At 37.6% G+C, this 110,471-nt stretch overlaps 5 protein-coding genes across 22 annotated transcripts in view; 3 read left to right on the top strand and 2 right to left on the bottom strand.

Annotated features, from left to right (window-relative positions):
* Positions 1-3,381: 3,381 nt before the first annotated feature.
* On the top strand, positions 3,382-24,994 carry LOC139961776 (protein Wnt-2b-A-like). Of its 2 annotated transcripts, none has more exons than XM_071961267.1 (6): positions 3,382-4,223; positions 10,178-10,407; positions 15,613-15,890; positions 17,910-18,008; positions 18,976-19,144; positions 21,335-24,994. In XM_071961267.1, the coding sequence occupies exons 1-6, from the start codon at positions 4,144-4,146 to the stop codon at positions 21,697-21,699; spliced, it is 1,221 nt and encodes a 406-aa protein (XP_071817368.1). In that variant the 5' UTR covers positions 3,382-4,143; the 3' UTR covers positions 21,700-24,994. The 2 variants fall into 2 exon arrangements, with proteins under 2 accessions (XP_071817368.1, XP_071817367.1); XM_071961266.1 differs by having other exon boundaries at positions 3,385-4,223; positions 15,610-15,890; positions 21,335-24,990.
* Positions 24,995-28,317: 3,323 nt separating this feature from the next.
* Positions 28,318-61,207, bottom strand: LOC139961086 (suppressor of tumorigenicity 7 protein homolog). Of its 3 annotated transcripts, none has more exons than XM_071959959.1 (12): positions 61,027-61,207; positions 43,410-43,489; positions 42,401-42,533; positions 40,811-40,981; positions 39,699-39,777; positions 38,841-38,995; positions 37,672-37,769; positions 36,598-36,785; positions 36,021-36,123; positions 34,677-34,920; positions 33,780-33,919; positions 28,318-31,957 (listed from the first exon to the last, which is right to left on the bottom strand). In XM_071959959.1, the coding sequence occupies exons 1-12, from the start codon at positions 61,172-61,174 to the stop codon at positions 31,862-31,864; spliced, it is 1,635 nt and encodes a 544-aa protein (XP_071816060.1). In that variant the 5' UTR covers positions 61,175-61,207; the 3' UTR covers positions 28,318-31,861. The 3 variants fall into 3 exon arrangements, with proteins under 3 accessions (XP_071816060.1, XP_071816061.1, XP_071816062.1); XM_071959960.1 differs by lacking the exon at positions 61,027-61,207 and adding an exon at positions 53,807-54,021; XM_071959961.1 differs by lacking the exon at positions 61,027-61,207 and adding an exon at positions 48,396-48,487.
* A 5,711-nt stretch (positions 61,208-66,918) lies between these two features.
* LOC139961088 (WSCD family member CG9164-like) lies at positions 66,919-83,816 on the top strand. 3 transcript variants are annotated; one of them, XM_071959963.1, is made up of 6 exons: positions 66,919-67,377; positions 69,827-70,025; positions 70,763-70,822; positions 72,097-72,330; positions 78,972-79,202; positions 83,050-83,816. In XM_071959963.1, the coding sequence occupies exons 2-6, from the start codon at positions 69,845-69,847 to the stop codon at positions 83,409-83,411; spliced, it is 1,068 nt and encodes a 355-aa protein (XP_071816064.1). In that variant the 5' UTR covers positions 66,919-67,377; positions 69,827-69,844; the 3' UTR covers positions 83,412-83,816. The 3 variants fall into 3 exon arrangements, with proteins under 3 accessions (XP_071816064.1, XP_071816063.1, XP_071816066.1); XM_071959962.1 differs by having other exon boundaries at positions 66,920-67,381; XM_071959965.1 differs by lacking the exon at positions 70,763-70,822 and having other exon boundaries at positions 66,921-67,381.
* Positions 83,817-89,069: 5,253 nt separating this feature from the next.
* Positions 89,070-100,999, top strand: LOC139961089 (sialate:O-sulfotransferase 1-like). 11 transcript variants are annotated; one of them, XR_011790722.1, is made up of 8 exons: positions 89,239-89,463; positions 91,213-91,643; positions 93,300-93,384; positions 94,397-94,630; positions 95,378-95,542; positions 99,011-99,211; positions 99,833-100,673; positions 100,746-100,999. XR_011790722.1 is itself a non-coding variant. In XM_071959970.1 (7 exons), the coding sequence occupies exons 4-7, from the start codon at positions 94,402-94,404 to the stop codon at positions 100,186-100,188; spliced, it is 951 nt and encodes a 316-aa protein (XP_071816071.1). In that variant the 5' UTR covers positions 89,070-89,203; positions 91,587-91,643; positions 93,300-93,384; positions 94,397-94,401; the 3' UTR covers positions 100,189-100,999. The 11 variants fall into 11 exon arrangements, 9 of the variants coding, with proteins under 9 accessions (XP_071816071.1, XP_071816073.1, XP_071816075.1 ...); XR_011790723.1 differs by having other exon boundaries at positions 100,722-100,999; XM_071959970.1 differs by lacking the exon at positions 89,239-89,463 and adding an exon at positions 89,070-89,203 and having other exon boundaries at positions 91,587-91,643; positions 99,833-100,999.
* A 7,372-nt stretch (positions 101,000-108,371) lies between these two features.
* Positions 108,372-110,471, bottom strand: part of LOC139962168 (sialate:O-sulfotransferase 2-like) — a 20,738-nt gene continuing 18,638 nt past the window's right edge. For all 3 annotated transcript variants that reach the window (XM_071962131.1, XM_071962129.1, XM_071962130.1), the window contains one exon: positions 108,372-110,471. This exon is cut by the window's right edge and continues 972 nt beyond it. The gene's annotated coding sequence lies outside the window, so the exon portion shown is untranslated.

Below are 110,471 nucleotides of genomic sequence, written 5' to 3'. Positions count from 1 at the left end.
TTATTTACTGAAGTTGTGACGCAGTTATAAGACATCCATGGAATACTTTCGTTATTGCTGTTACGTTCGACCACATGGTTGCCTAACACCACACTAAGTCAATGGGGTAATCTAGTCTAGCCATCTGTTTTTTAGCTGAAATTGTGACGCAGTTATAACATATCCATGGAAAAACTTTCGTTATTGCTGTTATCTTCGACCACATGGTAGCCTAACAATACACTAAGTCAATGGGAAATCTGCCTAACCGTCGGTTTGCCAATTTTTTTAAATTTTTTTTCACACTTTGCGTAGGATTCGGGTAATAAATTAGGAACCGGGTAGTATCACGTCGGGCGGGTACCCGGGTACCCGGATAACCAGTGCAAACACTATAATTTAGTATATTAATAAAAGTGATAATACTTCTTTTCCCATATATCCCCAGACCACCTCAGAATTGACCGGGCTGGTGGTACTTCCCGTACCCCTCCATCCATATTCACGTCAGGTTCGTCCATATTATTGGTCATATACTATACCAGCTGCATAATGTATCATAGTGATCCTCGGTCCAAAAGAAAACTGGATCGCTACCCCCATACTCCACCCCCCCGCCCCTGCCCCATTTCCATAATTCTATCAACCTATGTATTACAGATACTGACTCTAGTAAACTATGTCCCCATAGTAGATTTTGACAGATTTGATCACGAAGTTGAACATCGTCTTTTCTTGTCACCGGCAACATCAATGGAGTAATTTCAATACGAGGCTGTGAAGACTGGAAACTCTCGTAAGGGTTGCTCTCATCTTTGGTTATATCTTATACCGGTAGTATTATAAAAAGTAGTGTTCTGCATCCCAAATGAGACTGGGTTGCTACCCCCATACTCAACCCTCCCTCCCCCCCCACCCACACCCCTTTCCATAACTCTTAACTTACGTAGGCTGTTACCCTTATTGACTCTTGTAAACTATGACCCCATAGTAGATTTTGACAGCTTTCATCCGGGGCGTACAAACACTGCCTTTTCTTTTCACCGGCAACATCAAGGGAGTAATTTCAATTCGAAACTGTGAAGAGTGAAACCTCTTATATTTAAGCCGATAAATTGCATTTGACCGCCAATCCTATTAAAGCTGTAACCTCAAAAACTCACAGGAAGGATGCAACAGAGACTAACGCTATGTTATGTATATTTTGTCGCTTAATAGATACTACCTAATCTTTTCAATCCCCAGTTTTTTCCTGAGGGTGTACAACAAATAACTCAGTATATTTTCTGCCCCTCAAAAGTTCTTTCCCCGATACACAATAAGAGAAAACACCGAAATAAGTTGTTTTCCTTTACAAATTGTTACAATTGCTGGGGATGTTCATCGGCTCATTTTAATTTGAGGTCACTTCGGATTAGTGAGAAGAATTCATTGACGGGAGTGCACATACACATACATACACTTCTTCTTAATTAGTTTCCTTTAGATGAGGCTTTTCTTAACAACCTCTTGTTGTATAGGGGTTCTTTAGTAAAGGTAATTGCTCCCTGGCTAAAAAAGAGCGATTCGTCACATCGAACAACAATGCACGGAGCGCGCATGCCAATTGTAGGTATTACAGACAATTGTAAGGAGACAAATTTGCCTTGAAGAAAGAAAGAGAGTAAAAAAAAAAGAAGAAGACGTTATTTGGTCAATCGATTAGGTAGGATGCGATTAGCTAGATGGAGGTAATTGTGGTTTAGCTATAACAGCAACATGTGAAGGGGGCCGAAGAGGTGTCTTCTGTGAGAAATGAAGTTAAAGAAAACACATAAACGATGAAACGGCTCATACATGACACAAAAGAACTTTAAAGTGACTATCAACGATTATTATGCTAAGTAATTTAATGCATATCTGACAGTGTGGTTGACTGGACTCTAATAGACTCAGTACCATATTGAATAGAAACGGGGAAAAAACTCAGAACCAAACAAAATTGTATGTGTGTGTGTACGGTGTGTGTGTTTATCGCAAATTGTCGAAGTAGAAGAGATAGTCGTAAGCCCTGAAATATCCTGCTCTTTTATTTAATACATTTTGTTCCATTTTTATTTTCCCGTTTTTTCTTCTTCTTTTCTTGGTGGGGGAGGGGGGGCGCAACACCCAACCAAACAAGTTTGACTGACTGTCATGCCGTCATGTCCCTCGAATAGTATAGTTTCGAGCGGAGGGTCTTGTTTTTCGTAAAGTATTGTTATGGTAACATGGTATTCCTAATTATTCACGTCGTTATGAATATTTATTATAAGCAGAAAAATCAGTCGGTTGTAAGATTACCAATATTAATGTCGTGACTTCTTTTGGTTGGTGATGGGGGTTGGGAGACATAGCGAGGTGGGTATAGGATATAACCCTCGGTGCCCCTGATTAAATTGAGGGCAAGGGGAAATGTGGAATAAAGAATACCGTATTATAGGCTATTTTATAATATCCTTACGTAAAACTTCAAAAGTTGGTCCACGGTGCCATAATTTCGCGAAAAGTATGACCCTCAACGCCACAGCCCTTGGGTGATTGGATGAGGGAAATGGAGCCGAGGTAGGATATATCTCTAGCTATATACGGTAACCTACCAACGAATTTCAACTTTTCATTATTATGTTTATTATTATTATAATTATTATTATTATTATTTTGACATTTTCAGGCCTTAATAAGAACAATACATGTAGTTTTTATATTGTGACGTCATTAAATACTATCATCAAGCGTGAATAAAAGCCATTGCCATGAAAATTTGTTGTTTTAATAAAAGAGGAATAGGAGGGGGGAGGGTCAGTTCATGAAGGAAAATTATTCTTTTTTGTATCTTTTAGCGTATAAATTTTTACCCACCCCCCCCCCAAAAAAAAAAGGGGGACTGTCTATATAGTACGTTTAACAAGTCGACTGAACCGATAGGGTTACCTTACTGTGGGATAATGGTGATTTTACATTCAAGTTGACTATTCTATACACCTTGCTGTTTACCTCCATTTGCTTCTTTTCATGGGGCGATGGGAAGGGGATGTCGATTGCAACCCCCTAGAAAGGATGTATACAGCACAGGCTAGTCATGAAATCCCATTTGCGTTGCAGCCATGCATGGTTGCTTTGGCTGGCGGGCCTGAGGAAAACTCCACAAAAAGACCAACCAACTTCCTAAGATTCCTTGTCAACAATGCACTGAATCTCTCCGGCAAATAATTGTCTGATTTTGTTTCTTCTTCATCCAACTCAGACAAATTTGTTTCCTCAAGAAAAGCTGATTGAATCAAAGTTGTCTCACAACTTTATTCCACTTTAGAAAGATGAGCCAAGTGACTGAATCGGCTTTTCCTTTGATGTAATCAAGAATAAACCAATGGGGATTGTTCATTCACACCGCGTCATCGCTCAATCCCTCACAAACTGTTCAGACAGCAGCCAGGTTTGATCATAAGTTGATTTCTGTCCTTCTCAATCCCCTGCAGTACTAACAGTATCTAGAAACAAGTAACAACAGTTTGAGCAAAAGACGGATCGCAAATTAAAGGAACGATATATCGTTGAATCGGTGGAGGACTTGTTTTGATGTGTTTACTTTCTTTCTGAAGAGGACCATTTGGAGAAAGAAATATCTATTTATGGAAGATATTTTTTACTTTATGGCTTGATTGTGTTCCTGAAGAATGTGTTAAATTTGCTTGTGGCTATATATGCATACATTTTTTTCAGAACGCTACGACGGCATTGATAGTAAAATATTAAGAATGATTTATTACGGAGAGGGTTAGCGAAAGAAAACAACAACAGCAGACGATTTTGGAGAATTTCAAAGCATATATATTAATTTCAATCTGCAAGTTTTTCAAGGAGTTTCGATTTGATTGACAGTAAATCACAGTATACGCTAGACAACATTTTGAAGAGAAACATATATAGGCCTATATAGGCTAATCTGTCGCGATAGTAGGTTATTCATTTCGCTAAGCGAAGGGTTGAAGAACTTTCATCGTTTTCGCCGGCGTGTCTGATATCTTGCGAAACCTCTTTCCAAACTTTTCACGTTCTGCGGCGATTTCACTTCTGTGTGTCTTTTCTCATACATATAGAGTATCCCAGTTAAACCGGTACTCGCATCTCTGCTTCTAGAGAACAATGTTGTCTTCTGAGAGAAATATCTTCTTCTTTTGGTTCTCGGTCTTTCCATACTTAACTGGAATATCGGCATCATGGTGGTAAGTATTTTTTTTTTTATTATTATTTTCTCGGTGTATGAGAAAAACACAAATAAACGATTACAATGGTATTTTTTATTCATAGATTTGCTTATTAGTTAAAAAAAAAGTTTGTATGAAATAAATGAAAATTCAATCAGAATTAACAATACATTATATTACATGGTGGAGTCTATCCCGTTTTCTAGATTCTTCGTAATTCTATAAATATGACTTTAGTGTTCATATCTATATATACGGTCATTGTATGCGTCATATATATGTAAGTAAGGTAAACGATTAACACAAAGTAACCGAGGCATATATTAATGAGTGTATTATTGTTAGCCTCATATTTATTTAGGCTACTCATTAATTTTATTATATCTTTGATAAATTGTTGGTGTCTTTATATATTTTCTTTGCAATTGTGTAAGTACGATAAATTACAGTAATATTACTGTTTTGTTACTGTGTTACAATTATATTACTGTTTTATTACTAACACACCTTTTAGAGCGGGAACGTATATATCTTTTCATCCCTCCCTATACATTACGCTAATAAGATTTATCAATTTCGCGAATATAGTTTTTTGAACTAAAACAAACAAATGGCAAAGAAGAAATATGTTTGGATCTAATAATAATGTTATAGTCTTGGTTATCTTTACCACGTTCCACCAAACATACAGAATACTTCGAAACCTAACAAAGAATAAATGGGAACGTCCGACGTACAAAAAGGTTGCTTTCCGCCCGGCGGAAAGTTCTTTTTTTTTCTCTTTTTTCCCCCCACTGATTACAAATTATGAAGCGACGTGCATACCCCACCATGATCTTCATGGCGGACACTAACCCCCCCCCCCCTCCACCCGGTAAATAAACAATGTGTTATAGGATTAGTTTACTCTCCTGTAGCGTGTACACGGTCAATCAATGTACCGTCGTTTATCATTCATAAACTCTTACATAAACATGTATCCTCTCGTACACGAATAACATTATTAACCTATATATCTCTGTATATGCTATTCGGTATTTCTTCGAATTTCATATTTATATTGTCAAAGTAAAACGGTTTCGAATCCATAGGCCTACCTATATGTATTACAAATAAACAATACCAGCGTATTTTCGTTCGTAAGCATAATCTTGGGTCATGCTACAATGGGAGAGAGAGGGGCGATATTATTACAATAAAAATAATCACCTTGAAAAGGGATAACCAGCAAATTCAAAAAGCTGAGATTAACTTTGATAAAAGTTGCATTTGGTCTCTACCTGATTAGAGCTTACGATAGTAACGATATCATGTATATGCTTTCATCAATATATGCTAGCATATTGAAGGTGACAATCGGGCTTTGGAATAGCGTTCATTGTGGCAATGTTAGATACAACAAATTCACCAAAATTACCTCTTTTAGCTTCGCACGTTCAACTTCAAATAAGAGTGAAAAAAGAATTTGGCTCAGGTCCCATGGTCACCGATTTCTTTTAAGGGGGGGGGGGGAGGGGGAGTGTCTGGTCGAAGATTTTTGTACAGACTGCTACCGTTAGAATCAGTATAGTGTTCATTTATTTAATGTGACCTTTACATATGGAATCACGTGATTGAAAGAGCATTTTTTCTACTAGTCAAGTACGAAAACACCAGAAAAGTATGGTAGGCCATGTAGGAAAAATATATCATATACGCGTATTAAATCGAACATAATATACACGAATATGACAGCAGCAATTCGGAAGGCAGATTTATATGGTTGTATTAAATCGAATATATAGGCCTACGCGTTTATTAATTCGAATATATACACGCTCGAATATATACGCGTATTAAATCAGTCAATCACATTAACAGGAACATAGTAGGTGTATATATTCCAATTAATATGCGTATATATTCGATTCAATACTTGTATATACTCCTGCTTATGTGATTTGCTGATTTAATATGTCATCACATTTCAACAGCTAATCCCAAAAGTCTGCTTAAGCGATATATTAGGCAAAGTTCAATGCATCGTTTGGAACTTGATTGTAATCTTTAAAACCACACATGAACAGCTCAATTTGGATTGACATAGAGATATTAGACTGCGTATAATTTATACCCACACGTTATATTATGTGTTTTTAGTTGCTTGATGTCAAATGCAGTAGCCACTGCATGGGTGCATTAGGACATGCCTTCTCCACTACCCTCCCTCCATAAAGTTCTCTTTCATATGGCGTAAATTTTAAAAAGAGACTAGTTTATGAGTAGTTAGAGAAATGTACGATTTGTCTAGCAAGTTAATCCGGCAAACTTGACTAATTGAAGCAAGGTGCCATTTTGCCTTGCCTAGAAACGGTACGGTATATCTGATTCAGTTTCTCCGCGGACTCAGCCCTGAGTACCAATGTACTCCGCTTGGAACATACAGTAATTGCGTTATCCATGATACTTTCAACAACATTGTGCGAAGTCACGCATTCGAACAGCGTAAACATGAGGATGAAATCATTCTATTTCGACTGTCGCTTCATTTGGAACAACAGTTTATCGAGAGAGAGGAGTGTTGGTATTAAACATTGAACTAAACCGCGGTTATCGATTTAGTTTGATAGTATCGTTTTCTTAAGCTTATAATGAAGATTTAAGGAGGTAAACTTCAACTATCAAACACAAAAACAACTCGGCAAACAAAAGATAGGTAACACTCTAGTTATCCATTGATTGCTAGTTTATTAACTTTGATGCGAGCGTTTGATTAACAATTAGAAACTAATCCGCAAAGAGAGTTAATTGGCAACCTCCTGATCTGATTAACTAACAAGCTGAGAGGCAAGACGCCACGTTAGTGTAATGAATGAACGGAACAGATATTGAACAGCATATAAGATGTAACAGATTTATAAGTTTTCAGTAATAAAATGGCCCCATAGTTTTTGTAAACGTGCTAAAGTTTTCAAAGGGACCTTCCTGAAGGTTCTGACCCACCCCCTCTCTCTCTCCCTCCTCCTCAGCAGTTATTCTTATAGACACCGGTGAGTTTTCAATAGGACAATTAAATGTCTCAGTGAGAAAATATAACCGTTTCTATATTGATAGTTCAAAGACTGAGTTTCGAATAATTTCATTGCGAACCTAAATGTATGATTTGTTTTGGTTTCACGTCCAATGGCGACATCCCCCCCTTCTTCTTCTTCTTGTAAACAATTTGATTTTATTATGTTCATGCTTTTGTGATAATTCTTTTTGTATAAACCACCAATAGGCCAACATGTCAGTGCGGAGGTATACAGGTATATAAAATATAGTTTCTATATGTGGACCATGCATGCAGAGTAGTATACAACACATCACAAGATATCATTTGAGGTATAAACATGCAACGGTTTCTTATAACCCATTTCGTTAAAGAAAGGATGACCCCTTCGAACTCAAAAATGCGTATATGATGGATGAGATATTTTTCGTTTTGACAAGGGTTGACCGCTAGAGATAATTTTTCACCCCTATAGGTTGAAACATCGCGCTTTAATTGGGGTTTTTCTTTTCTCGGGAACTGTACGTTCATACATCATTAGTGACGTCAAACGGGCTGTCGCCAAATTTTGAATTTATGTTCCACTGCGTCTAGGGCGTTATGGACTGTTTGATACGCTTCAGTTGACAAGGAAACATCCCTGAGAACGGTGAATATAAACAATGACACGACAGGGAAATAAATCATCCCGAAACGTCAAAAGAAAAGAAAAAAAAATACAGTCCTTATATACGGATGTGAATCGATGTTATATATTTATATATAATACATATATTCTTATTAAGTCTATATGGTCTTCGAATCAGCTCAACAAAGTAATATTTATATCTTCTAAAAATTGTCACAAGATAAGATTAAAACAACTGATCAGGCTTAATTAGACATCTTACAATGTATTTTCAACAAAATTTTGACCGTTTGTTAGAGAGTAGCTTAATAGATTGAAGATTTTGTTCCCCCCATGCAGCCAACATTACATATTTAATATTCGTCACACGTTGAGCGGAAAATGTTCAAACTTTTCTGCGCTCCCTTATTTATGAACCGTTTACAACTTGAAAATGAACACCCGGTTAATACCACTCTGACATTTTGAAAATATTCGGTTTTCGATTCATTGCTGCAGGTAAAGGAATTTATACAATGTTGTGTGTGCATATGACACACTTAGCTTGTAAACACGTTAACTAAACTATTGGTATGCTGGATTAACGTCATACTTGGTAAGTGGATTCACTTTGGTGAATAAAAGTACCTTATTGTTTTATCGTAGAGTTCAATGTCATCTGAGTTCAAAATCTGAACATGTAAACATGATAGCTCCCTCTTAATACTATATATGAACTTCATACTTGGTATGTAGGTTCACCTTGGTGAGCATAGGTAAAACGTCATGTCTGTGGTCACCAGGGGTCAAAGTCTGTAGACTTTGTGAACGCTGTAACTAAGCAACAACGTGGGTGAAATTCATACTTGTGTGAAGTGTTACGCTCAATGTTCTCATGAACAACGTAGTAAGGAATCACAAAGACTGTTATCTTTCTTGTTACGTAAGATCTATGAGGATCAACTGACGCGTGATTTCTTTACAGTTTTGTACAATGAACTTCGAATTAAAACATCGGAAGGACCCATACCTGTCCCAGTACCCTCCTCCTGGTCAATTCAGCGGCCAGTAATACCTATATGCATCTTCCAAATTTGCCATTAGATATTAAACTTTAAGGATACGTACAAGTTAATAAAATATTCAAAATTATGACAGGATATGATAAAACACGGAGGGAGGGGGGGGGGGGGAAGCGAAGCAATGGTTAAGTTTGTGTTTTTAAGGTATACCGTGGAAACATTGACCAATCAGAAGTCAAATTCCGGAGGAAAACTCACCATCTGCGCGATCTATACAAACTTGACATTTTAAATGTAGTATTCCTTTAAACCTAACGTTCAAATGTAGTGATTCATAATGGGACCTATACATGGTGTTGTGTATATATACTCATCACGATCCGAAGGATTAACAGAGCAGAATTTATTTCTCTGGATCAAAGAGGTCTAGGAGGAGGTGTAAATAGACACATCAAGTTGTTTGTAAGAATGTTTTTTATTGCTTCGAGCTAACACATTGTCTTATGATTTATATGCGCTCAGGTGTGTAAGCAGGGAACCATTTTCAGGTGCAGTACATTCCGATAGGAGGCCCGGTGAATACTTGCGCGTGTTGATGGGATCATAGAACTATATATCTGGACAGGTGCAATCATGTTTAACATGCCAATATGATAAATTGCTCCGTAAATATTTGGTAAAAGATGAAACATTAGTTAGGGTGCCGCCAGTTGGGACAGTTTTCTACTGCTACTACCAAACTCTACGGTACTCTTTACACGGTCGCGCTCTTAAGCAATAGTACTACTGACAATATGAAACAGTTCCAAAGTCACCTCAGATATGATACACAGGATATCCATAAAACAGCTCATAATGCCAGCGAAAGTGCTTTGAAGCATTACATGAAAGTACAGTTTATTAAAAAAATTGTTCCAACTGCAGGCGCTAGAAGTACTGCATAGGAAAGGTATATATATATATGATGTAAAAGGTACCAATCAAATATAATATTTAATGCCGATTATTTAAAACCTATATCGGTATACAATATAAGAGAATGGCCACCAGTCGATACGAACGTGTTTATGACGTCATGAAAGTACATTCATCTGATTGGCCAAGGAAACAAAAACTAAAGTTACCCCAAAACATGACTTTATCTAAAAGTGTACCGAATGATTAATTAACAATATCTCAAAAATGTCAGGAACAAAATGGGGCAGGGGGGGGGGGGGGGTAATCGAGAATACAAATCGCATATAACTTCTCATATAAGTATTTAGTTATGTGTGGAATTATAGGTGGATTTCTTTCTCTTTTTATTTTGCAGGTCAATAAGTCAGTTGAGTGCTGTGGATACGCGAATCATGTGTGATAATGTCCCTCGACTCGTCGGGAAACAGAGACAACTCTGCCAGAAAAACCCAGACATCATGAGAAGTATTGGCGAGGGCGCTACAGAAGGCGTCAAGGAATGCCAGAACCGCTTTCGCAATAACCGTTGGAATTGTAGCACTTTACAAGGGGACTCTTCTGTCTTCGGAAAATCAGTCATTAAAAGTAAGTTTTGCCGATGCCATAATTGTACCATGTACCTTATATAGTACAATGTAAGTATATAGACACAGTATACATGCTTATGAGATCATAAAACTTGACCTCATTAATATTCATACATGCCTGTTTTGATACGATGTCACTAAACAGACTTTGTCATCATGATTACTGATTCCTGGTACCTTCTGTAACATGTTGCCGCATTAGTCAATAGATAATCCTCATAATTTGGTGTGCACAAGTTCATGAATGTTAACATGTATAGCTTACCACACTACAGGGACGTCGCTAGAGGGGGGGGGGTGGTGTGGGGGTGTCACACAATGTCATACAATGAGTTGCCAATAAGGAACCACTCTTTATTCAATAACGCTACACAAATCCAGTCTTTTGGATTTTAAAATATATCACTGCATAAAATATTCATGTAAAAGGGGGTATGTGGAATACAGTTTATAAACAGCTGATGTAATGATTTATTTCTCAATTCTCAATGACATGAGTCCCGTGACGACAGCATTTCTGCATATTTCAAACGGTTTATTTGACAAAAAGCTTTCGTAGTTTGACATTTTATCTGGGATTCCCGCCCCCCCCCCCCGTCCCCCTTTTTTTAATAAGAATAATAAAATTAACATTCCGGATTTTCTGATAGAGCAATGAAAGTTTAGTAACTTAATATTAAGTCTCGTTCTGTCGCCAGGGTTCGGTTTCTTCCGGAAGAAACCTATTTCTTCCGGGGACGTGGAAGAAACTGGAAGAAACCTGTTTCTTCCAGGTTTCTTCCAGTTTCTTCCGGAAGAAACTGGAAGAAACCGGAAGAAACTGGAAGAAACTGTGAAAATTGGCATATAGGCAGCACAGCCCACATACATGAGAAAGAGACAAATAGCTTACCACCATCTGACTGAATGCATACCATTGAAACCATCAAAATATGATATTTTTGTTTTGATTAAAATTTTGGGTTTTTTTCTACACCAAAAGATGTTTCCTTATAAGTCACAATATTGAAGGACTACTTATCATCTCGCGATCCCCCCATCAACCAGAATTGCATAACTGGCCATACTTTATGAATGATTAACCTGGATTGGCCCATGCACTGAGGATTTAATACAATGAACACCAAGCAAATAGCCGAACAATATCTATTAGATTTAGGCAACAGTTTAATTTCTGCAACTCATTAATTAATAAATTACAACTTGTAGTTAATAGGAGGACTTGTCATCCCAACAGCAAAGCAACAAACATCCACAATTAAACACAGCTGGCCATGAGCCAGCCCTCATTTCACACTACAACTTCCAGTCGAATCTGTAACCCTCATGTCTTGAGTTCAATCTCCACAAAATATGGTCATAGTGGTCAATGTAATCGTACTAATGAGTACACATTGTAGAAGGCCTACACTATTTTCCAGGGAACACTTGTGCCTCCACTCAGAAACTAGTTTTTAACTAAGAACTGGGCTATAATCAGGACCATTCTGGTCTGCAAAATATTGCTTGCCCATAGTTGTTCCCTTAATTGTCCGATGCTGCAGTAGCCTAGTACTATATTGTGTACAGTATATGCTGGAGGCAGGTCATGTGCTCCAAACCTAGATATAGACTACCTAGATGACACTATAGTGCTTCTTGTCCATTTATTACATAGTTAGAAATCATTGCAGATTGTTATGAAACTTTATCAACAGTTTTTCCCCAAAAAATGAGTTTCTTCCATTTTGTCCGGAAGAAACTGGAAGAAACCTATTTCTTCCGAGTGGAAAAAACCGCGGTTTATTCCGCGGTTTTTTCCACCCCCGGAAGAAACCTGCGAACCCTGTCTGTCGCGATTAATCATTTTTCAAATTTCAAGTTTTTTGCCGGTTTTTGTTTTGTTAATGTTGATTTACAAACTTTGGTCCTGTTATAGGTACTGCTAATCTTTATTCTCATTTATTATTATTAAAAATTTATTTATGATACTTTTTATGTTTATTCTGATATTCTCTTTAGTGTGATCCCGAAGCTGAGATCAAAATTGATTCCATTTTGAAATCGATTAAAATATATTCTTGAATTAAATTAATCAAATAGTTCAGGTATCCAGGAGATAGTTTATGAAGAAGAATGTGTTTTCCGTTTGAATATTTGTCTTGCACAATGCGGTTAGTTATGCCACGGGTATTCGGTTACTCGTTGAGCCTTTAGCTCCTTTCAACATCACTGGTGGGTGATACACCTTCGGTCAATGGACTCATAACATAGTCAGTTATTGAAACCACATTCATCTATCCCATTTAAAACATAAAAGAACCATTCCAAAAAAAAATACCAAAGTGGTTTAAAATATGATATCAAAAAAAAATCCTGAATTCCTGTATGTTTATTTTCTAAACATTGAATTCTCTCGTCATAAAATAACTTAATCCTCCATTTCATCGCCACGTTGTAAACAGAGGCTTGTGAATCTATGTCAAATTGCTCAATATCTCGCAATATAGAGACTATCTGGTTGGAAGTTCAAGATGAAATCCATGCCTCCAGGGTAAGGACTCTTAAAACAGGGTTAGATCAAACTCTCTCTTTTATATACCAAAAAAATCAAAGATAAGAATCTAACATAGCTTAACCAAGAGCCGTCAAAATACACTGATTGCATCGAAACTTTTATAGCAGAAGGTGGAAAAAGAAAAAAGACATTTTTTTCCCTTGTCCTTTCGGAGGGATATACAAGATTTGAGACTCTTCTTAAGATAATAGTTAAGGGGGGAGTACAAAAGAAAGACCCCACCGGCAAAATGACGGAACTGCTTGTGAGAAATAGAACGAGCTCGGTAGGTGGGCTGAATGAAAATGGTATATAGTGAAAACTTAAGCGACAGGTATACGAAAAAAAAACAAAGAAATAATATTTCAAAACATGTTTTGATGTAAAATAATGCCGCTTTTGTCCTATTGTTGTTACTTACAATCATGACATCACAGCTTAAACTTGGAGTTTTTGAAATAGAGAATGGTTTCGTTTTCAGCCTGGTCGTGGCGTTTATTGTCTGTAGGCAAGGTGTATTGCTGTGAGAAATCAAAATACTGTATGATAAAGATGTATCGCTCAAATATATAGGACATATGTTTGTGTTACAGCCTCTGACGTGACTGTCACTGTCGACTATTTGTGCAGGGATTTTTCCCCTTGGATTTTTCAGACGTATATGTTGTTTTGAAGAAGTGTCTGGAAAAAATTGCCACATTCTATACTCAATGCATTTTTTTCTTTCATCCGATTTAGCTCAATTTAACAGTATTCCTTTTATAAACCTAACTGGGTGCAAGTTAACACATAAAGTTATAGAAGTGTGATGAAAAAAAATACAAATTTAAGACAAGTAGACGGAGAGTGGTGGGATTATGTTTTTTTAGGCTTGTCATATTCGTATCAATGTGGTGTACGTTATATAGATTCTCTGGTAGGGCAGAGAGAAGCGAGACAGCCTTAACGGTTTGCAGCTTCTATAGACATACATCACGTATACCTCCTTAATTGAATACTTCCGTATTTAATTCAATGGGGGAAATACTATGTTGCAGACTCTCATCACAGCTGTCAGTTAAAGACAAGGATATATTCGATTCACCTTGGGCGTTTTAAGTCAAGAGCTGGTTAAAGTCGATAGCCCACAGACTAATATTTATTGTTGTTTTATCTCACGGTTTTTGTTGATCAATTAGAGTGACATAAGTGGGTGTTGCTCCTGTCAGACGTGTTTAACTTTCTCCTATCGGGGACTCATCAAAAACAAGTAGGAAAACCTTTTTCTCTCATCGATTTAGAGACTCGAACGGATATGTTCATTGACAGTTGTTTTGTAGACACCGAAGTAAATAACTCATTCATGAAATCTTGCAGGCTAAGTAGATTGGAAACTATGACGTCATCGATCGCTCAACCCCCAAATCACACAACTCTTTATTTGTCTGGTATTGTCCAGCCAGAAGTTCTTGTAACCAGAACAAGGCGCGAAATCCCAGCTAAGCATATTTAGCCTCCTAGGAGATCAATGTTCACAACAGACATGTGAAGTCTGCGTGAATACTTAAAGCAGCTGAATGTACATTCTTCTATGACACGAGGGGTGGCGTGTGTGTGCGCTGGGGGGGGGCGATGTTTTGGCCCCTCGCACCGTATTTGGTGATCTGAAGAATACATTAATGGCCTTAATGTCATAGGTTACTGTGATGGCGGGTTACTATATGAGACCGTGTACAGGTTTGTGGACAGTGGTGCAGTGTACTTTAATCCATTGACTATAATTATCCTCTCAGCAATCCACCAAATATCGCTCCAGATAGTACCTCCCTTATACCCTTATACCTCTCCAACATACATCTTTGATTGGATCGATCCATGTACCATACATCGCTTTAACGATCGCAGGTGGCTATGATGCTTTTTGGGTGGGATGAAGTAGATTCTTCTGGAAGACAACTTTGATTCAGATGAATAAACGAATCTATTTTCTCTAATCTGTTGAGTAAATCAAAGAGAGAGATAAATTGTTATGTTATGATCTAGATGACTAAGCCACAATACGGTGGACTTTAGCAAATACATCGGGTGCATACATTAGGTGAAAAGCCAAGCCTGATAGACAGTGTAGGCCGCAGTGACTCAGTCTATACGTAAAGGAAATTGCTAATTTCGCAACACGTTGTTGACTATTTACCCTTGTAATTATGGTCGCATAGCTATTAGACTCACATGAGCAGCAGGGGTGGGAATTCTAACTTCATTGAGGGAAGAGGTGGGAGGGGACATTTCTTGCCGATGGACTTAGAGCATTCAAGTTGTTATATGAACCCTGGTGTGTTCCACAATAAATTTAACTGATGTTAAACTTGATTGTTATGACACAATCGCCGTCTGTTTAAATGACAGTCGCTATGTTAAATGCTTAAATGCAGTTAAATGCTAAATGCAGTTAAATGCTTAAATGACAGTCTGCTTAAATGACAGTCTTGTGTCATTTGGTGGGGGGGGGGGGGTGGGGGACGCGGTATCCGGTATTGGCTCACTACAAATCACGTTTGATCTTAGTTATGACCATAAACTATAGAAACCACTGCAATTTTTAAGATGCACAACAATTTTTCCTACCTTCTCTTATTTGTTTTTCTTGAATTACTTAATTTGTTTCTTTCTCTTTAATTTTCCAAGAAGCGAGTCGAGAGGCCGCATTCGTTTACGCCATATCTTCAGCCGGCGTGGTTTACGCCATCACACGATCATGTAGTAAAGGCGAGCTCTTAGACTGTGCCTGCGACCCTACCAAGAAGGGTAAAGGTGATGACGAGCAAGGCACCTTCGACTGGGGAGGATGTAGCGACAACATCAAGTTTGCTCTTGACTTTGCCAGACGATTCGTTGATGCCCCTGAGAAGATGGAGAGAGATCCCAGGGCACTCATGAATTTGCATAACAATGCTGCCGGAAGACGGGTAAGTACAAAAGAACAAATGCTTTGTTATGTTATGTTTTTTTTGGGGGGGGGATGGGGGTGACTTCTCCGTCGTTGTATTTTTATTACGGTTACTACTGGTTATGTTCACAAGGTAATTCATTCAAAAAGTAATTTTAACCCAACCGGTTCCCTGCTCTGGTGGACTAAAGTCCATTAAAATCGTTACAGTGTTTAATTTTCATTTTGGTATATTGGCTACTTAAAATACTTATTGTGGATGTGTATTTATAACGCAAACTGAGCTGTCACTTGCAAAAATCTTGAGATTGAGATACAACCCTGAAACTTTGCTTATTCATTCTGAGAAAAGCGTATCGGACCTTAGTAAATCCCTATTAAATCTCATATACCCCCTGAAATCTACAAGAACATTTGAAATGCAAATGCCCGGAAGTAACTCCAGCGGGTATGTATACAATGTGTTTTACGATCGGTTGTGGATGTTAACATTCACTCTAATAAGCACAGATTTAAGAGGGAAGCAAACACAAGACTGTAAAATGGTTTCTTTTCATTTTCCGATTCGGGGTGGTATAACAATTCGTTCATTTTGCCATGCCCCCAAAAGTCGTACACAAAAGGCTATACAACAAGCGGTGAAAAAAAAAAATCTTTAGTTTTCGATGGTATAAAGTAATGTTTACCTAAGTGATATCTGTAGGCGGTTCCTTTATGAGTTGACTGGTGTTTCCCATAGGTTCTCCTTTGTAAATTGCTTGGCAACATGATATACACTAAGTGTACACAAAGTTTGGAAGGACTCGTGAGCCATTATCTAGATGTACACCCAATGGAATCACAATCTTTACTATGAAGGCTTCCCATGAACTCTATATAATGTTAGTGAAACCATGGTACCTATATACCTTATTCAATCGAATACTACTATATGGAATACAAAATCTAATTTTCATGAAATGATTAAAGAGGGGGGGGGGGGGGGTGGGGGAGGTGAGTGCATAAGTTTGGATCGGTGACATAATTGTTTCCATTTAGCCTCACCTGGGCCTCGGTGTCTTTCTTGGTAGTAAAACAAGCGGCGTTTTACTTTACTGTGAACGTTTGAGTATACACCATTTAAAGGTAAATTTAATAGTCTCCTATATCGCCATAGAAGCCTCTCGGTGCAGATAGCGGTATAGTGCAGACTCTGTATGTGGTACAACTAATGGCCTACTAGCATGAACGAAAATGATATATATCTCACCCTTTTCAGTCAGACCAACTGTGACATTCAAAGGTCATAAATAATTGGTTCTAAACTTAAGTAGGTTAAAAATTGATTTATACTTTACTGGATGCTCTGACCCCCCCTCCCATCCCCTCTCTCTCGCCAAATTCCCCCTACCTAAGTTATATCCATCCCTTGAGGAGATTTAATTATACAAAGATTGTTATTGAAAAACTTCTTGCATATTCAGATCTACGTGACCTACACGTTGTAGCAGATTTGGGTCAAGACTGATTACTCTTATTTCTATGTAGTTTGAAAAATTTACATGCAAAACGTGTTGATTTCTATGACATCACAATATTATGCGATGGTGCCTCAAAACATGCATGTACATAAACAATCGACAAGGCCTATATATATATATATATCATTCATGTCTGGCTACTTCATTAACATAATGTTTTTAAATCTATGTATAGATTGATTTCTAAGTTTAAACGATTTGATTGAAATCTGAAAGTTTGTCATTTCAATATTTTAACGGAGCCCATTCAACTACCACACATTACGTTTTAAATGTTTGGTTTCCCCGAAAGGGCAAACTATGGAGACACTCTTACCGACCTTACAAATTGTGAGGGAGGATCGCAAAGTCGGTAGTTACTATATTACAACACGGCATCATACAGAAACGTTGTACTCAAAGCCGAAGCGAATTAATCGAGTCATATATATACATGCTTCTTCAATACCGCCCTCATTACCATTCGGTGAAACATTACATTCTGTAGTTTTGATTTGTGTGTGTGTGTTTCTTTGCAGGCTGTTCGTCGTAAAATGAAGTTAGAGTGTAAATGCCATGGTGTTAGTGGCGCATGCAACATACGGACGTGTTGGAAAGCCATGGAAGAATTTACAGAGGTATGAAACATTTAACGAACTTTGAAAGGATAATCCACAGGAACCTTGCAAGAGGGACATGTAATAAGCATCCTAGTGTAATATTCATGCAATTCCTAATTTGCGTTTACAAGATATATTGATAGTTTAAATTGTCACAGTTTGTACCTGCATAAGTGAACTTGAAGCAAACAGGTGAAATGTCATGATTCCTAACTGACAGGAGAAAGGTTTTGTTTTCTTTATTTTTTCACGTTATTGTTTTGACCTTGAATTGGAGATAGTTTGCTTTAGGGGATGTGAAGTTATCAATATCCGAACAACTGTATCAAAATAGAGTATTCATACATTGTTAAAGAATCCCAATTTGAAGAAAATTGGAGGAAGATTTGCAAAAGATATATAAAAACAAGTTTGTCAGTATTCATCAATTACATGACACCTGTGTGCTTCAATTTTACTCGTGGTACAAACATGTTAACTTCAAATCGATTTCAAATTTGACGACAAAACTAAATATTCATCTGGACTGTGTTTTATATATTCGACGACAAGTACAAACTTCACCCATTCCGTTAATTAATGATTCACATGTGTCAATGTTTTATTTTGTTATTGTTTTCCTTTTCTTTTGGTATACCGTTTTGGTGTGATACGGAATCTTAATACTTTGGCGACGTTAGAGTCTGATTTCTTGAGTTCAAAGGAAAATAATACAAAGTCATTTACAAATTGAACGTCTTATTCCAGACGCCGTATCGTCGCAGACCTGATATGAATTTATCGTCTTCTAGTTACTTCTGTTCAATGATAATTTCTCTTTTCTTTTTAGTTTATGATAATTGTTTTCTCAAGCACAATATTTCGAGGGGAATACTTTCGTTTGTGGGGGTGTCGAGACATGACTACATTGGTATTTCCTTCTTTGCTGTGCGAAGACATGTAGTGTCATACAATGACATTCATTGTTGTTGTTTTTCTTCCTCAGGTTGGACAATATCTCAGAACTATGTACGATGCAGCCACAGAAGTCACAATGAACAGAGATGGAAATGGATTACTCGTTTCATCTAAGAGAAGGCGAAGGAAACCGTCTAAGTCCAACCTGGTTTATTTTGAGAGATCACCCGATTACTGCTCCATGAATCCAGAAACAGGTACGTCAAGTTAGACTTGCAGCCAATGTACTAACACAGGTGTAAAGGGAGGGGAAGGGAGGGGTGTGAGGAGAGGGATGGGGGGGGGGGTTGGAGGAGGGGGAGAGGAACAGTTAGGGAAGTGAAAGGAGTTTTGGTGTAACTAAATCGTCAGCTATCTTTGTACTTTACACATCGTTCAGAAAATGTGATGTAAGTTCAAATCTCCATTGATGGTGATTCGCACAGATAATGACGTTTTCTCTTGGACAATGACGTCATCTCCCACATGATGGCGTCCCATCTAAGTGTTTATGTTCCCAGAAGGTGATGCCGTACCCTTCCCCTCCCAGATGACGATATTCCCCATAGAGGATGGAATGCCCCATAGATATTGACGTCCCCCTCTCAGACCATGGTGTTCTACCTAGACGATGATGTCACCTCCTAGGTGATGCCGCCCCCACTACATGATGAAGTTCCTCTTAGATAACGACGGCTCATCTCAGATGATGACGCCTCCCCCCCCCCCCTCCCTTGACAATGCCGTTCCGATTAGATAATGACGTCCCTTCCAAGATGGTGACGTTCCACCTACATGGTGACTTCCCTCCTAGACAATAAAACCCGCTCTTGGACGATAACATCCCCCCCCCCCTTTGATGATGCCGTCCCATAATGGCGTCCCCTCCCAGATGGTGACGTTCCCACTACATGATGACGTTCCTCTTAGACAATGAAAATCCCCTCGATGACGCCGTCCCTCCCAGATGGTGACGTTTCCCCTAGATGCTTGCGTTGGAGATCCCTGCTTGAAAAAGCTCATTCCTCTGTGAAAAATATAAACTGTGTAAAAGTAAGTTGGCCTGACGTTTCGATCCTAGCAGGATCTTCTTCAGAGGCTGAATGACAAGTAACAGTAACAGAAGGGACAAAAACACACACAGAATACAGATTGGTAAATGAGCATGGTGAACACAAAGAGATAGATGTAAGATAGATGATTAAGAATATAAACTGTTAAAAATACAGATTTCTCTGTATATTTTGACTGATGTACCTGTACACAGAGAACACTTTCGGTCTTTACAGTGGCCAAAGTTCATTTGTGTAAATTGTTAGAAGCCCTCACCAGAAACTGTCAGACTGAGTAATGTCTGCCATGATTTATTGGTCATAATACCAGCCTGCCTGTTTTCAAAAGAACGTCGTCTCGTCTCATTTAGAATTCATCAACACACTTCAAAAGGTGATAAATCCTTCGTTTTAAGAAAGCCCAGAAAACTGTTATATATAGCGTTGACTCGCATACATTATTTTTATATGCATCGTCATATTGATTAAACATCGCACAATTTACAGTATATCACCCGTAGACAATGACGCAACAAATAGGCTGGAATTAGTGTATTTATGCAGCTTCGGTGAACCACACACCAAGCATCATCATTCATTCCGAATTTATGATAATCGGGGCAATAAAGGAGCCCCGCTTACACACGGGCAAAGTTTGATAGACCCCCTAAGATGGCTCATACGTAGATAAATTTGTACATCAGACCTTTTGTTTAAGTAAAGTCACAAGGAGTGAAACATTTTATGGGTAGGAGGGAAGGGGAGCGCTGGTGGAGGGGGGGGGGGGGCTTGTACCAAATCATTCCGTCAACCATTCGTCGAATTGATCTTCAGTCCAACATATCTGGACTGTTGTCATGACGACAGTTATTAAAGATTACCTTAGGACGGAAAAATGAATAAGAAGATATTGTAGAAATTACAATTAAAGTCACCCAAGATAGAACCTGGCCACGAAAACAAAACAACTTAATCCAATCACAACCCCAGTGCCCTTACATCGAGACTGTAACACCAGGGAGTTGTCTTCCCTAACAACTCACTGGTAACACTATGGTTATGACCATGTCAAGTCAAGTGTATATCACGGTTCTCGTGGAAAGGGAACACATACTACAGGTGACTGTGTTTGCAGACCTTAAATTAATAAAGTGATATATAAGTACAATGATACTAAAGTGCTTCTTGAATGTAACAGATTTTTGTACGGGATACTTTATAGAAGAAAAAAAAGTGATTTGAAAGGGAATATTATTAAGTGCTTAAAGTCATTCGTGTTACCTACAACACTCTTAAAGAAACTTTATTCTTTATCTGTTTTCATATTATTATTTTTTATAATTTTTTCTGTCGCAGGTTCATTGGGCACTGGCGGGAGATTCTGTAACAGAACATCGACAGGGCCAGATGGCTGTGACGTCATGTGCTGTGGGCGTGGTTACAATACTATGAGAGTCAGGCAAACCTCTCAATGCGAATGTAAATTTCATTGGTGCTGCGTCGTAGAATGTCAGGAATGTACGGAAGTCGTAGATGTCCATACGTGCAAACATTCAGCCGCCGAGAGAGACACAGATAGTCGGCAACGACCGATCCCAGACCAGCCTTTGATCGAAGATCGTGACTTTCAGATAATAACGCAAGCACCAATAGCAGGAAGACAGACACAACCAGAACCTCCCGAGAGATCCAAAAGATGGTCTAGATTCCTCCGAGTTTGAAGGTGTTGGGCCGAATCCCCCCATCCATTACTCTCCGTCACCGCGAAGGAAGAGTTTACGGAATACATAGGGAACTCAATTCTGACGAGAAACTGAAAAGATGCTCATGTATGCCTCAGAACACGGAAAACTAGAGTGTTTATTGATTTAGGTCATCAACAACGAAATGTTATCAACTTTGAGATTATGAGTCTATCGTTGAAGCTACTCATCCCGACAAGAGGCGTGTAAATGTTACTTCACAGGGAAAGAGGAGGCGCATACAGCACACCCCTTCTTTGCCGAGATTTGTTCTGTGAAGGTGTCAAACATGTTTAAGACGCCCAAGAACTTCATCCAGCTGACAATGCCTTCTTCCGACCCACACAACAAAGCAATACAGAAAACACGTAACGTTCTAGTCAAATATTTCTAGAACAAGGTATAAACAATTCCGAAAAGAATTTGTCCGTTTGATAAATATGGCTTTGCTCTTTGTTTTTTTCATTAATGCTAACAACCTACTGCACGGCAGTACTGCTCAGATCTATATCAATGATGATATCGGATCATCTGTATCATTTTTTCCAACATAAACTAAAGACGGATTACTAGAAAACGTCGTGTACTTCCGGTAAACCTGACATGTGACCACTGACGGAAGTTGGGAAGAAATTAGAATCTAAGACGGCTGAAACATAGCCTACCGTATCAATGAGAATAGGCTGAACTGGGAAAGACCTGAGAAAATTAACAATAAGGGACTCATGGTTATATTTAGTCAGAGTTACATTAGGCCAGGAACGGTCACGTGATCAGAGACTTGGGGCTCTCGGGTGATAATGTGTGACGTCATAGCTACCACTCGACATATCCAACAGCAGTTACCTTGACGCAGCCAGTTGGGACAATTTCCTAATGATAGTACCTCTCTAAACTGTACTCCAATATCATGCTCTCAAAGCACTGGTATTGTCAGTACAAACAGTTCCTAACCTTGATCTGATATAGAAACATGATATTCATACCGCTCATACTGACCATACGAGTGCTCTGAAGCGGGACATGACACTACAGTGTAGAAAAAAAACGGTCCCAACTGGATGCTTGACGCTCAACAGATATTGCTTTATAGAAGTGCTTTGGTTCCGCTGCTTTGGGATCCATCGGAACTTATGCAGTCGAGTTGGCGTGTGTGTGTAAGTGTGTATGTGACGCCCTAGCTTGTACACATGGTATATCAAGAGGGAAGTAATGTGACTGATGTCATACTTGGTATATATGTTCATACTGGGTAAGGTGATGTAACTACATAGTAATAACACATTCTTTGCTACAACAAATTTACTTCATTAATATTTATGAGTGTATTAGGCTTAATGGGAAATTGTCAAAAACAGCTTGTAAACATGGTATCTCCACAAACACAAGTTGAATCAATGTCATACTTAGTAGGTAGATGTACTGTGATGAGTAGATTGTTTTTTTTTGTTCCAACGCCATGAATATTAATGAATGGGCGGGGCCTAATGGAAAATTCTGTTCATACTGGTATGGTGATGTTGGTACATAATAAGCACATTTTCCATCTTTATGTCATTAATATTCATCAAGTAGCAAGAAATAGCTTTTAAACACAAGACAAGAACCAAATGTTGCATTGTTTTTATCCTTGGCATAAAAGGTTTGTCACACTACATTCATACAATCAACCGTTTGTTTTATGCTTGCATATTATGAATATTTTTCAGTGAATATAAAATTCTTAATCAGATATCTCTGAAATAGCATTTATAATTAGCTTTATACATATGTACAAATATAAGTACAGTATATAGATACAGTACATGCTTACGAGATCATAAAACTTGACCTCGTGAATATTCAAGTAAGTATCTGTTTTGATACGATGTCACTAAATAGACTTTGTCAACATGATAACTGATTCATGGTTCCTTCCTTTACATGTTGCCGCATTAGTCAATACAAAGTTCATGAATATTAACATGCATGGCTTACCACAATATGTTTGGTCATCGGAACCACTAAACGTTTTCGTTTGCTGGTTAGAAGCATGTGCTTCAACAACCCATTGCATAATATCAGACTTCCCACTTACGCCACTTGAAAAATAATGTCTCATTTTCGAAGTACAATTTACATAAGTTATAATTTTACAATCGTATTCTTTAACCAAAAACTTTTCTGGAACAACTCCTTCATCTGAAGGTTTTTAAATCAATCTCTTTTTGACTACTTTCGTGGCTCGTTAACAAAACCATGGCAACGGTAACACAGTCGGTGTCGGATAGGATCAGTATTATTATTTAAAAACTCGCTTCCAGCATCCATATTTAATATCAGCAAATCTATGGCGTAAACAAAGGTTTCTGTTAACATGATACACAATAAGAGAGTTGAGTACACATAATGGGACCGATATTCCACATGGCTTTTCCCTCTATCCATCATTATATTTTGGTGTCGGATGAAAAGGAGCCAAAATTGCCCCAAAACATAATATATATTATATATAATAGCTTACTCAATTCCAAAACAGCAATTTTCCGCTGACAAAGGAGCAGCCCTTTGAAAGTGGTGGCGCTATTAAGGTAAATGTGTCTGATAAAGGAGTGTTGACACCATAGAAATTGAAGTAGTTTTATTTCTAAGGCTGACACAGATCTCGAGCGGGGAAAAACTTCTTTCTAGTTTAAACGTCTGCCATTGTTTTGGTACGTTTTGCCGTAGGCTTGCAAGTAAACTATGCAGTCACGTCGGGGTGAGTGGGTGTGTGTATGTATGTGACGCATTATCTTTTAAACACGATATTCTCAAGAAAGGTATCATCAATAGTTCTCATATTTGGCATGTGGCTTTCCTGTAATAAGTACAAGAACCCTGATTGTTTGGGGGGGGGGGTGAGTCAAAGGTCATGGGTCAGCAGAGGGCAACATTTTAAAATCTCTAGAACCTGATCATCGAATGAGCTCATATATATACATGGTAGGAAAGCCTTATGCAATATTAATTTTTACACGATTTGGTGCCCTCCATCTGCAGTATTAACTTACAGCCAGGGTTATTAGCTTGCAAACTACTCTTGTGCTACATATGAATTATGTATTGTAAGGCAAGTAACTGCTGGGAGGAGTTTCCTTCTGGTTATGATTAAGCAGTGAAACAAAAGTTTCGGTTCATTTTGTAAATATTGTAAAGCATTATAAAGTCTTAATAAACTAATTTTTTATAATAAGAATAATAATATCGCACTTGGCATGGGCTGTGTTTTTTTCTTCTTTTATTCGTGTCCAGTCAAAACTTGAATCACTATTGAGCCCAATTATGTGTCCTCATACAGATAAGTGTGCCCGAAAATATGTTCTTCAATATTAGTCCCCATTATGTCTCTCAATATGTGTTCCCCCCCCCCCACCAATGTATGCTAAAGGAATAAACGTAATGTCCCTAAGATAGAAGTTTTGCACTCCTTTAACTTTACCCTCATATTCCCTCACTGGGGTAATAACCTATACGGATATCTGGATGGACTACCTATGTTGTAACACCTATTATAACCTATTTAATATACACTATCGTATTACCTCCAAATCGCCACCTTTCCGATATGTCACGAAGCGGTTCTATCCCCTACCCCCCCCCCCCACCCCCGCACGCCTCCAAACCCAATTCAAATCTTCCTAATGCCCAAACCGACCATACACTTCTAAATTAATTTCTTTCTTGTTTTCATCACATGAATATCATTCCTGGTTACTCATTAATGGTTACTCGAGGATGATTAAATGTTGCAAATGCGCCCATAATGCAACAACAGGCAAACAAACATTATACTATTAATGTGGAGCCTTCCTATGCATTTACCACTGTGTGGAAACAACCGCTAATGTGTCTGCTTAATCATTGGGGCAAGAGACAAAATCAAAACGGCAGTTTTCCTGTCCACAACAGAAATAAACTATAATATATAGTTATAATTAACACAAAGCCAAGCCATCATATTCGATAACAAATTGGTTCGTCATAAATATTATTGAATAGGTCCATGTCACAAGAGAAATTAACAAAGGTAACACGTGTGATATTGGTTATAGTAATGTAGCAGTCAAAGTTTACGGACGAAAATAAAACAATTTTAAGAAACGACATCAGGCAACATGAACGTGCTCAGATGAAAAGAAGTTGTTGCTCAAATGAGTGTAGGCCACCAGGAGTCTGTAACTTAGAAGAAGAAAGAGAAAAAGAAAAGGAAAAAAAAAGAAACAACCACGAATGAAAAGAAAAAGAAATGTAAAAAGAAACAAGCCGTAGGAGATTTTATTTTTAAATATATTTTTCAGTTAATTAACTGTCATATCTCGATATCTAAGGAGAGGTGGTAGAAGCATTATGAATTTCCTGACCTCCCAACCTAATAGTCAATTAGATGCCCCCCCCCCCCCCTCCCCTCATGTTCTCTTTGTTAAAAAATTACGTCATATTGTTGCTATATTTCGTTATCAGACAAATAGCGTTCCTCAGGATTAAAGTCAAGTGAATTGGTCGTCATATTCACGGGTAAGCAAATACAAGCTCCGAATCCCACTATGGCAAAAAGCAATGCATAAAAATGATGGCACGAATTTGCATCCGTAGACAAGTTCTGGTTTCTGTCAAATGCACTGCGGAACCGTCGGGGAAAAAATCGCACCTCCGCGACAATTGGTAATGTAATATAAGTTTCAAACCGCACTTTTAATCTCTTTCATCTAGAAAACTCACAAAGTTTGCCAGTTATTTTTGGACTCAGATTAACTTCCCAGAAAATTATATATACTATAGGGCCAAGCCCCGAAGAAAGTTAGTCCTACTAGATCACACACATTTGTAGCCCAAAATATCATGAACAGACAAGATATATGAAAGAATCGGACTTGTTTCCGACAGTAACAGTTCAAGAAGAATATCGGAAAGACAATTTACCGTCTTCCTCAAATTGTAACGATTTTTTAAGGATATAATTAGAATTTCGATGTACATCGAATCGGTTTTAGTCATCCGACTAAATCGTCAACTCTTGATCTGACAGCCTTTTGTGGACCTAATGTTATAATTTACCATGTAAACTAAGAAAGAGGCCTATCACGCTATATGTTGCTAAAATGGTTTGGTCCTGTACGTTTTCATGAAGGCTTATGTATAATATAAAATGATCCAGTGCTCTTGCTACAACGTTTCTTATCATAATGAAGCCTTCGAATAGCATAAAAATGATAAATTTCTGCAACATTTTGCTAAATTCGTAAATTTGACGGAAGCCTAGACAAACCATCCGTCTCATATATTGGGTTTGCTTTAACTGAACTTTCTACACTGTAAGTAGGCTGCATGCTGTATAATTTCCATCATCTGAAGAACAAAGTTTTATACCTGTTGCTTATTTAAATTGGATGGGGTGGATGTGGGGGGGGGGGAGCATTATTATTAAAGGCTGTGCTTCTTCTTGACAGGACGTTACTAGTGGGTTCCACAAGGGTCTGTTTTGGGTCCCTTGTTGGTAACCGGAGATATTTTGTGTACAGCTAAGAAGTTTGCTGATGATACCAAATTGTATTCTGAGGTCTCTTCCAAAAGCGATTCTGAGAAGTTTCAAACGGAATTGGATAAGGTTTTTTCCTGGTCTCAGGGATGGCAAATGCTTTTTAATATTGATAAATGCAAGGCAATGCACATTGGTAGTAAAGTAACCAAAAGTATACCTACAATTTTAATGGTGTGGAGTTACAGGAGGTCTTTGTTGAAGAGACAGTGGCGGAGCGTCCATACAGTCAGGGGTGGGGGCGGATGCCCCCTGACGGACTCAAATGGACTGCTGGCGCCCCTTTCAGCCTTTTACCACTTTTTACTTATTCGCGATTATTGCGCTCTCATCTACTTATTGACATTTGTCACATTATCTGCAAATTAGCAAGGCCCGGAAAGGGTCATTTCCGGCGATCTAGGGAGTATCTTTACTCTAAAATATCTGTACGCTTCGCACCAACCTGCGGTGGCGTTCCGCTTTGATAGTGTCGAAAGCGCCCCTACAGACCATTCTCGTCCCCCGACCAATACCCCTAGCTCCGCCACTTGAAAGAGACCTAGGTATCTACATTGACTCATCTCTGCAACCTATGAACTGTCACGTGGTTTGGTAGTAGTCGTCACTTAAGACAGCTGGTTGTATTACGGATTTTATTTAAGAATGATGATAAGAAGAGCATCGTATTGTCTCTAACACCGGAATTGATCCTGACCAAAAGTACTTTGCAGAAGTTTGATAAGATCTCCCTCCATTTCACTAAATATCTTGACTAATTCATACTATTGTGACGGGGAGAGTGAGGTATGTGCCACATGATAGTTTGACAATGGGAAGAGAACAACACCAGGGTGAATATGGCGGCTTTTGTTCAAACAGAATAGCTAAATACGGATTGAGGTGGGGTGGGGGGGGGGGTGGGAGGGAGGAGCCTAATTGTTCATCAGAGAAGTAATCCCATTGTAACTCCTCCATTAAATCTGATGTGTACTTGATGTATAATTTTTGAAGATGTATAGTTGAAAAATGACAAAAGCACCAAGAAAGTTATTTTCTTCTCTTTTAGTTGTGTTTTTTCTTTATCTCAAAATGCAGTACCTTGTTTAATAAGTTTAACAAAAACATTATCATTCCAAATGCTTCAAGAAAGATTGTTGGAATATGGCTTTCAAACTGAACTTGTCTTGTCGGATGATTATGCAACTCTTTCAACCTCATAACTGTGATGTGCAACATAGTAAACAGGTTATTAAATAAATGCACTAGATTAACCCTACAGCCCGACTAACATTTTCGAGCAACGCTAACAACTTTTCTTGTTTTCGCACCACTATCTTCCACCAAAATGTCCCAACTATGTTCCTTCCCGTAAATACTCCCATGATCTGTTTACCTGACTTTAACATACCCCACTGGCCCTATGACAGAACAGAGGACAACGAGGTGCCCACTTTTTTGTTTTTTCGATGCTACATTTAAACTTTTTTTAAACTACATTTAATCAAGTACCAAATACTACGATGGCTTAGAATGGACATTAGAAGTAAAAAGTAACAAAGTCGAAATTTTGAACTTATTAGTTTCTGAAATGTCGACATTTTTCAAGATAAACAAAATAGATGAATATTCGACTTATTTCTATTGTCCCTTCTGTGCCACTAGACAATACGAATGGTGCATGGGGGGGGATTGACGAATGAAGAAGCTTCTCACAGTCGGATACTGAACAAGATAATATAGCAAAGCTGTGGAGGAAGTCCAAGATTAATGTATGTAGTCCAGTTACAGAGTTGTTAACAATTCATAATCATGGACGTTAAATATGAATCTAAGAGACTGACTTCGGTCAGCTTGCGGCTTTGATAAGCCAATGAGGCTTCTTCGCCAGTTCCTGCTTGCAGGAGGATCTAAAATACATACATACATAGAACGTAGTAGCATAGCCCAATGTGTGCAAATCAGGCAGATGGCCGACTGGAACTCACTAAAAATAAGAACAAATTTACTAAACATTGAAGGATAACTTGTGATAAGTTTTCAGCTTTTGGAATTGGGTTGAAAATTGTGTTAAAATTAAACACTTTTGAAAGACTTCCTGGCACAGTAGTATATAGTTTGGCAGAATGACCAACGTTTGTGACGAAATGTTTCATCGCCATTTTTTGACACTATTGCATTTTTTTCCCCCCCAGCTAAACCCTGCACCAAACCATCTCCGAAATGGACAATTTTGTTTTGTTTGGAGAGCTGCCAAAATAAGGTCAATTTATCAAATCTAGAGGTTTTAAGTCGATTCGAAAAATCACAAGAGAGTCGATAATGTGACTTTCTTTAAAAGAATATTCCAAATACCTTTGACACTTTCAAATTTTTCCCTTATTTTTCCTTTTAAATATTTACCCCCCAAAGTACATACCAATATTACAACCAAACGCTGGTGACGATAGTTTACAGGTTGAAAGAAAAATAAGGTTTGCTCACAGATCATCACCAAAATGATATAGTACAATCGTGGATTTCATGCCACAGATTCACTTTTGTTTCCGTATTATTACAAATTTGCTGACTATCATAGGATATAGAAGACATATACTGTGTTGCGACAATGCCTATTTCTCAAGCCTTTGGGTGCTCAAGAAATCCCCCTCCCGCCCACTTACCAAACTTTCTCACAACTGATGTCATCAGACCAATTTTCTCTTGGCTGAAGCTATACATCCACTGTGTAGACAAAGTCATTCATACCTGTTATTATTAAGTAACATCTGCTTGGCAGAATGAAAAGTACGTTGTGACCCTATTACAAAAATCAATGCTGTAAATCCATTTACAGGGTAGACCATGTGTGTGTGCAAACACACCTACCAGATTAATACCCAAAAAGATAAATACTTAATGCATTCCTGACGAGAGAGAGAGTGGGCTCTGGGGGCTACAGCTCTGGGGGCCACCCGCTCTGGGGTCAAGCAAGGAGTGGACTGGTCTACCAGCTTACTGGCTCGGAATATTAAAGCCACAGTCTCCCAGGTCCCTCAGGCGACGCCGGGTTGAGGTACCAAAGGCCATGATTCCTCATGGTTGCCAAAGGTGCTTCAAAGACCCTAGTGATACCCATAAGATGACTGAGCCAGTACCAATTTATGCCTCAGTCCCCCTCTCCCCCCCACCCACCCCTTGGTTAGCTGTTAATTTGGGGCCTAGGGAATTGTTGAACGAAAGAATAATATATTCTTATTCGCATAATATATCCTCTGGATAAATTGGGTCTGGTGACATAACTGTCCATGGGGAACACCCTAGCTCTCCTCGCCTAGGAATAATAGATGTGCCTGCAGCTGGTTTCAGTAAACCAGGATACTTCCAATGGATGACTGATATGTTATTAAATTATATTAACAGTTTTGATAATCTGCTGAACATGTGGTAAACAATAGACATTCTTTCAAACTTTGGGATTTTTCTTTATATGAAGAATACCTAATTTCTTTTTTATTCGTGTTGTAAGTTTTACAATGTTTATCCCTCACAGGGAAAGGACCTGGTCTGAGATAACCAGATCAAGACTACTGTGGACGCTCTTTTTTTTTTTAAAGAATATTTTTTTCATAAATAGTACCGTCAATTGCACAACTGTTGAATGGGTGAGTGAATTTTAACACATTTGTTGTTGTTTTTTTTTTCTTTGGCTCTCAGAAACCAGTTTTGACTACTAATTTCATACTTGAAATGGTTTAAAACCTCAACTGTCACAAAGATTACAAAAAGAAGCCTGACATATTGAAAAAAAGGAAAATAGAACCATTGCAATTTGCCAACAAAATTAGACATCTGTGTGACAAATAAAGTAACTACAAAACTATGATATAGAACGAAAGCATTACAAGGACAGATACCACACTAACATCTCGGACTATATACTATGTGGGTGGTACACAGCACACAGTTACTCATACTTGGAACTTGCTGAAGGTTGAGTCCAGTCACACCGTGACAAAGATATGCCAGAGCTGGTGTCCAGTCACATCTTGACATAGATGAGCTGGACCAGGATATCTGTGACATCGCGACAGTGACGGCTAAAGCTTGGGTCCTGGTCACATTGTGACACAACTGGCTAGAGCCGTACTCCTGTCACATGGTGACACATGTCACACATTCTTGTTTTAACATGCATCGCATAACTCTGCATATCAACACAAACAAGAAACAAGTGTCGCATGGCAACTGGTGATGTGCATCCTCAAGGCATTATTTTATGATCTTTCACATTGCAGAGTAGCAAGACTACGTGATGAGTAATATTGTCACTATGACAAACAGGTTAATTATAAGAGTGCTGTAAAGTATGTGTTGACCTTAATGATAGCTAGTTTTCATATCAAACCTGACTTTGTCAAAAGATTTGCTACTGTTTGAATTTTTGTAAGTTTCCCTTAATGGAAAATATGCTCTCATCCGTGAGAGGAGAAAAAAGAAAAAACGAGTACCCCAAAGCCCCCTTTTGTGCTGATGTAGAATGGAAAGCTGGTATCATCACTTTTTGCATTGTCAAGCATAGTCTTCTAGAGTTAAATGGGTTGGATAACGGTAGGTAGGTAGGCGCTAGAGTCTGGTTAGCTGATGCCACAGACTGCTGGGTATCACGCTCTCTAACTTCTCCATCAGAAAGCTAAACGGTGCAGAAAGAGAAGCCAAAAACTGTAGGGAGAGAGAGAGAGAGGAGAGATCATATTATGTACCAATGGAGTTTGTTTACAGTAATGTTACCTTTTACACTACTCATGTACATAACAAAGCATACACTAAGAAAGCAGTAGGAACTTTTCTGAATAATATGGTGTGAGGCAAGAATGAATTAAGATTTCTATTTATCCTTATTTAAGAAAGACAGGACTTTGCAATGAGACAACATGTCATGTGCTGACTAGCACACCAAATGGTCTTTGTTTCTCTATCGTCTGTTCTTGTCTAATGTGATTGTCGTCATATAAGTACAATTTTGAAAAAAAAAAACATGAAAGATTCTTGCAAAATCAACCTTTCAAAAGATCAATCAATCAATATAAAAAAAGATGACAGTAAAACAAAATTAGTGTTTACACGGGTCCAAAAATCGGGAACCGGGTACCCGAGGGCCGTTACCCGTCGGGTATCCGGGTACCCGGAATTTTTTTGTTTACCCTCGTGTATCACGATTTTCAAGAAATTACATATTGGATGCTGTAATAAATGCATTATATTCTCTACTGACAATGTTTTCATGTTCAAATACGTAGGTGTAAGATAAGGTATTAAACCTCCCTCAATAATTTGCTTCTGTTTCTTTCATTAACTTGTTAATAAATTAATTATTTAATTATAATTAGCATTACTACTAACATCGCACTGCCGCCGCTGCTTATGCTAGCTCGTGCACGTCTATTGGATCAAACCATATAAATATCCAATTTAGCTCTTAAACAGTTTTTGATACTACTACTACTATCTATTATGCAGGCCCAGGGTTCGCATTAGCCGCGAGATTGCGCGATTCGCGCAATTTGATCGCATTTGGAATAAACGATTAGTGAAAAGCCACTTGCGATTACTATTTTTTAGTTATCCCGTCTATAATCCATAAACATCGCGTAAAATTCCTTGTCAGCCTTTCCTTCTTTGAAATAAACGAATGAATAAATAATCATTTCTTCCACATGGTAGCCTAACACCACACTAAGTCAATGAGAAATCTAGCTAAGCCTAACCATCTGTTTATTTGGTCCTAACCCTAACCCTAACCCCCACCAATGGGGGTAGTCTAGCCTAGTCATCTGTTTATTAGCTGAAATTGTGACGCAGTTATAAGATATCTATGGAAAGCTTTCGTTATTGCTGTTATCTTCGAACACATGGTAGCCTAACAACAAACTAAGTCAATGGGAAATCAGCCTAACCATCGGTTTGAAATATTTTTTTTTTAAACAATCACACTTTGCGTATGATTCGGGTAATAAATTAGGAACCGGGCAGTATCGCGTCGAACGGGCTCCTTCGTTATTGCTGTTATCTTCGACCACATTGTAGCCTAACACCACACTAAGTCAATGGGAAATCTGCTTAACCGTCGGTTTGCCATTTTTTTTTTTTTTTTTAAATCACACTTTGCTTAGGATTCGGGTAATAAATAAGGAACCGGGTAGTATCACGTCGGGCGGGTACCCGGATAACCCGTGCAAACACTAAACAAAATATCACTATATTTTTAAACTTCATACCTTCGCAATACAAATTGCTATGAGGATGTAGTTTTCAGATCAGCAGTTTCGTTCAGCCATCAACTTTAGCCCCCCACCCCCCAGACGATGCTTTCTAATCGAATCACAGGAAACAAACCCAACACAAAGAAAAACATTAAATAAGAACCAATAAATCATGTACTAAGAATAGAAATCAGTATACCAACAGTTTGAAATAAACAGTAACGCATAAATATCTCAAAAACGGCTCTACAAGAGTAATTGGCACCGTTATAACTACATACCACTTTAGCAACAGCACCCATTGGTTCTGGAAACTGGTGGGTCAATAGCGCCAGACTAGCTGTGAAGGTACATAACCCAGCCGTAAATAAGATGAAGAAAGGAAGCTCCTTCTTAGGGTAGACTGAAACTTCATGGAAGCCTGCAAAGTTAAAAAATAGCTAAAGATGAGTAAATAAAAGTAGGAGTATTCTCCGACAAGGAATGACAACGACACGGACCTGGCAGAGGAAGACTGTTCCATGTCGATATAGCTCAGCCAAATATTCATACGGCAAACGCTTGTAGGGATTCAGTATACAACTATTAACACTAATGAACAGAGTTGGACTTAATCATGAATTGTTTCATTGAAGCAAAAAACAATATTTTGCTCTGACGGTCAATCATGCTTCAAACCCACAACCTACTAGATGTTAACCCTTTTCACTGTTTCTGATAAATCCCAAGGTATTGACAAATGAAAAATAAAAAAATAAAAAATACCCATTCCTCCCCCACCATCCTTAAACATAATAAGGAAAAATAAACAGACCATGTCATTAATTTGATGGTTGACAGGCAACACGAGCCTGATTCAACTAAACGATTGTGCAATGGAAAACATCAGTATCCTGTCAGTGCATGAATAGAGTTTCAAATTGATATGTTGAGCACAAGTTAGTCTGTATTTATTAAACCAAACTATAACCACTTGTTCTTGAAAGTCAAAAAAAAAAAATGAGAAAATAAATATCAGGGCAAATAGTTCCCCCTGAATGCTTTCAAACATTTTCCAAACATGTTTTTCTTTGGCTCTCTTTCTCTTACAATAAATTTATCATTATATAAGACTTTCTATAATAAAAAAAAACAACAACAATGACAACAAACAAATAAACAGACAAAGTAGGACTTACTTGGCAGTAGTTCCCTATCTACACTTTCAGTACAACTTGGATACGGATAAAATAGGTGACCTTTCTCCAAGGGGTACGGGATCATTCTGAACGTGCCCTCCCACGTACAATGGAGAAGCTGAAGCGCTCCCTCTACTCTCTTCCAATGTGGAAGGTGGAAGAAACTGTAGGCAATGGCCTCGCTGTCTCCTCGTTTAAGGATGTGCTCTGGCGGCAAGATGAGGCCTTTCATTTCCAATAAATACTGTGAGAGGAGGGAAGGATGAACAAAGAGATACAGAGTATGAATTACTACTGAGCTGAAATAATGTTTAGTCGATGGCAAATTGATACAGCTTTTATGGATTGGAAAGAGAGATGTTTGGTTTTTGTGGACAGTAAAGTGCCCCCTACTGAATGAAGCTCAGGAAAGGATGAAAAAAGAGATACAGAGTATGTATTACTACGGAGCTGAAATAATCTTTAGTCGATGGCAAATATGGCTTTTATGGATTGGAAGGAGAGATGTTTTGGTTTTTGTGAACGGTAAAGTGCCCCCATTGTATGAAGCTCCATCTCAACAAAGAACAAAAATTAAAGTTTTAGTCTGGAGGAATTACAGGATGGCAAAATGATGGTGTCCAATTCTACCGTGTTTTGTGAAATCTTGTCATTTCATATACAATGCCCAACTTCTTTCTTTAATCATATCAAAGGGATGAACTTTCCAGAGCGAAATCTGGATTAGGATCCAATTTCCATTTTTATCTTGTCTACCAAAACCACTGGTAAAGCAACACCAGAGGGCTCTTAGGAAACCAAAGAGAAAAGAGTACAAGATTTGAAAGTCAAAGAAATGAGGCAAAGTAACAGCATTGATTGAAAAGATTGCTCAGTACCCTTCCACCCTCATGTCATGCCCCCAACAGCCAATGCCCTGCCTCCCCCACCCATCCTACAGCACAAATGTACTGAAGGTCAAACTGCCTTAACGAAGTGCTAAAGGGATGTATTATAGACTAGTGTCACTTATCAAAGACAGCTAATTCGAAGAGACTGATTGTTCATGAGGGTTAAGCTTGTAACTGCTACGTAAAAGTATATATGTTACGGGCAGGAGAACAACCGATGAACAACCGATGAACAACCGATCATGATCTTACAGATCCGTAACGAAACATCCGTTTATGCTTATTAAAGACAATCACTGTTCTATACAAGTACTGCCATACTTGATTGTCCACTTGGATCATTATCATCATTATTATCGACATTGTATGACCTGCACGGTCAACCCCAGCACGATTGCTTTTATGAGCCTTGTGACAGAGGTGTCACAATCATAATAATCTTACTACAACTCACTTTAGGTACATGGGGATTGAATTCTACTGCTCTGTGTATCGCCTCCACCGCATTCATTTCAGCTGTTGTGAGACCACGTTTAGAAGCTATCTCTGGAGAAAATCTAGGATGAGAAAAGGGTTTGTTTACAATTGAGAAACAGCAACTGGATAGTTGGACTGACAAATTGACAAAAATAAAGATTTGGAGGGACTTCATGAGAGCTTATGGGAATGAAATCAATCCAAACCAATACTTTGGTAGTAGGATGAGGATTTTATGTAACAGAGACATTCACATATTATTCTTACATTATATAAAGATACTACAAGAAAACTGGGCAGGCATTACAAAATAAGTAAATGAATTCTCATGCCTGTACTGAAAAACAACCATCTTTACCAGACTCAGATGCCATTTTTTTTGGCAATTAGCATACAACGACTGTGAATACAATAATGGAACACCACCAGTATTGTTTTTTGGCCTTGGCTTCAATTTCCATGACACACTTAATGTCCTTTTGCAGATAAAATATAAAACACTTCCTCTTTTTAATTTTGGCACATCTCGACTACAGTAACATGTTTGTACTCACTTGTCACAAACGGCTCTGGCTTTAAGCAGTGCTGCTGTGTAACAAATTGTCGCTGACTTTGGCAAGCTGATGTCGTCGTATCTGGCGAGCAGTGCCTGTACATCAGCGTACAACTGCATCTCGAGGAGGGCTTCAATGAGGTTCTCGTGAATTTGGAACATACTGACGACTGGAAACTCTTTAATTAGCTGCGGAGACGAAAGAGAGCTAACAGATGAGGAAGATGGAAAAAAGATGTGTTTGACCTCTAATTCAACCATATCTTCACCTTCTTTCACAAATTTCTCACTAATTACAAGACAATATAGAAAATAAGTAAATGAATGAACAAATAAATGAATGAATGAATGAAGTAGAAATGGCAGAAACCATGCATCAGCAGAAATATAAAATTCAAAGAAGGCAGACGTTACCTAGAGCTTTAATTAGTATGACCACTACAGGGATTCATCGCGCACTGGAAATATTCCTCGTACCTCATGGGCAAGTCCACTTATTTTTTTTATGCTGATGTTTATTTCTCAATATATTTAGAATCAGATTATCCTCGTGTCAAAAATTGCTCTTGGGTGTTTTGCTAGTGAAGTGAAATCAGGGGTCTTGGATATTAGGGAACCATCTACTCTGAGGATTACAAGTGATTTCCACAGTCATTACCACTGACTTAAAGTTTGTTAGAAAAACCAAAACCATTTCCTCAGATGGAAAAACTGTGGCATATATCATATCTATCAGCAACTATGAGACGTTCAAAACCAAAAGTCAGAAATGTCACTCTTAATCTGAGTAACCTATCTTCATCACCTTCCTGGACCAGTCTAACTTTCTCTCGAAACTGATCCAAATGCTCAGGAGAACAGGACAATGTTAATAATAATCTGGCTGACTATTGTCTGACTTTAATTACACGGTTATGGTGCGCTGTAGCACCTGATGGAACACACAACGGAATGCAACTTAAAGTAAACAGACACACAATTACATATGTAGCAATGGTGTCATATGCTACTACTCCTACACACCCGTTCTAAGGACACCTTCATACAGTGTAACACTACTACTACTACTACTTACATCTCTCATCATTTTAACTGCTTCCTTCGTTCTTCCTAACTTTCTCATGACCATCGCTAATCTTCTTTTCACATAGACCAACGTGTTCAGATCCCTCCCTGTAGAAAGTCACAGAATAGAGAGAAAACATGGATTAAAACCATACTGTGTCAAATGGATAGAGAGAGAGAGAGATTAATTCTAACCCCCAAATGTCCCTTTTTCTTAATACTAGAAATGGATTGCTCAAAGATACCATAGGTATATATATGGTAGAACTACTACAGCAATATAAAGTGCAAATTTTTGGTCTTTATTATCTCCACCTATGTTTCACCAAGACATTTTGAGCTAATACTTGACTGACAAATTACAAAGAGACTGGTGCCTAACATTATCAGTCACTTGAGTTCTGAATGCAGTAAACAAAGACCTGAGCACTTTGGAACATCACACATAACTCACTAGCGTTCACAAGACACTCCACAGTTCTGTGGGATCGAGACCTGATGATATATCCCACAGAGAAACAGCACATAGAATGACCTAATACAATCTTCATTTTACCCTGCCACCTACCCACTGTGCCTCACCTCTAACTTACCATATTTGCAGCTCAGTTACATGCTCTCGATATAGAATACTGCTGTTTATATAATCTGGATAAAGCTCACAGTCTGGTTTCTAATCGTTGTTATTCGAAACACTTTGGGAATCAAGATGGCATCACTCAAGTAGAGATCCAACTCTTACTCATTGCAATTTACATGTTACTGATAGTTGAAGTTGTCCTATGAATGCACATTCTAACCACACATTTATAGTATTTAAAACTAATATAAAAACTATATTACTTTCCAGTGGTATTTTAAAGTTGTTTCTTTCTTGTGAAATCTAGACGGTTTGTTAATCAGCCTCACTATGAACCTAACCTGCATTGGTTGGATACATTATCCCCACCATGAGGCAGGTCCTACACATAGTTAACACATGAATCCCCTCTTTATTGCCACCTTCTGATAGCCACAACAAATCAACCTGCTATGGTTTCTTTTTGCAGGCAGTTAAGCCCCCTCCCTCCTCCTCCATGTATCTACTTCCCCTGGAAGAGCGTCTATTTCAATTGTACCAGTACCTATCTGTGATTCGGTATATTTTTGGCTCATCCAGACACCAAGACAGCGACTTACTATGGATCTTTTCATGTGTAGGGCTATGATGTTGTAGAGCTTGACTCTTCTTGTGGTTAATTTCAGCCGATTTCACAGCGATGCGAAACATTCTCTCAGCCTCGACAATGGTTGTCTTTTCTTCTTCTCCCAAGAGGATGGCAGCGGTAGAACATCTGACCCCAAAAAAAAAAAAAAAATATATCAGAATACGAAAACATTTACATATTCATAGTGTGGTAGGCTAAAACATGTTAATATTCATGCACTTGTGCACATCAAAATGAAGAGGGATCAACTGTTGACTAATGTGGCAAGATATAAAGGAAGGTACCAGGAATCAGTTATCATGTTGACAAAGTCTTTTTAGTGACATTGTATAATGAAATGTTGTGCCTAAATGGTCTTAAAATATTCGGCCCAAACAAAGTGACTCAAAATTGAATCCCAAAAATGTAAGCTCAAATGGGCCAAAACACGATGGTCCCACATATTTGGGCCCAAAGAATGTGTCCCAAAATGCATTTGAGGTGGGAATAAAATTCGGGCCCACCCAGCCTAAAAATGTGCCCAGAATTTCATTGGGGCCCAGGTGGTCCCAAAAAATGTATGCCTTAATGTACCAGCTACTAACCAACAACTGTATTCCAAGTTTGGTTAACTGATTAAAAGCTGTGGAGCTATTGCAAGTTTACAATTTTGACCCTTCCCCAATAAATTGGGCCCAATAAAAATTTTCCGCCCAAATGGTCCCATAATATTTGGCACAAAAATCTGCTCAAGCACATATTTCCCCCCGAAAACTTGAAATGTGAGACTTCAAACTCAAGACCTGCCAAATTACTCTTTAAAATTATTGGATTTTATCTGACTACTCACTCAGCGTTAGTTTCGTAAGCTTCTCGTGCAGCCTTGATTCTATTCTGTGGATTTCTCTCCCTCCAGGCTCTCAACATGACTAAAAGGAATACAAACAAAATATAGGCATGTTTCATGACCAGCTTTAAGATGCAGACCTCTATGTATTTCCGCAATATTGTACCATGTTTTCATATATAAAAAAATGTGACACCTTGTCTGGAACTGAACTGTTAATGTGTTATCGACTAGACAGAATCCAATAGCAAACTGACTTTTTCTTTCTTTCTTTCTTTCTTTCGTGTAAAGCAAACCCTTTATCCCTTCATTCAGAAGAACTTCAAATAGTTCTGAAGCATTCACAGAAAGGAAATAATTTAAGCAATCTGTTGTAATTAGTGGCCACTTAACTTCACCAACTGCTTACAAAGTGATTTACTCAAAATAATGAACCATTTCTTTTGTTAGTAGTTCCACTGATATGTGTGTGTATGGGGGGGGGGGGGAGGGGAGTAGGGGGTGTACCTACATCACAGGTACATTCTAACAGGTGAAGATCAAACACTGAAGACTTATCAAGGCCATGGATGTCAAGATGGTGGTTCTCTACACAGATAGGCTCAGAAGAGGCAACAGTTCATGCACTCAAAAGGTTCTGATTGCTATTGAGGCCAATACTACCGCCATATCCCCATCAGGAAGCCTATGACTGGACTAGATAGCAGCTTATTGCCATCTCTTGGGATCCAAGGATCTAGTGGCTTGATATGGATAATAAGGAATCTCCCTAACCCCTCTTTTGGATCTCCGGCAAGCTACACTGAAGTGACTTAACCATTAACAGGGTATGTCACAGGAGTATGAACATAATGAAATTCCTGCCTAGCTTGAGAGTCCCCCTATAGCCTACTTTACAGGACTAGGCTACCACCAGAATTAAATGTGGAATTTTTGTGAGTTTGTGCACCATGTAGGTCTTTTCAGTTCCTGTTTCAATCTTCTAAAAATACGAAATGATACAAAAAATTGGTTTTGACAGCGATAGAGGGCGCTGTCATCCAAGGGCAATTTTCTGGCCCATAAATTCATACCATTCTAGAGCGTAACCGGCTTTAACCTCTCAACTGACTTACTTTCGTCAGACGGTCTGGTGCTGTCAGAGTCACAGGTAAACAGCGTCTGATGGTCCTGGGCCGACTGATTCATATCGTAGTATGTCAGAGGGTCCTTGCCAGTCGCCCACGTATATCGATTGTACTCTGACCCTCGGAATAGGTTCAGCGGGTTTCGCCATGTCTTACACTCTGTTAAAAAGAAATGATGAAAGATACATTGTTCAGGTTAAAAGGAAAACTGTGGCACAAGTCAAGGTCCTGGCATATAAATATATATATTCGCATACAAATTTTCATTTGAGACCAGCTTCATACCTGCAGTAGCTGTAAGACTCCATAGATTATTTATACAAAGTGTTGCCAAGAGTCATATTAAATTTCCAGGACAAAATCATCTTCATGTTGGCAAAATATGTTGACCAGCTATGTATTTAACAAATGTCTAAGAAATCATGTCAATCTGTGAATGTGATATTGACACACAAGAGGAATTGCTCCCTGACTGATGGTTCGCTTTTATATATCTTTCCACAACAACAGGTTAAGGTACACCTCAGATGCATATTTTGCATAGTTGATTATATTTTTAGGCACCTGGTGGTTTTCACTATATACGAAACCATAAACCATTGGGTATATCTTATCAGATCCTGAAGTAAGGGGCTCCCTGTTCCTTTATTTTTATAAGTTTTATTTTTAATTATATATATTTTTTATAAGTATTTCTTCTATTCATCAGGATGGTGTGATCAGCACATTATTAACATATAAATCAGTTGATGATGACAATATTAACAACACCAGTCCTGTGAGTTGCACTAATGTTAACAACTGAGAGAAAAGGATGCTTTTTTATTATTCCGTAGCAAAAATGGCTACACAAATGCAAGGATATCATACCGTAGCAGTTCTTACATGTATGTGTTCACAGAACTTAAGTACTTTTCAGTCACATCTGACTGTAAAGTCACATCCTTTTTGCATTTATTCAGCGAACGCTACTAGATAGATACAAAAGCTAGGTGACTAATTAACAACGTCTGTTGTTACCGAGTTCTTGTGAGGTCTTTGTTTTAAACAATGTGAAAAGAATATGTATAACATAATAATACAAACATACCATATGGCTGTTTAGCCAGTTTGCTCAAACAGATTTAAGACATTCATTCAGCAAACGTCTAGTAACTACTAGAGAGTAATGAAAGCTAGGTGACTACTTTAAAAGGTCCGTTTTTTGGTCCCGAGATTTTGTGAGGAGAGGAGAGGTCTTTGTTTCAAACAATGTGGAAAGAATATACATAACATAATAATACACACTGCTCTTTAGCCACTTTGCTAAAACAGATTTAAGACACTCTGGTTTTGGATTATTTTGTGTTTATAAAACCCAATACATATATACATATTTCTTTTTTATCCTTTACTGAGCAATAAATTGCAATTTTCTATTCATTAACAGTTTGTCTCCCGTATTTCTGTCTTTGTTACGTCTGAGAAGCTGACCGTTACTAATGGGTTGAGAAGGAGGGAGGAGGAGGGAGGGAAAGGTCATCTGCATCTAAAAAAACACTATCATCATCCAACTACTCGCTTCTACTAACTCCTCACCAGATGTTGTCTGCTGGTTGTTACTGGTGCTACTGCCATTTTCTGATCCACCAAGCCATGGCGAGAGATGATTTAAGGAGACTTGTTCGATGAAGGAAGTACCATACTTTCGAAAGTACCACCATTCGAAGATCTATCGTGAAAAGCAGGAAATGAATAAGGAAGTGTCGTTCAAATGGAGATTTGTACTTGCCAAGGTCAAGTGAAACATTTGTTGTTACAGAATTGACTTGCACTTAATCATAAACAAGTGAGGTAAATATGAAACCAGGAAGTTATCCACAGCTGGAATGTCATACATTCATTTCAAACAAACGTGTTCCCCAGACAAACTAATAAACATATACAGGAACTATCATACAGGAACTACAGACTACAAATATTTATGTTAACAGGTACAGTATGATTCATGTCCACCCTCCTTTTAAGAAGAGGAGTAAGGTGGGGGGGGGGAGAAAGTCAAGGCACTTTCAAAAATATTTGGCTCTCTCTCTCTTCATTTAATACATAGTCAAGCACAAAGGAACTAAATTCGCTAGATGTTTTCAAGTCAGACAGAATCCGTCTTTTAGCATTTGACCAAATTCATGCCAGAATGCTTGTTTTATGAATTCAATTTATGCATCCCATTATTTTAAAGTACTCTGTCGTGACAACTTGGTGAAAATATATCCTAACTGTCCATAATTAAAAGACCGGATTTAGGACCCTTGGGATAGGTATCGGGTTAGATATAGATGATATAGCACAAAGAAATTGAATCAGTTTGTTTAGAACAGTGAACTATAATATGATCCCATTGGCATTTAAGTGTCTGAAGTTCCAACACTGTACAGTATATCAAAACTAAAATTCCAAGGAGTACTGCCAGATGCCTTATTAAATCTTATAATTTTTTTTTTTTTTTTGTAGGTTAGGTGAATTGGGATATCACATGTTGACGAGGAACAGCCAAGAGATCCAGGGTTGTTAAGTAAATTCTGAAAAAATTCTGACAAGAAGTACTTACTAAAATCAGCCCAGATATGAGTGAGGATGTCCCTGTCAGTGCCACATAGAACTTTGGTGTTAATGTGTTCAGGAACATGGCTGAAACAAAATAAAAGAGAATGAAGTTTTGAGCCAAACTTGATGAAAAGAGAGTTGAACAAGAATATAATATTTATCATTGAATGAAATATTGAAATTGAACGTAGGCAGGAACGATTTGAAAAGTGGATGAGAGCAAGGGCCAAAACAAAATCAAAGAGGGTAATGAAAAAATCATAAAAAATAAATTAAAAAAAGCCAAACTACACTTGAGGTTTCCATGACACAATTTAATGAATATTTTCAAAATCTTAAATAATACTTTGTATCAGTGTGACAGTGTTGTATGCAAATTATTCCGAACAGAATTCTCACAAAAAGTCTCAGTAAAAATCGGACACTTCTGAAGGATTCCTGATCTATAAGGGACCAAAGTATGATTTGTCGAGGCAAAGTACTATAAGTGGAAACAAAACCAATTTTTGGCAAATAAAAATTTGAATTTTAAAATTCCCAGGCTCCTCACACTTTCATATAAAACCTGCATGCACGATAAGAAAGTACCTCTTCACCGGAAGATTGGCCATGACCTTCTGTGCAGAGATATTTACAGCGTGCGAAAGCACAAGAATCTCACAACTATTAAATGATTGACGCACAAGGAATGATTTCATTTTAGTAACCTCCATTAAACCCCCAATTAATATGTGAACAGTAAGAACTTAAAACACTTTCACATTTGCAGATATTACAATCGTGTGCAAATGATTGTCTCTCGGCTATAGCAAAAGTACTGCAGATGTCTGTCATTTGAGGTTTCAGGTACTGTAGGATAGATATGCTATATGTAGAAAAATTCTCTTACTGTGTTTAGTATAGTAACAACGACAAAAACTTGATTTCCCGCAACTTTTTAAAATACATGAATATTTAACAATGCATCAACAAATATGTTTGAGTTACATTACAAACTAGAAGACGGTACAAAGAGAGGAAAAAAAAACATTCATCATGATAATTTATATACAATACTTAAGCTATAGAAATGCTTGGAAATGGAGAAAAAAAGAAAACGAAGGACAATGCTTATAGAATGTTTTCCCCATTTGAATATATAACCATATATATGTGTACAGCATAGGATGGAATAGGCTGTAACAATGCTGACAGTGCATGTCATGTAACAATAGGAAAGGGGCTGTACAATCATTCTCTCTTTCACCTTTTTGGCTGGAATTTTGCAGCGGTCCGCAAACCTTTTAGGCCCCATGACCCAGTATCATCCATGAGGACTAAACCTCACCCACCAGACCCTCACCTGTCATAATATATATGTATCTGACTGGACTACGGGATAAATTTCAAAACAATATAAGTTATTGATCGCAGTCAGCTAGCTGCGAAAAATTGTAGATTTTCCGACACCTGATAATTCCCACTAACCACTTAAATAATTTTGCAACCCACTTTGAGAGGTGTCCTAACACTTTAACAGACCTACCACCCTTTCACCTCGCAATGTTTATGTACAGTGTGTCAGACCCACCAGACTCTCCACCCCCCCTCTGTATGTATGGCAGACCCACCAGACTCGTTCTCCATCGTAACATACTGTATGTATGGCAGACCCACCAAACCCTTTCCCCTCACATTGTATACAGTATGTATGGCAGACCCACCAAACCCTTTCCCCTCACATTGTGTATGTATGGTAGACCCACCAACATGAAAGCTGTAGCTTCTAAGACTATGGACTAAAGATTTAAGTGCGCATGTAGAGTGGAGTATTTGTTACATATTAATACAGCGTACAAGCAGTGTTCGATTTTTCCGGTATCGCATCGCAAAATGCGATCCAAAACGACAAACTTGCGAGACGTTTCCAAATCAGCATCGCACATTGTGCCGATTTGTGCGATACAAATTCCTAGTCAGATTTGGGAGCAAACACTCAAACCTTAACTTACGATCACAATGTAGAAGTTATAATTTATTGAGTTTATACTCAATGTACAACTAATTCACTTGACCGTATAGCGAAAAAAAAAACCTGAAAAAATAATATCCTACAATAGTTAAGTGTAAAGCAAATAGCCAAACCACCTCGGCGGTTACGGATCTCACGTAACTAAGAGGTTCCCTGGCAACGTGCCCAAAAAATGTTAACAAACAGGTGTTACACAGGGGATGAGCTCACAGTTGCTTGGGAAGGTACCTGGGCAAATTCGCAGCACATGTACCGTGGTACAGTAGTTGGGTATAGGGTTAAAAACTGCAGTTGTAAAATGCAAGGGCGTAGGAACCGGGGGGGCTGGGGGGGGCCAGCCCCCCCAGTGAAAAATGTGGAGGGGCGGAAGTATCATTCCGCCCCCCCCCCACTTCGCAAGTCAGAAAACCCCTTTTTCATTTCCAAATGAGAAAAAAAATCTCATTTGGAGCACCAAATTGCATCTAAGGCCAGGTGAAAATACAAAATTAAGTTTACAAAATGGAGTGGGTGTTGAAGTGTGCTATATTGCACCAAATTGCATCTGAAGCCACCTGGAAATGCAAAAAAAATCCAAAGGGGAGGGGGAAACCCCCTCCCCTTAGACCCCTCCCCCAGGCTGGCCATCAGTCTTCAGCCCCCCCACTCAAAAGTACCTTCCTACGCCACTGGTAAAATGTACGCATAGTGCACGCTATTCATTGTTAGGCAGTCTAGAAACGGGGCTTTGCTGAACGTTGTTTGTTTCATAATATCGGAAGTTTTGTAAGTTGCACTTTTTAAAGATTGAAAGACAGATTAAATCTCTTTTCATAATATAGCTACTTTAACTTGTCATTTTAAAATTTTCATCAGTTTCGTGACAATTTAAATAAAAAAAGTTGTCAGTATTTTGCATCCTCAACTGCAAATTTTTTCATCGCCAGACATCGCAAAAAATGACAAGAATTTTCGGGGGCTTTCTCCCCCAGGATCCCCACGAGGGGTTCTACCCCATGACCCCACCATAGCCCTAAGACGGGCCCCTGGACACCACGCCTTTATGCTAGCACGTTACGCGTGCTAGGCAGGCGAACACCGGCGGGAAATCGGCAGTGTGTTCGCGGGAAATTGAACAAGGTTTTCCAACACTGCTGAACTGTGCAGTTACTGAATGCATCATGTTCAAGGTTTTCAAGGAGGCCTTTGAGGAAATGAATGGTTAGTACAGTGTATATATGCTGCACTAATGCTGTGTGTAGGCCAAGGTTCACGAAGGTCATTGGTTATATTCGCGCGCCGTAGACGTGTTTTTAGATGTTACGGAGAGTCAGGTTTCCATGGATATTAATCGAAAATGAATCTGACTTTAACTGACGCTAAAGAAATGGATCGTCTTGGGCAGATTAACAAATCATTGCAAGTATAAATAAGTACAGGTAGCTCTGCTGTTAAAAAGAAAAGTTCAATATCGGTTTGCTGTTATAGACAATTAGGCAAAATTTTACCGATACCGATATGCTGCCGATCTTGCAAATATCGGCCGATACTGATATTGAAAACGATTATCGTAGCAACACTAGTATAAATAATAATAATACACAAACATTTTCTAGTTAATACATTGATCGCCAACATTTGGTCCATTTTGTGGTAATTTCAAAACTGCTATTCAATTTTGGGGTACTGCTATGCAACAAAAATATTGTATAGCAATTGTCGAAATTTGTTGCTATGCAATTTTTTGGCCATAAGTCGAACACTGCGTACAAGTACATTTCACAGAATGAGATGATTATACTCTTTAAGTACAATACTGTACAGAACTGTACGTACAGTAAAGCTTCAACAGGTGGCTTTGGGTTAAAATATCAATTTCAATCTAAGAGCATTTTCAAATGGGTTCCTAGAGGGGCATAGGTTTCAACATCTTGCACGTAACACAATGTAAGAAATGTTTCTCACCACTTGAGCATTTTTTTGCATTCATTTATATTGGAAACCCAATCAATTTAAATAGACCCAACCCTCATGCAGAACAGCGATCAATCCCCCCGTCCCCCCAGACTTAATATACAGTATTTCTGTTTATGTTCTCTAAAATCACTGCAGAGTTGATGCAAAGTATCTCCTTGAATTATTACTCACTCCCACGAACTCCTGTGAACTCTCCACAACCCCTACATTTTGCCAAGATCTCATATGTCATCCAATCCCATCTAAAGCTCTTGAAGAGCCTGTCACCGTGAGGTAAAGATTGGTGATTGGTAACCAAGACACATATTATACTGAAAGTTTTGTCTAATACGAAAACCGCCATTACTGTTACAAACATGTCGGTGAAACAGCAACAACGGATGTTAAAAGAATTGCAGCACTGATAATATAGTATTGCAGCACTGATAATATAGTGCAAAATATAAATCTAGTACTATCTGTAGGAAGCAAAGAAGGTAGTAGCGGCTTACCCTAAAACCTGAACTGGCCTTTTTTGAGATTTGGTTGGGGGTGAGGGCGGGGGGGGGGGTGGGGGAGAAGTTAGGATACCATATTGAGCTACTTAGTATGAGACTAAATAGTAAGACGGTGAACACTGAGAGATGTCTCTTGATGGATACTGGTCTGAAAGCAGATTCAAACAGTTTAATGACAAAGCTAACATAGAAAACAAACAAGTTGGGTGAAGGAATGAGGGGTGGGGGGGAGGGTGGATACCCATCGACAGGCAGTGACCTGTCCCTAGGGTCGTGCAGTGCTAAGAAGGTTACTTCACTTCACTCTAGACATGCTAGAGCAAACAGTGATGATGCTGTGAGGAGACAGGTTAGCGAGGAAGCAAATCAAAACCCTATGCTTGTAAAAGCTACTTAAAAACACAAAAAGCAATCAAGTACAGTAGATCTTTCACAAATTCTGGAAGAGAATTTGCAAAAACATTTCTTTGTTTAGAGACAGAAAGCAAATTAAGGAAAACAAGACAAAACACAAGACACAACAAACCTTTGGATCACAGACAAAGCTGCATAAGATCGTTGGCTTACAGTGAACAAAATAATTCTGACCTTCTCACTTCCCCCAACTGGTATTATAAACTGTCACGCATACGACTAACCTACTGTAATTTCAACCGCTATGAAACTAAAACTTGTAACAAAGGACACACCCTGGAAACCTTGTATGCAGCGAATGTATGGATAACTTATTAATGCAAAACGACGAAATGCCAGAACGTCTATCCCTTTAATATCTGTCAAGTTAGAGTCGTGAGCATTAATCCACTTTGAGAGTGCTTAATTCTCAATTTTCTGATCAGACGGAGCACGCTTGAATCCTCACTACAAAATATAGTCTTATGAACTAATCAACCAACACCAAGAAAGGCTCTCCAAAAGCTGCATTTGAAATGGTTAATAATTAATGACACACAAGAGTGTCACTAAATGCCACGTTTTCTCTGGATTTGTTGGCAATTTCAGACTTTATACGTATTTATTCCGAGTACGGTACACTTTACTGTAGGTATGGAGTTGGGGGATGTGGCGAGTTAAGTATGTATGATTGTGTGAGCTTGCCCCACAATTTACTTTGTTGGCTTCTAGTGATAATTTCAGATCACTGAGGATCGTGTAAACTTTTGATGCGTTCTTTATCAATATTACTGTATGTATATATGCCAACCTGGCACCTCTATCACCAAGTCAACTTGGTTTTGAAGAAGCAAACCACTAAGTTAGGTCCAATTAAGAACATTACAAATTATTTTCCTTCTCAGAAAGATTCAGGGTGATCGCCAAGCTTGTTTTTGGCCAAACAATTCACAACAATGGATATATCATCAGCCTAAAGTATATATATGCAAATTAAGAGTGTTTATAGACTTAAACATAGTTTGTGGACAATTGGTCTTTCCACAATATACAAAATAGTAAATTAAACCTTTATGAATATTTAACTCTAGGGGAGTTAATTTCACTGCAAATATACCCAGCTCTGCTTGCATGTATCTCTTGGTTTTGAAGAAGCAAACCACTAAGTTAGGTCCAATTAAGAACATTACAAATTATTTTCCTTCTCAAATACATTTTATTAATCTCTCTAATACATTTTATTAAATCAATTCAACTAGTATCAGAAGAACTGAACTTAAGATGGGTAGATGGAGAGGGGTTGGGGGGTGAGGACTTTCTAAGGGCTGGAACTAGAACTAAGGGCTGTACTGCAAAAACATCTGGTATGTACATCCTCACACATCGGAAAGTATGTAAATGATTAAGATTTAGACAACTGCAAGGAGGAGGAAGAGGAGGAGGAGGATGAGGATAAGGAGGAGGAGGAGAACGACACTGACTGCAACTGACATGTTGTCCTCTTCAAACAGAGAACAAACAGTGTTCCTCCTTTTGCATTTTTGACTCCTTTTGGTTTTTCCTAATACATCTGGGGACGACTTGCACTATCACTTTAAAAGAAAGTTACTTCCAATTTTCACCACTGATGGAAATTTTAACAAGTTGGCGGGAAGGCTCGAAGCATAGACTAACACATTTAATTGCTTTTCGGCGAGGCCACTTGCCCTGAATAAGACAAGCATAAAGCAAATGGAGAATCAAAAGGCACACTGGTGTGATTAAGACTGTAGCAATTGTCAAAAGGAATGAGGGCTCGTCTTATCTCAATTAAGCAAATAACGATCGTCTCTGATCTATAAAAGTAATGAACATAGTCAGAAATATCAAATGAAACATATTAATTAGTACCTTATTAATTAGTAACTCATGATTAGTATGACACAAATCAAAATGACCCATTTCTTTTAAAAGATTTTAGTGGTCACCTGATCGTCCGTGATGACCAAATTTCTGTTCAGAAGTGACCAAAATCGGCATTGGAGTTTGTCTCGCAACGACTTAGTTGTTTACATCGAATTCAGTTATTGAAACATCTGCACAATAACAGTGGTACTGGTAGGCCTATGATCCACCCAAAGGTGGACTTTTACTGTCACAAAGTCTCTATTAAAAGCAAACATACTCATCTCACCATTAGTGAACATTTTGCTACCCCTTTGACGACTACCAAGATTGCTGTTCAGTCAAATAAGTTTACTGTAGTTGTCTGAGGGACAACCAGAAAAATCCTTACAAAATTTGCCCTGAGCACTTTCAATGTTGTTAAATATGCACATACCATGACACACCGACATTTTCTAAACCTTAAACCAGGCAGACTCCCACTCCCGCCCCCCCCCCCCACCCCCACAAAAAAAAATCATAATAATAATGCAAAACATTAAAAAAAATCATAATAATAATGCAAAACATAAAAACATAACAAAAAACAAACAGAAAAGGAATACAATTAAGATATCAAATTCAAAAGTTGTGGGTCCCTCAGGAATTTAATTTTTATAAAGTCACAGCTTACAGTGTACTTCAAATTTCAGTAACTTAAATAGTGACATCATTAAAACCAACACAGGTGACAACTGAACATGTCTTCAGGGGAACTGCTGACATTTAATCACCTAGAATATATCTGGCTCGGATATCAGTGATATGTATGTTCTATGTCACGATATTACATTAGCCTGGGTGTGTCTGAGCTATCGCTTCCTTCAAGATAAATTGATATCTAGATTTATCTTGCCTTTATAAATACATGAATTTGAAGAAATCTTTTGCTGGGGATGTGCGAAAAATGCCTGAGATTCATCACACCAACAGAAATGTTTGGGCGCATGTGAAATTTCACCTGCAACAACAACTGTAATTTAACCGAGCAAATACTATTTACAATGATGGAATGAGTTGCCATGGAAACTGGACTGCGATAAGGAACTAACTACAATATTCTCTAACATACTGGTGGTTATATACAGTTTACTTCTATGCAAACATTCCTTAGATCTCCTTCATGGTGTCCTTCCTTTTGCAATGAATCTCGCACTCTGACATTTCATGTCAAGAAATGAAAAATAGCTGACATGGCAAATTTTTCACTGTTTCATTTCAACATGATTTATGACTGAAATTCTTCTGGTAAAAACACACAAATATAGACTTTAGAATGGTAGATTCTTAAGACAAGAGGAAGACTGGGTTGTAACCTGAAAGAGAGGGTCATGAGGAAGTTGAAAGCACAGGGTATGGTATATTTCTGTGATTGTTTGCTTGGTTGAAACACTCAATACAGATTAATGCAATGCTTAAGTGGTAAAGCAACCTTTCTTACATTGTGTTACTTGCAATATGATGAAACCTATTGCCCATCAAAGTGCTCTTATATTGAAATTGATAACCAAAAGCCATGATATAAATAATCAAATTAAAAAAAGTTGAGAAATAGTAACAAATTAGTCATTATTTAATCTTGCTTCCATAGTTGTTGATTTTCTGATCAGTTTAATAAATCAAACCGGAATTTAGAACCCAGCGTAGATCACTGCACTGACATGAAACTTGCAAACACCATTAATCATACGATTAAAATTACCATGCAGAGAGAGAGAGAGAGAGGGCTTTAAAATATTGACACTGCTGTAAAAGACATCAAGTTCTTGGTCACATCAAAGCCTTCATGTCATTCTAATCACACCAAGCAATACATACAGAGAGACTCTTCACCAAAAATGCATATGTCTACACAACATGGGCCATATGTGTGTATGTGTAATGTGTCTATCGGAATTGGATCTATGAAGGAATTTATAAAGGAATGGAATGTTATTTTGCAAGTCTCAGACCTGGGACTGTGTTCTACACTGGACATGTCACACATATATGTATGTACTCTGCACACTAAGGATCTTGGGCATAAATTTACTACTCAACAGGTACAAGTCCGAAAGAACCTGAGACTAACATACCAAAAAGACCCTTATTTTCCATATGGGATTTCAAAAAGAGCCCTTAAAATGCCCTCAACCTGTGCAACAGTACCCTCAAGTGGCAAACAGCAATTGTGGTGTGTGGAGCACTCCAGTCTACAACCTAGCAACATTCTGTCCATTATGAAAGTAGCTGCCACCAAAATAATGACAAGCATTATGGTAAGAGTCCATAATTTATGATAAATATGTACGCTGTGAACTGGTGGGATGAAATGTGATCCAGGTCTTATGATTTTTATGGCATAAATTACTGCAGGAATAACAGATTTTCAAAATTTGTCATCGGTTTTACACTTCAGCAAATTTGATATTTTAAGAACAAGGGAACGAATGATACATTTATAAATATGGAAGTTTCCCCTTCCTTAAAGAAACATATGGGAATGAAAATGATGGTAAACCATTCGATGCTAGAAGGGTTGAATTTGAATTATGTCCGGTGCTCCTTCATCTCACGAGACGAGGGGGATGATTTAAGCTGTTTGTTCAAACCCTGAAACATCTTTTCTGTGTGAAACGTCTTTGCAATTATATAGCACAATTTGACCAGCGGTCACACTGCAACTGGATATATCATGGATAAATTATTTCTGATGCAAATTTGTCAATGTCCTCATTCGTCCTTCATTACGTACTTAAGGAAACTAAGTTTATCCTAATTTCAGACACTGTAGATATTTTCAAATATATTGCAAAGAGCAGACAACAACGAAAACCTCAATAAGATGCATTTCAGTTAAATAGAATATTTATCTACAATTATAAATGGCCCCTAATTAGGTTAATTGCCTTAAAAATGCAAGTTTGTAAAAAGCATTTGAATGATAACCTACATTATAACCAAGTGAAGCCTAAATACAATACACTGTGGCCATACAAAATTGAGGAAGAAAAAACCCCCAAAAAAGGAGGCTGTGAGACATTCCAACTATCATTGTTGCCTTTAATAAACAAGATCACTAATTGGCAGATACTTGAAAAAATTTCTTCAGCGAAAAATTTATAATGTGCAGGTTTTATTCATGACTTATGTTTCATGATTTATTTCATGATACGACCAGTCTTTGTACATATGAATTGTGCAAATAGTTTCATTCAAAAATATCTTCAGAAGTCATTAATATTACAAGATAATTATGTCGTTTTCATACATTGATATCAATATAGACATACATGTATTTAGTCAACGATTGATTCAAGACTCCTACCAGTGACTCTGTTTGCTACTGTATGCAGCCATGTTATTTTATGCACTGTACTAGTATACACACAAAGCATTGAGCTCATAAATACCAACTCCTAGAATGCAATAAGTCACGCCGCGACAAATATACCCAACCATATGTTCAATTTTACAAGTCAAACGCATGCACAGCAACTAGACAATGCAACTTCCACACGTGGGACGAGATTAAAATTTCCCTGCTTGCACATGTCGATACCCTCACATCTCGCAATCAAGCCGACTTAATTAAAACAACTTCGCGACTACGAACAAGTCGTAAAAGAATTGACTACTTACTGTTGTAATCCAGTTTGTATTCCTCTAAGGTATCACGTGAAAAAAACCAACTTTAGATCGCTTCTTTTGAATGGAAAACAAAACAAGAGTTCACAAGCAATATCACATACACACACGTTAACAATCACTGGTCATAATGCAATCTGAACACACAAAAGAAAAAACTGCAACTGCCTCTCACTGAGCTGTCTTCAATTCCACTACTTGTTGTACCATCAAAACCCTGATCAAACACAGTGAGATGAAAGCACACGCCCAGCACATTGGATTCCCCTCAATTGGACAGACAACAGATAACATCTACTGTCAGACAAGTTGGTTACTATGGTAACAACAAGATTTCTTACAGCATTAATATATGCTAGAGGGAGGCAAGAGAGTTTCCGACAGCTCTGATACAGGGAGAGTTCGAAGAAAGGACACAGCAGACAAAATTATACAGGTTGTCGAAGATCAGGTAAACTTGACTTATGTATCATTTTGATATTCTCTTATTCATAAATAAAGGGATAAATCTCCAATAAACAAAATCACTACAATAAATTCTGACAAAGCACAAGGTTTTATTTAGCTGTTATCCAGTAAGGATCATAACTGGGGGTTTTTCTTCTTCAAAATGCAGTGACATACTGTAGCAAAATGAAATTTATAACCACATGTTATTATTCTGAGCATCTAATAATGCATTAATGGTACTTTGTGGAGCACAGGACCTGAATTACTGTCATCAATGGTGCAGCACACTGAATACATATATTACTTTAACTGTCTCTACTCTTTAAAAATTAGCTGCTTAGACTTCAGAACAAACCTTTTAGGTCAACAAAGGTTGCTGCCAAAGTACCTAAACTGTGTTTTATTTTTTTAATCATATGGGGAACAAAAGAAAACTTTTCATTTTGGATGGAGACAATACCTGAGGCGATATAGACAGATATGTACAGGAAACGATTGTGTTTAGAGCTTTTTAATACAATATTCAGACATGAATAGCATAAAATTGTCTTCGATGGGTTTAGCACGAAGGTTTATTATGCAAGACGGTTGTTTCCTTTTTAAGTTCCTGAATGTGGACATTTAAAACAAACTGCCTAGAACTCTTACTAAATACTTTAAAATAAATTGACATTACCTTAACAAAATACATGATCAATGGCACTATTAAATAAAAACAACTAAATTTAAAAGAGACGCAAACCCTTCCATTATTATTAGTCTACAGTATCTGATAACTGTCAGAAACAATTTCCCCAGACAGTTAACAAAAACCCTTATAATTCTACTTGGGAAGATTTAATGTTCCAAAATAATACAACAACTAGGGTAATTCGAGCAATTTCGATGTAGAAACCACTGTCATTACAGTTTGTTTGAAATGGTCATATCACCCAGACAAACTCTTTATTCCACAACCATGACTAAACAGGCCTTACTGTAACACCAAGTGTAATGGTATTACTGAGCAAACCTTAATGCCTTTAACAATACATGACTTTAGTTTTGAATCTATTGTCTGTTACACAATAACTACTGTACTCTCAAGCAAGAAACTCTCAAGAAAGTCCCATCACATAGTAAATGTATTGAATTCCTTAAATGACAGTTTAAAGACCAAATATGGAGGCAATTTTTGTTGTTGAGATTTTCCATTAATTTAGGAGTTTACATACCCATAATCAACATGTGTAAAAAATAATCTTCGAAAACCTACTATAACCCATCAAAAACGACCACGAAAATGGACATTTTGGGTAGTCACGTGACATGAACCTCTGGAATGTCTGAAAAACAGAGATTGACCCAAAGGAGCCTCTGGTCACCGTGTGACGTCAAAGTTTGTATACCGCGAAAATCAAACGCTGATATAGGCACTGTTTGTACACAGATAGCGAACAATTGTACTGTTTTTTACTTCCAATTTCGAGCGTTTGAAAAGCTGTTAGCTTAAAACAAGAACACATGAAGGTTAACAACAAGTTTTAAGACAATTATAAGCAGAAATTTTAGTTAAATTGCCTTTTTTATTGGCAAAATTTCCACTCAAATGGAGGTATCTTTTACATAGCGTAGCGTCAATACGTCCGTACGGTACAATATACTTACATAGTACTTACTCGTTTTAATATCCAAAAGTATACAAACACAGAAAAAGTATCCTGTCAATAAACAAATTTAGCAGTGAATATCCTAATCCACGTTTCTTGTTCAATCCTGGGCGAAAAACTACCGTGAGTCTGTGTAATTCCATAGAGTTAGGTCTAGTTGAAACAGGCCTTGACCAGTACTAACATCCCACAATCACAAGACAGTCACTAACGAAATAAAACGTCCGATCGCTACATACTACCGTTTTTATTCAACTCCTTAGAACATGCAGATGTCGGAATAAACAGAACGGACAATATTACACATGTATCACGAACTCACGATACTGGAATACAACAAATGAAATAGATAAATCCCAACATGGCTAATTACACATGCTGTGAGCCAACGCCGGCGAGAGTTGTAACTAACTACCGTACATGTACTAACAATGCTATACCCTTGGCACGGTATATATATACGGTCATCTCTTACAGTAAATATATTACTGTCAATTGCGTGATATAATGTTACATATAAGGACGTCCAGGGCGTGTTTACGGTCAATTTCACATTAGCTATGTCCGACCATGGTCCGACACAGCTATCGACAGTATATAATTTTCACAGAATGAGACATTTGCAGCATACACAGAAGCAGGGTCATGCATGTGGACTTATGGGCATGAGATACTCCGGGTGCTGAAAAATCTTTCCGCATGGATCTCAAAAAATTGATCCAAAGTCTGCGGCGTTTTACGTCGGTTCTTTTACTCGGAAATCTAAAAAAGCTGATGCTTTTGTTGGATGAGGTATAACTGCAACCTCCAACAACACAGAATTGTGACATTTTGAGGAAAAAGGAGTAATATCGTTGATGTTTTTCGCAGCTCAAGTATACGACTTTACACACTAAAAGTATAGTTGTGAGTGAGGTATACAAACGTTGACGTCACATGGTCACCTGATGTCTTAGGAATGTTTCAGGAATGTCTGAAATAGAAGCTGACTTTTCGTCCCATTTTTCACTTATTTAACGTCCGAAATTGGTAAAGTTAATTACAGCAATGTAATTGGAGTCAGTTAAGGATTAAATACATGAAAAATGGTGGGATTTTATGTTCATCAAAAAGTCTCCATAGTTGGTCTTTAAATACTACAGTTTACCAGATATCATTGAGAGTGTTGTGGTCAATGGTCAAGGCAGTAAACTTGTGATTTAAGGTTTGAACGGGACCAGTCCTTTGCCAGATCATAAGGTTGAGTCGTTGGGCAGGGCAATTTATCTCCATTGCCTCTCCTCACCCAGGTGTATGAATGAGGGAGGGGGGGGGACCTATGAGATAAATTGTCAGTTAGGCACTGTTTAGCTGCTGCCATGTGGAGGGATTGTCTCTATGTTTGACAGGTCATCAGTGACAAGGGTAATATCATGATGCACCTTGAGGCTGTTTATCGGTGGATAAGTCTGCGCATTAAAAATCTAGACATTATTATTATTAACATGTAGATGAGGTTGCAGTGTTGGAAGAGTGTTTTCTTAAGACACAAATATGTTTGCTATTGTTTAACATAATAAAGTCATGTGGAAAACCCCTTGCATACTTGTGACACTCCATTTCTGTCAAGTTTTACTGTTAGTGCCGTACTTAGCATCTGTCTTGAAAACCGAAAGTCTGCAAAAGTTGACATTTTGTGAGTACTGTTTGCACTACACCACTTGGATGACTTTCATGCTCAACTGCTGAAACAATATCTGTTGCCTCCTCAAATTGTGGTATTTTGTAGCCTAAATATATTTTTCTAAACAATTCAGGAATTCCCTAAACAAAGTGATAAAAGTGTCTGCCAGACTCTATGGAAATGCCCAGCTTTGTAACTCTGTGAATGCAGATGCAAGAAATAGGTGGCAGTCTTGCAGAATGAATCAGGTTTCAGAGGATGGTACGTTGCATCAAGGAGTTTGTTTAATGCGGATTTAGCCCATGTCAGTGAGTCTAAAGAATCCTATTCTCAAATAAAGAGGAAGTAAGTTTCCCCCAAGGTTTTTTTTTTTTTACATCTGTAGTGTGTTTTGTTTACTTTTTTTTTCATTTGTTTATTCTCGAAATGGTAGCCTTTGAAGACAACAATGAATAATTGACACTGAAATATTATGGACTTTTAAAAAATAAATTATTTGATTCAGTGAGAGCAATTTAATAAGCATTTCCATTTGTCTTTTCAAACTTGCCTGCATTACCACAGACCAGTTTTATTGAAAAGGAAGCACTAAGGTTTTGTGCAATGCAAAGTGAACTGAAGTTGCAAGTTGCACTCCACAACAAGTTGCACTCCACAGAGCTCACATAACAAAATTTGCTCGATTGAGTCATTTATTCACTTGAAGTAGCAATGGTAATACTGTAGTGAGATGTCCCTCTCCATTCAAATCATGCACCTAAATGATCATCAACTAGCGGCTGTTCTTATTGCTAAAGAAAGTAAGTATCAAAATTTGAGGTAATAATGTGACTAACGTATAAATTACAACTGAACTAAATTAAGACTGGTAAAATATGGGGGGGGGGGGAGGGGAGGGGAAGGACTCAGGGATGTTCTGTGATATTTCTGAAAGTTGGAAGTTAAACTTTGTGAGCTGAACTACCATACATTAGTTAAAATCAAACCTTACAACCCCACTGGCATACTATACAGGCTTCAAGCTGGAAATAATTGCTTTAAATAGCTGTTGTGCTATTTATAGAGTTGCCCCTAAATCAAACGCTCAATCGCAGTATCATGTGCAGTAACTGACGAGCAGGCTTTGTAGTACGTAGCTCTTGTCCAGTGGTCAGTTTGCTCTTTCGCACATGGATGTATGAAAGTTCCTACATTTTTTGGGATTTTTTCTATTTTTACCCTTCAATAAAAAAATAAAAATAAAAATCCCTGACAGAGTTCACTTCCAATTGAGAACCTGCATGATGAGCCTGTCTTATCCTGATTACAAATTTTCTCATATTTTTCATTAATTTCATTAGCTCATAAACATACATGAGCAAACTACACATCTACTCTGCTTAACCACATTTGCATAGAGGATGGTTCCATCCATGTCATCTCAAAATGCTTCCATGCATGCAGTAACGATCCTTGTCATTTTGAAATTTCAGAGAGTGTTGACCAATAATGGATCATGTCAGACAGGTTTGTGCTCTGCAGACACCCCTCATTAAATGCCTGAATACATACTTGCCAGATTCAATTTATCTGACAAGAAAATGATATATTTGCCAACCTTTGAAGGATTTTCTGGTGACAAGCATGTGAAACTCATGTTGAAGAAAAATTATTGCACAATGGTGCTACTAACTTTGGTATATTCCCACCTAAATGTCTTGCCTATAACTCCAGATATGGTTGATTTATTGCAATTATTTTGCATAGCTTAATCATTCATTCTGCTGTTGCCACATTCAGTCATAAAATTATCGCCAAATATGAAAATTCATATTTTTCGCGATACAAAATGCAATGAGAATGTAGTTTTTGCAAAAAGATTCAGAAATCTTTGAAGAATATTTTTAAATAGCATTTTCTTGTAGAAAGCATTGAGTCTAGACCTAATTAATTTCCTGTGCCAATGATGTCAGAAGGGAAAAAAGGTATGTTTTAATAAGATATTAAACCCAGAAGGCAGGTACCATGTTGAAGTGACAACTTTTTTGACCGTTTACTGTACATATTATTAGGCTGAATTTGCTGATAAGACGCTGTTTAGCCTACAGCTAGCCTGGCCAAATTTAGGCTACAAAAAAAAAAAAATTGTTTTTTGCGGTCTGGTCCATGGAATTAAATGCTCTTCTGGCAAGGAACAAACTGTAATATATTTATGTTAAGAAATAATTTTCATGTAATATTTTCATGAATATTACACATGGAACAAAATTTGGTATCAGGATGTACAGTAGGACCTCCTAAAAGATATTTTTGCCATTTAACAAAAAGGGTACTCCACAACATATTCTACTATGATACAGTTTACTTATTTAAGATGTCAATGATCATACATGGTAACCAATATACACCCCCATCCAGTTTCATAACCAGTTCATCTCTGAAGCAATATGAAGAAACATCAAGTCAGTTCACTCAGTAGCAAAACAATAATTTCAGCGATTCGATATACAAGTGCTTTCAAGAATGCAAATATATGATACAAAATTCTTTGACCTTTGGGTTTGTTTCCTCTCACATGGACCCTTCTCAGCCTGGATATCACGGTTATTTTATTTTCACAGTAGCTGTCCCCAACCAGTGCCTCTGACATATAATGCCAGTTAACATATATTCTTGTCTGTCATTATAATGCTGCATAGATATATATCAAAGTAAACCTTCAACATACTAAATACTTGAATTTTCCAAAACTGTATCCACGCGTAATCATCATCACCTATATAATCATACAGATCGATTGGAGCAAATATGGGTCCATGACCTCTTCATCCATATCTGACAGATGGACGGTTGTGCAGAGACAAGTAAACAAGAAGCAAAGTATATATGTTCAGACACATGTAGGCTAGAGAGAGTTATCCTACATCCGTATTTTCTTGTACTTTTCTTTTTATTTTATTAATAACATAACAATAACACATCATTCCTATCTAGATCTATCTTTCATTATCACTTTGCAACACTGGCCATTTTTACTTCCACTGGATTCTTACTTAGTCAGGCCTAACTTTGGCCTAAATCATGCTTTTTACTTAAGTATTACTTTTACAAAGCACACGATAAACCTTCGAGTGAAAATTCGAAAATTGATGGTATTCTGAAAATTCCACAGGAATATTTTCGAAAGGCATTGAGCAGCGGTATTTTTTGTATCAATGCTAACTTGAGATTCGCCAAGTATAGGTACAGCTAATTTAGCCTAGGCCTAGGCCTAAGTTAGTGACACGTTAACGTAAGGCACTAGATGCAAGATGCAACTGTAAGTTTCAAAGGACTGTTACTGCTACTGCTAGGCCAAGGCTGGCTGCCGAGCCTAGTCTTACTGTTAATTGTGCAAGGTACGTGGTGTAACATTAGCCTACCTGATTTTCGGTTCAGAAAAAAATACTGATTTCAAATTAATTATCTCTTACCAAGATTCATGCTCGAGATTTTCTTCAAGGGACGAAGCGTGTACACTAGCACAGCTAACAAAATGAACCAAATAATCCACAAATAAGTCGAAATCCAGGAAAATAGAGGCCCTACTCTGTCTGTAATTTGTTTCCAGACACCCGCCATGATACGAACAAGTTATGACAGGGCGCCACCACTAGCGTTGTTTAGCTGATCACTGTAAGCTTCAACTGAGGTACAGCTATCATGCGATTCTACCGACTCTTGTCACTTTTGCCCCGTGTTTGAACGACTGCCGTTCGATCTCATGCGATTTGGCTGAGATGTTTGTGTGAGTTCAGCTTTCATACACAGGTGTGTGCGGGCTACCTTCTTGTTACACCCGTAGGCCTATCTCTAAAAGTGTGTTATTGGCAACCCTCGTACTTAGCATGTTGGTGCCCATATTAGATAGGGACCTCATTGACTTTATTGGAGGTCAAGAGTCATCCGAAGTCAACAGAATAAAACAATGAAAACCGTGTTCCTACCTTATCTCAAAAACGGAATCATGTAGGTTACCCATACTGAGACCGCAATATAGATTTGCATTCTGATTTAAATATACCTCAAAGTCAGCTCTGCATTGGAAGTATTCAAGAACACAACTTAATTGAAACTGGCGGCGCTGTTCACTTTTATGATGTCAAAATACGTATACAAATTCAAAGAATTTAGTGCTTCAGAATTAGCCAAAATGTGGGCTTTGCTATCCTAGAAAAACTAGGAAAGTTTATCGAGCTAGCGACCAAATGAAGAACAAAGAAAGAAAGTGAATAAAAGTAGGAAACTAATGAAGAAGAAGGACAATTTTTTTACGTAAAGTCAGTGTAAACAAGAGAACCAGTATTTAGTCTGTATAAGTTAAAATTAAGTGATATCTTTTTAAACCCCTACCCAAACACCACAATGACTAATGGGGCATTAACAGAAATGTGATAGCAAAGCCCACTATGGCTCACCTAGTCACATTCCTTGCAGGTGGACCTAAACTAATATTAATAATAATATAATTAATACTACTATGGTTATACTAACTAAGGCTATATATATTTTTAACCTAGTTTTGAGATGCTGTAGTCCATTTTATTATATTGTCATTTTATGATGAATATCAATAAATTTTAATTTACTTTACTTTACTTTTACGTTAGGCTAGGTCCGTGCCTGTAAATTAACCACATATATCTCTTTTTCTTAGGTTGAAAGACTTTCGTAGGTTCTTCACCGATTTTACAGAGATTTCCATCATTACTGCTTCCATTTTGTTCATATAACCTAGCCCTACAACATGGGCTAGTCGGTCTCTCTCGGACATTTTGGCTAGTTCTGAAAGCGCTAAATTCTTTGAATTTGTATACGTATTTTGACGTCATAAAAGTGAACAGCGCCGCCAGCATCAAAGGAGATAACAACATCAAAGGAGCCAATAAAATCAAAGTAGACAATAACGTTCAAGGAGACAACAGCATCAAAGGAGAGAACAACACCAAACGAGACAACAACGCCTTTCGGCGTTCCATACTCTGGAAGTCCTCATTGGAATCGACAAGTATGCCCGTCTCACAATTGCTTGTACACAAGGGCAACGGTCATGTAGTTTCTGTGTTGTTTGCGTCTGATAGGGTGGTATCCTGAAACGCTACCAGAACTGAAATATCCCGTAGATTTCTTGGTCTCGTGAATGACATGATAGGTAATGGTTAATTCTGAGAATACTGATTCTCCCATGAGAGCCCATTCGCATTCCATCGTCGTTCTGATTGACGGCGTTTTCGACGAGCATCAGCCAGCTCATCAGTGTACCATGGAGACCTCTCTGATGACCAACTCCCTGGTAGTAATGGGGGCATGGGAGTCTAGGATATCTGACATAGTAGTACTGTCGAGGCTTACCAAGTCTGTAATACCATCAGGTGGTGATGTTTCTAACGAGCTGTTCATGACATCTTGCTGTAGTTTCTCTATATCAATGTTCCTAATACACCTATTCTGGATTATTCCCTTTGGTGCAGCAGGTTTGTCAACATGACATGTAATAATGAGTGGATAGTGATCAGACATAGAGGGTGGCTTACACGTTACGTTGGCGACTAGGTTTTCATTTGATCTTGTGATCACCAGGTCAAGTGTGTGACCTTGTATATGAGTTGTAGTTGTGATGTGTTGGTTCAGATTCAGGCTGAAGAGAAGGTCCCTGAACTTGACCGCGTCTGAATTGTCCTGCTCATCCATATGGAAATTAAAATCACCAAGAACTATAAGTTTTCCCGTAGATATTAATCGACTGTCGATATAGTCCTGAATATGTTCCAGACACAGTGGTGTCGGGTGACTGTGTTTAGCTCCACTTGGAGGCCGATACAGAACAGCTACAAGTAGACAGTCATTACGAGTTGTCAGAACAGTCTCAATAAGGTCAAACGATGAATATGACACTTTCTGTTTAGAACACTTTAATCCAGACTTATAAAAAACAACAACAACACCACCACCCTTCCCCGATGTTCTTGGGACATGATCCAACTTAAATCCATTTGGCGTCAACTCTTTGCATATAATATCATCACTTTCGTCACCCGTCAACCATGTTTCTGTGATACCCAAATCGTGAATATGTTCTTCTTCAATGAAATCACGAAGCTCCATGGATTTGTCTTTAACTGACCTGGCATTGATATATCCAAAAGCGAGCTTGTTCTGACGCCAAAAAAAGGATCCAAAATTACACGGCTAAAATTATTCTCGGCAGATCAAAATATGATAGTGCCTCCGCAGCATTGAAGGAGCTGCACATCCTCCCCGTCAATGTCCGTGCCGAGTACAAGATCCTCCTCCTCGTTTATAAGTGTATACATAATTCAGCACCAGCTTATCTGTCCGAGTTGCTGGAAATTAAGACACCTGGTCGTTCAACACGCTCGTCAAAGGGCATTCTTCTCAAGGTTCCTTTCACACGCCGCAAATGTTTCGCAGGCCGCTCTTTCAGCGTCACTGGCCCTAGACTTTGGAACGCTCTCCCCGTCGACACAAGAAATTCGAAGACCATCAGAACTTTTAAAGCTGCTTTAAAGACTCATTTATTTAAGAAATCGTTTTTACAATTGTTTTGTTGTTCAGCGCCATTGAGTGTTTTTACAGTAATGTGCGCTTTACCAAGTGTTACCACCTTAACCTTCTGTTCTGTCTTCCTTTCCAAGTGTATCTTTACATTGTTGTTGATTTCATTCAGCGATAGTAGACGTTTTGGAATAATTCTATTGTTTGTTATTCGTACAGATATATTCCTTTCACCACGCAATTCAGATAATCCCTTTCCCCTGTATGGCCAGAATATATTTAGCGCTTTCAGTCTGCTAAATGCTAATGTATCAATAGGAGGAAGTAATCCTCTAATTTCCTTAAGTCTGTGTATGCTGTATCTAACAGCCTGCATGTATAGGCCTATTGGACTACTGTTTGGTAAGAGTTAGTTGTGCTTGTTCGTTACTGAACAAGTCTATTTAGAGTGTGCCAGTTTGTAAGGTCACATGGTTGTTCAGAAAGTGAGCATAATGTCTAGACAAATTTGCATTGAAATCGATTATGTGATGGAACGAGGCTTAACTTATCAATGAAGAGTCTGAGATTTGCTTCACCATGGGGTCCATGTCGTGAAAATGTTGTCAATGAAACGTAACCAAGTTTAGTCGAGATAGATATGTTTTCTCGATGTCATCCTTTAAGATAGTGGCAAAGGCAGGGGGCATATTTGTTCCCATGGCGGTGTCATGATTTCTGGAGGTAGTGTTTGTTGTACCAGATTCATGGGCACGTCTATGGCAAGTCATATGGGACAAACACTGCATAATATATCCGCGTATTAATTGGAATTTATACGCGTATTAATTGGAATATATACGCGTATATATTATGAGCCAATCATATGGCTTAAATATATCCGCGTATTAATTTGAATATATCCACGTATTAATTCGAATATATTCACGTATTAACTCGAAAATATACACATATTAAATAAAATACATATGGAGATTAAATCCAATATATGCACGGATTAATTAGAATATACACGATAAAACAATTCCGCTCTTGCTGTGTACATATACCAACGATAAATGTGTTGGCGGGCTCGCGAGATCGCTTCAAAAAGCGAAACTTTACACATGTACAATTAATACGCGTATATATTCGAATTAATACGCGGATATATTATGCGGTGTTTGTCCCACATGGCTTGCCATACACGTCAAGATGAAGTTGCATCAGTTCAGCCAAGTCTGTCTTTGTGGGGGTTTTACCACCGAAATGCCATCTTCGTCAGGAATATTTGCGCGTAAAGAAGACACATCCAATTTATCCAAGGTTGCTAACAGTGTGGTTTTGGGGAGAGTTTCATTTCCCCAAATTTCCCGATGAATTCCGATGTAACCTGAACATCAGTATAGGACGGGGAGGACCGAAACAAGAGGTTGCATGAGAAGGTGCACGAATTTGGAATTGCTTTAGATGCCATTCCATAATCCCTGGTTTTCGTTCAGGCTTTGTAGATTAAAATTGCGATTGAAAATATTGGTTATAATTTGACTTACGGAGACAACAACCACATTGTCTATCGTGCAGTGCAGCTATACATATGTAAAACACAATATGCAAATTTAGTGAACATGCGAAATGATCGTATACTACCTGATACGTATATATAATCATCGCGTAGCAAAATGTAATGCAGAATTATCAATATATCAATTAGGCTACCACGCATGACGTTAACTCTACAAATGAGCCATAACAGTTTTCAGTATAAAGTTTAGGGGAACTCGTATCATGAATCTAACACTGCTATATATGCGATTGTAAATACTTAGTCATTAGTATGATTTAGTTCATTGTAGTAAACTATATATGACATGGCGATCTAATCGATACAACACGTTGTTTTAATGAAATTGAAAATTTAATTGAAAATGAAATTGAAATATTACTATAATCTACGGATGCCTATAATGATCCAGGAACATAATGGACCGTTCTAGTTCGTTTCAATGTGAATGTCAAACCCTACAATTTAGGCCCTCAGTTGCATGAAGTCCATGAGGGGGAGCTCAGCTGAGAGACAAAACAATTTCTATGAGTAACACTGCTTCTGTCGGACTCTCCCTGGTAAGTGTGGTATAATGAGGGTCCTATATAATTCCCACCCACCCCACCCCACCCCACCCCACCTCTAGTTTGATCTGAGATCATCCCAGAAAGTGAACCCTTGAAACAACCACCATACTTATATAGCATCTTAATGGCTACTTTCTCCAAAGTCCTTGAAATAGGGATAAACGGAATTTAAACTGGTGGGAGGGGGTACTTGTTAGACATCATTCTAGCCCTACCTCCTCCCCACCCCACAACCGAAAGAAACTTTGAAATGCTCCGCTTAGTCACAAGTATAATAAAATGACCCTCTGTGTTTTCTGTATAGCATAAATTATAGTATTTAAATGTTTGCAACAAAACGACACTGTAAATTACTAATTTGTTTAGAAAGTTTGATGAAGTCCCCTCCCCGTATTGCTGGGCCATCCGGCACTGCAAAATTGCCCAGTAGGTCTTTTCGCACCTGACATGTAAACACAAATGACTTGACTTAAAACCTACTGACCCTAACATGACCGCGACAACCACGATGATCCTTCGTGACCATGGACGTCAAATATGAAAGTAAGAGACTGACTTCGGTCAGCTTGCGGCTTTGATAAGCCAATGAGGCTTCTTCGCGAGTTCCTGCTTGCAGGAGGATCTAATATACATACATACATACACGCATACATACACGCATACACACATACATACATACATACATACATACATACATACATACATAATGACGATTACTGGTTTGGAACCAAATGTATGATATATATACATACATACATCTATGTAGGTGTCCGCAATCACTTCAAAGGATGTGTTGACCCTATATAACCAACGGATCACTGAATAATTGCTCTTAATACCAGCAATTTTCGTTTCCCTTTCTAGCTGAAGCTATACCTATATAATATAGCATGGTATGATATGGTTTATGGTACGGTATATGTTACAGTTAGGTTATGGATATCGCTGTGTGTATAGCCTGTCTTAGACTGGAAGACCAACAGAAGCAAATGTCACACAGGACAACAGCGTGTGATTGTATAGTGTCACACAAGCTGGCTATCGGAGAGAAGCGATAAAGAGAGAGAGAGAGAGGTGGAGAGACAGAAAGGGTGGATAGAGAGGACAGGAAAAGTTTGTTGTTTTAGTACCCATATATTGGCCGGGATTTAAGCAAGGTAGGTCCTCTTGTCTACGTTCTTTTATATTGAACAATAAGTACATTTTTACAGCTCATTGATTTTGATATGTGCCTCAGCGAGAGGAAACGAAACAATCATCTTCCATACAATCATAGGCGTAGGAGCCCAATTTGATGGGGGGGGGGGGAGGGCTGTAACGACTTGCCCGAAAACTGTAACCACAGTTTCAACATGTCAATGTGCATATCATATAGGCATGCATCGGTTATTACATCTCATGCCAAATAACATACAATCATTTGCCGTGTTATTACCCTTCCATATTGGGGAAGTCGTTACAATAAAATAATAATAATAATATAAGTTAACCATTGAAAAACACATTGCAGATTATTTTTCTTTCAGTATAGGTGCCCGTAAAATTCTCAGCATATTGCCTGAATTTTCACCAAATATTTGGTCGGGTGCAGCCCAGCCCCCCCCCCCCCCGCCCAGCCCCCGCCTCCTACGCCTATATGCATACAATCGTTTCGTATCCAACTCAAGTTCAATTACTTCATCTGTGCGTGTAAATGTATGTCAGTCCTACAGGCCCTGTAGGCATATCATTGTATTTTTTAACAAAGTGTGTGTTTTCATTTTACATATTTTATGTTGGACAGTTCTATGTGTTTGAATTGTCATTTTAGCTAGTAGTAGGGAACACAGACGTCAAATGGTGCTCTTCTGAAGCATATTCAGACTATACATCAGATCTATATTAGTAGCCCTGAACTCAAAATTTGCTAATAAGTACTTGGTGTGAGGTTTAAAAGACGGGGGTAGTAATGGTCTTCCCCAGCTGAATGCAAAATATCCCCCGATTGAACAATTCCCACAACTGACGGTCGGAGGTGAGGGGGGCCATTTTTAGAATGACATCTCGCAACAGCAAGGTGAACGATACATCATTTATTACTTATTAGTTACTTATTATATTACTTATTAGTACACTTATTACTCATGACATTCACAGAAGAAAAACCTTTTTTTAAATTGTTACATTTTGATGAAACATTGACAGCAAAGCACAGATTCCAAATGTATCAGATAATTCAACGAGAAGGTTGTAGGAGAGAAACAACTTTTAAAAACATTTGGCGTGATGACGTCACAAACCACAAGTCAAAATAGATTACATTGATTCCAATAACTATATTTCCAGTTTTGAAGGAGGTATAGGGAGATGGGGATTTCAACTAACATTCAAGAATATTTATGATAAATGTTGGATTGTCCATCACTGGAATATCCCTTCAATTAAAAGGCAAACACATTAAAGTCGATTTTTTTTTTTAAATTGTGATCCAATTGGGAGTGGTTATTTGTCTTATGTCATATACAAAATCCCAAAATTAAGTAATGGATTGCGTGATATCCTGCATGTTCCACAGAGGTGGGGGGGGGGGGGTCGGATCTCCAGCAACGTCTTAAAGTAAATGAGGGAGCTGTCATATCGGTCTTTTCCAGTTCCGCGAAACTTATTCTACAATGCTTATTAATGTAAACAACACTGTTAATAAATTGCCATGAATAGATATAAAACAAGATATAAATATAAGTAACTACAAGTAACTGTTAGTAACTGATAGTGACTGCAAGTAACTAGATTCCAATATAGCTATAATTAGTCACCATTGACGCAGAATGATGCGAAAACAGAACTCAACGTTCAAGTATACAGATATAAATTAAATTGACCTGGTGCAAGACAATTTTTCCAGCTATGACTCTTGACAACAAAAGTAGAATACCAGAGTCTGGACCATAAAACCCGCATCCGATGTGACTTCCTGGGTGATATCAGTTCGAACAGGTGGTGACCAGCATACAATTGCGATTTGGTAACCTTTATGAGGGAGGGTTAAAAGAGCAAATCGACTAAGGAGCGTGGATATGGGTTCGTTGGATGCGTCTCTCTTGTACAGGGCAGGGGTTAACAGAGTTAAGACGTCAAATTGTGCATTCTGAGGTATGTTTAAACAATAAATTAGGTCTATAGGATTAGTTTGAACCAATAAGTATACTCTAGACATTTGAATTAATCTCTCGTCTGAAAGCGGGAATGACCCATCCACCCACAACCCCCCCCCCCCCCCCACCTTGCACGCGCCACTATATAGTGCACATGTACTTTGCTCTGAAGGCTTCGTCTGAGATGTGTGCATATCGTGTGACTATTCCAAACATAAATTACAAAACATTTAACTGCATTAGTTCAACCAGGATGGGCCACAAACAGAAGGGCACATTGTACTTACAAATATAAATTATATTTTATTATCAAAAAAGCTTCACTTTTAACAATGTTATAAAAAAGAGCACTTTTGCGATTTGCAAAATATGGGAGGGCACGTGCCCCCTGTGTCCCTGGTTCCGCCGCCATTGAACAGTATTTATAATGCGTCACAAAAACATAACACTATACTTTTCATTCAAAAGGTAGGCGTATGGGAGCCCGAAGATGAAGTCCCAAATACGCCAAACTGGGTGGTTTCTTTGTTTCGTAGGCATGGTTTTCTTAATACCATACTTACCATACAAAAAACACATTTCTATACCCTTGGAGCATCGTAACTTTCAAGTGGACAGTTTTAATCATCTACAGACGAACTCTCGTGAAACTGGATATTTCACAACGCAAGGTAAGAATCCAAATGCGTATTATAAGTGTCAATTTGACGTATACCGATGAGTGTTATGTACTAGTATACAGTGTTATGTACTAGTATACAGTGTTATGTACTAGTATACAGTGTTATGTACTAGTGTTGTGTACTAGTAAGTGTGTTATGTACAAGTTATGTACTAGTATGTTGTGTACTAGTGTTATGTACTAGTATACAGTGTTATGTGTGTTATGTACTAGTATACAGTGTTATGTACTAGTATATGATCTTATACTGTGTAATGTACCAGTATACAGTATTGCTTTCGCACTGTGTGTGGAAAATAAATGCCTTGTAAGAATAAGGGGGTGGTTGGGGGGGGGAGGGGGTGCAATGGGCCGAGACTGCAGGTTTAATGTGTCGCACATGGATGTCGTACTTGATCTAAGACCTGTGGCATTGACTTCAGTGGCAATGAACACTTGTGAGCGCCTGCCTCTGAAGCTTTTAAAACATACGGTGGATAAATATTTAGATCCATTGCAGTTTGCGTATAGGTCGAGAACGCAGCACTGAGGATGTTGTTGTATGTAGTCTCGAAAGAAAAAAATGTATTCACATCTCGAGCGTACAAATCTGGGTCACTTTGCTAGAGTTATGTTGTTTTATTTCTCTTCGGCTTTTAACACTATCCAGCCCCACATGTTAGCCAACGAAAGGAATGTACGTCAATGATGTTATTCTGTGGATTTTTAATGATCTTATACTCTTAGATCCCCTGGCAGCTAACAGCATATCTAATGTCATGACGTCAAACACCGGTGCACGACAAGGTACGGTTCTTGCACCATTCTTACTCACTCCGTACACATCGGATTCAATGTCAAATAATGAAACCTGCTCATTGGTCAAATTTGCAGATAATACTGACTTGCTGCATGTTTGATATCAACTAATGATGATACTGCGTACGTGGACCAGATTGATGATTTTGTGAGCTATTGTGGGCGAAACTGTTTAGAACTTCACTATTACTACTAACGCAAAAGAAATGGTGATTGAGTTTCGGAAGTCCACGAATGTACTTTTAACTGATGTTATTAACATGGGAAATATCGTCGTTATGGTGGATAAATGATTATTAATATCTCGAGGTGGTGATAGATAATTATCTGTCCGTTTAAAACGGGTTTCCTGACATGAGCACGTATACTTATTATTGAAGAAATTGAACTGTAGTATGTATTGTCTGCGTATGTGATGAACAAATTCGATGTTCAAAATCACGATATTCTTGCCATGTTTTATATATACTGTTATTGGTGGGGTATGGCAATATAATTTGGTATCGTGGGGTGGGAATGCGAGTAACTGAACGAAGATAAACTTCGTATTGAAGTCATGATTATTAGAAAGGCAAGTCGTGTGATCGGGGAAAGCCAGTCAAGATTGGCCGCGTCCTATCAGCAGCTTCTAGTGGAGGTTAAACTAGACAATATTATGCGTTGATGATGGCCACCCACTTCGTGTGCTTCTGGACAGGGCGGTGATCCCTCGAAGGATCCGGTAGGATCCGGTTGCCATTGGCCAGTACGAATCGACACTCCTCATTTCATGCCACTATGTATAAGACTTCATAAACTAAATTTCAATCGCTAGAGCTTGCCAGTTTGGTACCTTTTGATAGAACTGTTCCAGTCTCTTGCCTTGTCCATTGTATTGTTTTAAGATTGTTTGTACATGTTTTTGTAATTTTATAGTAGTTTTTGCTTTGCATGCTGTTAAATGATTTTAGCATGCGAGTATTCCATTGTCCTTTGTGGGGCTTAATAATGTTGAACTTATCTTATCTTTTCTCACCTCGGTATATACGTTAAAATGTAAGTTTTCACAAGGGAGGGGCGTGATGGGTGGTTTGATGGGGGTGCAAATTAGCGGTACATATTTGCATAGTCACCATGGTAACGTAAGCTCAAAGAGGGATTGTCAAGAGACTTTTAGAGAGGCGTTGAAACACTCTTACCTTATACTTTCCTGTATCGACAAGAAAATGAACTGGACTATTATATAAACATTGAAATAAAACAGAGCCATTTTGTCATTATAGCTAATGAGGACGTTGACGGTGATGATGATGATGACGACGACGTAGATGATAACTATGACAATAGTGATGATAATTGCGTGTTGGACAGAAGGTTCATGCCTAAAGGGAGCATGCCACTAATACTACTCCTCAGCTTTCCTGGTTCTGGTAACACCTGGGTCAGATATTTACTTGAGAGGTCATCAGGCATATACACAGGAAGTGCCTATCGTGATGTAGGTACAGGAAATGATGGTAAGAACTCGCATGATCAAGTTCCGACATAACACTGAATTACCGCCGTGTAATTATTATACTATTTATTTAACATTAAAGGGTATATACTCGGTTAGCGTAAAGCTAATCTCCCCGAGGCCCTGAAATAAAATAACAAATAGTGAAATGAAAAAAAAATAAAAACATATAAAATAATAATAAAATAAAATAAGACGACAATGAAAAATAAAAATAAAAATTGACATGACATAAAATACAACATGGAACAATCAATTAAAAGAAATTAAGAGCATAATAAATTAGTTAAAGTACTGCATAGAACGTAAGTATTTAAAGACTTGGCATTCTTACACTCCTTTGATAATTCGTTCCATTCCTTAGCAGCAACATATGAAAATGTTTTCTGGTGATACTGGGTATTACCACCCTCTAAAAATCAATTATGTCGTGTGGTGGACCTTAGAGAGTGGTTATGTATATTATGATTTGTGTGGCGGAACATTTCCACAACATACTGTGGAGCCAGACCATTTAAAGACCTACGATATACACCATTGTCAATCTTTTACATTTTAAACGTTTTTCAAGTGAGGACCAGTTTAAAGTATTAAAAAGGTCTTCAGATCTATATCATCAAATGTTGCATTGAGAATCATTCTTGCTGCAGCTTTCTGTAAACAACTAAGTCTGAGAACATTTCTGGCATTACTATTTCCCCATACTAAACTACAGTACTCAACCATCGGTAAAATATATCCATTATAAAAAAAGAATACAAGTATTGGTATCAATGAATGGTTTTATGCGTCTAAGAAGAGCCAATCTACTGGAAACGAGCTTGCAAACAGAATCGATTTGTTCAAACCAATGTATATAGTTTTTCACGTTATGCATATATCACAACGAATCACAAGAAAAAAAAAAAAAAAAAGAGCGTGCGTATAAGTTCATTCCTTGTCAAGTGGGACTATACCCTCATTAAAGATGATAATAATAATATTAAAAAAAAAAATCTTAAAGGCATTGAAGACTCGCCCCAAACCGCGTGCGGCCATCTGAAAAAGTTAACTTTCGGTTGCTTGCAAGTGACGTTTTGTTCGTGTCGCTACAAAATGCAGACAGTAATAAAGCGTGGTACCTTGTTATCTATGGAACGCCAAAAGGGCAATGTATTTTGTTGTCTCCTTTGATGTTGTCTCCTTCGATGCTGTTGTCTAATTTAATGTTGTTGTTTACTTTTATGTTGTCTCATTTGATGTTGTTGTCTCATTTGATGTTGTTGTCTACTTTTATGCCGTTTTCTACTTCCATGTTGTTGTCTCCCTTGATGCCGTTGTCTACTTTAATGTTGTTGTTTCCTTTGATGTTGTTGTCTCCTTTGATGCCGTTGCCTCCTTTAATGCCGTTGCCTCCTTTAATGCCGTTGCGTCCTTTAATGCCGTTGTCTCCCTTGATGTTGTTGTCTCCCTTGATGCCGTTGTCTCCCTTGATGCCGTTGCCTCATTTAATGCTGTTGTTGTCTACTTCAATGTTGTTTTCTCCTCTGATGCCGTTGCCTCCTTTGATGCCGTTGTCTACTTTGATGCTGACGGCGCTGTTCACCAAAAGCAGTATGGTATGACGTCAAAGTACGTAATATAGCGCGCATATATGGATTGATCAGTATGTACGTGCACATAAATGTGACGGCACAATCAAGTTCTAGCTAGATAGGCCCGGGCGCGAATAATTTTTTCCCAAACTGAACTGACACTGAAACTATTTCCTCGATTCTGATTGGCTCTCAGCGAGCCAATAGGTTTCCGTACGTATAGGTTATAAGGCTATATACAACTAGTTAACAAGTCAAAAGACACAGACATATCGTCAAATGCCCTTTTTTGTGTACACTCACTGGCTGGCACACACTCGCTCGCCGTCTTCATGGCTACTGCATATTCGATTAGCCCTATCATGATTCATTGACTGAATACATTTTGAATTTATGATTATAAAACTAAAAGTATTGCAACTCCGAATGTACACAAACACCTCGTACATATGTACATCGGCTACACGTATACAATTACAAATGCACTGTTTTATTGTGTTGTATACTATACACAGTACAGTAGGCTACATTACATGTGTTGTGTGTAGAGCGGAGTCAAGCGAGTATACAAACGGTCGAGGACTACCTATAATGGGCGCAGTAGTTGGGAACAGTTGCTTCATTGTGTTGAGAACACTTTATACTTTCGTTCATATATACCTACCAAAAGTTTTGGAAAGTTGCTAATGTGAATATCTTGAATTTGTTCGTGTTGATCATACTGGTATCGACTGAGTATTGAGGGATCCATGTTGAATAGTTAAGTATATCACGTGCTCGCTGAGAGCCAATCAGAATCGAGGAAATAATTTCAGTGTCAGTTCAGTTTGGGAAAAAAATATTCGCGGCCCGGGCTATGCTGACTTTATTACCCCCTCTCTTCTAAAGTTGTCGATCACCAGTTGATTATACTCCAGTCTGGATAGAATTCCTTCCATACTTCTGAGCTGTTGTGAGAACCTAAATAACGGCAGTACAGGTGAAGCACGACAATAAGAAAACGCAGTAGGCCTAGGCCCTACATGTATTCTCGGAATATGCGAATAGCGTGACTTTACTACGTACATTTACATCACTCACATCAGTCTATTACAGTCTAGTAACCGGTCGTGCAGCGCACCACTGCACCGTACGCATTACGTACACGTTGTATCCAGGGACCAGCTAGACCTCAACGAACATTTAGATTCCCGCCATTTTACAATAGCGCTAAATTATATACTAAAAGTAAACAACATATTAGAGAACGGCATCAAATGAGACAACAACATCAAAGTAGACAACGGCATTAAAGGAGACAACAACATTAAAGTAGACAACGGCATTAAAGGAGACAACAACATTAAAGTAGACCATGGCATTAAAGGAGGCAACGGCATCAGAGGAGACAACACCATTGAAGTAGACAACAACATTAAAGTAGGCAACAACATTAAAGGAGACAACAACATTGAAGTAGACAATGGCATTAAAGGAGACAACAACATTAAAGTAGACAACAACATTAAAGTAGACAACGGCATGAAAGGAGGCAACTGCATCAGAGCAGACAACAACATTAAAGTAGACAACGGCATTAAATGAGACAACGGCATCAAATGAAACAACGGAATAAAAGTAGACAACAACATCAAAGGAGACAACAACATCAAATGAGACAACATTAAATAAACAACAACATTAAATTAGACAACAGCATCGAAGGACACAACATCAAAGGAGACAACAAAATACATTGCCCTTTTGGCGTTCCATAGTTATCTTTAGTTCGACGTGAGATGTCCATCGCTGTATCGTTTATCCACTGTGCTGTGGGTATTGACCGCATCTGTATGCACTGACTGTACACTAGTGTCTAATTACCGACGGTAGCAAGCTGTGTGTGTATTTTATGGGATCGATAGTGGTGTCTAACACTTCTGTTGCTCCTCATTCGAAACTAGGTCAGATTACCGGCATGAGACGTTTCTTTTTGCGCGAGTCTTCACACCCTTTAATGGCGTGCAGATGTTTTTATACTGGTATGCATTTCCCGTAGTTGTACGATATCTTTGGCTTGTCTGCAAAATGACGAGTTTATGGTGACTTGTTTTGCCTTGACTCGGTTTCGTCTCGAGTGTCGTCCACTTCCACTTGAGATAAAGCAATGACTACCGTGAGGCCTTCAGTTTGCAGAAAGTAGCGTCTGGATAATAACTTACCCGATACCGATACATCCGGTGACTTACTACATAATACCAAAGCTCAGATGAACAGTTAATTTGCCCTACCATTTCATATCGCAAGCCTTACCTTGTCCAAATTAACATAACAGATGACCCAAACTATATACTAAATCATACGTGTTAAAGCGTATATACTAGACTTGGAGCAGGCGATGTCACTGTTCTAACCTCTTTTGAAATCTTCGCTTTCTCCTAAAGCATGTTTGAAAACGTGAATACATTGTTCTTGTTCCCATTCATATTCCCAGACCTCTAATGGACCTCGGGCCCGTGGCTGTAGCCCCCTACCTACTTGACTCAAATGGCTGATGGTTTAAAAGCTACACTGAGCACTGAGGAGAGTTCAATTCTCCACGATATGGAGGAGAATGTGTGTGTGGGAGGGGGGGGGGGGAGGGGGCGACAGGGAGGGGCAAGTGATATTATCTTTCACATTTTAATCGTGTGAACCAGTAACACATATTGGTAGCTACAGTATGAATGAATATCCATCAAAACCAACGATGGTAACGCCGCCTTTGAATTTTTAAGGATTTTTAACTATCAACATGATAACAAACGAGTGCCCTTATTGGGCAAGATTCACTGTGAGGGCGTTGTGGTCTAGTGGTTAAGGCAGTGGACTTGTGATCTAAGGATTACAAGTTCGAGCCCTGGCCAGATCATTGCGTTGTGTCCTTGGGCAAGGCACTTTATCTCCATTGCCTCTCTTCACCCAGGTGTATAAATGGGGACTTGCGAGGTGTGCACCGGTTTGTGGCTGTACCCTATGGGAAGTCCCCCAGGGGACACGTGGCTGTGGTGCACTGTAGTGCCCCAGGAGAGATTGTTTGAATTGTGCACACTTTGGTGTGTAGGTGTAACAAATTACCAATGACCAGGGTTAAGTACAAGCGCATAGAACTTTCGGATTATGCGCTATATAAATAACGGGGTAATAAATAATAATAATTAAATCCCATACAATCTAACGTCACAACGTTAAGTTTGTACATATATGATTGAGATGAATTTTGTCCAAAGCAACTATTACAATTAACTACAATTTATGTAGGCCATAGCGCCAACTCAGGATCGAGATGGTCAAGGCAACCGTGTGGGAACAAGTTTGAAATTGCCTAGAATTTTCATTGAAAAGGCAGGACACCACGACAGTTTTGTGGCTTTTAAAATGGCACCAAGTGCAACTTTCGAAACTTTGAGAATCCAAGAGCAAAGGTTTTCTTCTATACGAAATGAAAGAAACAGGAAAGATTAATGAAAATCGGAAATCCTTAAATAGCTGTATTCTGGCAAAATATCATTGAGTTTTGGGGTATATTGTGAGTCCTGATTTAGCATATTATGAGACAAATCTACTACAACTTGATTAAATTAAAGGGACACGACAGTTGTTGCCTTCGGCAACGGATAATCTTTAAAGGGCAACTTTACCCTGATGCGGTGCGCCAAATATACAAGCTGAACATAAAACAAAATATGTTTCATAAAAAATTCTAAAACTTAAACTTTAGTACAACTTAATTGATTAATTACACCTAAGCAATTCCTTAAACTTCTGGATATCTCGTTTGGTTCTTGTGGAATTTGCTTGGTCATTTTATGAGCTTTCCATAGGGTTGCACTATATATATATTGGTGGACAATATTGAATTGTTTTGATAATCGAGAAACTTGGATGGAGTTTATGTTATACTTTGCAGATTGTCTTAACCACCTTGCATCGATTGATGATATTTACCGTCATAACGATACAAAATATGAGATTCGTAAAGAATTATCATACTAGGCCATCGAAACATCAACGCAACGTTACATTCTCTGTATACTGATCCACCCCGCTATCGTGTAAGCACAAATTTCAAAAGACAATACAAAAGAGCCATCAAATTAATTTACTTGAATAACAAATATAAAAAGAAATATGTTTATCTCATCCCCTGTACATAATTATGTTCATGGGGGTGACATATTAGTCACTAGGCCGTTTGTAGCCTTTAGCGCTCCATCGTTACCACAGCAACGGTTGCCATGGTAAAGCATGCTGTTGAACATTTTAAGGGAAGCAGGTTCATCATGGTAACGTATAGGAATAGGTGGTGAGGATTCCATTTTGGGGGTCAAGTCGAAATATGTCCGTTTGTGTGTTTGTCTATGCGTGTGTGTGGGTGTGAGCGCTTGAAAATGTATATAGCGAACTGCTCTTGAACGGTAAAGGCGATGGATTTTGTGGGTTATTGTCTGGGCACGGGATGTATCGCCTCCTTGTGATGTCATAGGGTCAACTGTCAGAAATGAATTTCAATTAACCACAATAAAATACCCCAGCATTTTGGCCATGACGCTCATACCAAAATGACTGCGACAAAACAATCCATGTGATCGGGATGTCAGACTGAAAGTTATCAGCGCATCAATAAATGTAAAACAACAAGGGTTACGTTGGTATAAAAGCCAAACATTTCCAACTTTGTGCGAAAAAGACATTTAATAAAAACAAAAACAAGCACTATTGCCGCCGGGCGCGTATCGTGACAAAATGGCCGAAACGCCCTCAAACTATGTTCACATATGATGTCATTATTATGAACGTTAACAGTGCATTAATTAACTGCTGTAAAACTCCAACGTTTAAATGGTGAATGGAGGTAAACGTAACTCGTAATATACGCACGTAGGAAGTGTATACCGACTTGCATTTGTAAGAGCGCATACTGAGATAAACGACGAAATTGATGACATTATAATTGTCATATATAACCAAAAGTTTGGGATAACGATTAAGTTTGGGATTTGCAACTCAATGGATTGCCTTCTCTTTTTTCTGTTTTGTGTATCAACAGAGCATTCAACTTTTCGCGAAAGCCGTCCCTGCTCTAAGAGTACTTTAGTCGTTAAGACGCATGGATGGGAGCTTTATGACGGAAACATTTTCAAGCCAAGAAAGAAACTTTGCAAATATGACGGTGTGATAATTCTTGTAAGGAATCCTTATTTTGCCATCTTGGCGGAATTTAACAGACAAAAGAGCAACAAAACAGGAACAGCCCCTGCATCAGCATTTGGAGGAGAAAGTGAGTAAAGTTAGCTTCAAATTATATATAGGTCTGTTATATTTGTTCATGAATTTCGCCATTTTGATCTTCTGCCATTTGCAGTACATAATAAAATAACTTTACGGGAGGCAAGAACAGCCTAGATAAGCGACAGAGTATATTTTTAGCCACTTTTGAAAATGATATTTTTGGTATTTTCCAACACCATTATTAAAAAAGGAAAGAAAAAGTGTAACTGCAAATTTTCTGTACATTACATCAAGTCGAGTTTTTTAGAGAACATTTATACATAGTTCGCTTCCATGAACCTTCCTTATAACATGTCATAAATAAAAGGTTAAATAATATGCTCAATTCAGTGGAGTTTATAATGATGCGTTCCATTTCCTGTTATTACTCGAGGTTTTGTATTTTCTGCAAAGCCCGGCAGCGATATTTTTTCCCAAAACAGGTTTGCAATTGTGTGCAAATAGTCGCTCATGATTGGTCGGGAAAGATACGTCATCACCATAGAAACCTTCACTTTGAGGTTACCAAAACGTCTGCATCCATTCGTTGCAACGAAGATATAACCCTTCAAAATACCCCGAAGTTTTTCGTTTATGGTAGGCCATACGGGAAATTATTGCTGATTTAATGTCCGTATATGAACTAACATAATAACCGGTAATAATTATATTTAATACCGGCATTAATTCACAGCCAATCACCATGTAGCTTCATATGCCGGTATTAAATAGAATTAATACCGGCATTAAATAGAATTAATACCGGCATTAAATTGAATTAATACCGGCATTAAATTGACCATCTTTGTTTAGTTGGCACTGCAACTTTAGTTGCGCTACAGTGTAATATGCAAAGTTATTAACAAGTTTCCAGCTCTTGTGTCAGGCGTGAAACTTCCCCCGTTTTAGTTCATCCAGAGACACTGATGCGACATTGTACTCGTCTTCATTCAGGAGTCTTCCAAGCTCTGTATAGCGTAATGCTCTTCAAAGATTATCAAACCGGTTCAAAGCATTGCGAACTGGTAAAACATCAGATTGGGATTGGGAGTTAACATTTGTCAATAACCTACAAGTATCGTTCGCTTCTCGACCAAAATCACACAGATACTGTACTTTGTCTACCATGCGTGCCATTGCGTTGTACTTTGCTTTCTCAGCAGAAATATCTGCGCAGCTTTCACGCTACAGCAAGAGGGATTAACACTAGCTCAGAGCATGATAAACAGTTTCAAAATACGCTAATGTGATTGGTCTATTTAATGCCGGTATTAATTCTATTTATCATACTTATCGTCCCATTAAAATCCTTAGTCTCGAGAGCTACATTTATAGTATATCTGTTACAATCTATCCTAATTGCATATCTTAAACAATTAGTTATTTATTGGGCGTGGGGGAGCAGACGGCTATATTTAATATTTAACGAATGAAACAGTGGCTGTTGACAATGGGTCGGTCATAATGGCTTGTCATCGAAGTAATTATTAACATACAGTATGGGTATATATATATATATATATATATATATATATATATACATATATATATATATATATATATATATATATATATATATATATATTTATATATATATATATATATATATACATATATATATATATATTTATATATATATATATATATATATATATATATATATATATATATATAAATTGAAAACACCACAGACTTTAACTTATACATCTATTTACCAAAATTGATACAAAAAGAACGACATGTTTCGAAAGTAGCGACTTTCATCATCAGGTTACAGACGCAAAATGAACAAGTAATAGCAGACAAATGTACACTAGCAATAACACACAAGGAAAAGTAGATTAACTCAACAAAGATAACACTGGACAGTCAAGCTGCTTGTTGAGATTAGGTTTATCCCAATTGATATGTAGACTTTCTTTGATCCTAAGCTGGAGTTTAGTGGGAGCGGAGTCGATCATTTTGAATGAGTTGTTGCCACATAGCCGCTTACAGTTGGGAAATTTAGCTAAGTGTTTGTAAATATGTGAATTCTTATCGGTTTTAAATGCTCAGAAATCCGTGTAGAAAGGTGCCTATGGGTTTCCCCTATATAACAAGCATTACAGCTTGTGCAGATTAATTTATAGACCACACGAGATTTAAGGTATGATGGAATCATGTCTTTTACTACACACATATTTCGAACTTTAAATGAGATAAACACTAATTTGACATACAATGCGATTTGATCAACTGTCTAACTTTGTTCTGAGCATGACCAGAGAAATTACCAATGTACGGGAGCTTGTAAAATCTGGTATTGTGAGAAACCGGGTCAATGATATTTTTCGGTGACACCTTGTTTTGTAAATACGATTTCACAACTTTGTCAATTAAGTGAAAGGGAACTGATTTTTGCCGAGTGTGGATATAAGTCCTTTTAGGTCTAGGTCAAATCCTTTCCAAGAGTTGTTGACCTTGTACATTCTATCCACTAACGTTTTAATGAGATTTTGTAAGAATACGGAATGAAAATGAAAAAATTGGTTAGTAACCCTGAGTACGTAGGTTTATGATAAACGGAAGTGTTGCAATGACCAGTGTTTCTGACAAGCACATCCAAAAATGGTAGCGTACTGTCTTTTTGCTTCTCAATAGTGAATTTTATGTTAGGGTGCTGAGTATTGATAAATTGAAGGAAATCGATGGCTTCATCCTCATTTCGGAAAAGACAGAAAATATCGTCAACATATCTGCGGTAGTGATAAGGTTTGGATGGAGCAGATGAATCATTCAGAAATTGTTTCTCCAAATGACCCTTGAAGAGATTTGCCAACACCGGTGCTAATGGTGAACCCATTGCCACACCGTTCACTTGATCATAGTAATTACCATTGAATAAAAAATGCGTTTGTGAGGTAGCAAACATGAATAGTTTCTGGAGATCCCGCCTTTCAATACCAATGCCTGGATTTTTATGCATTATGGCATCGATTGCAATATCAACAGTTTCAGAAAGTGGGATGTTGGTAAATAAACTAACTACATCGTATGATACCATGTAATGATCAGATATGTCCATAGATGTAGTTTCCTGGACAAAAGAGAAAGAATCCTGAGTGCAATAATCGAGACAAATGTTGGGAGATATAAGATCACTCAAAAAATTTGCCAAATTATAATTATAAGTACCAATGCTTGAAACACTAGGACGAAAAGTAAGAAATGATCGAGATTGTGCTAGGTAGACCATATATATATATATATATATATATATATATATATATATATATATATATATATATATATATATATATATATATATAGGCTATTTATGTTGTTCTAGTAATATCTTGGTGTGTTTGAGTTTTAAATATTTTTCCAAGCTAAGCATTCAACGGAAACGTTATACACAAGTATAGTAATTAAATGACCTTCTACTTCCAAGGTATGCCTCCCTATTGTGGAAGCATTACTGACACGTTGCTCTTGAATCAACACACTGTCGAAGAAAGGTAACTTATTGCAGAACTTCCAATGACTTGTAAATCCTTCCTCCTGACAGCCATGAAACGTTACTTGACTGCTACATGTTGCCATTTGAAATAAAGTCGTTGCCGAAATTACAATTCAGTCTACAAATCACGAGCAACAAAATCTGATTGGCTGAAAACTCTGTAATTGCAAACCTGTTTTGGAAAAAAAAATAATTCGCAGCTCGGCACATGTATTAAATACCACTTATCTTTCCTAAGGATCGACTATAAAGGAATAGTTCAAGCTTTTTTTTTTCTTTGGAGGGAGGGGAAGGGGTTATCTGTCATGGCAATACTCTCCACTTATACATATTTCTTTATGTTTTTCTTTATCAACAGTGTGGTATAACTTTGCTAAAACCCGTGCGGTTCGATGGGCGAACATATTTAATGGTACCGTGAAGGAAAACAAGAATAGAATGATAATATTTTATGAACAATTGGTCACGGACACGGACTATCAGCTTCGTCGAATGCTAGATTTTCTTCATATACCACAGAACGAAACCAGAATGAAGTGTTTATTGCACAACTCTTCGGGACACTTTAAGAGAAAACATAAAGATTTTGGCTTCAATCCATTCACAACAGAAATTAATCGCACAATCGACGACAGTATAAGGAAGGTTAGAAATATTTTAAAAACTGTTTATGGTAACAACCTGCCACAATATGAATCGGAATATGAAGATAAAGTATAGGTTTGACTCACAAAATGTGTAAAGTCTGTCCTGTGTAAACGGTATCCGAACGGAGCCTGCAACCGAGCAACTCCCTGATCCAACAAGACTAACGCCGGCGTCTCCCAGTCATGAGATCCCCGGTTCGATTCCCGCCGACAGCAATGTGTGTCGTCTGGCAAGGGGTGTTGTTCAATAACAACTTCCCGACATGTGTGCCGAGAGATTGGCTTCGGTCAGCTTGCGAGTCTATAAGCCCCATGGCTTCTTTCGCGAGTTCCTGCTTGCGGGAAGATCACATATACATACATACATACATACATACATACATACATACATACATACATACATACATACATACATACATACATACATACATACATACATACATACATACATACATACATACATACATACATACATACATACATACATACATACATACATACATACATACATACATACATACATACATACATACATACATACATACATACATACATACATACATACATACATACATACATACATACATACATACATACATACATACATACATACATACATACATACATACATACATACATACATACATACATACATACATACATACATACATACATACATACATACACACATACATACATACATACATACATACATACATACATACATACATACATACATACATACATACATACATACATACATACATACATACATACATACATACATACACCCATACATACATAAATCATATATCCAACGCGGTACTTTATCCCAGGAGTCACCGTATATAAAAGAAGATGCTGAATCCAATGCGGCACCGACCTATAATTGACGCAGGGACATGAGTCTATAAATTCAGAAAATGGAAGGATATTCGTTCACTTGGTTTCTCGATTCCTAGCCGACTTCTCAGGAGAAATATAATATGTGATTGTAAAGGTGGTGTCTGTGAATGTATGTATGCTGAGGGGTGGGGAGGAGGGGGGGCTGGGTACGTGTGTGCACGTCTGTGTACATGATTATGTGTGTGGTCGCCTTATACCAACAAAATCGGGACATTGGTCAGAAACAAAATGCAAGTTGCTCTATGGATTTCTTGAATTTGGGACTGGTAGTGATGGTATATATTCCAAGGCTGAATATGTTTCTGTTTTACTGTTTTAGAGTAATTCTGGTGAAGATGAGAATGAAACAGTGTCGCCCTGTTATTCCTGAGACCATATATATATATATATATATATATATATATATATATATATATATATATATATATATATATATATATATATATATATATATATATATATATATATATATATATATATGTATATATTCAATTTCAATTTCAATTTCTTTATTCCAGTATAAATTATAACATTTATAAATAGGACACATAAAAATGATACATAAAAGACGTAAACATGTACAAAAATGAAAGCATGAACAAAAACAAGAAGTAAGATAGAGGATTAGAAGTTTTAAAGATTAAAAGGATTATAACAGAGATTCTAAGAACCCATTTTGAATATAAATGGCTGCTCTGTAGATAAATGAGTTCTTAAAAAGCATAATTCTAAAAGATGGCAAGATAGTAGGATTACGTAGATTGTACTTGCTGGTTCTATTGCACAGAGAGATCAACTCTGAGTGAAGTGGGTGATCTTTAGAACTATGTATATTCTTAGCTAGTCTTATGAATTCATTTTTAGCAGCAGTGTTTACTTTACCAACAAGGCTTTCATAGTCGAGATTAAATATTTTGGAGCAGTATTTCAAGAAACTTCTAATTCTTTTCTTGTCCTTTTCAAGTAGAAAGTGATACCAGACAGGAACTGCATACACAATCACTGGCAGAATTGATGAGCTGAAAACCTTATCTCTTACATTAGAATGAAAATAAGGAGTAATGTATGCCAACGTTGATACAATATAATACACCTTAGACATCGATATCATATATATATATATATATATATATATATATATATATATATATATATATATATATATTTATATATATATATATATATATATATATATATAAAAAATTTCACTACTTGATTTTCCAACACATTACGATTTTATTTTTTTATTTTATTATTTTTTATAACGGTGTAAAAGCTTGTTGCAACTTCAACGGTTTCAACTTATATATTTTTATTCCAAGTCTTGCTTAGCAGCAGCTAAATTAAACCATGGATCTGTTTACAGCTCCATGATTAAACTATTAGATGAATTTACAGTTAACTAATAGGGTGGTAGGTAGATCCATTACACTTTTTGTTTGCTTGAAAATGTATGTGGGGAAAGTATGAGCACTACATAGCAATAATACTGGAAGAGTACACAGTTCTTTGGCAAATTGACAATCGTCTGGATTGGAGTGAGCCGTATTTATATTGTATCTTTTATTTTATTTATCATGTCTTGTACGTCAATATGTTTTAGCATTAAGAGGACCGAAGGTAAACCCACACAGAATTCTTATCCAATTACAGGAACGCCGGTTCACAGTCATACAACCTAGTTAACATTTCATTGGCATAGAAAGCGGTATAACCTATCGCTTCAAAAAAAGTTCAAAAGAGTATACCCTGTATATTAATTATTGATATTATATTGAGTTTATTTCCACAGTACAATAAAAATATAACAAAGTACGGTAGAACATTTTTTACACATTTTTTTAAAACATTTTTTACCCTTTGTATAGGACTGACGGAAGAAGCAGAGCTTTTACGCGTAGTCCCCCTTTAGGAAAGAGAAATGGATAATGACAGAAAACAAAACAATAAAAGGAACAATGAAAGATGACAGCCATTCCTTCACCGACCCTCTATAATACTCTAAAGCAGGGGACGGCAACCTGCGGCCCGCGGGACAAACCGGGCAGCGAGCAGCTTTTTAATGGCCCGGGACCTTCGGGAATTTTTGCAACAACAAAAAAAGAAAAAAGTAGAAATAAAGAAAAAAATGATAAAAAACAAAAATCATCCGGTTTTGTATACGCATTTTCCAAACTGTTTACTTCATGACAAGTTAGCGGGCCGCATACCGTAAAATAATACTAACTCCATGCTGACGTGATATTTTGCCATCTCAACCAATCATGTTTACAATTCGAATGAAAACGCTAGTCGAGTAAACACAACCGATTCCACACGCTCTATTGAACACGACAGCACGGGTCAAAGTCTGAAAAATATTCTTTACACGGTAGCTCAAGAAGTAGAAGTTGCAGGAAGTTCAAACTTGGTGTGTAGCTTGCCGTTGCTGAGTAGACGATCCGTATTGCTTTTCATAAATGTCAAAGGTCATTTGAGGTCAACAAAGGGAAAACGTGTGCAAATCTTGTAAACATGATATCTCAATGAAGGTCGCATATGCACAGTTCGTATATTTGGCATGTGGAATTCCTGTAATTAGTTTAACGAACCCTTTCGATTGTGGTGGAGGTCAAAGGTCTTTTGGGTCAGCAGTGGGCAAAATGTAAATGTATTAAAAGTGCTCTATCTCCAGAACAAGAACATAAAGGAGCTCATGTATGATAGCCTTGTATGTTGTATAGTGTGTACACTTTGAATGTAGGTCGGAGTTCATTTAAGATCACCATGTGTCAAAACTTTAACACTATGTAAATAAGATATTCCAGATAGAAAACTGTAGTAGCTGGTATGTATGGCCATGTATTCTCTACAGTGAGTACAAGAACCCTATTGTTTTTGGTGGAGGGTAAAGGTCATTTAGGTGCAGCAGAGGTTACACTCTGGAAATTTTAAACATGACAACATAACATAGGCCGTTTGATCAGATGTCATAATGGCATATGGCGTTCCTATAAAGAGTACAAGGGTACATTAATTGGTTATGATGGTCAAGGTCATTTGCTTTCAAGTTGAGACTTCTAATTTGCTTCAAGTCAATGATTGTTCAAGGCTAGCAGAACTCAATCCATGAAAACATTTCTTCCTAGTTATAGGGTGTGGTCAGTAATAAGCTTTGGGTTTCAGCATGACATTTTGTGCAAGGACATGGTGTACAGGAAATCACATAATTGGTCAGATGAATTGAGAATGAGTTGTATTTTAAGAACCTAATTAGAAATTCCTGTAAGTTTAAACCATGTCAGGGTAGTATTTAATTGCTCTCACTATCTTGGTATACATTCATGTTCTCACCATACTCAATTGGTACAGGTTTAAGATGCTGTTTAAGATGTTTTTTCATTACTGCATTACTGCACAATATCTAAAACTGCTCTGAATTTTCAATATTAAAGACCTCAGGGATCTATGTTGACACAGAACTGGTGCCCAAATTTTCCAATTTACAGTTGCCTATATTTACCGTTTGCTATTTCAACAAGTACATTTAGGGACAGAAAAAGTCCAAATATTTGCTCAATCATGATGCTGATTGAAAGTCATTTGAATTCAATAGAGGTAAGAGTCTGGAAACCTTGTATGCTTTCATCTTATCAATATCTGTAATAGAGTGGCTTTTCTGCAGGGTGTCAGGATTTGACCTTTCATCTTTTAATTGGCTGAGAGGCGGGTTTAACACCAATGATCTGCTGGCTTTCTGTTTGCTTTTAGGTTCTGCTTCGTAAATACGGAAGATTATAAGTGCCATCAACATAAGAAAACTGCCCCAATAAGTCAACATTTTCAGTTAATTGTTTAGATAACAAGATAATATCTTATCAAAATCAGAAAAATGTTGGATTGCTCAGTTGCTTTATCCTTTAACTGAGCAATTGGCCATTTTTTCTGCAAAATGTTTATTTGACAACTTATCAGATCTCGTCAATTCAACATATTTCTGCAAAATGTTCAATTGTTCACTTCATTCCAACTGAGTAATTGAAACTATTTTCTGCAAAATGTTGAATTGACCACTTACCGACAATTGTCTGCAAAATGTTGAATTGACAACTTATCATATCTCGTCAATTCAACATTTTTCTGCAAAATATTAAATTGTTCCCTTCATTCCAAGTGAGCAATTTTCAGTAAAAATGTTTAATTGACAACTAATCATATGTCGTCAATTCAACATTTTTCTGCAAAATGTTTCATTGTTCACTTCATTCCATCTGGTCAATTCAACATTTTTCTGCAAAATGTTTAAGAGTCGTGTATGCGCGGTACATGATTCATGCGTATAGTATAAGTACGGTAAAATATATATGGAAAGCAACATGGTGGAAGCAGGCGAGAACGATACCGTACAAATTCTTCTGACCTGCAGAGGTCATTCACGTTTAGCCACCGCCAAAATGGGGCAACGAGGAGGAGAAGAAATAAAGGCCTTCAGGTATGAAATTTATGTATAAAATATATAAATATAAAAGAAAATTGTTCAAAGTTGCTTAGTAAAAGCAACTGAGCAATCCAACATTTATCTGCATGATTTTCGATAAGATATTATCTTGTTATCTAAACAATTTACTGAAAAATGTCAACTTATGGGGCAAAGTTTTTCTTATGTTGATGGCACTTTTAAGCTACCGTATGTACATGATACGATGAAAACAATATATGAATACAATAGTAAACTACAATATATAGCGCATATTTACTTTCAACTTTAAAATGTGTCATACATTATTAACAGCAATGCAACTTATGCAAGAGCTTCATTTGTCTGCCAATTTGTGGTGAGTATGTTGAGAAGCCTGTTTCGTGATAGTTCTTTGGTGCGAAAATCAAAATCGTCTTCAGAGGAGCAAATACGTCGAATGCACAACGCTTGACTATGTGGAATGTTCTCTGGTATACAGTGACGTGGATGGCAACTGCTTGGTAAGAGGTAGTTGTGCTTGTTCGCAGGTTTATTGAACAAGTCTGTTTTGAGTGAGCCATTTTGTAGGTGTCACAGTGGTGTCCAGAAAGTGATCGTCATTTCTAGAAAAAAATCTACAGCAAATTTGATTGTGTGATGAAACGAGTTTATGTCATCAATGAATATTGTTTTTCTGAATATTGAATCGGTTTGGAATTGAACAAAATTATACTGTAAAATCCTTACCAATGGAAAACATGGCCCGATGCCCTGCAGAACGGTGAGTGCTACACTATAAGAGCTGATTATAGCTCCTGATCTTTTCTGGCTCTCACTTAAGTCTTGGACAAATTTAACTCACTTGCTCTACAATAGTCAGATAGTTATTTGTGGAATTTTGAGCAAAGTATTTGGCAAGGATGAACACAAAGCCTTCTGGCTTTTACATTTTTTAAATTTTTCTTTGTTATGCTTTGATCTTATGTTTGATAGGGCTCTAACTTTACCTGATGGGTGTAAAGTTTATTATGCCATTGTCCAAAAAACAACAAAAAAACAAAACAAAAGTTTGAAGAACGACAGAAACCCCATTTTTCGGTGCATGTGCTTTTCAATCATGCATCAGTCAAAAACAAATTTTCACCTGGGTAATCCCTCCAACAAAATTAATGTTTTATAACATCAGCTATATTATCAAGCAACATCGAAAAAGTTTTGAGCCCCCCAAATTAACAAGCGAACTTTGCAACAGCTTTTCAGTGAACAAACCATACGAATCATATATATATATATATATATATATATATATATATATATATATATATATATATATATATATAAATATAAATATATATATACATATATATATATACATATATATAAATACATATATATAAATACATAAATATATATATATATATATATATATATATATATATATTTATAAAATGAACACCTGTGACACGATTGCACACCTCAACATATTTTCATTATACTCAAATTGCGTCTATTTTAACACTGTTTAGCTGAACAAGAGTATATATATAAAAAAAATACGAAAAATCAATGTGCAAAGCGGAACAACATATTCAGCCGGCGTAAATACAATGCAGTCATCATACTAGACATATACAGTTTGAGCTTGTTTTTTAACTTTCTGGAGTGAAGGGGTTGAATACTCACTACAATGTGGTAAGTTTTCTTACCCCTAGATCAAATACTTTCACAAGCCTCCATATAATAGTCTACTCAATCTATACTTTCTCCTCGTTCTGAAAACAAAGCTTGACTAACATAACGTATAGATCTAATTGGTTTAAAAGGACAAAACACATTTATACACCAGAAAGGCTGTCTTTCAAAGGATCCATTCAAAGGATCCAGGAGAAATTCACATGTACAGCTGCAATTGTGTTTGAAGTACGCCTACATATATATATATATATATATATATATATATATCATGCAGAGACTTACATAATTTGTTAAGGTGTTGCTTTATAAATAATTGTCCAGTCCATGTTGTTTGTTACAATAATTGTTTTTGTATAGTTTTGTTTTTGTTGTAACGGTGGCGCAACCACATATACTTTGGGAAGCTTTATCACCCCTCCTTCCCACAGAAAAAATAAATTCGGAGGGTGGGGGGGGTGATACTCCACACGGGTAGACAGAATATTATAAGAAAGTCGTTGTGTATACAGTACCTAAACGTGTAACATGTACGCATATTATGTGCAGTATACAATGTTCTTCAACGTTGTTTCCGAAAAGTTGCAAAATAGAGCACCATTTATATCAAAAGCTTTTGACCAAACTCCCCCTCCCTTTTTTTTTTTGCCCTCAAAATCCGTCAAAATTGTATGTATTATATATATTTCATTTTCAGAAGAAGAAAAAAATGGTTGAAATTTCGAGACAAAACTTCACAATTCTGAGGTAAAGTGTCAATATCTCGAGATATCTTCACATCGAAGTCTCGACCAAAAAAAATTGTTAGAATTAATTTTTTTGTTAAAAATTTCGACAGGGTGCAATTAACGCAGTTTTATTACTCACGGCATGGGTTCCAGTAACTTTAGTTTCAGAACGAGTTGTTCGTGGAGTTGTGCCTAAATCAACATCGATATTGATTTCGTTGCCGCTGAAACTAAGCTGCCACTCTCACACTGTCTGACCATGGACTGACCAGTGAGTTGTTATGACGATGGATGGAAGGCTTTATGTCCATTGTTAAGATGCATTGTTATGGGAATCCACCTTTATCCAGTATATAGTCGAGTGGTCGAAAGTAAAACACCTATGCATGTATATACAGGACCTGCATAGGGCAGCTGTATAGATCACCACGCCACTGTGTAACTGTGGACTAAAACTTACAGTGTTATCGATGTATCTACACAGAAAGAAGACCACACTGGAAGTGTAATAAACAGGCAAAATACTTATCACGTTAACCATGTAAGTAAATAACAACGATTAAACAATCATTTTCTCATCTCTGTCTTATATTGAAACGTTACTAAAGTGCCGTATAAAGATATGTTACTATAAGATCTATTTCTGCACATTTTTGCTGCAATTCATCGTTTTACTTTACAAGATATAAATTGAAATGATGATATTCTGTATATGTTACGAGCGTCATTTAACCGGCATTTTGTTGCAAAATGTTGACATGGTGACATTCTGATGCTATCGTAACCCGATTCGTCATTTTGTATACGTCGTAAACTGTTAAACTGATGACATAATGATAGTAATAATTATAATACAGTTGTTATAAAGCGCAACACACAACAAGTCTCCATGCGCTGTACCGCACACAACAAACATGCACAGTACACAAAAAAATAATACACTGTAGAGGCCGTGTGGCAAGCCGTTTTACTTTTTATTCAATATTTAATGATATCTTTTATTTGATGATATCATGAAATCAATTGTTGATATCAAGAATTCGAATTGTTGATATCATTAAATCAATTAATGATATCATTAATTCAGTTCATTTCTTGATATCAATAATTCATTTAATGATATCATTAAATGAATTAGTGATATCAAGAAATGATTTAAGGATATCTTTTAAATGTATTTGTGACATGTACATATCACTAATTCGAATTATTGATATGTACATATCACTAATTCGAATTAGTGATATCATCAAATATGACGTCATATTTACTGATGTCACTAATTCGCTTTAGTGATATGTACATATCACTAATTCGATTTAATGATATCAACAAATATGACGTACATATCAAGAATTCGGCCATATTTAATGATATCATTAAATATGGCCGAATTCGTGATATATATATCATTAAATAATTTTTGATATCATTAAATAATTGTTGATATCAATAAATACTGAATAAAAGATACAATGGCTTGCCATAAGGCCGGTTGGGAGAGAGAGAGACAGAGAGTCAATTAGTAGACATGACACAACCAGAATCAGAGCTGAACTGTATTTTCTCTCTCACACTGCACTACATACAGCAGTGTAGTACACCAGCTGCATAGCATACCATACAAACATTAACATAACAAAAAAGGGTCAGTGCACATAACAATAACACCAATAAGATGGCATTCATAGCATATAGTATATAAGTCTTACACTACATACCATACCCTAAAACACTACAACCGTGAAAATATATGAGTCTTGGGGACAGTTTTCAAGTTATTAACACATTTAACATGCTCTGGGAGACTATGCCAAAGAAAACCCGAAGCATATTGAAAGGAACCGCGTTGGCAGTATGATTTTGTGGATACCGGGTGTGATACCAGTAACGACTTTGTACTAGACTTTCGACGGCGCGCTGGACTGTAAGTTATGCACAAGACAAGTCAAATAACAAGAAGCGATGCCATGAATACAAGATGATGTATATGTACATATATCATTCGATCATAGGCGATCGATTTATCGATTTTCTGCAAATTGTTAAATAGATGGCACTTGATAAATATTCATCCTGTTGTCATTTTGCAGTGAACAGTTAAATTCTTTACTTACCGGATTCAATGAATTCATCATACGTTTGCAAATTCTGAGCAATTAAATAATTTTGCTTAAAATTGCTGCTATCTTTGCAGAACTTGATTTGAACATTCTGACGGCACCTAAAACGTTTCCATCCTTTCTCTCTTGTTGCTGTATACAACTTATCCGATTTCCACGGTCAGTATACATATTGTAAATATTCAAAACTATTGGAATGTATAGGAAAATATATCAGTTTATTACAGTTAGGTCCAACCGCTATTACACTTAGCGACTATATAACATTTAGGATAATTATGACACTCTTGCATTGTACAGAAAGTATACATAATTATATTCGTGACAAGCTGATATCGAGGTGCATATAAGCTAATATTTGTGTTCTATATAAATATATAAACCGCGGTGGCGACGGAAGACTGACTGTCAGTTAGGAACATATATCAAAGATATTTTTTATATGATTCAGACCACTAGTGGGCGCCAGGGTTACTACCAACCGTAGCTAGCCTGCCCAAATAACTGGTGGCGATCCTATGGCAAGCCGTTTTAACATTTACCTCTCTATTCTACTAAAGTAGAACTAATTGCACTTAAGTAGAATACAATTAAGTTTAAGTGAAATTAATTGCACTTAAGTAGAATTGTATTTTACTTAAGTTTAATTGTATTCCACTGTAGTGAAATTACCATTTTCTTTTAAGATTAAGTTAAATTCAATTTCACTTAAGCTTAATTGTATGCTACTTAAGTAAAATACAATTCTACTTTAGTAAAATTTAATTTAGCTCAAGTAAAAGTGTCATAATTTTTCACTTAAGTAAGTGGAATATAAGTGGAATATAATTAAGCTTAAGTAAAATGCAATTCTACTTAAGTGCAATTCATTTCACTTAAGCTTAATTGTATTATACGTAAGTGGAATTAATTCTACTTCAGTAGAATAGAGAGGTAAATGTTAAAACGACTTGCCATACGATCCCTGTGTAGCCATTTCTTTGCTGGTGGCGCCAGCTAGCCAGAATCCACAGCACCTTGCCCCCCGTGTGATCAGGGATCAAGCATGTACCTTTCAGCCGGTTGTACATTGCCCTAAGCTTGGTATATGGACTATGGTTCTCTGATAGCTAAAGAGGGTTGCTTTATACAATATCATTAATGTGATTCACCTTTCCTATTATATTTTCAGATATAATGGCTAACAAAATAACCCTGAGGCCTACGTCACCTCTGGTTTCTAGCCTGCTACTATTTGGAATTTTTCTTTCAATTCTTATAATCTACAACATCTCCTCCGTGAAGAAGGAAAACCCGTCACGATCCCCCTTCCGTGCTATCCGAAATGGATTGCAAGACATTTTAAACGCCGATCCTGAGGACGGGAAAAAAGAGGGCGCTACGGAAAGCAAAATCCAACAGCAGGGTGAGGTTTCTTTCAATTGATCCTCAAATGATACCTGATGTGTTCACGGATGACGACAGTAGGGGTTGGGGGTGGGGGTATATATAATAAGGATGTATCTTAATTCTCCACAATACTTCTGTAAGACAGCTCAACAATCTCCCCTTTCCCTACCTCTCTTTACCCAATCTCGGCACTAAACACATATTGTTCGTAGTTAACGTATGAGGCTTTTGAAAAAGATCATCGAATTTTTTTTTTGAAAGTATTGTGCAGGTACTATCGCTTGATGTCAACATTGGGGGGGGGGGGGGTGAGGGGGACGGAGAGGGGGCGTCAGCGTCAATTGTATGTCCCCGGACTTCCAGACAAAGATATGGTAACCTAAGGCTATATGCTAAGTAATTCTGATCTACCTACCTATAAGTGTGCCTAATATGTTAAGTATTTGTTATACATGGTACAGGCCTGCTGTGTTTGTGATTGCGTTTGCGAGCATGTATTGTCAGGTACAGTATCTTCTTGAGATGCAATACAATTGGACGCGGAACGAGGAGTTGAATTGGGGTGGCGCGTTGTTTTCTAATTGGTTTTTGAAATCAATGTGTCTACTCTTTATACTTGAGCTTCCCTTTACCTTTGTATGTATAATCTCGTCCATTTTCATCTGAGTTGAATAAACCGTCTCCAAACAGTCCATGATTGAAGAATTACACATACAGAGGATGAACTGACTAGTAACATCCGTTTATTATTCGTTCCTTGCAGATCACTGTATCTTAAACAGAAAGTTCATGCCCAAGGGGAGCATGCCATTAATACTACTACTCAGTTTTCCTGGTTCTGGTAACACCTGGGTCAGGTATTTACTCGAGAGATCGTCAGGCATTTACACCGGAAGTGTCTTCAATGACGTAGGCACGGGTAACGATGGTAAGTTTTAAAAATCTCTTCTTAATTCACTGTTATTTGTTTTTACATTTTGGGACACATTCTTTGGGCCTGAATTTCTGTGGCCCAATATTTTTGGGACCCAATTGAGCCCACATTTTCTTGGGGGCAATTATTGGAGGCATATATATTTTTGAGCCACTTTGTTTTGGGCCAAACCTTTTTTGGACCATTTCGGTGCACAATTTGATCGGGCCCAAGTTTTTTGGGCAGGGGCCAAAGTTTTAAAATTGCAATAACTCCACAACCTTTACTTAGATTGTATCCAAAATTTGGAATACAGTTGTTTATTAATAGCTGGTACAGGTGGGCATAAATATTATGATATTGGGTGATGACATACAACACTGTAATATTCTAGTAAGCATGGAAATATAGTGCCCGTTGTGCTCTAGTTGATTTCGGAGGCAAGAGGAAAAAATATACCGGAAAACAATTCATTTATGTAGTGTATATAACCATTGCTCATAAACGAATTTTTCTCTCAATTGTTTTTGAAATGGAGAACCGGGACACCAAATTATAAGAACTATATATGTTGACGCCAAGTTTTCATATGAAGAAATGTTCAAAGACCCCCCCCCCCCCCAAAAAAAAAAAAAGAAGAAAGAAAAAAAGAAGGAGAAGTCGATTTATAATTGTTTTGACTGGAATAAGCAAACCAGGGATTTATTCCATTGTGAACTGCATTCGATGAATCCCCACACCAGGTTAAAAGTACGGTTATAGTGTTTTAAAAAAATTCATCGCTACATTGCCGGCACTTTTTGCCTTCATCCTTAAACAAACAATTATTTCCATAGTTAACCTATTGTATTTCATATTTTCATGTCATAACGAGGGAATATGACATATAGTCAGTGTAAAGCTTCCATAGTATACGGGTGCATTGTTCAATATCTTCGGCGTTAAAATGCAATAGCACAACCGAAGGTTATGTGGTATATAGAGTAAGGTTTTCATACCTATTCTGATTTCAAGCTATTTACTTTCCAAGTACGGTATGATGCATGCATGTCTCGAATACTCCATTTAGGCCATTTGCAAGGGTTGAAATAAGGATTTGTGGACCAGGAGCCACTTTCTAAAAAAGTGGCTCCTGGTTCGCGGCAATTTCAGTAGGACCAGGAGCTATTTTCTCACTACCAGGAGCTAAAAAGGAGAAACAAAATTCAAGTACGGCATGTACGTACGTATCAGTACAGGCAGTGTTCGATTTTTCCGGTATCGCATCGCAAAATGCGATCCAAAACGACAAACTTGCGAGACGTTTCCAAATCAGCATCGCACATTGTGCCGATTTGTGCGATACAAATTCCTAGTCAGATTTGGGAGCAAACACTCAAACCTTCACTTACGAACTGTCGATCACAATGTAGAAGTTATAATTTATTGAGTTTATACTCAATGTACAACTAATTCACTTGACCGTATAGCGAAAAAAAACCTGAAAAAATAATATCCTACCATAGTTAAGTGTAAAGCAAATAGCCTAAACACCTCGGCGGTTACGGATCTCACGTAACTAAAAGGTTCCCTGGCAACGTGCCCAAAAAATGTTAACAAACAGGTGTTACACAGGGGATGAGCTCACAGTTGTTTGGGAAGGTACCTGGGCAAATTCGCAGCACATGTACCGTGGTACAGTAGTTGGGTATAGGGTTAAAAACTGCAGTTGTAAAATGTACGCATAGTGCACGCTATTCATTGTTAGGCAGTCTAGAAACGGGGCTTTGCTGAACGTTGTTTGTTTCATAATATCGGAAGTTTTGTAAGTTGCACTTTTTAAAGATTGAAAGACAGATTAAATCTCTTTTCATAATATAGCTACTTTAACTTGTCATTTTAAAATTTTCATCAGTTTCGTGACAATTTAAATAAAAAAAGTTGTCAGTATTTTGCATCCTCAACTGCAAATTTTTTCATCGCCAGACATCGCAAAAAATGACAAGAATTTTCGGGGGCTTTCGCCCCCAGGATCCCCACGAGGGGTTCTACCCCATGACCCCACCATAGCCCTAAGACGGGCCCCTGGTCACCACGCCTTTATGCTAGCACGTTACGCATGCTAGGCAGGCGAACACCGGCGGGAAATCGGCAGTGTGTTCGCGGGAAATTGAACAAGGTTTTCCAACACTGCTGAACTGTGCAGTTACTGTATGCATCATGTTCAAGGTTTTCACGGAGGCCTTTGAGGAAATGAATGGTTAGTACAGTGTATATATGCTGCACTAATGCTGTGTGTAGGCCAAGGTTCACGAAGGTCATTGGTTATATTCGCGCGCCGTAAACGTGTTTTTAGATGTTACGGAGAGTCAGGTTTCCATGGATATTAATCGAAAATGAAAAAAAGAAATGGATCCTCTTGGGCAGATTAACAAATCATTGCAAGTATAAATAAGTACAGGTAGCTCTGCTGTTAAAAAGAAAAGTTCAATATCGGTTTGCTGTTATCGGCAATTAGGCAAAATTTTACCGATACCGATATGCTGCCGATATTGCAAATATCGGCCGATACCGATATTGAAAACGATTATCGTAGCAACACTAGTATAAATAATAATAATACACAAACATTTTCTAGTTAATACATTGATCGCCAACATTTGGTCCGTTTTGTGGTAATTTCAAAACTGCTATTCAATTTTGGGGAACTGCTATGCAACAAAAATATTGTATAGCAATTGTCGAAATTTGTTGCTATGCAATTTTTTGGCCATAAGTCGAACACTGAGTACAGGTGTTGTGCGATATATAAACCATGTGCACCAGTGCTATTGTGCATGCACTCATATCGATCAGTGATTTATCAAATCGCTAGCAGTGAGGCTGATATTTACAGGAGTATGCGGGCGCTTATTTGCCGACAAAGTAGCGCCCGTGCGTATTGTATTTTCATGTCCAGGGGCGCTATTTTAGTGCTTGCGGGCGCGAATAGCGCCTGGGTGCCCGCTTATTTCAACCCTTGGCCATTTAGCTTCTCACGGTTCAGGGTTTAGGCCCTACATCGGTTCTTGCTTGTCCTATGATTTGATCAAGTTATAATGATTAATTATGCATAAAATGACACATAAACAAACAGAACACCAATGGGTGGCATCCAACTGACTCACTGGCATTTCTTCTGGACAAGTTTGGGAAATGCACCAAATATACAGGATATACGGAGACATGAAAGTTTAATGGGTTTTTTTTTTTATACCGAGACTTTGGCTGTGGCTGTGCATGTGCTCAACTCAATTAGTCCAATCACTTTCATCGAACAGCCTTTTTGGCATTTAAGTAGTCATTTAAGTAAAGAAACGGTGTAGAAATAAAACACGTGACATCTCCTACACAGATGGATGGTTTGTATCAGTCTACAGCATATATAAATTGTATGCTTAGTTATCCTTTTAAACAATATTGCGATCGGTAACATTCTTTTTTTTTCATTCTTCAAACCCTCAGATAACGCCATCTTTCGAGCGAGTGAAGTTTGTTCAAAGACGACACTAGTTGTTAAAGCCCACTCGCTCAATGTGAAAAAATGTCATATCGACGGAGCAATCATCCTTGTAAGGAATCCTTATAGTGCCATTTTAGCGGAATTCAATAGACAGAGCAGTGATAAGACTAGCAACGCACCTATATCAGCTTTTCAAAGCAAAGGTAACTTGAAAACGCTTTTGTTTATTTTTACAGTACCTTTCACTGCCTGAGCCCGCCCTCCCCTCCCCCCCCCCCCCCTACACACACAATGGTACAACCCTTAATCAGACGGAATCAGAAGTTGGAGAAAATAGAGGGCGTCTGACATTAATTGCTTGGCTGGATTCATTGTATAGCCCCTTTTAAATATGTTCATTTTGCAGATTGTTACAATTTGTCATCAGCCTGGATCACCGTTTAGTTTCATTTTAACTTTTGTTCGTTATTATTTGTCGCACAATAATCCAAATAAGTCTTTTCATAAAGTAGGAATTACGAATTAGCCCCAATTAAATGCGTGGTCTTGGATTATTCACCGAACTTGACCGAAGCAATGTGTGAGCCCATCAATAATAAGACATTATCTGTATATGTGAACGATGCATGGATTCGTCCCTTTACCACATCAATAATCATTGTACAAAGGGATCAAGTCTACCTTGGACAATATCTTGTTTTTTTATGGGCAAGTCTATATATTTTCTTCAAAACTGGTTAACGTTAAGAAAGAAGGTAAAGCTGTCTTCATCTTACAAAAGATTAAACCGAGCTTCTTTTTTTGTTCCATTTTCTTTCTCTCAGCATGGAAAAAATTTGCAATAGAGGCATCGTCGAATTGGTCGCGTAAAATAGGAACACAGCTTGAGAAGATTCCCAATCGAATGATACTGTACTACGAAAACTTAGTTCAAGATACGAACCTAGAAGTTCACCGGATGTTAGAATTTTTGAAAGTGACTCCTGACGAAAACAGAATACGGTGTTTATTTGAAAACGTAACCGGAAGCTTTAAAAGAAAACACAGAAAACGTGACTTTAATCCTTACTCATCAGAGATGAATGATACTATCGACAGTGAGATATTAAAGTTAAGAAAGATCATGAAAGAATATGGCTATATTTTACCACCGTACGAATCTTATATGACTTTAAAGTAGCCGTTTACGGTTACAGATGTATGGTTGCACGTACATTTCTAATTTACATATTCATTTAAATATGCACAATCTGAGCGACAAACCAATGTGACCAAAGCGTATTTCATGGTATGGCAGTATGTTGTCTGCGGCGACATCACTGGTTTTTCGAAACTATAACTGCGGAATTGTTGCTTGTAAATAATGTGGGTACAGGGGCGATGTCCTAACCGTGTCACGACTTGTTGTGGTTATGATTGCATGTATGCTGGACAGAGACAAATATAAGCATATAACCCTTACAGATATGTCCACTTTGGACGACTTTACGGTTCTCTAATAAGACAATATGATTACTTGTTCTTAATTGTTTTCAGAGCTACCGTAGATAATTGGTATGGTGACCGTGGGTTAATGGCGTTTGATGATCGTAGGTAAATGGCGTTTGATGACCGTAGGTAAATGGCGTTTGGTGACCGTAGGTAAATGGCGTTTGGTGACCGTAGGTAATTGATGTTTGGTGACCGTAGGTAATTGGCGTTTGTTGACCGTAGGTAAATGGCGTTTGGTGACCGTAGGTAAATGGCGTTTGGTGACCGTAGGTACATGGCGTTTGGTGACCGTAGGTAAATGGCGTTTGGTGACCGTAGGTACATGGCGTTTGGTGACCGTATGTAAATGGCGTTTGGTGACCGTAGGTAAATGGCGTTTGGTGACCGTAGGTAAATGGCGTTTGGTGACCGTAGGTAATTGGCGTTTGGTGACCGTAGGTAAATGGCGTTTGGTGACCGTAGGTAAATGGCGTTTGGTGACCGTAGGTAAATGGCGTTTGTTCACATAGACCCTACGCTCACATCATTTTCACTTCGTCATTGTAGATAAAATTGTGTCTATATGGAACATGTTTTCCTATTATTCCACGTTAATTTGTACCACTTAGGACGTTTGCTAACAAACCCACCTATTTCCGATATGCTGTATTGTATCGATTAAGAAACAAATTCTTGCCCTGTGAATTTCCTTCACATTTATGTTGCCGTAAAGTTCCTACGTTGATTCCTTGCCAGAGGCAGAAGGAATCAATGCGATGGTAATAGCGTATGTGGGTGTGTGTGTGTATGTATGTGACACTTGCTTGTAAACACGGTTACTCAAAAATGCTTTGGCAGCAGGTTGTAAAAATATTCTACAGTGTATAAACAATATCATGTAACAAATTTCATCCATAACTGGTTGGTAGCAGAGCTGATTGGCTAACTCAAAATTGGTAAAAAAAATGATATTGTATTCATACATCTATAAATATGTGTCTATATTTCACATAGGAAAACTGTCCTTTCTCGATATTGAAACTTTTTGGACTAAAAATTCTATTTTACCGTCAAATCCTTACCAGTGAATTAAATGGTTGATGCCTACAAGTGAGTGCTACAAATAAGACCTGGAAATATCTGATCTTTTCTGGTTCTCACTTAATGCTTGGAACAAATTTAACTTACTTGCTCTACATTAGTCAGATAGTTATTTTGAATTGTGAGCACAATGCATGGCAAGGAATCACATGTGAGTCAATTGGCTCTCTGGTTGGCTTTGATCACGTGACGTCGTTTTGTTTCCTCCTTTTGTTTTCTTCTTGTCTTGTCATCTTCGCAACTTTGCATTTCGATTCCTCTGACGTGTATTAATGATGCCAGGTACTCCAAATTGTATTAATATGTTGCTGTATATTTGTTGTGATGAAAAATGAGAAGTTAAAATTTAGAGTTAAGGCGTATTGTTTTATGTCAGTGTGTGTGTGATTAACTAAAAATAAAAAAATTGATAACAGAACACATGCCTTGATTTAGCTTGTTCTTTTTATAAATGTTTCAAAAAACAGCTTCTTTAATCTGATTTCTTCAGGAAAATTAACGCAATCCATCTTCACCTCACTCTACAGTTAAAAAAAAAATTCCAGCTAATACTTCCGTCTTCTTTGTCTGAATTAAACGATCGGTTTTATGCCATTAAATCATGGAATTCGATAACTGTGTGTTAACTGTTTTTTAATCAGTATTTCATCAGGCTTGATTAATAGTCCATAGTGTTATCAATAATGGTTACATGTTATTAGGGTAGCACATTGTTATATATTGTATTACTAAGTTACGCCGTCGAGCTTTTAAGGATATCATACGCCCATTAATAGCCCCATTGACTTACACACTAAATCACAAAAGGTAATGTGGTCTCTAAGTCTAGATAGAAGTTCTCACTAGATAAACGCTACCCATCACCGGATAGCTGACAAATTGGTTTTTCAAGGCACTATCAAGTTTGCGTATCATGACCATGTATATTTTTTTGCTATATCGGAGCCTGAAATTTTCGTCACTTGTAAACAAACCTCTTCACTCAGTGGTAAACAATATTCGTACTCTGCTCCCAGGAGGCCTAAAGGGGTTTAAAATTGCTTCAATTGACCTAATTTTTTCACCACATGTATTTCCATTCATCCTCTTCAACATCCAAGCCACACAAAAAAAAACTGATCGTGATTGATGACATATCAAAAAAGATCTTCGCCTGTTTATTTTTCGCACTTTTCCTGCATGGAGGAGAACAAACGACCGGATGGATATAGACTCTAATAGGAGTATGCTACCTTAATGGCAGGACAGGGGAAAGGAGGGCTTGTAATTGTAAGGGATGGGTGTTGCTATGGGGGATAGGACTGACTTTTCTTCTAGATTTCTTTTCTGCCTCTCTGTAATCTTATATACTAGGGTACCAGTGGCGGAGCGTCCATACAGTCAGGGGGCGGATGCCCCCCCCCCCCCAGACGGACTCAAATGGACTGCTGGCGCCCTTTTCAGCTCTTTACCACTTTTAACTTATTCGCGATTATTGACTTTTTTATTGCGCTCTCATCTACCTATTGACATTTGTCATATTTTGTTGGTGTAATTTGGCGATGACACCTATTTATTCTACGTTTATCTGCAAATCAGTAAGGCCCGGAAAGGGTCATTTCCGGCAATCTAGGGAGTATCTTTACTCAAAAAATGTCTCTACGCTACGCGCCAACCTGTGGTGGCGCTCCGCTTAGAATGTATCGAAAGCGCCCCTATACAGACCATTCTCGCCCCTCCTGACCAATACCCCTATAGCTCCGCCACTGTAGGGTACAGTACTACCGGCACAAAACGGGTTCCTTGTGATACTCCTTTCGTCCTTTTTGTTCACTGATAAGTAGGCCTACTATAAACAAACAAAGAAATAAACGAAACGATACGATTTAAAATCGGTTTTTCAATTTGGTAGTAAACCACCGAGTATAAAGTATTCAACTAAGCTTACTATTGATCAAACTATGATATACACCCTCGTTGAATTTCACCGCATGAATGCTAATGAGTGAAGAAATTCGAATGTGATTCTCAACATGTCCTTGCCGAGACAAGACGCGATCAGATTCAAACTTGTTTGTCTTAAAAGGAGAAATAAACCCTGGGGTTTGGCAGTGACCTCATAGTAGAGACTAATATACTAACACCATCCGTGAAATAATAAGTACAAACTTCCTTTCCATGAATTTTTTAATGATTTTTTTCACACCTACTGAGATAGGGGCCATTATGTTAATTTCAATAACGAGGGCGCTTCAAAAATGAAGTCAGCGAGCCACATCGTAAGTTAAAGGCATTGAGGACTTGCCCCAAACCGCGTGCCGCCCCCTGAAAGAGATAACTTGCCGTTGCTTGCAAGTGCAGTTTTCTCTTGTCGCTACAAAATGCAGACAGCAATGAAAAGTGTTACGTTGTTATCTTTCATCTGGACCTGAAATGTCCATCGCTGCTATGTAAAATGTGATTGGTCTATTTAATGCCGGTATTAATTCTATTTATTACCGGTATTAATTCTATTTAATACCGGCATATGAAGCTGCATGGTGATTGGCTGAGAATTAATGCCGGTATTAAATAGAATTAATACCGAAATAATTTTAATTCGTATGGACATTAAATCAGCAATTATTTTCCGTATGGCCTACCATAAGCGGGAACTGTCGGAATTCAAACAACAATGGCGAATACCACGAGTGACAATTAAAATCAACTTTTAAGGTTGAAAGACATTTTTTCAAGTTATTCGTGTTGCTTCTGTCGAAAAGAGAGTACTGCAAAACGGTATTCTCTAAGCAGAAACGGTTAGGGTTCATTTCTCCTTTAACCTGGAAACTTGTGCCTCGATGTATATAATCGGACAGGGTGCCAAAATATCTAGATTTTGTCAGTTGGGGAAGGTCAAATGTGATAGCGTTTTCCTGAAAGGCATATTAACCCTTTTCAAAATTCTGCATCCGCCCCTGCTGCCGGGCGGTTCGGATGTTAATTTGAGGTAAACGTTTCCCTGACAACGTACGACAGTTTTAACCAATTATATAACCAAAACCCGAGATTCTGGTAACAAAATGCATGAAACTTACCTTTAAAAAAGGCGTTTTATTTATCATTTTATTTCCCAAGATTGGTTTGATAGATATATCAGGTAGTTAAGCTACCCCAAAGTAAGGTAGCATCATATTTGCCCGACTTTTGTTTTTTATTAGAGTCGCAAGGTCTGGCCGTTCCTGATAATGTAAAATCCAGTCTCCTCTATAATTATGCAAAAAGTTATTATACTGTATAGCACAATTCCTCACTCACTACAGTACAGTTGTTAAAGCATCAGTTGTTAAAGAAACATCCCAGAATTATATACTTTTGTGTATAGAGGGTGATCAGATATACGTTTGGGGGGGGGGTAGCTGTTTATGTTAAGACTGGACTGGAGTAAACTGATATGGATCACTTATCAATTTCAAATCACTTCGAATCATTATAGTGAAGGTTCTTAAAAAAATATTGCAACTGTAGATATATGGGGTTATATACCGCCCTCTAAGGGAAGACGTCGACGCATTTTTTGATGATTTTAGTAACATTTTAAATAATGATCATAATGTCTATTTTATTACAGGGAATTTTAATATAAACCTTCTTTCTGGACAAAATAAATGGGGAATCATTCGAAAATACCTTATTATCATACTCATTTTACCAGCCACAATATGATAAACGTACCAGAGTGACAGATGTGTCTGCAACATAAAATGTAATGTATTTACATAATATATTTACGCAACATATATATATATATATATATATATATATATAACATATAACAAATAACATGTAACATATAACATCATATATTTACGAATGTTCATCTTATAATTAAATCCACTAACATTAGAACATTAGTTATTGTGTAACTTAAGACCATTCAGAAAAATATAAACTAATACCTATAAGCGTGATACTAAAACATATCCAGAATATTAAATATGAGAATGGTCTTAAAGTCCACTGCCTGCCATGATGTTTTGTTGCACAATAATGCGCAATCGGCTTTTACAATATTTAATAACAAACTTTGTGATATTTCCCAAAAACTGTCCAATGCGTCGAATAAAGTTTAAGACATATTGACAGAAATCACCTTGCATTACTTCCGGTATATATACTAATGTCGATTCACAAGAAACATTTATTGTATTGCGCGTATAAACGAGACCCCACTGAACATAATTTACTGCATTATCCTAATGTTAAAGGGTGTGAAGACTCGCGCAAAAAGAAACGTCTAATGCCGGTTATCTGACCTAGTTTCGTATGAGGTGTAACAGAAGTGTTAGACCAGGGAGTTGTTCCCAGAAAACACACACACATACACAGCTTGCTATGTTATGATGCAGCATGTTACTTTAAAGGTTAACTACGCTAATTGATGTTATGCAATTCTTAAATGGTGTATTATTATGCTAATTTGTAAACGTAGAGCACAATCAGTGCAGTTCTAAGCTACGGTCGAGTAACCTCACCGAATGTCATATAAATTAGTTTTCAAGGAGTGGCTCGGTCTCTTCTCCCAGTGGCACCAACCTGTACGTCACGCCACGTAAAACAACTATGTCTGCATAGCCCTTACAAAACCTACCTTTTCCGTTCCGGCCTTTCTTCACCATGCCAACCACGCTGTGTGTGACATACTCTTAACTCTCTTTTGGATACCATTCTTCTGAACTTATCATTTACCTTACCTGGTCCTGTTCTCTATACCGGAGCTCTTATTTACGTAAAGCGCCTTCCGGAAGCTTCCAGACACACCCGGACTACGGTTACAGACTACCCTGGGATTTGACACCCCGACGGAGAGCCCAGCGGTAGCCGAGGTACCTTGCGTGCGCGCTAAGTTAACTTTAAGTATTAAGGTATGTAATGTATTTATGCTAAGTTATATATTTTTGTTACCAAGAGACACGCATTAGATTCTTTTAAAACAAAACCTCTCTAACCTACTTTATTGTGTTCGTTTCCCAAACCATGATATCTGGACTTCGTAACTACCATCGGTAATTAGACACTAGTGTACAGTCAGTACATACAGCTGCGGTCAATACCAACAGCACAGTATACAAACAATACAGCTAAAAGTAACAAGGTATCACGTTTCATTACTGTACTGTCTGCATTTTGTAGCGACACGAACAAAACCTCACTTGCAAGCAACGGAAAGTTAACTTTTTCAGATGGCCGCACGCGGTTTGGGGCGAGTCTTCAATGCCTTTAACAGATTATCTACTATTGTTCGAAATGCTACAAAATATTCTATTATGAGAACTTTAGACAAAGTAAGGACAATGAGAAGAAGAAGAATATTTTGGTCTGGTATTAATAGGATATTAAATAAAGGGTGTGGTTGCACAAATGGTACTGGAATTGTCGAAAAAACACTACTTCAAGAAATACACAAAATGATGCTAATAAATTTATTGATTGTTTCACATTAATGATATTAACGGCATTTATATTTATTTTACACCCAGTGAGTCATGAGGAAGTGATTACTATACTATTCTTAACTTACAAAGTGCAAAATCACCTGCAGGATACGATGGATTTACCATTTATATTCTAAAACATATTGATGACCATATGATCCTCTTACTGAAATTTTTATCTCTTTTGAATGTGTTTTCCATTATGAACTTAAAAGTTCATTCCAATATATAAATCTGGTGGGGCTAATGTTGTATCAAATTACCGCCCTGTGTCAGTTCTCTATACCTGCTATTTCTATATGATTTTGAAAGACTTGCATATAATAGACTATCAGCATTTATAAATAACAATAACCTATTATATTCTGGGCAGTATGGTTTCATGAAAGATCACTCCACATAAATGGGTTGCCATAAAGCTTCGTTTTATGATAAAGTGTGTAATTTAGACAATAGATTCAGTATTGTGGCCTTATTTTGTTTATTTAAAAAAAATATGAGTGTGTGTATGTATGTGTGTATGTGTGTGTGTATGGATGTGCTACCATTGTTATCAACTCGAAGACTATAGCTTTGTGTTGTGGTACACACCTTCGCCTTGAGGACATTTGGAGTGTAACAGTCAATTTGAGGACGTCCTCAAATTTTAAAATTTGGCAATGGGCTCATAGTGGCCTCAGAAAGCTCCTGTATTGTAATGCAGTAAAGATGAAGTAGTATACCGCCACCTTTCTGTTATTAACTTTATATACCGTATTGGACGATCACGGACAGATTTGAAGATTAGAATATAGTACGTAGAGTATTATAACATACGTCTCTTGTTTGCTCTCTGCCTCTTTGTTCATTCTATATACATGCCCGTACCTAACACCGAAGGATATCGCACGTATCAGTATGGGGGATGTCCTCAATTTGTCACCATCAGACACAACTTTGGCTGAACTGTGTGTACGGTAGAAAACCCCGTTACGAAGAGCGCCCCCTAAATCCTTAAATTGTCACAATTGAAACTGTGTATGCATTGTCTTTTAATTGGCTGTTGTATTTATCCTTAGTTATATTATCAAAAGAGCAGTATACTTTGAAACTAGTAGTCTACATAATGTTAACATTTCACATGCATCTTTATAGGGTTTTTCAAGAACAATTGCATTGACTTCTTTTTCATTTTCGGTAGTTGGTTAAAGAGTGATTGCTTACTGCAAACTTACTTCAAAACCAGTTCCCATGTTTATATCCCTACGACCATTATATCGGGTATTCCGGGATAATATTTAGTCTGAGTTTTCTCATATGACTCTAGCATTGCTTCACGAATTAACAGATGACGCATCAATATATTTGACTATGACAACAATTTATTTCCAGCAATTGTGTACAGTACATGAATGTTTAACAACATAAAAACGAATATTTTGATATACCAAACAATCTAGAGAGATAGGTACAAAAAAATAAAAAACACATTTATCATGATAATTTATGTACAATATTTAAGCTATATACAAAAAAGCGCAATGCTTATAGAATGTTTTTCCCAATTGAATATCATAAATATATACGAGAGAAATTGATGAAAGGAAACAAAACTCAAAACAAAACAAAAACAAAAAAATCAATGACGGGAACTTTCCCTTTTTTACCTTTCGTCCCATTACAATCATATTGACCATTTGATTAGATAGAAGACCCCTCGAATCTTAAACTGGGTTGTCCTGCTGGCCAGTTCCCCAAAAAAGTTTGAGCGCAAACGTTAGAAATATTGAGTTTCGTTCAACTTTCTACCATTTTTATTGCTGACGGCCATATACAGACCTTCCACATGACTAGAGATATATGTTTCCACGTACTTTGGTGAATTATTAAGCCATATCTCCAGATCGAGATACAATTATTGTAGTTGTATGGCTGACATGACCTACAGATAGTATATGTGTATGTGTGGGAACAGGAGGGGTCTAGAAACATGCAAATGGGACTGCACACATGATTTAGCAGGGTTAGTAATCAAGCCTTATGTGATATTTCCATAAACCATAAAAATCACAAGATAAGACCTTAAACTATATGAAGCAATTTCCACTATAGCTTTGTGACTATATCTTAGCCTTCTCGGGACCTCATATTAAGTAATTGGGAACCCATATCGTCATTTAAAGAAGATGACACTTGTTAAGTAGGACTATAATTGTTAATGTTCTTACTAAAGGTAATAAACCTGTTATAGAAATGTATACTGAAAAATGTTATAAAAATGTTATAAAACTAAAACTGCGTATTAGGAGAAACTGATCATTACAATAATCCAAGTACCATCACAAACACCAAACGGGGAAATTGAGTCAAACCGGAGTATTGAGACAACTCCCGAAGTGAGACAACTCACTCTGCGAAGTGAGACAACTCCCGACAAGACGGATCCACAATACCAAATTCCAGCATTTCAATGCTTTCTCAACACAAAGCATTAGAGAATGAAATACGGTAACCTCTGACACTATTCAAGCGGTGCGTGTGCTAACTGCCGCTTAAGTTAGTCCTGTCAAGTTTTAAAAGCAACCCATGGCCAAATTGATGAATCGCGCTTTTCATAAACTACCTGAATTATCCAACATACCTTTCTCAGATTAAGTTAATGTGATAGAGATTTGAGGGTGGGTTAATATATATATATAACATTTTGATTTCCTTTAGGAGGCCGTTTGCAGGCAGGACTGTATTTAATGTGGAGGGGGTAGCCTAACGGGGCCAGCTACTTCCCGCCAATATTTAAGTAACAATATTTGCCACAGTATCAACACGATAAAGAAAGTTATAGGGTATACTGTGGTGCTTAAATCCTTTGCAACATGTACAAGATGCAATGAGGTGAGGCCTATTTGTGATAAAGCAGCAAAATCTTGTAACAACAATTTTCTTAACTTTATTATAAAAGCGGACAGGTATATGATAGTTACAATTTGTTATATTTGTGAATTTAAAAGGGAACGTCTTCCACAATAAGTGCAAACAAATTGATTATTCTGAAGGATGCTTTCAAACTTTGACAAGATATTGGGGGGGGGAGGGGTTTACCCCACAAAATTATCCGCGTTATGGGCGGGGTAAAAAATAATATAATGAACATATACTTCCACTGAGTCCCAAAGTTTCTCTGGTAAAAGCAACAGTTCTTTGCAGTTCTTTTGCAGTTCACTTAGAACCAGTATTTTTTTTGAGTAGCATCACAGAGCACAGGCCTTGATTAGTACTCGACTATGAACTTGTCATCATTTATATGCATTACTGGTATGTAGAGAAAAAGAATGGAGGTAACATCAAGGTGGTCAGGTTTCGAGCATCGTTAATTTGATGTTCTGCTGTTAAGCAGTCACCGTAGTAGCTATATGACACAGGTTATATAATGAACTAGAGACATGTGGTTACACTATCAACT

Source organism: Apostichopus japonicus, chromosome 20 (genome assembly GCF_037975245.1).
Source record: "Apostichopus japonicus isolate 1M-3 chromosome 20, ASM3797524v1, whole genome shotgun sequence".
Classification (NCBI taxonomy): Eukaryota; Metazoa; Echinodermata; class Holothuroidea; order Aspidochirotida; family Stichopodidae; genus Apostichopus; species Apostichopus japonicus.
The sequence above is the reverse complement of the archived record's forward strand: the minus strand, read 5'-3'. Positions and strand labels throughout refer to the sequence as shown.

Excerpts from the sequence above, each read along its gene's own strand:
- LOC139961088 (XM_071959963.1), top strand. The coding sequence starts at position 69,845 with ATGAAGTCCCAAATACGCCAAACTGGGTGGTTTCTTTGTTTCGTAGGC. Across the intron at positions 72,331-78,971 it reads TGTAGGTACAGGAAATGATG|AGCATTCAACTTTTCGCGAA; the intron begins GTAAGAACTCGC and ends GTGTATCAACAG. Across the intron at positions 79,203-83,049 it reads ATCAGCATTTGGAGGAGAAA|TGTGGTATAACTTTGCTAAA; the intron begins GTGAGTAAAGTT and ends CTTTATCAACAG.
- LOC139961086 (XM_071959959.1), bottom strand. The coding sequence starts at position 61,174 with ATGGCGGGTGTCTGGAAACAAATTACAGACAGAGTAGGGCCTCTATTT. Across the intron at positions 42,534-43,409 it reads TCATATCTGGGCTGATTTTA|ATCTTCGAATGGTGGTACTT; the intron begins GTAAGTACTTCT and ends TTTTCACGATAG. Across the intron at positions 34,921-36,020 it reads TCAATCCCCATGTACCTAAA|TATTTATTGGAAATGAAAGG; the intron begins GTGAGTTGTAGT and ends CTCCTCTCACAG.
- LOC139961089 (XM_071959972.1), top strand. The coding sequence starts at position 94,402 with ATGGCTAACAAAATAACCCTGAGGCCTACGTCACCTCTGGTTTCTAGC. Across the intron at positions 94,631-95,377 it reads AAGCAAAATCCAACAGCAGG|ATCACTGTATCTTAAACAGA; the intron begins GTGAGGTTTCTT and ends CGTTCCTTGCAG. Across the intron at positions 99,212-99,832 it reads ATCAGCTTTTCAAAGCAAAG|CATGGAAAAAATTTGCAATA; the intron begins GTAACTTGAAAA and ends TCTTTCTCTCAG.
- LOC139961776 (XM_071961266.1), top strand. The coding sequence starts at position 4,144 with ATGTTGTCTTCTGAGAGAAATATCTTCTTCTTTTGGTTCTCGGTCTTT. Across the intron at positions 4,224-10,177 it reads GGAATATCGGCATCATGGTG|GTCAATAAGTCAGTTGAGTG; the intron begins GTAAGTATTTTT and ends TTTATTTTGCAG. Across the intron at positions 19,145-21,334 it reads CTCCATGAATCCAGAAACAG|GTTCATTGGGCACTGGCGGG; the intron begins GTACGTCAAGTT and ends TTTCTGTCGCAG.